Genomic DNA, 108,916 nt, shown 5'->3' on the forward strand with positions numbered 1-108,916 from the left:
TCAGCTCAGGTCATGATCTCAGGGTCCTGGGATTGAGCCCTGCATCGGGCTCTCTGCCCAGCAGGGAGCCTGTTTCCTTCTCTCTCTCTGCCTGCCTCTCTGCCTACTTGTGATCTTTCTCGCTCTGTCAAATAAATAAAATCTTAAAAAAAAAAAAAAGAATGCGTTAATTGTAGGGGATCCTACACACCACTCTCAGCAACAGATAGATCATCTAAGCAGAAAACAACAAAGAAACAATAGCTTTCAAGGACACATTGGACCAGATAGACCTCATACCTATATACAGAACATTCCACCCTAAAACACCAGAATACTCATTCTCTTTGAGGGCACATGGAACTTTCTCTAGAATAGACCACATACTGAGTCACAAATCAAGTCTCAACTGATATCAAAAGACTGAAATTATTTCTTGCATATTCTTGGACCACAGTGCTTTGAAATTGGAACTCAATCACAAAAAAAAGTTTGGAAGAAATTCATACACTTGGAAGCTAAAGACCATCCTGCTCAGGAATGTTTGGGTCAACCAAGAAATCAAAGTAGAACTTAATCAATTCATGGAAATCAATGAGAAAAGAGATGTATTGGTCCAAAACCTATGGGATATGGCAAAGGCAATCCTAAAGGGAAAATACATAGGCATCCAAGCCTCACTCAAAAAAAATGAAAAATCCTGAATACACAAACTTCACACCTTAAAGAACTGGAGAATCAACAACAAATTAAGCCTAACCCATGCAGGAGAACGGGATTAACTAGACTAGAGCAGAGATCAAAGAATTAGAAACCAGATATACAGTAGAACACCCAACTAGAAGCTGCTTCTTTGAAAGAATTAATAAGATCGATAGAAAAGTTGGGTATTCATCTTTTCTGATGGAGGCATAATATTCCATCGTATATATGGACCATACCTCCCTTATCCATACATCTGTTAAAGAGCATGTTGGCTCATCATTAGCCATCAGGGAGATTCAAAATATTACACAGACATCAGAAAGGATGAATACCCAACTTCTGTATCAAACGTGGATGGGACTGGGAGAGATTATGCTGAGTGAAATAAGTCAAGCAGAGAAAGTCAATTATTATGGTTTCGCTTACCTGTGAAGCATAAGGAATAACATGGAGGACATTAGGAGAAGTAAAGGAAAAGTGAATTGGGGGAAATTGGAGAGGGAGACAACCATGACAAACTATGAACTCTGAGAAACAAACTGAGGGTTTTGGAGGGGAGGGGCATGAGTGGTTGGGTGAACCTGGTGGTTGGTATTAGGGAGGGAATGTATTGCATGGAGCACTGGGTGTGGTGCATAAACAATATTGGAACACTGAAAAAAAAATAAAATAAAGTAAAGATGTTAAAAAATATATTTAAAATAATAATAAAATAACACTTTGAGATACCACCTTACACCAGTTAGAATGGCCAAAATTAACAAGACAGTAAACAACAAGTGTTGGAGAAGATGTGGAGAAAGGGGAACCCTCTTACACTGTTGTGGGAATGCAAGTTGGTGCAGGCACTTTGGAAAACAGTGTGGAGATTCCTTAAGAAATTAAAAATAGAGCTACCTTATGATCCTGCAATTGCACTACTGAATATTTGCTCTAAAGATACAGATGTAGTAAAAAGAAGGGCCATATGTACCCCAGTGTTCATAGCAGCGATGGCCACAATTGCCAAACTGCAAAAAGAACCTTCTAGTTCTTTTCAGAGTAGTCAGGCAGAGGGCAATCTCCCTACCACCTTGGCTCACAGATTGTGGTGACTAGAGCAGAAAATCTCCTCTGGGTTCGCTGACCCTAACCAGTCTTATCATTCCACTGCTTGGACACTTTATTGGTTCAGACTCCCCTGTTCTTTCTGAGTCTTCTGGATTTCTGAGACCACAATGATCCACCTAGAATTCTGTCCTATCTGCTCTCTGTGCCCTTTTCAGAAGGGGGTGCCTTTCAATGTAGAGCAGATTTCCAAGGAGCCCAATTATTTTTTTTACTCTGGTGTAATATGACTTTCTGGCAGCCAGCATATGTAAGCTCCCTCCACCCCCAGCTTATCTTTGGATATTTCTGATATTTCCCTCAAAGACTCAAGGTTCTGCATCTCCTACCTTGCAAAAAGTAATCATTTTTCCGCTTGTTGAGATCCATATAAGTCTTCTTACATCTCGGGTTGAAATTATGTGTGTTCAGAATGGTTTGAAAGATATCCAGCTCAGGGTGCCTGGGTGGCTCAGTGGGTTAAGCCTCTGCCTTCAGCTCAGGTCATGATCTCAGGGTCCTGGGATCGAGCCCAGCATCAGGCTCTCTGCTCATCAGGAGCCTACTTCCCCCTCTCCCTCTGCCTGCTTCTCTGCCTACTTGTGATCTCTCTCTCTCTCTGTCAAATAAATAAATAAAATCTTTAAAATAAAAAAAATTTAAAAAAGAAAGATATCAAACTAAATTCAAGGGACTGGAGGAAACAAGGTCCCCTCCTGAGGTACAGAGGTGTTCCTGCAATCTCTGGGGGACATGGTCCTCTGAAGTGGGATATAAACCTAAGGAATCACATATGCTCACTGTGCTGTGTGATGTTTCTCTAGTGTCTCAGCTAAAGAAATAAATTTGCCCTTAGAACATGTCTGTTGGTTTTTTATTTATTTATTTATTTATTTGACAGAGAGAGATCACAAATAAGCAGAGAGGCAGGCAGAGAGAGAAAGGAGGAAGCAGGCTCTCTGCAGAGCAGAGAGTCTGATGTGGGGCTCAATCCCAGGACCCTGGGATCATGACCTGAGCCGAAGGCAGAGGCTTTAACCCACTGAGCCACGCAGGCGCCCCACTGTTGGGGGTTTTTAAGTGCACACACAGTGTAGCACCTTTCTAAGTCCAACTTTGATCCAGGAGTCTCTGCTGGGCAGCCGAGGAAGAAGGGGTCAGAGGACTGAACCATGCATAAATTATAACCAAATTGTTTATGATCCTCTGCCTGTTGCCAATAGTTCTCTCTTCTGTTAACCATTTTCCAGGATTTTGCTTGGAAATCACAGAAGGAAACATGTCAGCCAGGTCAGGAACATCATCTTCTGTCCCCAAAAGGCAGATCAGTGAAGGCTGCTTCTGCCCCCACAATAAGGTACCACCTATTGATGGCCCAGAGGAAGGTTACATGGAAATTTCCTCATTAAATTAATCCAGAGCCCTCTCTTTCATTAAGTACCATATGCTTATGAAAAATGCAAGAGCACTTTTCTTCTGTTATTTCATGTGTACAAATTTAAATTTAGTAAGTCAACTGGTGGTAGTATAAGTGTCAAGATACATTTCTAACTCAAAATTGGGTTCAATCTAATAGGAAACAACATCTCTAGCTAATTCATAGAACTTATCTGATGTTGGATTATGGCAAGATACAGATCTCTCCCTGACTCACTGTTTCCAAACTTTTCAAACTTAACAGACAGTATTCAGGATCTGTTTAGATGAACATAAAGGTTGAACAGATAGTATAGTAAGTTTCCATAAGCTACCCCTCCAGTTTCCCCTAGGAATAACTTCTTACATGAGTGTGGTACATTTCTTACAATGAATGCAACCAGATATTTTTATTTATTCAAAGTGCACAAATTGCACTACAACTAATTCTTTGTGCTTTGATAGTCCATGAGTTTTGAAAATACATAATGTCAAGGATCTCCTATATGACAACATACAAAATCTTTACAGCTATGTTCATAGCAGCATGAGTCACAATTGGAATCTGCAGGCAGAGAAAGACAAACATGGTATGTTTCCTCTGACACAGCTTATATAGTGCAGGCAAATTCCCAGAGAAAGAAAGGAGAGATAAGAAGGGCTAAAGGCAGGGGAGACAATGGAGTCATTTCTTCATGGGTATCGAGGTATTTTTGAACTGTTGAGAGTTTTGTTTGTGAATCATAGTAATGGATGCAAGGACTTCTGAATGAAATTAAAACCCCTGAGTATAGGGGCGCCTGGGTGGCTCAGTGGGTTAAGCCTCTGCCTTCATGATCCCAGGGTCCTGGGATGGAGCCCTGCATCGGACTCTCTGCTCAGCAGGGAGCCTGCTTCCTCTCTCTCTTCCTGCCTCTCTGCCTACTTGTGATCTCTGTCTGTCAAATAAATAAATAAAATCTTATAAAAGAAAAACCCAAGTATATGTTTACTGATGATTAGATGCATAAATGTTATGTATATAACATCCTAATAAAACAAGGGAAAATCCAATAGGTTAGATGATGAATAGAGAAGCTCTGTATGTGTACACAAGGAAGCTGAAATAGACCTGTATTATGTGGCGAAGTGGAAATTTACACTGGGTACGATGTGTCACGGGACCCTGTCATGGAAACAAGGCATGCAGTTTGTGTTTGCGCTTCTTCACGTGGAGTATTTCGCACTGACTAGATCTAAACTTAACTAAAAATTCAAAGGCTCTGTTTCCCACTCACTTCTTTCCTGCTCCTCTGATTTCCCTTCTTTCATCCCCCAAGTGGTGGGCCCAGCAGCAGCTCAGTCCTTATTGTTTACCAATCACATCCACGCACTGTTGCTTTGTGTTCACATCAAGCAATGCCCCCTGAATAATTCCTGAGCAAGACAAGCAATGTTCAGACAGTTCTTTTGTGTTCTCTGGATCCTCTGGAGGGTCCATTGAGGACCTTCCTAGTGACACGGTGGAGGAAGTCTCCCCATCTCTCCCCGAGGTAAGGTCATCTTTCCTGTTCTGAGTTAGAAATCTCTCTCTCAATCTCTCTCTCCTTTTTCAATTCCAGGCAGGCAGGAGAATCTGACAATGTACAGTAGTGATGTTGTATGCAATTTCCTTGTTTAGGGCCATGTGCAGTGAAAGTCTGTAATTCACTGAGAACTGAAACATACGGTAATAAAAACGATAGCATCAGGTACAATACGTATAGTAGCAAGCCTTTTCATTCACAGAAACTTTTCTTCCTTGAAGAAGAATGTTGTATTTGCTGATCAGAATGGACTTCTGCCATGTAAAGGTCATTTTTTTAAAGATTTTATTTATTTATTTGACAGACAGAGGTCACAAGTAGGCAGAGAGGCAGGCAGAGAGAGAGGAGGAAGCAGGCTCCCTGCTGAGCAGAGAGCCCGTGCGGGCCTTGATCCCAGGACCCTGGGATGATGACCCGAGATGAAGGCAAAGGCTTAACCCACTGAGCCACCCAGGCGCCCCTGTAAAGGTCATTTTTGAGAAAGAAGAGGATAAAGGAAGGAAACATTCATTGTATGCCTGCCACATGCTGTAGCTCTATGTAAGCTGGTCCTTTCATAAAGATATCTTTGTCCTTGAACAATCTCAGGTACACATTCCATTCTTGCATGTGTGAGAATGTAGATAGGAAATGCATTTCTTTCTTTGTGTGAGATGATAGCCAATAAGTTCCCAGGGGGGGCGGTTTACAGATGATTTTAACTAAATTGCCTCAAACTGCTTCTGATTATACATACTAGAAGGCTCCTGGCCTCTCTATTCCAGCTTTAGCTGTCCCACTCCCGGTAGACTGAGGTTGACAAAAGATAACGGCTACAAAAAGTGGGAAACTCATATGGTGATCTTATTCTTATAGGGGTCAACTCTCTTCCATAGCCTACTTTCTTCTGGGTTTTGCTTTGTTTTGTTTTGTTTTATTTTATTTTGTTATATCTTCCAGCAACAGTTTTTTATATTTCCTCCTGAGTTTTTAATGTTTATTCATGGGAGATTGTCTGACAAGAGTTGCTTGGCCAATACAAGAGAGAGTCTGATCTGTTAGCAAAGTTCTAAGAAATATGAGTGAAGTTTCATGACTGACCCTTAGCCTAGAGACTGGACTTGCACAGGAAAGAACACCTTATAGTTGTTCAAAACATGTTTAGGACCCATCACTGGGAATAACTTTTGGTGCCAGCTTAGAAGTCATAGAACCTGCTCATTCCTATTGAGTCAATTTCCATTTTCCATCCCAAGGGGTAATATGCAGTTTGATTGCCTTTTTATTCACTGATTCCAAACTTCTTTCAGTCTGTATCAGAAATTTGATTCACTCTCCTAAGGATTTCCCAACTTGGGAAATATTTCAAAGTCCCTTGGGCCAAGGACTTGGGGAGGAGGAGCGCCCAAGAGGAGTTCCAGACTGGTAATAAGCTGTGACCTCCCAAGTGTGGTGGCCAAGCTTCTGCCCAAGGGGGTTCTTTAGAAGGCAACTAGATTTATCTAGTTGTTTCACAAAAGCAGACTTCAATCTGGGATGTGTACAATATGCACCAGGTTCTTTGTACCAAATTAAATCAGATATTCTTTACTTGCTGAATTTTTTCAGTCTTTTTTTTTTAAGATTGTATTTATTTACTTGACAGAGATCACAAGTAGGCAGAGAGGCAGGCAGAGAGAGAGGGGTGAAGTAGGCTCCCCCCACTGAATAGAGAGCCAGATGTGGGGCTGGATCCCAGCACCATGAGATCGTGATCTGAGCTGAAGGCAGAGGCTTAACCCACTGAGCCAGCCACCCAGGTGCCCCCAATTTTTTCAGTCTTGAATTTAAGGTTCTGGTTTCCTGACCAATGGTAGATGGCATTTTCTACAGTAGCAGGTGTTTGGGGTCTGTGCTATGATAAGTAAGGTATAGCTTGTGTTCTAAAAGGTTCGAATAAAATGAAATCATCTAAGAGAGAAGACAAGAAAAAGCAACAAGTAGCTTGTTCACACTAACTGAGAGTAGAATCATTCTGGGCTACTCAGACAATTGGAACTGCGCTGGTGATAACAATACATCCCCCACCAGCCTCAGGAAACCCCCATGGGAAAAACGCCCATTTTCCCTGGTGCCTTCTCATCATGAGTGCCCATCTGAGTTGGAGGAAGTCCTTTGCAATACTGAGCCCCTGCTGCAATACAGTGCAGTAATGGCACTGCCCATTACTGGCAAGATGCTGGGGGTACAAAGCAATTCCTTGTGAATCTGTCACAAATGGGGACCTTCGAGCCGTCTCCTGGCAGAACCCTTTTGAGGCTGAAAACCCTACTGATAGAAGAAAAGCCACGTTTTAAGCACTGGGTCCTGAGCACCAGTGCTCAGATGGTGGAAAAGGCTCAGATCTTCGCTTGGGTTTGGAAAAGTATTAGCCAGGAAGCATTTCTTAGCAGAGTGCTGCTGCCCTCCTGTGATTAACAGAACAAATGACCATGATCTTTTAGGTGCTCTGATTCCCTTCGTGGATTTCGATGAATGAAAACCATGCATTCCTCTATTTCCCCATTTTAATTTAGATGGTAATCTCTGCTATAGGCATGGGTAAGGCGAAAGATATAAATTCTTCGAAATATAAAATAGAAGTTTTTTTTTCCCAAGTACTGTATCTTTAATTCATAAACCTACTATTTTCCAGGAAAAAAAAAGTGGTATAAATATCTGTTTTTTGGCACCCTCACATAATAAATGTATTTTTATTTGTCTTCTTTCCACGTTACAGGGTAAATTCCTGGAGAGTAGGAAATGTTTTTGGTTCTTTGTCAGAGCCCATGTTCATAGCTCAATGAAGAGTACATGGTTTCCAGCAAATATTGTTGAATAACAAAATTGTAAGGCATAAAAGTTTACATTATTTTTCTCTCTATTTTTGCAGCAAACGTGGCAGGCAGTGGCTTTTTTATTTGATTATCTTATGCATAGATTATTGCCTTACGCCGCCTAGACCCATTTCCCGGTGCGTGAAGAATGCTTTCAGCACGGCAAACCTTGCAGCCTTTTCTTCAATATTCAAACCAAAGCAGGTCAGCAACTGCTCTTTACCTAGTTGAAATGCAAAGAAACGTTACCAAGATTTTTCATTAATCAGATTAACAAAGATCAGTAATTACTGTGGGTGATGATAAATTGAACTCTGCATTCTCTTTTGATGCTACTAAAAATGCAATTTAAGAAAATGTAATTATTTTATCTTAAATCCTTAAAATGTCCCTGTCATTTGATCCAGCTAACCACAAGGATGTTCATGACAACGATGTTGATAAAGTAGAAATTTTGTAAAATATTAAAAATAAGAAAATAAAATATAAACTATTTGATTGTCATTTAACAGTTTACATTATATAGCTAAATATACCATAGGTACAAATGGAGAAATGCTTATTGTAAATTCTATAGGGAAAATCAATTGGCTCTTGTCCACTCCATTGCATTGCCTGAGGTCATTGCTATTATACAAAGGACTGGTGACAGTGGGCATCCATGTCTTCTTTCTGTAGTGAAATGCTTTTAGAATCTTTCCATCGCATCAGCTGCCTGTTGTTGAATAGCAAACTTTCCTGAAGTGAAGCCGCTTGAAACAACAATCATTTCTTTGCTCACAGATAGTTTCTACAGAGCTGGGCAGGAATGACTTTCATCTGCTCCACATGGCATCCACAGAGATGGCTCAAACCAAGACTGGACAATCCACTTTCAGTATGCATCACTCCCATGGCTGGGAAGTAAATGCTGGCTGTCTGTTGGCAGTTCGGCTGTTCTAGAGTCTGGGAGCAAGGGGCATTGCTTCTTCTCCAGTGGGCTTCTCCTCAGTTTCTTGGGCTTCTTCACTGTGTGATAGTGGAGTTCCCAGAACAAATACCCCAAGAGATCCAGACAAAAGACAGTGGCATTTTTACTCTATCCTTGGAAATCACACACTGTCATTCCCACTGTTCCTGGGTTGGGGGAATCCCAAAGTCTCATTCACATGAAGAGAAGGACAAAGATTCCACCCATGAGGCAGTGGCAAGGTCATATTATATAATGAGCTTGCCTGACCAGAAATACTCTTATGTTCTAATTTTAGTATATGTGCTGTTGAAGGGAGCACAACATTCTTATATTCTAAAGTTGATACTTAACCTCCCTCGTTAACAGACATTGAAACACTTTATCCTCAACATGACCCCCCTCTGCTCTTTGTATATATTTTATTGATTTTTTTTTCTTTTTCTCTTTCTTTAAAGATTTTATTTATTTATTTATTTGAGGGTTGGGGGAGGGAGGAGAGACCATTCGAAGTTGAGTCCCACTGAGCGTTGAGCCCGATGCTTGGCTCAATCCCTCCACCTGAGATCATGACCTGAGCCAAAACCAAGTAGGACTCTCAACCAACTCTCAACCAGACCCCCCCTTTCCTTTTCTCTTTTTGGTTTTTACGCCATAAATTGGATGCTTTATTGAAATCTCTAGTGTATGCCACCAAGCAATATATCTCTACAGAGTATTATTTCCATTTGTCTGTATTTGAGCTTCTTACAAATGAATTCACATATGAAGAATAATTTCTTTCTTTTTTTTTAAAGAGAGGGAAGCAGGCTCCCTGCTGAGCAGAGAGCCTGATGCGGGACTCGATCCCAGGACCCTGAGATCATGACCCGAGCCAAAGGCAGCGGCTCAACCCACTGAGCCACCCAGGCGCCCCTGAAGAATAATTTCTATTATGGACTCCTGGGACCCAGGACCCAGGACCCTGCATTGGGCTCCCTGCTCAGTGGGAAGTCTGCTTCTCCCTCTCCCACCCACCCTGCTTCTGCTCTCTCTCTCTGGCTGTGTCTTTTTCTGTCAAATAAATAAATAAAATCTTTTAAAAAGATAAAATAAATAAAAAAGAATAATTTCTGTTACCACTTTTTGCCCAAAGTTACATTTGCAGAGTTGATGCATGTCATTATGTGTAGCTGTGCTTTGTTCATTTTCATTGTTGCCTGGCACTCCGTGATGTAAATATATGACAGGTGATCAGCTGTGCTGTAGGTGGACCATTGACTGTTTCCGGGGTTGTTGATTAACATTCTTGTCCACATATCCTAGTGCAAATAAGGGGGAAAGTAGTGATGCTGATGGAAGCTGTGAATATACGCGTTTCTTTGGCGTATATCCCTAAGAGGGATATTATAGATGCTTATGTTACTAAATAATACCAAACTGTACCAATGTATACTCCCACCAGTCAGTAGGGGAGTTCTTGTTCCAAAGTCCTGTTAGCCATAATCTGGTTTTGCCAGATTTTTTTCTCATTTATGGTAGCTTTGTAATGGAAAACAACTCCTTAATCCTACCTTAATCTCACCTTCCTGCAGGCCCCCTTTCCAAGGAGTTAAGAATGTTTTCCTGTGGGGCGCCTGGGTGGCTCAGATGGGTAAGCACCTGCCTTTGGCTCCCTCAGGTTATGATTTCCAGGTCCTCCAGTGGAGCCCCATGTCTAGCTCTCTGCTCAGCGAGGAATCTGTTTCTCCCTTTCCCCCTGCCTCTCCCCTTGCTTGTGCGCTCTGTCTCTGTTATCTCTCCCAAATGCATTTTTCTTTTAATCTTAAAAAAAAAAAAAAAAGAATATTTTCCCCTTCAAAGTTTGCCTCTTCTGCTGCATAGCTCATAACTGTTTGACTTGGTTGTACAGAAATATTTGGCTGAGTATATGGATACCAGATATAGAATGTGCCTCTATTAGCAAAACTCTGGATCTTTCCATTGCTGCTTTATTGGCTGGCCAGATTTAGCTGGAGTTCTTGTCTCTCTCATGAATTTGCTCAAAGCAGTCAAAAAATGGTCAACATAAGCCATCATTCTGAATCTTTCCTACCATTTCCCTAATGCTACAGATTTCATCAAATTGTAGTCTACCATCCAGAGCAATGTAGGTCTCAAAACCTGATCAAACTTTCTACCACCATGTAATTTGAGGTAGCAGCTTCTCAGCCTATGCCCAGCTACAAAAGTCAGAGGAGCTATTACTATGGAAGAAGGGAGGATGGACATGGGCGGATCACTAGCACTTGGTCACAGCTTCCATCAGCATCACTACTTTCCCCCTTATTAACTTTATTTTTGTTTTCTGGAAAAGTATTTATTTTGTCCTAGTTCTTGGATAAGAGAGCTGGGCTGACCATTTTTCTCATTTGACTATCTTTGGTCACTCTTGATGGGGAATACTCAGGTGCTCTTTTCCTCCTTGGCTGCTTTCAGGAACACTTTCTTTTTGGTGTTTCCATGATTCCTTACAACATAAAAGATGGGTTTTTAAAAATTGATCCCACTTAGGATGCCTGGGTGGCTCAGTGTGTTAAAGCCTCTGCCTTTGGCTCAGGTCATGTTTCCAGGGTCCTGGGATCGAGCCCCACATGGAGCTCTCTGCTCAGCATGGAGCTTGCTTCCTCCTCTCTCTCTGCCTGTCAAACAAATAAATAAAATCTTTTTAAAAATTTTAATTAAATTAAATTAAAAATAAAATAAAATTGATCCTACTTGGGGTACCTGGGTGGCTCAGTCAGCTAAGCATCTGCCTTCAGCTCAGGTCATGAGCTCGGCGTCCTGGATCAAGCCCCTCATCAGGCTCCCTTCTCAGTAGGAAGCCTGCTTCTCCCTCTCCCATTCCCCATGCTTGTGCTTGCTCTCTCTCTTTCTCTCTTTCTGTTAAATAAATAAATAAATTGATAGATGATAGACAGATAGATAGATAGAAAATTTTTAAAAAATAATTAATCCTACTTGGTACATAGTGGGATTCCTGAATTTGTGGATTCATGAGAGTTTCAGGAAGTTCTTAGCCTTTTCTCTTTGACACTGACTGTTCTCATTCTCCTGCTGCAATTTCCAACTAGATGTGTGACTTTCTCACTGTAACTTCTATGTATCTTAACTTCTCTGATTTTTTGTCCTTCTGTCCCTGTTTTCCTTGTAAATTTTTTATGTTTTTCTAGTTCACCAAACTTCTCTCCAACAGAGTTCTTATTGATAAACAGAGGTCTTATTGATAAACCTGTCCATTGTATTTTAAATTGTGATGATCGTACTTCTTCATTTCTAAATTGCAAATATAGTATTAATAGACTTTGTTTTGAAAAACCAATTTACTTAACAGAATTATATCTATATGAAATGATATACACTAATACAAAAAATAATAATCCTCTATAAGGGATTTTGAAACAAATGTCAAAACAGCCTATTATCTCCTTCAGGTTTGAAAGCCTCTGAGGCCCTGGGGCACCTGGGTGACTCAGTGGGTTAAACCTCTGCCTTCAGCTCAGGTTATGATCGCAGAGTCCTGGTATCGAGCCCCGCATAGGGATCTCTGTTCAGCAGGGAGCCTGCTTTGCCCCTCTCTCTGCCTGGCTCTCTACCTACTTGTGCTCTCGCTCTCTCTGTCAAATAAATAAATAAAATCTTTAGAATAAGAAAGAAAAAAAGAAAGCCTCTGAGGCCCTGAGCAGAGTCCTATGCATGGATGGCCATGGTAGTCTGGAGGACTACTTTCTCATGCTTAACACTGTAACTTTCTCTTGCAAATCATAAATGGAAGACACCTGTAGTTTGGGATTGGGTACTGAATAGAAGGAAATGCAGAGGTCAGTGGCCAAGGAGGTAGTGGAGGGCCTTTTGGTGGGGACATGGTGGACACTTCTGGCAATATGGGGTGATTTTTGTACCAGGGTGAACTGAGCCAACCACCCACAGAGAGGGGAGAGTGCGCCTTGGGACATTGCCTTTCAGTGAGGGTATATCAGGGAGCAGAACTGGGGTAGATGTCTATGCAGTTAGAGACTTTTTCCTGGTCCCCAACTCATTTCCAGAAATATCTAAAGGAAAAGGGAAGGAAAAAAAATGTAGGTGACTTTTCTGTGGGGCAGACAGTGGAGAGCTACAGCTTTCACACAGTATGGACTCCAAAAGACTCTAGGGCCTATGGTAAAGGCCCCCAGCTCCCCAAGGATAGACCTCTCTCATCTCCACTTGGTGAGACTGGGCTGAGATTCCTCCTTGCAGAGGGATTTCTTTACTCTCTTTTGATTCTCCCCAATGATTCTTTCCATTGGCTTCTTTTTATAGTTAATGCCTATGACACTTGTTTTAGACATATCTTCTCCATGTTCCCATCATCCTCACTTCTGTTCCCATAGAAAATGGTTTACTTGTTAACCAAGTACTTGCCTTCCCAAAATATAGGTCACAAGATCAGAAGCTTTGTTTTCATTCACTACTCTTTTCCCAGTGCTTAGAATAACGTTTGGCCTAGAGTATGTCCTCAATAAATATTTGTTGAATGTTGAATACTTATTTCACTTGAGATTCTTTGCAGAGATAAAATTGGATAATTCTCGGGTTAATCCTAAGTGAAGCCTGTTGCACTTAGCACCTGAAATATGACAGGTTCTGGTCTACTGAATAAGTACAATGTGTGGCATGTAGGCTTGGAACAGGTTTTTCACAGATGGAATTTAGTAACATCATTCTTGCCATGCACAAAGGGTCTGGATTGCTCAGGCAGTCAGAAACCCCATGGCAACAGTGACATTTACCATTGGATATTTACATTATTTAGAATATGGATTAAGCTGCTACAACAGGATTCCTAATAGTGGCTTTAAAATATCTTGAGTGTCTAGCAATAAATTTACCAAAAGATGTACAAAACCTCTTTGGGAAAAATTATGAAATTTTATTGAGGGAAGGACATAAAATGAAAACCTGGCAAGATATGTAGGTTGTTCGTACATTGAAAAACTCAGTGTCAGTCAATACTGCTCTAAAGTATAGAATCAATACAATCCCAGCTGGATTTATAGTGGAATTGTACTAATTAATTTTTAAAATGTGCATAACAATACAAAATTATCAGTAATAGCCAGGACTCTCTTGAAGAGAAGAGGAAGGAAGGAAGATTGCCATACCTATTGCCATGCTAGATTATAAAATTCTAGTAAAGATGAAGAACAGTGTGGCCTTGCCCCAGGGACTGAGGCCTAAGGCAGGGGTAGAATAGAGAGACCAGGATCAGACCTTGCATGGATGGTCTCTGGACTTTGAGAGGCAACAGTTCTGAGCAGTGATGAAAGGGGGGTGTTTTCATAACAAGATACTGAGGGTTGTGGTTGCATTTTCATAGGACTTTATACTATTGTGAAACCGTCTGGCATTATCTGGTGCAGTTAGAGTTGAAGGCCACAGTGGGGAAATTTTGGTGCACCAAGACTATCAAGCATGCTCAAAGTAGTTCTGTTGATAATGGTCAGAACATGGAAACAACCCAAATGGCCATTGCAGGATATTGATGTCATTGATGATTCCGTAGGAACATGGCAATAGGATGAAAAGCAGAAAAATAACACTGAAGGCAAGAAGTAAATCACATAAGGGGCACCTGGGTGGCTCAGTCAGTTAAGCATTGGACTCTTGATTTTGGCTCAGGTCATGATTTCAGGGTTGTGAGATCATGCCCCGAGTCAGGCTCCACAGTGAGTATGGAACCTGCTTAAGATTCTCTCTCTCCCTCTGCCTCCCTCAAAATTAAAATTAAAATTAAAAAGAAGCAAACAACACATGAAAATATGCTATGATTCCATTTATAGGAAACTCAAAAACAGGGAAACTGGACAATTTTTTTTAATTTTATTATTTATTTGACACAGAAAGAGAGATAGAGAGAGAGGGAACACAAGCAGGGGGAGTAGGAGAGGGAGAAGCAGGCTTCCCACTGAGCAAGAAGCCTGACGTGGGGCTCAATCGCAGGACCCTGAGATCAGGACCTGAGCCAAAGGCAGACCCTTAATGACTGAGCCACCCAGGCACCCTGAAACTGGACGATTCTTAATTAAAAGGGCACACTTAGGTAAAACAATCAAGTCAACCAAGGGATTATGCTAGAGGAGGTCTGTGACTTCAGGGGGCAAGCAAGTAACAGGAGGCTCACATGGTAACCTCCTCAGGTCCTACCACCTTTCTATTTCAAAACCCATGCAATGAGTACAGAGGCTTTCATTTGATTCTTATTTTTCTAGAATATACAAATATATCTTTTGTGGTCATCTGCATGCATGATGCATTTTACAATTAAAAATTCTTTTTAGGTGGGGCGCCTGGGTGGCTCAGTGGGTTAAGCCGCTGCCTTCGGCTCGGGTCGTGGTCTCAGGGTCCTGGGATCGAGTCCCGCATCGGGCTCTCTGCTCGGCAGGGAGCCTGCTTCCCCCCCCCCCCCCCCCCCCCTCCCCCTCCATCTACCTGTGATTTCTCTCTGTCAAATAAATAAATAAAATCTTTAAAAAAAAAAAAAATCTTTTTAGGGGCACCTTGATAGCTCAGTGGGTTAAGCCTCTGCCTTTGGCTCAGGTCATGGTCTCAGGGTCCTGGGATTGAGCCCTGCCTGCTCCCCCACCCCCGCCCTGCCTGTCTCTCTGCCTACATGTGATCTCTCTCTCTCTGTCAAATAAATAAATATTTTTTAAAAATAAAAATTCTTTTTAAATTATGCATGAACAAAAGACCATATGATACACAGTATGAGTGTTTGCTACATGCCAGGATCCAGGCTAATTGCTGTGGCAACAATCTCTGAATCACAACCCCATGATTATCCCCATGCTGGGGCCACTTGGGCCACTGGGAGACATCTATTGCTCAGGGCCACACATGAGGAAGGAGCTAGGCGGGGCTTTCTTTCATTATCTCAGGCATAGCTGATTCCAAAGCCAGCTCTGCAATCTGCCTCACTCATAGCACATGATGTCGAGGGTAATGCAACAGCCAGAGTCCTTTCACAGGTCACCTGTGACCTGTGGGTGGTGGCCCAGACCAGACCCAGTCTCACCCACCCCTTCACCAGAAGACCTCAACCCAAGCCAGCCTTGGGGAGTGCAGCATGTCCCTGAAACACCATGTAAGACTGCTGCTTTGACCTAGGGGAGCAGACGGTAATACCCTAGGGAAGGTTGAGGGCAGGTGATGATGAAGTGGCCTTGAGCTCTGTGCTGCCAAATAACATGCAAGAGTGGGCACCTCAAGCCTTGGGGGGAGCCTGAGGCTTGTCACATGGAATTCAACCCTCCAGCTCTTTCTTAAACACTCTGTAAATCTCTAAGACTTCTTAAAATATTTTTAAAGATTTTATCAGAGAGAGAAGGAGGGAAAAGAGAGAGAGAAAGCATGCAAGTGGGTAGAAAGGCAGAGGGAGGAGAGAGAGTCCCAAGCAGGCCCCATTCCCAGCATGTAGCCCAAGGCAGGGCTTGATCTCAGGATCCTGAGATCATGACCTGAGCCAAGGTCAAAAGTTGGATGCTTAACCAAGCCACCCAGACACGTCTAAGATTTATTCTTAATCAGTTTCTCTGTTCATTCAGAGTACTCACCCCCTACAATCTGTGAAGTGTCAAGGTCTGTGTTAGGCTGAATTCAGTAGGGATGCTGATTTGCTTTTGCACTGGGATGTAGTAAGAAACGTTTTCTATGGAAGGAGAAACTCCCAAGGTAATTAAGAAAGTAGAGGGAGAAAAGGGGGAACTCTACCAAACTTCTGGGTGGAATTCAGTTTCTCTAAGTTTAGAAGACAAACCCCAAAAAGTCCATCAAGAGCTGGAAGCTGTGGTAAGAACAAAAAAATCTTACGCTGGAGGTTTCTTCTTATGGGAAGTATTGTTTCCACAATAGAGAGAAAAAAAAGCATAAGCCATGTATTGTTCACAAAGTTTCCAAGGTCAGGTGGGACAAAAGAACTGAGTGTGTTACTACGTCCTGAAAGACTGTGCTAGTGTGAATAGCGATGGAGAGGTGCTGAGGGAAAAAGAGGAGGCAGCCCATTTGGTCAAATAAAATGCAGGGCAGGGGCGCCTGGGTGGCTCAGTGGGTTAAGCCGCTGCCTTCGGCTCAGGTCATGATCTCAGGGTCCTGGGATCGAGTCCCGAATTGGGCTCTCTGCTCAGCGGGGAGCCTGCTTCCTTCTCTCTCTCTCTGCCTGCCTCTCCGTCTACTTGTGATTTCTGTCAAATAAATAAATAAAATCTTTAAAAAAAAAAAAATGCAGGGCAGGGGAGGAAGGGTGGGAAGGTCCTCCTCGCCCAGCGGTCCCCAGGAAGACTCAGGGCTGCCAGTGGGGGAAAGCTGCCAGCAGCACATTTCAGGGTGAACACCTGGAGGGGGGCATTAATTTGTCACTTAGCTTCAGCAGGGCTTAGGGACTAACCATCTGGTAGGCACCACTGAGCCACAAAGTCAGTTTGGATTTATTTAAAATGCCCCTTCCAGTTCATGCTGGCTTTAAAGGTATTGGCTTGGGGCACCTGGGTGGCTCAGTGGGTTGAGCCTCTGCCTTTGGCCCAGGTCATGATCTCAGGGTCCTGGGATCAAGTCCCTCATCAGGCTCTCTACTCAGCGGGGAGCCTGCTCCCTCCTCTCTGCCTACTTGTGATCTCTCTTTCTCTGTGTCAAATAAATAAAATCTTTAAAATAAAATAAAATAAAGGTCCTGGCTCTGCAGCCATGGGGCAGCTATGTTGTCCTGGAGGGGGAGTGACTTAGGTTTGAACCACCTTGTGGTCCTGGGTTGGAGCAATCTCAGCAGCTATTGACAGAAGGAACACAACTAATTCTCCTGGAGGCAAGAAGAGGGTATGAGGGCAAGCTAAGTCCAGGTGGTAAGTATAACTACCACCCTTAGAACAGTGTATTACTTAAAATATAACATACAAGAAATTGTGCTAGCCATCAAGCACGTTTAGATATACCCTTAAGAAAAACAGGTACTGGCAACAGGACTGTTGGGCACCTTGAAGCCGAGCTGCGGGGAACACCGAGCCCACTAAGGGGGTGGGGATGGACAACACAATGCCTGTTTCTTTTTTGTTTTCTCCCCTAATCCAGGGACCATCTGTGACTAATTAGATGATCCCTTTGAATGCTTGCTCAACTATAAATATTATACTACTAGACCAGATATACCCTGCTTATCTGTAAGACTTATAATCAATGTATAACTCCTATTCCTTGTTTATCTACAAGGATGATTAATGTATGGCCTTCTTCCACTCCTGTGATTACTAGTAATATGGGACTGAGTTGTTTGGAAGTCTTTTCTACTGTTATCCCCAGCTCCCTTTCTCTTGCAGCTAACTTGCACCATCAAGAAGCAGCACGTGAGATCTGTAAGAAATTCCACTTGGATCTCTTGGCTGCATCATGCTGGGCATAAATGAACTATGCCAGAAGCCAGCTTGTAGTCCCATACCTCTAAACTTAGGTTTAGGAATTAAAAAGATTCTAGGGGGGAAAAGCCTGTTTGTGGAACATACTACAGGAATGAGAGGAGACAAATGCCCAAGCAAGGGGAAAAAGTTAACACAAGGGCTCTAGGTTGGAGGTTCTGGCCATTAATACACACAGCTTGGGAGCAGGGATGGAGGTTGGGCCAGCAGTTGCCAGACAGGAGTCAGATTTTAATGCCAGCATTATTCTCCAGAATATAGATTAAGTTGGCAGGAAATGCCTTTTCCTGTTCCTTGTTCCCTGAACTGGCCCCCTCCACCCAAAACATACTAATAGGCTGTTAGTCCAATCTACACATCTCCTCCACTCCCAATTTTCTTCCTGCTCCTCCTTCTGCCCTGTCCCTCCCTCTAGCCATCCTGATTCCAGGAGTTAACTGGTGTTACTGACCATTTGCAACACTAAAAGTGCTGTGGATTCAAGGTCTAAAGCACGTTGGAGCTTTGCAGGTTTATGGTAGAGGCATCCAAACTTGCTCTGCACACAGCCAGTGCAGAATCCCCACAAAGCTGATGATGCTTGAGTCATCAAGTCCCTTCACTGCCCCTGCACTACTGTCAAGAGGCCCAGGAGCAGGTCACATACATTTTTATAGGTCTTCCAAAAGGGGAGTAAATCAATTTAACTCATTCTTCCTCAAAATCTGGGTCCACCCTATTTCTCTATAATTTTTAATGGGTCAAATGTTATTGTGAAATCAGTGCAGGAGAGTACTCCAAGTATTTTAAATATAATACCAGAGGTCACTGAAAAGCAATTTACTCAAACTCTGGTTCTCCAGAATTTTAGAGGACAGATGGCAAAAAAAAAAAAAAAAAAAAAAAAAAAAAAGCTTCAGGTCCCATCCTGAAAAAATATTCCCAGGGTTACCATCCATTTACATTTAAATCTATTTTTTTTTAGAGAGTACACACCAATGGGGTGGTGGGGAGACAATCTTAACCAGATTCCACGCCCATGGGGCTCTATGCCACAACCTCTGAGATTATGACCTCAGCTGAAATCATGGGATGCTCAACAGACTGAGCCACCCAGGCACGCCTAACTCTATTTTCAGAACAGCTATTCCTTTTGCAAAAAGGAAGAACTCTCAAGTAAGAAGCACTATCTTTTATCTAAAGTGGGCTTTAGAAGTAAAACAGAAGTCAAGACCTGAAGTATGAAGTAATCCCAGGCATTTCTTGATCTGGAATGCGAAATAAACAGAAACGGACACGACTTTTACAAACTGTTTATTTTCCGTCAACCTTATTTCCATTTTGTTTGCCTTTGTGGAAGAGCAGCTTAAGACCACTCAGTGGTTGTTCCTACCCATTCAGTGGCCTGAGCAGTGGGAGCTGCAGACCAGTCTTCAGTGGCCGGCTGGGCGCTCCAGTCTTCTGTTAAGGAAACCAAGAAAACATAATCAGCCCCACTCCCACCAACACTGGGCCTTGATTTCTACCAAATACACATCTCAAGGGACAAACACCCAAGGCAAGACCACTTCAAAACCACCCGGTATTAGTGCAGCTACAGTGCACTGGGATTGGAATCTTTCAATGCAAATACACAGCTGTGGAGATCCTTCAAAAGTTAGATTAAGAATACCAAAAATGCAAACCACGGATTACAACACATACCAGTAGGGAACTGCTGAATAGGCACAGAGGGCACCTGCACGCCTTCAGACCAGTCTGCAACTTCAGGCTGAGTAGCCGTGAACTCAGGAGCTGGAGCCGTCCATTCACCCTGGAATTCTTCCTTGGTCACAGCCTTTTCAGCAGCAGCCTGCTCTTCCTTTTCAATCTGGTTAAAGGGAGGAAAATGTTTATAGAAACAATTTTATGTCAAAGAAACAGACCAAGATGTCTGATTTGCTTATGTAACCACATGCCTTTGTGGAGGAAGCTTACCTCTTCAGGATCCCTGTAGAAGTAGAGATCAGGCATGACCTCCCACGGGTGTTCACGAGAAATGGTGCCACGCATGCGCAGAACTTCCCTGGCCAGCATCCACCACATCAGACCCACCGAGTGAGCTCCCTGCAAGAGCACCAGGTTAAGAAATGACACTTGGGTCATCCCCAACAGCATGCACCTCCCACTGTGTTCCATCATCCAGACCTTTGGTACCAACAAAATAGACATGTTTTACACTGGTACTAAAACATCTCTTTGGATGATTCTTATGTGGAATCAAGACTTTGAGACTAGTAAACTGGACCAATTTGAGCTGTATGCAACCCACCTTTTTTAGGACCTTATAGCAGGATTCACCAAGTTGCTCTGAAAATTGAAAAGGTCCAGTAATGTGAGAAGCCGAAACAGTTAAGAAATACGGAGAAAAGCAGAAGAAAACACAGACCGTTTAAAAAATGATTTCTTCTTAAAGCTGACACACCTGAATTATACTTGTAGCAAGAATTACTATCAAACTCCACTCATTGGGCCAGAGACCCTTGTGGTGTTAGCGAAAAGACTTGCCCCTCGTGTAGCACACTACCTACACTTGTGAGTTCATCGGCCAGCCAGCAGCCTCAACTCCAAGCTCTAACAATGTGCAGAAGAATGCCCAACTGTTTCAAGAGTATTCACTCTTGAGGCTCTAGTGTACGTCCTAACACTGTTACCTTGTTGTTGCAAGGGATGGCAATGTCCACATAGCGCAGAGGAGAGTCTGTGTTACACAGAGCAATGGTAGGCAGGTTAACATAAGATGCCTCTGTAAGAGGCTGGTGGTCAGCCCTGGGATCAGTAACCACCAGAAGTCTTGGCTCTCGGAAGGCTGCCTGGATCTGGTTAGTGAATGTTCCAGGAGTGAAGCGGCCAGCAATGGGAGTGGCTCCAGTTGCAGCAGCAAATTTCAGCACAGCTCGCTTAAAAAGTTAACATCGAGAGTTAGCAGTGCTCCAGAGATGGCATCACAGAACCCCCCCAAGTGTCCCCAAGCAGACACCCAGGTCTGTAAGCACCTGAAGGAGCCCCTCCTATCTTCCCTCCTCAACAATGAAAACACCAAAGCACTTCACACACCCAGCAATTCTGTGTGCTCTGTGCTACCTGAGACCTAGTTACAGAACTAGGGCCCAGAAATGCTAAGCATACCCCACACCCAAACTCTCTGCCTGGAATGCACTCCCCACTCTCAATCCCTGAGGGTACCTGTGGCTCCCTGGCTTCCTCACATCTGCATGCTCCATGACCTCACCACCTGGTTTCAAGAACCAAGAAAGCTACTCTTGTGAGTGACTTGGGCAGGTTATGCTCGTACTTCCAACACGGTCATGAAAATGAAATTCATCAATACAGACAACAAAACTGTGTCTGACATCAATAAGCACTTCCGTAATCTGGTCCAATTTCATCAAAGCTACCCTACACAAAGCAAGAATATACCCACTTTGTTTCTCTTCCCTTACTTTTTACCTCCATGAAAACGTTATTTCCTCCCTGGGACTAATAATACATTCTAATTAAAACAAAACAAAACAAAACATACTTCCTGCAACCCTGCAGACTTGCTATCTTCCTGCTATATCCCAAACCCCTAGCAACACCGCCTGGACCAATATAGATGCTCAGTAAATTTTTGCTGAGGGAAGAAGCCAGGAGAGGTGTCACCAAGTTCATTCTATAGTAGAATTAAAAACTGTTTACCACCACGCACCAAACTTTAAATCCTGTCACAAGTCAGCCTCTGGGGAATAGCCCCCTCCACTGCAAAACACACCCTAAATTCACGGAAACCAGTTCTACCATCAACTAAGTACAAAAGAACCCATCTCACTACACAATTTACACACCTGTCAAAATCTAAGTCAAGCATCTTTTTCAAATTAGAAATGGGCTGATACCCTTGCTAGAGTTCTTAATCTAGTGGACTCTTGAACACCAGTTTAAACCAGGCACGTCCACCTACATGTTGACTTTTTTCCCCTTTACAGTACTGCGTAGTATTTTCCTTTCTAGCTTGTATTTTTTTCCCTAAAAACATAGTATATACTACATATACAAAATAAACTAATCAACTGCTTATCTTTCTTATGGGTGAGGCTTCTGAAGGTGAAGAGTAGGCTATCAGTAAAGTTTCTGAGGAGTCAAGTTAAACAGATTTTTGGTCATGCATGAGGTCGGTGCCCCTGATTCACGGTGTTTTTCAAGGGTCAACTGTAAATCAATTTTCGGGACATTCATTAGTTTCTTCAACAGAAAAACAATTGCCAAAACAGAAATGGGGGCAAAATACAAGTTTTGTCCCACTGGCATTTAAAAAGTTACTTAGTGCTGGCAAAGATTCTTAATCTTAGAGACCTGATGAGTCTTGGAGGACTAGTATCCTACTAGAAAACCAGTTTTCAAGAACAAAACTGAAGCTCAACAAACCACCAGATGCCAAGTATTATGAATCCCGAAAACCTCGAATACTGGCAATCCAAGATTTGTATAAGTGGTTAAATTAGACTATTTTCTATTTTCCTCTACTTTCCCCTGCATCCCACAGTATCTGTAAGCTTATTTTTTATAATAAAAACCAAGTATACTGCTTACAAACCTGGCCCGTATTCCTGGACGATATGACACTAACATCAGCTGGGTTTTCAATGGCAACAATGGCACGAGCTGCCAGCAGAAGCTTCTCCCAGGTCCTCTTCAGATTTATGATGTAGATACCTACATGACAGCAGAAAAGTTTTTTAACACCCGACCTAATTTGCGATTTATTTTCTTCTAAAAAAATTCAGTGTAGCAGAGAGTACTATCAAACTCCAGTCATAGAGGCAAGCTCTACTGGTGTTAGCGAAAATCCTGCAGTTTTTATAGCACACTTCCGACACTCAGAAGTTCATGGGCCACGGCTGGCCTCAACCTTGAGCTTTAATAGTGTGCAGCCTTGACTCAGTAAACAAAGGACATCATTTTCTCTTCCTGCGTTAAGCCCCCCTCAGGTCCGCATATGGATTCCTCCTTCAAGTTCTCACCCACTTTCTAGTCTCTAGCCACTTTCCTTACAACCTGTCTCCAAGCCAAATTAAGCCAAAACTGCTTTACAACATGCCACTCCCAAGCTTATGTCCTTCAGTGGCCTCTGAGCTGAAGCATTCCCTTGCCCAAGATGCCTTATAAAGGCATCACAACCTACCTTTTCTTTTTCTAGTACCTTCCAAGCCTAATTGCTCCTTCCCATCTCTTGCTCTACTTTACTGTCAAAACTCAAACAAAACTGTGTCAGTACCTGTGAAATACAAGGCACTATAAAGCTAATGAGCTTCCTCATCTTTGTATCTCGTAGCTCTTACATAGAGCAACCCAAGTCCCCTAACCTATCAGTAGACATACTCTTACCCTGCAGTCCAGAAAGCTTTTCTTCCCAAAACCACCAGAACACTGTTTTTAATTTTTTAATTTCTTTCAAGTTATCTCTTATGTCCAACATGGAGTCAAACTCAAAAGACATCGAGTAACATCTCTACTGTGCCAGCCAGGCACCCCACTTTTACTTAATTTTAAAGCTTAATTCCAAAATAGTGATCTGATTTCATTGATTACTTAGCTGGAATGCCCCTCCCCCCAAATCAAAGCAAGGACTGACCATCACTTTTCCTTTTGTAGATGTACTGTTCCATCTGGAAGTCAAGGTTGGTGCCACCTAAATGGGTTCCCGCTGCAAGGAATTTGAGGACATCCTCCTCCTTCATTTGCAGGACATCAAGGGCTCCGGACATTGTGTAAGTTTCCCTTTAAGTTACGATGGGAACCTAAAAAACAAGTTAACAATCCAGTCCTTTGCATTCCAGTGATTTAAGTGGGTAAGGGATCAGGTGCACTGTAACTACTGCAGAGCCATACAGCTTCACAGCTAAATGCAACCCAAGGACCACACCTTTCAGTTTACAGTCTACTGGGATGAGACACAATACACCAGACATAGACCACACATTATTAAGCAACAGCACATCTTAATGAATGTGGAGATGGGAAAAACACCCAGATAATTAAGACGAAAATGGTGAATTGCCACTTAACACTCCAGAGTAACCCGGAATAAAGGTTATGGATAAGCAAAGGCAGCACAGAGGCAGACAAGTTTATTTTCAAGCAGACTGCAGGTGGACGCTTCAGAATTATTTCCCTCTGGGGTTACAACTAACTTTCTGCAAAACCCTGCCAAGAATCTTAACACACGGTGAACTACCAGCCCAAACTGCTGCTGTAAATGTGTGCCGGGGCCTGAGGTCACGGCCGAGTGCCGCGGTCCGAAGCGATGGCAGCACGGTGCGTTGGCACGGCTTTCTGCACCCCCGCCACCCAGCCCGCAGGCCCGTGCGCACCCTCGCCCAGCGCCCCGGCTCCAGCACGACCTCCACGAGCTCCCGGGGAATTGTGGGAATTCGCGGGCCCGGGCCGGCCACGTGCGGGCTGCCGGAGGGAGGTAGAACGCGCCGGCAGGAGACAGACCCGCTCTGCCTGCTGGCTTCTGTCCCCGTCCTCACACCCCCTCACTCAAGCAGGAAACTGTTCTGGTGACTTGGGGACGCTGGAGAACCCCACCGGGAACTCACGCTAAACAACGCCGTATGGACCCTTCCCTGGGTAGCGCGGAAAAGACAGGCGAGCGGAAATGACGCCATTATATACTCCGCCACCAGCCAATGACAACAAAAAAAGCCCAGCGGAAGGGCGGACTGGAGCTCTAGCCCAGAGGGACCGTTTGCGACGGCAGTGCTTTCCGGCGCCGCGAAGACGTTCCGCGCTGTGCGGCCGTCCCTGCAGTACTTCGTCAGGAACGCGCGCCTGAGGCCTGCTGGCGATGACGGTTTGAATTTTCGCGCAACGTGAAGAGGGTTCGTGTCCGAAGCTACAGTTTGCGCCCGTGAGAAGCTGTTGGACACAACGTGCGCAAGTATTCGATCAACAGAAGCTGGAAAAATTATTTTCATTCTTTGGAGAACAATTTGGCAGAACGTAATTCAGTTTTTTAAAAGTTGACTTTTCGGGAATTTTCCTGAAAAAATTAAAAAAATTAAAAGGAAAAGACTGTACAAATGGTTAAGACTTTTTGTTTTTTTGTTTTTTTTTTTAAAGACCAGGAATATAGGTTATTAAAAGTATATTCTGTTCATATAGTACTATGCAGCCACTGAGGAATATTCAAATACGCCACGTACAAACAAGAATTGCAGGATGAGGGAGATTATTTAAAAAAAAAAAAAAAATTGAAGCCCGTTCAACTGTACTTCAATTAAAAAGAAAAGGAGGGGTTAAGTCCATTAAGCTGATGTTGGCTCTGGTTATGAGCTCATAGTCCTGAGAGAGCCCCGCTTAGGGCATGGAGCTTGCTTAAGATTCTCTCCCCTATGGGACGTCTGGGTGGCTCAGTTGGTTAAGCAGCTGCCTTCCGCTCAGGTCATGATCCCAGCGTCCTGGGATCGAGTCCCACATTGGGCTCCTTGCTCGGCAGGGAGCCTGCTTCTCCCTCTCCCTCTGCCTCTGTCTGCCATTCTGTCTGCCTGTGCTCACTCTCCCCCCCCCTCTGATAAATAAATAAAATCTTAAATAAATAAATAAAAAATTTAAAAAAAAAAAAGATTCTCTCCCCTCTCTCCACTGCTCCCCAGGGAAGGGGTCTCTCTCTTCCTGAAAAAAGAAATAATAATAATCGAAGTCCTATACGTTAAAATATGATTTAAAAAATACATAAGATACTAAATTATATAGTAGTTTTCAACCTTGGCTGCACTGGAGAATCATTTGGAGAGCTTTTAAACATGTGCTAAGGCTCAATTTTTAAAATCCGATTTTTAAAATTGAGGTATAATTGAGATAAAACATTTCAGTTGTACTACATAGCCTGTATATATTGTGAAATGATCACCACAATATCCGTAGTTAACATCTGTCACCATCCAGGTATAATGTTTGTTTTTCTTATGAGCACTTTTACCCTCTTAGCTACTGTCAAATATTTAATACAGTATTAACTATAGTTGCCACGTTGTAGGTTACATTTCCAGGACTTAAAAAATCTGATTCTTAAAAGTAGCTCCTAGATAATTTTAATGTGCAGCCAGGGTGAGAACGGTTAATATACAAGTAGAGAAACTGGGTGAGTTTTTTCCTCCTCTCATTTTTGAATTTTTCCTCCTATTTTTGATTTTCTATATTTTTGAAATTTTCTGAAGAACACGGGTTGTTTTAAACAGAAAACCCTATCACAGTTTAAAAAGCTGATATAGAGGGAAGGAGGTAGGGTGCCTCAGTGGCTAAATTGGTTAAGCGACTGCATTCAGCTCAGGTCTTAATCCTGGAGTCCTGGGATGATCTCACATTGCCTTCCTGCTCAGCAGGGGGTCTCCTCCTTCTGATCCTCCCCCACCTCATGCTCTCTCTCTCTAATAAATAAGTAAAATCTTAAATTTAAAAAAAAAAATAGCTATATGAAAACAGAATGGGTGGCTTTTAGGGGCAGTTTTCTGTCCCTGCATGACTTTTCTGCAGGGCCTTCTGTCTCCCAAGCCACCTTAGCAGCTCCCTCCCATGTGCATCCTCCAGTCCCAAGACTTCTTCCTTTGTTACAAGGAGGACATTGTACTCTAATTATGTTTAGGTGTTTCTCAAAATAATATATTTGTCACAAATTAACTTTGCTCTTTTTTTTTTTTTTTTTAAGATTTTATTTATTTGACAGAACACAAGCAGGGGGAGCAGCAGGCAGAGGGAGAAGCAGCAGGCTCCCCACTGAGCAGAGAGCAGGTGGGCTCTATCCCCAGGACCCTGGGATCCTGACTTGAGCCAGAGGCAGAGGCTCAACCAACTGGGCTACCAAGGCACCCCAATAACTTTGCTCTTGAGAACTCCTCTGATGAAAATCCTTGGCAAGGAAATGAGTTGACAAAGGTCCAATGATAAATGACTGACTGTTGGCAGTAAACCACAGTGAGGAGCCCTTGCCCCAAGTGGCACTTGCAAAGAATATCTAGTATTCTTGCAGCCTCCCAGTCCTCTGCGCAAGTTTTTGCAACATTTTTTATTCATGCCCATTTTTTTAAAAGATTTTATTTATTTGTTTGAGAGAGCAGCAGGGAGGAGCAAAGGAAGAGAGTGTCCCAAGTAGATTCTGAATTGAGCACAGAACCCAACAAGGGGCTCTATATCATGACCCTGAGATCATGACCTGAGCCAAAAACCAAGTCAGTCGTTTAACTGAGTGAGCCACTCAGGCATGCCTGCCTATTCATGCCCATTTTTAATAAATCTCAGAGCCTATCTTTTGCACACTTCTGATTTCTGGGGTTCATATTTAAGGAAAACTTGGGGTGTCTGGGTGGCTCAGTTCCTTGAGCTTCCAACTCTTGATTTCAACTTGTGATGAGTCTCTCATGGGATTGAGCCCCACATCAGGCTCCAAGCTCAGTGTACAGTCCTGCTTGAGGGTTCCTCTGCCCCTCCCCCCTGCTTGCACACTCTCTAAAATAAATAATCTTTAAAAAATAATAAAAGGGATAAAAATAAAAAGAGGGATGCTTGGATGGTTCAGTTGGTTAAGCATCTGCCTTCAGCTCAGGTCATGATCTCAGGATCCTGGGATTGAGTCCCGCATCAGGCTCCATGCTCAGCAGGGAGACTGCTTCTCCTTCTGCCTGCTGCTCCCCCTGCTTGTGCACTCTCTCTCCCTCTCTCTGGCAAGTAGATAAATATATAATTTTTAAAATAAAAAAGAGTAAGATAAAAATTTGGCTTAAGTTTTTTTTCCAAATATAAAACTACACTAAGGACTGTAGTCTTTTGGAGCTACACTTCACAAGACATTGAATGGCTAGGGGAACTCTTGTTCTGATTTACAACTAAGAGAATATGGGCCTAAGCTTCAAGTTCACCTTGGACACCTTCACACCTCCTTCTCTAGGTGGACTTCCTCCTTCATTTGTAGGTCTGGTACCCAGCTGTGCTACAGTCCTCTCCAGGAAGCTTACCTGCAGTAGCCCGAACAATGTTCCAAAATAACCGTTCCCTCCTTTGTCCCAAAGCTCTCATTCCCTTAGTAAAATGGTAGGTTCTTTCTGTCTACCAAAAGGTTTCTGTCTACCAAAAGGATTCTGTCTTGCAACTTCCCCCTCTCACTTGGCACTTTTTGTCTTGCAGTTGTTCATGTAATAGAATCTCAGCTTTGCCACACGGTGTGCTCTGAAGAAGTCACTTAACCTCTCTCAGGAAATAAGAGCTATTGCCTAGTTCAGCTGCTGCTGTCCCCCAGAAATAAGCCCCTATGCTACTGCTGTCCCCCAGGAATGAGCCCCTTTGCCAGGAATACTAGGATCACACAGCATGCAAGTGAACAGAGAAGGCTCACCAGATATTTTATGAACCAAGGTGACAGTTTAATGCTCTATAAAAAAGCAAAGTTACATATCAAATATCAAAACTCAAAAGTTTAAAAAAATCACTCATACACATATATACTTCAGAAATCACATTAACTGAAAAGGACACAATTGTCCCTGAAATGGAGACAGGCCTGGAGATCTGGGTTGCTTCACTCATTGTGACCCTCAATCTTCAGAGCATTTTCACCAAACACCTGTATCCTCAATCAGGCACCAGAGTCATGCAATTGCCAGTAAGAACCTCTAGTTTCAGGAATAGCCACACCTGCAGGATACTCACGAACAGTTTATTAAGAAGCCAAAGTTCACTGAAGTCCAGTGGAATGAGTTCTCAGCCAAGCCAGATCTCCTGTTGTGATGTGGAAACGGGTTTAATATAGTCCAAAGTTACACCAGAAGTTAGAACACAATTACACTGAGAACTTAAACTCAGTCCAGAGTTCATTACTCTCAAATCACTGGTCTACATACAGGTTTTCCTTCTAATGGGATGGGACCCAATTTGCATCTTAAGGAATGCATGGTAAGCACAGAATGAGAACAAAGGGCATTTCAGTAGGAAAGGAGAGAACGAATTATGATAACATAGCCAAGAGCATTCATTTAACATTGAGTAATCCACAAGTCTGATTCTGTGAGGGGATTATTGAAGGGAGAGCAAATCACCTGGTGTGGTCAAGACCCAGGCAGTGTACAAATAGTATAGGTTAAGGCCTGACAGAGAAGGACTTGGGATATTCTCCTAGGGGAATTTGAGTATATTCTGCAGGCAGTGGGGAGTCAATTATTAACAATGAGATGGGTTTTATGAAGAGATTTAAGGGAAATGTAAGGCTGACTTCCAACTTGTTCAGTTAAAGTGGCCACAGGACATCCAAGCAGGTGGGGATGACTAGAAGGTGGCTAGATGTACACAGGTAATGAGGTGAGGTCTGAGGAATGGACAAAATAATTGAAAGACAGAGACCAGTCATTCTGTAAACATTCATCACAGTGCTTCTGCGTATCTTAAGGCATGGACAGAAGCTGGGCCACAGGAATGAATGAGACACATGGCCTCTGCCTCTTGCAGCTTATGACTGAACTGGAGAGAGCTTTAATGGCTACTACATAGCATTTAAGTACAGTTGGTGCTAAGTGCTGCAGAAGAAAAGCAAGGTGTCCGAGAGCACACAGAAAAGGCTGACCTAGCATGAGGCATTGCAAAAAGCTTCCCTGTGCAAAGTATGCTTGAGCCAAACTCTGAAGGACCAAATGGACTGGGGTAGAACAGAGCGTTCCAGGCAGGGAAAAATGGTAGTTCAAAGGTACTGCATAGCAGGGAGGAAGCTGGGGAGTGGAGGAAAGGGAGAAATATGAGGCATCAAGGGCACAGAGGGCAAATGAGAACATCCAGGTAAGATTAGAGAATGGCTTATGGAGTCAAAAAGAGACGAGTCTGGCTACAGACAATAATACGGAGGAAATCAGAAGAAACACAGGTCAAGACTATATCGAGCCAGTTCTTGAAGACAGACAAGAAAATGAGGACAAACACCAGCACCAAGTGGGGGAGGATGGGGTGTAACCAGTAAGGGAAGCACATGATAAAAATGATCCACAATGTAGCTGGACTCCTGAGGTTTGATAATAGTTCAGAAAAAACATTTTCAAAAAACAGGCATCTTTTAAAAGAAATCGAATTATTTCTAAGTGTCAAATAAGCATGGTTCAATCTTAGAAAAATACCGTATATATGCAAGACGAATTGGAGAAATACAACCGGTGACAGTGATAATGCAAAACGATAACTATTAGTACAATGCTACAAATGCTCTCAGCTCTTCACAAAGTCCGTTACAAAGCAGTCCTTAGTTTTTCATCTTCCGGATGTCAGAAGTACACAAATCTAGTTAAAGTTGATTCCATGACGAGTGATACTTTAATTGGTTCCTCATGTAGATGAAATTCAGTGTGCACCACTCTATTATTCACCTGAAAGATTAAAGCACAAACTGTCACCTGAGAGATTAAAGCACTGAGCAAAAGGCTGTTAGTGAACACTACAGAAAGAAACGGCCGAATGCTATGCATTCCAGAAAGCGATGCAAATGGCACTAGAAAGAGCATGTCCCACCAAGCGCTTGGAATGCAGCACTCTAGATGAGAAAACCAGTAGACTTAGGTCCACAGAGCAGGGTTTGGTCTCGACTTGCCCTGGAATAATGGCAGGCAAGATATGAATCCTTTCTGAGCCTTGGGAACACGTGGTAAAATGAAAGGGTTGGATTATGCTATGTCCAAAGCATCCCACAGCTCTACAATCTCAGGGTTGGTTGTAAGTACATTTATCATCTGCTACCTAACGAGGCTGCATGTGCCTTTAATACAAAGGCCACACCACACTCATTTCTGGATTTTTTTTTTCTTGCTACTGTCCACTCAGCAAGTGCTTTAAAAATGAAGGGTGGCATGTGGGTGGTTCAATTGGTTAAGCGGCCAACTGCTGGTTTCAGCTCAGGTCATGATCTTGGGGTCCTGGGAATCGAGCCGCACCTCTGTAAGGAGTCTGCTTGAGGGGCGCCTGGGTGGCTCAGTGGGTTAAGCCGCTGCCTTCGGCCCAGGTCATGATCTCAGGGTCCTGGGATCGAGTCCCGCATCGGGCTCTCTGCTCAGCGGGGAGCCTGCTTCCCTCTCTCTCTCTGCCTGCCTCTCCGACTACTTGTGATTTCTCTCTGTCAAATAAATAAATAAAAATTAAAAAAAAAAAAAAGGAGTCTGCTTGAGGATTCTCTGTCTCCTCTTCCTCTGCCCCTCCCATGAACTCTCTCTCTCGCAAATAAATAAATCAATCTTGGGGTGCCTGGGTGGTTCAGTGGGTTAAGCCTCTGCCTTCGGCTCCGGTCATGATCTCAGGGTCCTGGGATCGAGCCCTGCATCAGGCTCTCTGCACAGCAGGGAGCCTGCTTCCTCCTCTCTCTCTGCCTCCCTCTCTGCCTACTTGTGATCTCTCTGTCGAATGAATAAATAAAATCTTTAAAAATAAATAAATCTTTAAAAATAAATAAAAATAAACGGTGTTCAGTAAAGGCTTGAAGAACACTGGTCAGCACAATTTTTCAGTTAGCTTTAGCTAAAATGAATTTCTATTTATAGTTGGTTAAATCTGTCTTTATTATAACATATTCCTGAGAAGCTGACAGGAAACTATATTCTTTAAAAAAAAAAAAAAAAGAAAGAAAGAAAGAAAAGAAACTATATCCTTAGAGAAACTAAGCAACATAAGATATTTGGGAATACAGGTGAAATGAGTGTCAGAATTGTTGTGGTCCCTCCCTATAACGTTTCCCCCCAAGGTCTTACCTCAAATGAGGCGAAAAGGAGTTTTAAAAGCTATTAAGCATCATAGGTAAAGTATTAGCAATAAATCTTTTGACTTTAAAGAAATAAAAATAGTGACCATACCTTGGAGGAGAGTAGAGTAGTTAATACATAATTGTGATTAGAGCATGAACTCTAGAAGCACCCTGCCCAGGCTGCAGTGCCAGCTCGGCCACTGACCAGGCCCCATCTGTCACAGTGGATACAAATCCCACACTGCCTGAGGGGTGTTGGAAGGCTTAAACGGGATTAGTATCTGTGTAGCACAGAGAACAGTAACTGATCCGGAGTGAGCCATGCAATAGATAATAGATGTTAATAGCATCTTTGTTACTATACTCTCTTTTTAAAAAATATTTTATTTATTTGAGAGAGAGAGAGTGACAGAGAGAGCATGAGAAGGGAAGAGGGTCAGAGGGAGAAGCAGGGTCCCCACTGACCGGGGAGCCCAATGTGGAACTTGATCCGGAGGCTCCAGGATCATGACCTGAGCTACAGGCAGACGCTTAACCAACTGAGACACCCAGGTACCCCACGTTACTGTAGTCATCTACAGTCTTTTCTAATTAGCTTTCTTTGGGTGTAAAACTCTCTGATTGAGAAGAAAATTGCCCATTAATCCTGATATGATAAACAACAATAATTGGGCCATTCTCCAAACTATGGTTTGTGTATAAATCTACCATTATTGGGCACACAGGCATTCATTCAACAAATGTGTACTATGGGCTATAAACTGGGGAGACAAATGTGAGCTAGAATCGGTCTTTGAAGAAGTCCTAAGATTCCCCCTTCGAGGGGAGTGGAGTCAGGCCAAAGCTGACTGCAAGGGTGACTACAGAGCAGGCAGGAACTTGAAAGCTCACCTCAGACCCGATGTACGCGTATTGCCAAAGAACAGAAAGTGTCAATACCCATTTCCCTCAGCAGTTGACTCAGCCAACTTTTCTGAATGCTGCCATCATCAAAACTCATGATCAGCCCATCATTTCCAAGCAACTTTTCAGTATCTCTTAAGTCTTCATGGCTAAAGTCAACCTTCTCCTGAAAACGCTCTCAACAAGTGCCATTACCATTAGGACAAACAGAGCACGTGCTCCCTTGGAATTTACTTACTTTGGTGAAGAAGTCAGCGATGTGCCACTTATTTCCATACTGTTTAAAGACTGCAGACATCGCTTCAATCATCACGGACCCAGTGCGAGGGTGCCGTAAAGCAACATGATCTACAAAGCAAACACAAGATGTTTCATCCATTTTCCTCCTCTCTTTGCACCAAACTTTGTCTTTCACCCGCATTTAAACCTGGAAAATGGCTCTGAACTGAGAATACAGAAGCACAGACATGAAAAGGGGAAACACCTGAGCCTCCCAGGGGACTCCTGTGACCAGGAGTGCATAAACCTTCAAGAGAGCAATTCTTTTATATGAATTTTTAAAATAAAGCTTTTCAAATATACACAAAGGAAGAAAGCAAAGTTTAACAAATTCCCCATATAATCATCCCCTACACTCAACAGTTATCACCATTTTGCCATATTTACTTCATTTTCTCTTCTCTATTTTTTTTTTCTAATGTCTGACTTTTGCTTTAGGATTTTAAGCTGAATATCCCTAAAACACACCCATATAAAATTCATTTTGGGGTCCTCAAAAGTTTAGTGAAATTTTTTTTATTATTAGTTAGATTAAAAAACATGAAACATGTCAGTTTAGTGTGGAAATTTGATGGGAATCCCAAATTTTACCCTCTAATTAATAAATCTAGGTTGGAACAGAAGAAAACATGGGGACATCTCTGCAACTGCAACACAGGCAAAGGTTTCTTAAAACACAAAAAGCATGAACTAGAACAAGAAAAAACTGATTAATTGAATGTTGTCAGAATTAAAAAGTTTTGTTTTTTGTTTTTGTTTTTGTTTTTTTAAAGATTTTATTTATTTATTTGACAGAGAGAGATCACAAGTAGACAGAGAGGCAGGCAGGGAGAGAGAGAGAGGGAAGCAGGCTCCCCGCTGAGCAGAGAGCCCGATGCGGGACTCGATCCCAGGACCCTGAGATCATGACCTGAGCCGAAGGCAGCGGCTTAACCCACTGAGCCACCCAGGCGCCCTGTTTTTTGTTTTTAAAAAACAAATAAAAAATAAATAAAACGAATTTTATTTATTCATTTGAGAGAGAGAGAGAGAGAGAGAGCGCCCAAGCATGGGGAGAAGGAGAGCGAGAAGCAGACTCCCCGCTCAGCTAGGAGCGTGATGCAGGACTCAATCCCAGGATCCTGGGATCATGACCTGAGCCAAGGGTAGTTGCTTAGCCATCTGAGCGCCCCAGACACCGCAAAACTTTTGTTTTTTGAAAGATGTTATTAAGGAAATGAAAAGCCAGCCACGGACTGGGAAAAAATATCTGTAGTACATACATATCAAAGGACTGGTATCCAGAATACATACATAATTCTTACAAAATAACAAGAAAACCGACAACCCAATAAATAATTGGGCAAAAGATATGAGCAGACATTCAGCAACAGAAGATAAATGAATGGCCAATATGTACAGGAAAAGATAATCGGCAGTCCTCCAAGAAATGCAAATTAAACCCCCAAGGCGATACTACTCCACACCCATCAGATTGTCTGAAATTTTTAAAACAGCTCAAGACAACTGATTACGAGGATGTGGAGCAACTGGAACTCTCTGACACTGCTGGCGGGAATGTAAATGATGCAACCACTCTGAAAAACCATCTTCAATTTGGCAGTTTCTTTGAAAGTCAAACACAGGGCACCTGGGTGGCTCAGTCAGTTAAGCATCTGCATTCAGCTAAGGTCATGATCCCAGGGTCCTAAGATCAAGTCCTGTATCTGGCTCCCTGACCAGTGGGGAGCCTGCTTCTCCCTCTGCTTGTGTTCTCTCTCTCTCTCTCTCTCTCTCTACCTGACAAATAAATAAATAAAATCTTGAAGAAAAAAAAAAAACAAAAAAACAAAAAACCTCAACATAGACCTACAGTATGAACCAACCATTTCACTTTTTGGTATGTACCCAAGAAAAACAGAAATCACATGCCCAAAGACTTCCATACATGTGTTCACAGCACCTTTACTTTTAATAACCAAAAACTAGAAACAACTCAAATGTTCACCCAGTGAATGGCTGAACACATTGTGTTATATTCACACAGCTGAATACTGGTCAGAAATAAAAGGAAATGAACTGATAGATAAAGCAACAAGGATGAATCACAAAACCATTAGGTTGAGTGGAAGAAGACAGGCAGTCAGGAAACACAGATAACTATATATAATTCACGGGGCGCCTGGGTGGCTCAGTGGGTTAAAGCCTCTGCCTTCGGCTCAGGTCATGATCCCAGGATCCTGGGATCAAGCCCCACATCGGCCTCTCTGCTCAGCAGGGAGCCTGCTTCCTCCTCTCTCTCTGCCTGCCTCTCTGCCTACTTGTAATCTCTGTCTGTCAAATAAATAAATAAAATCTTAAAAAAAAAAAAACTATATCTAATTCTACTTATATAAAATTCCAGAAGATGTAATCTAACCTGTGGTAACAGGAAGTACAACTGTGGTGACCCAAGGATGGGGACAGAGGCAGGGATAGATTTCAACATGAGGAAACTTGCGGGTGACAGAGGTCTTTGCTGATCTTGATCATGGTGATGGTGTCATGAATGTATATTCCCATGTGTTCGAATGGTACACGTGGGGTATATACGGCTCATACTTCAATTACACCTCCATGACGTTGTAAACAAGTCCACAGAATGTATCTGTTCAGCGTGGGAACTATACAGGAATTTCAGTATTGTCCCTCTGAGAGTAAATCTGAGTCAGAAACACCTCATCACAAAGCTTGACAATCCATCCTGTCCAGTGAGCTTTAAGCTGCACACTGTCGCTCAATAATCAGTCAAGAAATCAATTTAGCAGATTGAAACTGCCTTTTAAAAAAAATAATGGGATAAAATGGGGTATGATAAAAAATATTAAAGTGGTTCAAATGTAGTAAGGGCAGCTATGACTTACAAAACTAGTGTTACATGTATATTTGTACTTCTATATAAAATATATAGTAGACTACAATGAATTATGTGTTTTATCAATTCTAAAACCAAAGTTTTTTTTTCCCACCAATCTGAAATCTGGATGTGCTGTATAATCTCCTCTGTGGCATAGATTAATTGGTAGTTTCTTAAGGATACAAAATAATGATATGTCTTAACAATCAAGGCATTAGATTGGGTGAAACACCACAGCTATTTCTTCCTGTGGGTTATGGCAAATAACATTTGAAAACCTCTGACCCAACACAGTCTCAACCCCTTTGAAGAATCAGGAGCAAGTCAGGAAAACAACAATCAGAGTAGCTGCCAAGTCTCTTATCAAATGATAGATTATAAAATTCTCATTGCTTTGAAAATAATCAGTGATCGTAAGTCCATGGCCATGAGGTCAGGCCTCAGGACAGATTCTCAGCCACAAAAAAATGAGTCTAATGAGTGATATTGGAGAACTTTAGACTCTGGTCGAAAGCTAGGAAATGTCCACAGATTTACGAAACAAGGTCAAATAAAATATCATTAGGACCGGGATTCTTGATATGTGCATTATGAAGTTGTTTAGAGGGGCTCCTGGGTGACTCAGTCAGTTAAGCATCTTCTTTGGCTCAGGTCGTGATCCCAGGGTCCTGAGTCTGCTTCTCCCCCTACCAATCCACCCCCACCCCACCCCCGCTCACGATCTCTCTCCCTCTCTCAAGTCAATAAAATCTTTAAAAAAATAAAGTTGTTTAGAGAACTCTGGCCATAGAACATGAGTGGCAACCACATGACTAACTACAAATAGCCAATAAACAGGTGAAATCTTGTTGCAGTTTCTCTCCCACAGATGACATGCTTCTGTCACAAAGCAGGAGAGACAAGCTCTAGGACTCCCTGGGGTCAGGTAGCTGGTATAAATGTTTCTGTTAAGCTAAGATGACAGAAACCTGAATTTTACTGAAATCTTCCAATTATAAAAGAAAATAACTCGAAAATGTTTTAAATCTATTTTTTTCCACATGATCTTAGCCAAAAGGCCAAGAGGTGATTAAATCCATTTGTTGAATGGACAATACATCCAAATGACTCACAATTCACCCATCGACAGACCGTGTATGTATATAGATATACATATGTATACACACACATATATGTATCTTTACATATTTATCTTTCATGTGCACACACAGTAGAATATTACCCATTTATAAAAAAAGAGTGAAATCTTGCCACCTGTGACAACATGAATGGACTAGAGAATATTATGCCAAGTAAAATAAGCTAGACAGAGAAAGATTGCCATATAATTTCACTTAGACAGGGAAACTAAAAACAAAGAAAAAGGGGTGCCTGGGTAGCTCAGATGTTTAAGCGTCTGACTTTGGCTCAGGTCATGATCTCAGGGTCCCGGGATCGAACCGCACATCAGGTTCTAGCCCTGCACTGGGCTCCCTGCTCAGCAGGGACTCTGCTTTACCCTCTCCCTCTCCCTCTGCTCATGCTCTCTCTCCTTCTCTATTTCTGTCACAAATGAATAAAATCTTTAAAATTAAAAATTTAAATTTTAAAAAAATTAAAGTAAAAACAAAAAAGACTCAAATACAAATGGTTTCAAATTTAAATTACAAAAGGAATCCAGCAGAAGTCCCTCTCTCTCTCCTCATCCCATGCCCAAGAAAACCAATATATCCATTTCTTGTGTATCCTTCCAGATATACACCATGTACAAAGAAGCTCATACATATTTGAGGGTACACTCATCCTCCTCCTGATCTCAGCAGCATATTATACATGCTGTTCTGGGACCTGATTTTTGTTGTTTTTGCCAGTTCATCTCGGAGATTGCTCATCATCAATAAAGAGCTTCTTCCTTTGATTAAATAGTATTTACTCTATGATTTGTCATAATTTATTTAACTAGTCCCCTATAGATAGATGTTTAGGTTGTTCTATTATAAACAATGTCACTGCATATCGTTGCACACATGTCACTCACACATGTACTAAATAATTGGAAGATAATTATATTGGCATTTATATTTGCATTATTTGCTAGACAATGCCAAGTGGTCCTCCAAAGAAATGCTATCAATTTACAGTCCTGCCAGGAATTAATAAGTATATTCTTTACCTCTTCAACAATGGCATACATTCAAACTTTCTGATCTCTGCCAATCTGATAAAAAGAGGTACTTCAATATTGTTTGCTTTCTTCTTATAAATCGAGCATCTTCTCCAGGTTAATGGTGTTCCCTAGGAATTATCACTTAATAGCCCAAACTCAATGTTGTATTGGGTCTTTTGCTCACTGACTCACATATTAGGAAGATTCGCACCCACCTGTGTGCTCCTCCCACACAGACACCGCTGTCAGTTTTATCATATACATACATACTTTTACATACTATTTTGAACACCACATTGTGTTTTCCCTTGAACTTTAAAAAAAAAAAAATAAAAGCAACACAAAGCCAAGTCTACTGTGACTTTTTTTACTCAAGGCTTGATTTCTGGGGTTTGATCCTTTTTATCCGATGTAGTTGTAGTTCTGCTCTTTTGGGTCCACAATTTTGTCCACACCCCAAGTTATTCTTGTCAAAATGCCCAATGAATTCTGTGTCCACCTCCTTTTTTGACCTGTCAGCAGGGCCTGATTTGTTACTCTCTTCTTCTTAAAACACTTCCTGCAACAGGATTCCAGCACACCACACCCACCTGGTTTTCTCCCATGTCAGTGGGTGCTCCTTAGTCTCCATAGCTGACTCTTCTCCATCCTGACATTCTATAAATGTTGGTGCAAAACCCATGACCCCATCCAGGACTATGGCTTTAAATAACATTACAAGCTGATGACTCCCACACTTCTCTCTCCAATGCAGCTCACTCACTTGATTCCAGATTTAAACAATCAACTGCCTTCTTTGCCTGTCTGCTGGGACAGCTAATTACCATTCCAAATTCTGGATTTCCCCTCCTCCTCACATCTGCTCTTCCTGAAGTACTCCCCACAGAGGAAAAGGGCAACTTCTTTCTTCCATTTGAAAAATCAGCCTAACTTAACCCCTGTAGATGTATGATGCCTAAGTTCAAAATTTCGGCTCTATCAGCTGCAGCTCCTGCAGTCTCTCCTAAAAATCTCCCTCCTCGGGATGCCTGGGTGGCTTAGTCAGTTAAGCATCTGCCTTGGGCTCAAGTCATGACCCTGGAGTCCTGGGATCGGGTCTCACATTGGGCTCCCTGCTCAGAGGGGAGCCTGCTTCTCCCTCTCCAACCCCACTTGTGTTCTATTTCTCTCTCTCAAATAAATAAATAAAATCTTTAAAAAAAAAGTCCCCTCTCTACTGGATCATTCATTCAGCAGCTGTGCACCAGTACCGCCCATCTTTACAACAAAAACTTTGCTCCCTCATCACCATCCAGATTGTCTATTTCTCAACTCCCTTTATAGCATCAGAGTTGCTGTATCTACAGTTTCCAATTTCTTTCTTTAGCCCCCATCTCTTCAAAAATAACAAATAAGAACACAGAATAGTGCACCGAAGGCCTATGCATCCACCACCCAGATTTAACAAACAGAAAACATTTTGCTTTATCTGTTCCAGCTCTTCTCTTCTGGTGAAATACAGCTGAATCTTCCTTTGAAATTTCTCCCCAATTACCTTCTGTCCCACTTCGCTACCTTCTGTACTCTACCAGAAGCAGTCCCTGTTACAAAGATGTTGGCTGTTCTTTGTGCCATATTTTTATACTTTTACCACTATATGTTCAGTCATAACAGATTGTATTACTGTGTTTTCAAATCTTTATGTTAAAGGCATACAATCTGTATTGTTATAGCTGGCTTATCTTTATTCATTGTTCCATTTAAAACTTCTCCACTCTGATTCTTTTCAACTGGGGTACAGTACTTTCTACAGTATGAATAAAAACCACTTTTAGTGGTTTTTAGCTTTCCAGCCACTTCACTCTCCCTCCTATAAACAATTTCAAAGAAGTGCCCAGATTCGAGTGCTTAATGCACCCTCATTCATCCACTTTACAGTTTTAACACTGGGTCCAGTATCCAAGAAACCCCTCCATCTCTGGACAAATTGGGGCAGTTGGTCATCTCATCTCATGTATATACATGTGCAGAAGATTCCCCCATGCAGAGGTTCCCAAACTTTCTCAGTTCATGGTGCCCTTAGTGTCTTAGGAACTTTTTTTGCATTGCTCCTAAACCAAAAGATGTATCTCAGAGTTCCATTTATGCAAGCAGTTAGGTCTAAGCTCAGTATTATTATCTAAATAACTTACTGGCCACTCAGGGTGAAAGAACTCACACAAATTGAAAAACAAGTAATATTTTTATTTCATTCTTAAAGAACCATAATTACTTACTAATGTGATGTATGCACTTGTTGGACTCTGCATGGCTTTTCAACCTAGAATACCTAAGTACTTGCTTTTAAATCTCAGCAACCCTCCAAAGCCTAGTACCCCCAAGATAGGGTATCACTTAAAGAATGCAGCATAATCTAATTGTAGAAATCATAAACAACCTTCAGCTATTGACTCCCAGAATTAAGTACAGCTGTGTGACTTCACTGTGGCCCCCCAGTTTGGGGACCACAGCATTAAGTATATATGCAGATGTGAAACTGTCGGGTCATGGGATGAACATGTCTTTAACTTTACTAGGAAGCATACATTGCTCTCCAAACAGGTAGGATTAATCTGCTCTCATCAGTGGTGTACGGAAGTACCTGTTGCTCCAATCCCCACGTATACTCGGGGTATATATACGAGTATACTCGTATACTGCCAGGCCATTTATGTGTTGTCTGATGAAATAAAAGTGGATAACCCTGAAAGATTTTAACACATATTCCAAATTTTCCACTTTGCTCCTCCAGATGTAAAACTTGATTAAAATAAAACATTTAATGCTATCCTGGGCTGATGGGAATTCATGGAAATCTCCAAGGCTCCTATTCTTCCAAACAAGGAAACTGAAACCTGAGCTCGAAGCAGAAAGTAAACATGAAACGCAGAGTTGCACCCTGTCCAAGGGACTAGGACCACCTCTAGCGAGGGCACGAAAGCCTTAAAGGTGTGCCCGGGAGATGCTGGAGTTCAGCCAGAGATTCCTGCATTCGCCTGTGATCCCAAAGAGAGTTGCAGTGGTCCACATGAATAAAAATCCTCCCTAAAGAAAAGTATTTCCTATTCGTGCTCTCAGGAGTCCCACAGACGAAGAGTCAACAAATGAACTAAGACTTCAAACACACAAACAAGCCACCATGAGGGACAATCAACAGAAGCAACCCAAGGACTTAGGTGGGGGAAAAGGTAATGGGAATGAGTGGAGTGGAAGAAGGTAATCGGAATTAGTATTTCAAGGTTACTTGAATCATCAGGGAGTAAAAATAAGCTTTTTTAAAATTAACTTTAGGCTACTGCATAGGTATAAAATTTCAGAAGGAACCATGAGAAAAAGAATTATGGGATGTCTACCCTCCAGATCAGTAGGGGGGACAAAAATGTTAGACTAACATACTAAACTAAAAATCAAGCAAACAGGGGCGCCTGGGTGGCTCAGTGGGTTAAGCCGCTGCCTTCGGCTCAGGTCATGATCTCAGGGTCCTGGGATCGAGTCCCACATCGGGCTCTCTGCTCTGCGGGGAGCCTGCTTCCTCCTCTCTCTCTCTCTGCCTGCCTCTCTGCCTGCTTGTGATTTCTCTCTGATAAATAAATAAAATCTTTAAAAAAAAAATAAAAAATAAATTAAAAAAAAAAATCAAGCAAACACAAGGGCCATAAAGGAAGGAAATAAAGCAAAAGAAAAATAAATAGCACAAAACAAAATTGCAAAAGGGCAAATACATCAATAGTCGTAACAAAGACAAATTGCCCTAATTTACCAGTAAAATTTACCATTTAAAATTTACCATACTAAATTTAAAAAAAACAGGGGTGCCTGAGTGGCTCAGTGGGTTAAGCCTCTGCCTTCAGCTGAGGTCATGGTCCCAGGGGTTTTGGGATCAAGCCCCGCATCCATGGGGGGGGGGTCTCTGCTCAGTGGGGAGCCTGCTTCCTCCTCTCTCTCTGCCTGCCTCTCTGCCTACTTGTGATCTCTCTCTGTCAAATAAATAAATAAAATCTTAAAAAAAAAAAAACAGCTATATCCTATCTAAAAGAGACCCACTTAAAACATAAAGGCGCAAAAAGGTTAATAGAAAACAGTTTGAACAGTACACCAGGCCAATATCACAAGAAAGGCACTACTTAGGGGCACCTGGGTGGCTCAGTGGGTTAAACCTTCTGCTCTCCGCTCAGGTCAGATCCCAGGGTCCTGGGATCGAGCCCCGCATCGGGCTCTCTGCTTAGTGGGGAGCCTGCTTCCCTCTCTCTCTGCCTGCCTCTCTGCATACTTATGATTTCTTTCTGTCAAATAAATAAATAAAATCTTAAAAACAAAAAAGCACTACTTGGGACAGTAGATTCACTAAAGAGTGCTTAAAGCATTTTGTCTTATTTCTTCTATATATTTCACCACAATTCTAAAATCGTATGGCTCTACTCAAGTTGTGTCAAAATAAAGCAAAACCACTGGGACTACAGAAGAAACAGGCCTATCAGTAATATAACGTATGGACACGCTTATCTCTGATACTGGCAGGTCAAAGAGACAAATTTAGTGGAGACACAAAACAACTGAACACAATTATGCTTAACTGATAGAAATATTTAGAGCCCTGCATTCAACAAGTGCAGAACATTTATTCTTCATTAAGCACACACAGAGTATCTAGGAGATACCAGATGCCATCAAAAAAGTTTACCAGAGGGGTGCCTGGGTGGCTCAGTCAGTTAAGTGTCCGACTCTTGGTTTATCTCAGTGTCTGTGAGATGAGCCCTGCGTTGAGCTCCCTGCTCAGCATGGAATCTGTCTGAAAATTCTCTCCCTCTGCCCACACCGCCCCCAACCAGGCACACACACTCTCACTTTCTCTCCCTAAAAAATAACTAAATCTTCAAAATTAAGGGAAAAAAAAAGTTTACTAAAGACCAAGGCATAACCCAAGTCTCAACAGATTTTAAATCCGTATTGTAGGGGCACCTGGGTGGCTCGGTTGGCTGGGCGTCTGCCTTCGGCTAAGGTCATGATCCTAGGGTCCTGGGATCAAGTCCACATTCGGCTCCCTGCTCAGCAGGAAGTCTGGTTCTCCCTCTGCCTCCTGCTCATGCTCTCTCTCTCTCAAATAAATAAAATCTTTAAAAAAAAATCAGTATCGAAGTCTATATTCTTTCTCAGTTCCTCGCACAAATGAACCAGATGTCAATAACAAAAGGACAAATTTTAAAATCCCAACACAGAAATTTAGAGACATAGTTCTAACACATACAAGAACAATGGAAACCTAAGAACTCTTAGAACTGAAGGATAAAAATGTTCCATGTTAAAATGCGAAGGACAGAGTGAAAGCAGTGCTCAGAAGGAATAAGAGCTCTAAAAATGCTTCTATTTTTTTAAAAGATCAAAAACAATGAGCTAAGCTGAAACAGCTGGGGAAAGAAGAGTAGCATAAACACCCCCAAAAAGAAGACCAATGGGAACGAGAGTCAAAATTAACGAAACCAAAAACAGATATGAGAGGGGATTAACAAAAGTAAAGACAGGTTCTTAACTGAAGACACCACTGGCAAGACTGATAAAGAGTAAAAGAAGAAAGCCACAAATACCAGAGATAAAAGGGGCATTACTATCGATTGACTGGACATTTCACATGATTAAAGATGTAATGAATCCTGGGCCAAGAAATGTGAAAATAAATTTTTATTTTTCTCCCACGGAGAAGCCAGTTCTCCCGGCATTATTTACCAAACAGCCCATTCCACCCGGATCAGCAATGGCTTTTTTGTCACCTACTTTCCCTGCATATCTGGTTCTGCCTCTAGGTTCTCTTCTATCCCAGTGGTCTCTCTGTCTATACACAGAGTTTTTGATACTGCTGTATGATGAAGTATTCATAGCTTACAACACAAAACCTCTCAAACATCTGCAGAGCTCACTCTTGCTCGTGTCCCCCAAGTGTCTACACAACGATCAGCTTCCCAGATATACATCTGTTTTAAAACTGCAATCTCTAGGGCGCCTGGGTGGCTCAGTGGGTTAAGCCTTTGCCTTCAGCTCAGGTCATGATCCGAGGGTCCTGGGATCAAGCCCCGCATCAGACTTTCTGCTCAGCAGGGAGACTGCTTCCCCCTCATTCTCTGCCTACTTGTGATCTGTCAAATAAATAAATAAGATCTTTAAAAAACAAAAACAAAAAAACTGCAATCTCCACTCCTGCCCTGGGACACTCCCTATATCCCTTGCCCCTGCATTATTTTTCTCCATAGCAATAGTCACGCAACATACTTTATTTCTAGTAAACATTCCACTGAAAAGTAACCATCGCACAGAAAACTGAAAAGTTTTATATTTAGGGATATAAAACAGCTCAATACATTTCCATAAAATGAACACTCCCTATAACTGGTGCCCTCATCAAGAAACAAGATGGGGCCAGAACTCCAGGAGTCTCCTTCTTGCTCCCTCTGGTCCTGAGCACCACAAACACGGCACGCGGGAGGGCAAGCACTATCCTGACCTCTGACACCACAGGTCAGTTTCGACTGTTTTTGAACTTTATACAAATGGGATCATAAAGTAGCACAATATGTAGTTTCTCGATGTTTATTGTCTGTCTCCAACTAGCACATAAGTTCTGAGGAGGGGGAGGTATTTAGTTCTTCTATTCAATACTGTGTCTCTAGTCCTTAAACACACAGAGCCCAGCACACAGTCATAAAATGCACACATTCAATAAAACTGGAACATGAAGTTCCTCACCTTGGCCTTTAACTGCTCCATATAAATTCTGTGGTTGGTTGGCATCAGCAGCTCATTTCTTTTAGTACATGTATGGCATACCACAATATGTTCGATGGTCATCCGGGCTGTTTCTAGTCTTTGATGACTTCAAATAAGGCTGCTATAGACATCTGTGTGCCAGTCTCTGGGAGGCAACGTGCTTTCATCTCTCTTGGGTAAATAACCAAGGAGTGAAATCTTACATCTCACTTTAATGGGGCTGTTTTTCACATCTTACCACTAAGTATGTTTCATTTTAAGTTGTACTCCTATGTTGCTTTGTTTACATTTCTTCACTACAATTTATCTTGAAGTCCATATGCATTTTTTAAAAAAGATATTTATTTATTTGAGAGACAGAGAAACAGAGAGAGAGGGAACACAAGAGGGGGAGAGGGAGAAGCAGGCTTCCCGCTGAGCAGGGAGCCGGAGTGGGGCTTGATCCTGAGACCCTGGGATCGTGACCTGAGCTGAAGGCAGCTGCCTAACAACTGAGCCACTCAGGCACCCTCCATATACATTTTCTTTTTTTTAAGATTTTATTTATTTTATTTGAGAGAGAGAGAGAGATCACAAGTAGGCAGAGAGTCAGGCAAAGAGAGAAGGGGAAGCAGGCTCGCCACTGAGCAGAGAGCCCGATGCGGGACTCAATCCCAGGACCCTGGGATCATAACCTGAGCCTAAGGCAGTGGCTTAATCCACTGAGCCACCCAGGCGTCCCACTCCATATACATTTTTATAAATTGCCTTAATCCTCTTGAAAGAAGTTAAGATAAAAACATTTAAAGGGGGCTCCTGGGTGGCTCAGTGGGTTAAAGCCTCTGCCTTCGGCTCAAGTCATGATCCCAGGGTCCTGGGATCGATCCCCACATCGGGCTCTCTGCTCCACGGGGAGCCTGCTTTTTCCTCTTTCTCTCTGCCTGCCTCTCTGCCTACTTGTGATCTCTGCCTGTCAAATAAATAAATAAAATCTTTAAAAAAAAAAAAAAAAAAAACATTTAAAGGGGGTCATCTGGCTGGCTTAGTTGGTAGAGTATGTGACACCTGATCTCCAGGTTGTGAGTTCAAGCCCCATGTTGGGTGTAGAGATGACTTAAAAAAAAAAAAATAAAGGCCAGCGAAAGAAATGTCCTTGACCTCTTAATTCTAACTCTCCTCCAAGTGCACCAAGTGAAGGGATGGCTCTTCACACACAAGATTCTTTTGGACCTTACCTTATTATTAATAATAATAGTATTAGTAATGAAGTAATGATGATTATAATATTATTAGCATAATGTATTAGTAATAACAGTAGCTAATTTCCATTTTTGGATTTATTATGCTAGTTATTATGATAAGCATGTCTGCGGCTATATAACTCAATTTCCATAACATCTCAATGACATAAGTAAATTCCATCATTCCCACTTTACATGAAGAAACTGATATATCTAGAGATAAAAAAATACTGAAGTTCTCCAACATAGCAAATGGCAGAACTAGCTTTGGGGCCAAGACCTTTTTCACAGGAAAGCCAATGATCTTATTTACCATGTGATCCTTTGCTCAGAGGGTCATACCTTCCCAGAAGAAATGGACAGTAAGATGTCAACCTGTCATCTCTGAAAAGTGAGAACATGTGTAAAGAGAGATGGGTACGTGAAGAATTCTCCTTATACATGTCAATTTGTAAAGCACTGATAATTTATAAATTAAAAAAAAAAGATATGCATGACCCAGACTTTCTGAAAGAAAAGTGCGTGTCACTGTCATCTACCCTCATGTCTCACCTGCCTGGGTGGGATAGATGATGAAATAATCACTGAAGGTGGGCAGCCTCCTCTTCTCAGCTACGTCATCAGACTCCATGGGTTCATCGTCTGTCTCGACACCGCTGTCTCTTTTCTCTGTTTGTTGAAGAACAAAAGGACAAACTACAGTAATACACCACAGATACCAGGAGCCCTCACTCCAAGTCCCAATGAGCTTGTATCTCCACAAGAGACAGAAATATCCACAGAAGCTACAGAGATTGGATGTCAGCCCCACAGGCCACCTGGCAACCCATGGATGGTGGGATGGCCCTTGGAAACTGCACACATCTCTCTCTGACATGAGGTCCCCTGCCCCCACTAATGATGTGAGGGACTTAAACCCTTCCTCAGCCCAAGCTCCCCTTCTATCCCTTCCTCCCAGCCGAAAGGCCCTACTACACTACACGACTAAAGTCACATCAGCTGAGGGGCCTCTGATTTTAAAGAAACAAATAGGGGCGCCTGGGTGGCTCGGTCATTAAGCGTCTGCCTTCAGCTCAGGTCATGATCACAGGGTCTTGGAATCGAGCCCCGCATCGGGCTCCCTGCTTCGTGGAAAGCCTGCTTCTCCCTCTCCCACTTCCTCTGCTTGAGTTCCCTCTCTCACTGTGTCTCTCTCTATCAAATAAATAAATAAAATCTTTAAAAACAAAAACAAATATTTTGAACTTCTTTTTCTTTTCGTAATCATCCGGATGAGAATTTCTTAGAAACATGACTGTCACAAAGAAGTCTTCACTTACCTCCTCTGCAGGCCTGGATGATAAAGATCTTTGGCTTCTCCTGTAGTGCTGGACAATTTTTATTATTAAACATTTCAAAAATGTCCTCTAGGCTGACTTTTTCACCATCTTCCATTTTAATAAAGCCTTTCTCTCCGTGGGACATAAGGGTAACAAGGCAACAGCCAACATCATCTTTACTTTCATTGAGTCCATCACGAAATGATCTTATTTTCTCAATTAACTCCTGTAAAATAGGTTAACATATTCAAAAGAACTAGAGGTAAGAAAAACCAGAAATGCCAGAGACAGCCCCTTTCCTAGGCAATCTGAAGACATAGCAAATATGAAAAGAAATCACAACTGAAACAGGATTAGTATGAGATAAACACCACTTCCTTAACTTGTTTCCCTTTCAGTTGATTTCTTCTTGTGCCGCTGGTTCTTTTTTGACAGAATTGGGGCATTTCCAATTCTCTACCACAAAATACAACAAAATGACAGCTCTCCAACAGGCTAGTGTATATAGATTTTATATCATTAGCTTGTTTTAACATATAAAAGTTGTTATTCTCTAAAACTAATGCCCTCAAAAAGCTAGAAATGGAAGGGAATGGAAGTGTCTACCAATAATATACACCTGCCAGAACTTATGGGGAGACTTCATCAGAACCAAGCCCCCCAGAGAGAGAAGCAAGGCAGGAATGACTGCTACCACTGCTCCCATGCCCCTCATAGCCAAGATCCCAGCTCCTCGCTTCAATAAAGTGAGTAAAAGTTAAATGAAGTCCATCTCACACTTGTCAGAATGGCTAAAATTAACCATTCAGGAAACAAAAGATGTTGGTGAGGATACAGAGAAAAGGGAACCCTCTTACACTGTTGGTGGGAATGCAAACTGGGCAGCCACTCTGGAGAACAGTGTGGAGGGTCCTCTAAAAGTTAAAAATAGAACTACTTTATGACCCAGCAATTGCACTACTACATATTTATCCAAAGGATACAAACTCAGTGATCCAAAGGGGCACATACGCTCCAATGTTTATAGCAGCAATGTCCACAATGGCCAAACTATGGAAAGAGCCCGATGGCCATCAACAGATGAAAGGATAAAGATGATGTGATATATGTGTGTGATGGAGTATTACTTAGCCATCAAAAAGAATGAAATCTTGCCATTTGCGAGGACATAGATGGAACTAGAGTATTATACACTAAATAAGTCAGTCAGAAAAAGAAGTATCACATGATTTCACTCAGAAGTGGAATTTAACAAATGAAACAGATGAAAATAGGGGAAGGGAAGGAAAAATGAGATAAAAACAGAGGGCGGCAAACCAAAAAAGACTCTTAATCATAGGAAATAAACTGGGGGTTGCTGGAGGGAGGTTGGTGGAGGGATGAGGTAGCTGGGTGATGGGCATTAAGGAGGGCACCGGATGTAATGAGCACTGGGTGTTACGTGCAACTGATGAATCACTGACCTCTACCTCTGAAACTAGTGATACACTGTATGTTAATTAAATTGAATTTACATCAAGAATATTTAAAACGAAGTCTAAATATGGGAAATAAAGAGCTAAAATTCATTACTTACAAATACCATGACTATCTGACTATCTAGAAATATAAAATAATCAACCAATACTGGAACTAGCGACCAGACATCTGACCAGACACAAGATTAACTCATAAAGATCTAACGCTTCCCCCGACCAGTTACCTGGTAACAACGATTAATTTTTTAATGTTTTTTAAAGATCTTATTTATTTGAGAGAGAGACTACAGAGAGCAAGCATGAGCAGGGGGAGGGGCAGAGGAAGAAGCAGACTGCTCGGTGAGCAGGGAGCCGCATGTGGGACTTGATCCCAGGACCCTGAGATCATGACCTGAGCTGAAGGCAGACACTTAACTGAGGTACCCAGATGCCCTGGCAACAATCACTTAAACCACATAACGAAAAGGGGGTCCCGTTCATGGTCACACCCAAACAAGGACAATACCTAGGAATAAGCCTAAGAAACACACATTACCTAAATGAAGAAAAGGAAAGCTTTAGGGAAGAGGCAACATACACCATGACAAGCCCATGCTTCTGTTAATACTATTAATTTGCCAATTCTCTCCAAATGAATCTCTATTCCATGTCATGGCAATCAAACTCCCAAAGGATTTCAGGGGAATTTAACCAGATTATTCTCAAGCTCACAGAGAACAGATGATGTTCAGGAAGTGTCAAGAATATTCAGAAGTCAAAAAGGAGGGGGATAAAAAAGGAGGTCTAGGTCATATCAGACATCAAAATGTCTTAAAAAAAAAAAAAAAGAAAAAAATCACAGTGAGTGAAACTGTGATTTAATGGCAGAAGTATAAACAAATATATGAATGGAATATTTTAGATTCTAGAAACCAATCAAATTGTATACAGGACTTTATTTCACAATAAAGGTGGAGTTTCAAATATGTGGGGGAAGGACACATCATTCAGTAGATGCTGAGACAGCTGACTATCCATCTGGACATATGGCAAAGCCTCTTACCACGCAGTTAGCAAAAAAATAAAATTCCAGAGACTTAGAAAGGAAACCTTAAATTATACAAATAGTACATAAAAATAATTTAAACATTTTTTAAGTTGGGAAGGCATGGGATTTGATCAAGACACCAAAACCAAAAAGCCGCCAAGAAAGATTGACATGTTTACTCACAAAAAAATTTTAAAAGACTTCTATACAACTTAAGACAACAACAAAAATCCAAAGACAAGTAACAGAGACAAGAGAAAAATATTTGTACTACATTTTGTAAATGAATAAAGTCCAGAAAAATAACTCTAAAAGCAGGAAAAAGATGACCCAGTAGGAAAAAGGGCAAAGGAAACAGAACCATTTATAGAAGGAAAATAAGGGCCAAAAGATGTCTAACCAAATTAATAATCTGGAAAATGAAACTAAGAACAATGAAATACTTTGCCAGTAAAACTGCTAATATTTACAAATAAACTAAACGTTGCCAGGATGCAGGAAAAGCAGCCACTGGAGCCCCCTAAGAGAATAAACGAAAGGAACATTGGCAGTATCTGTCATCTGATTCAAAACCATGCAATATGTAAGAGATTCTGGTACAATCCTTGGGGAAAGTGAAAGAGTCTATTTTTACCTCTGAAACTATGATAAAATCAAAGCTTACTGGGCAGTTGCTCTTCTGCGCATTTTGACACAGCTCATTCATTATCACCATAGCCCTCCAAGACAAGTCACTCTCATCAACCCCGATTCCGGGAGAGAAAAGTAGTCAATTTCTGACAGGGCTCCTGAAAACTACGGCATTATGGACTTCTGGAGCCAGAAAATTCTTTGCTGAGGGGGCTCTTCCCCCACTAGAGGCCAGCAGTACCCTCCAGGTGAGACAACCAGAAATGTCTTTACACATGGCCAAATAAGGGGGAAAAATCAGGCCCGCCCCATGAGAACCAGATTTAAGAGAACTAGGAAGAGACAGGATTCCCGCTCAGGCAATCTACGTGGAATCCGAAGCCCCTGCTGTGCTGTTCCTTGACATTCATTAGCAGAGACTCCTGGGATCTAGGAAGGGCTTTCCTATGTTACTACCCCTAAAAAAGGCTAGGTCTAGGTCAAGACTAAGCTAGGGTTCAAAAGTTCCCACCACGGCTCTTCCACATTATTTTTTCAGTATCATCTAGTTAGGTCACAATGCAATTCCTCCCAGGATTATCAACTCCCTCTCTACACCTCTTCCAGGTTCCACGTGAATCCTGCAAGGACCCACACTGCTAGAATGCAAGAAACCAGCCTCCTGGTGACTTCTCAAAGGGATTTCTAGGTCTTTCCTGCTCCCAAAGGCTCTGGAAATTGCCTACTCCAGACTCACGCCCTGTCCTTGGGCCTCCTTGCCCATCTTGCTTAGAATGCCTTCTTAGCACAGACCTGTACCCCTGGGGATAAAAATATAGGTTTATAAAAAATAAAAAATTAAAAAAAAAAAAGAATGCCTTCTTGGGTCCCCTTCCCTCTTCAACTGCGTAGCCCTAGCCAGCCCTAGCCAAGACTGGAGCCCAAGAGGTCCCTGCTTGACTGGAAGTGGAGACAGGGTATCACACACTTAAGATTACAAAAGCATCAGGAAGTTTATGAAGACATTCATGGGATTGCTCAGCAAGCCCTGGTTCTTGCCAGGAGTTAAAACCCAGTATTTTTATTTTTTTTTAGATTTATTTATTTATTTGAGAGAGACAGAACATGAGCAGAGGGAGGGGCAGTGAGAAGGGAGAGAAATCCTAAAGCAGACTCCCCCACCGAGCATGGAGTCAGACGTAGGACCCTGAGTGGAAACCAAGAGTGAGATGCTTAACTGACTAAGCCACCCAGGTGCCCCTCCAAAACCCAATTTTAAAAAATAAAATAAAATAAAATAAAGGAAAATTATAAGTTACATTTTTTCATTTTTGTTTTTAATTTTACCATTTTATTAGGATCGATGCACTGTGTGTGCTCAAACCGGCACTGGCCAAGCCACTCCTCCATTAGACAGATGTCCCGGTGAGCCCCAGGTCTGTTCTTCTCCACGCACATGACGAAAGCCTTCCGCTTGCCTCTCAAGTCATAACAGTCCTATTTTCCAAGAAAGCCAAAAACATTTAAATCAAATGAAACTCAGAAATCCAAACACATCACGATATGAAATAATGAATTTCTTTTAGGATCAATGGTGAGGTTTCCCAGTTCAGATCAGAGCTGCAACAGGGACTGTCTCTTATTAGTCATGGAAGGAGGGTGCGGGGAGGCGTGACTAGACTTATCCTTTTTTCAAATATCTTCCCTGCACTAGGACTAATAGGCCAATCTCAATTTTAAATGCCTATGTATAGTTATCACTATCCCTTTAAGGAAACATAGCAGACAGAGGAGTAGAGTAAATGACCACACAGGGCTGTAGTCATCCAAATCTAGAATAGGGGACATTCTACAGACAACCTGCTTTCTTCAATAAGTAAACAATAAGAAAAGTATCCTAAGCTAAGAGGAGAAGTATCCTAAGCTAAGAGCCTTAAGACACCAAAGCAATAGGCTATAATAATTGTGTTGACTTTGTATGAGTCCACATCCTGATTCAAACAACACATCTGAATTCTGGAACAATGGAAAGAAATTTTTAAAATAAATAAAAATTAAAAAACAAAACAAAACAACAACAAAAAACACCTGCAAAAGACAGGACCCAATCCATGAAATCTGAATTCCAACTGCATCTTTGCACACACTAAGGAAGTTGTTTTTAGGTAGAATAACGGTACTGCAGTTGTTTTGAACCAACCTCTTTCTCATACTAAAGATTTAGAGGTTCATACTAAGGTATCTGTAGATGAATGTGATAGGTTATTTGGATTTGCTTTAAAATAATGGGGCCAGGAACCAGGCAAAACAAGATTGGCTCTAAGTTACTAATTTGTTGAAGCAAGGTCATTAGTATATCGGGCTGGAGTTTGAGAGATTTGTCTTTCTATTCTATTTTAGTATTTGCTGAAAATTTACATCATAAAACTTAAAATAAGCAAACAAACCCTACAATCAGCAATTTAAATAGCCATCCATCCAAGGCCACACAGCCTGTTATCCTCGAACCCCCAGTGCCTCATTTATCCTGATTTATAAAACAGAAATAACAGCAGTGTATACCTTGTTTGGCTAATGAAGGCAGATGGTTTTAAATGGCTCATGTTTATCTTTCACAATCATAACAGAAAGCACTGAGATCTGACCACCTGAGACAACCATACAGATAATTTCATTTAACCAACAAGAGCAGCATAAAAAATATTCCAATGTCAGCTAAAATGGCTAAGTACCCTCATTCCAAACCAGTGTGTAGTGCTGGAGAAAGAGCAAAAATATTTACCAGTTCGCCATCCACACAATCATAGCTTCTCTTTGGAATCTTTCTTGGAATCTCTGAATGAATTTTCATGGAAAGAGAATAAAACAGAAAAAGGGCATGACTGCATTATTTTTTCCACATTTTTTTTTCCCCCTTTTCAATCAATCCACTGTCATTCCTGTTTACAGGAAGCTCTTCCCAGGGAATTCTGTTGTCTCTTAGGCTTTCAGGTCCAGCAGGCTTCAACCTCACTTTAGAACAGGTTCCTTGGATTATGAAACTTTCAAACTCATACAAGGCTAGAAACCTAAAAAAGACCTCCCTTAGACCCAGTTAGGTGCAAGGGCAGAAAGACAGGCAATCAATAAAAAGGACAAGGTGTAATTGCTTGACATTACTGCACTTGTACTTCCTGAAGAGGAGAGCAAGACGTAATAAAGGGAACTAGTTGTTGTTTTTTTAAAATTTAACATAATCTCTTAGCATTTAATTCAAATATTTATTGGGTGCATCCAACAGTGCACAGCCATAATCTTGCGTAGTCTGGATGATTCTGGAAAAAAAAACAACCCACTTTGCCAATAGTAAGAGAGACTCAAAGCCTAAAGAACTGAGAACACCTGAAGTGCTCGAGTGATGGGGCTGGTACAGGTGACGAAAAGCAGGGAGAGCCAAGCCTCCTCCGGGCGGGCAGGCTGCCCACTTGCCACGGCGGGTGTTCGGTGAGCCGTCACCGTTGTGATCCGCTCATTACAAATATAAACACCACCAGTAACGGTAACACACCTCAAAGCTCAGTCAGATCGTAAGCACGCTAATGGCAGTCACCCACGGTGTATTTTAGTGTCTACATCGATGGCTCCCATGTAAGTGCTGCTTTCTCTGTCTCACACGCACTTAAGTGTGCATATGTTTATTAAATCTGGAGGGAGAAACCCCCTCCCTTAACCTGTTAGATACTGCATTTCTTGACCATAAGCCACATCTTCCTGGGATTAATGGCAAATAGTCCCATGGTGCGCGAGAACAGGAGCCCTTCGCCCCACTCATGCCCTGGAGATGCTACAGCGGGAATTCCAATACCGCGCTGCTCGCTACATCATTTGGAAACCTCCCACATCATCATCTCTTGAAGGTACATGTTAACAAAGCATCTCAGGCCTGCTGAGTCGATCTGATCTCTGAGCCCACCCCAAAATGTGCTGGTAGACCCTGATGGCTGCTCTTCGATGGGTCATTCGCATTCCGCGCTCGGGAACCGCGACTCTCGGGGCTGCTTGCCCCCTCGCCCCCCCGCCCCCCAGCTCCCACTTCCCGCCGCGCGTCACCGGGTCCCAGGGCGCCCGCCGGCTCTTCGCTCTCCACCCTAGTCAAACCGGGCGTCCCGTTCCCGAGCCAAGCCCGGAACCCCGGGGGCAGCCGGGCCAAACCCCGCGCTTACGCGGGCCGGGCCCCCCATCCCCAGTACCCCCGGCTCACCAGGCCCCGCCCGCAGCCCGGGTACCTGGCCGCCCCCAGCTCACCCCGGTCGTCGGCGTCCCCGGCGCCCTGCCAGCGGCGGAGCAGGTCGGCGCGGCGGAGCTGCTGCAGCACCTTGACGAGGACGCGCGACGCGGAGGCGGGCTCGCAGTAGTGCTGCACCAGGAGACCCGCCAGCCTTTCCTTGCTGTTGCCCGCCAGCTCCAGCCGCAAGGGGGTCACGCGCGGCTCCTCATCCACAGACTTGAGGAAGATGCGGAAGTAGCTCAGCTCCTGCGGGGACAGCAGGTCCAGGGTCTCCTGCACGCGGCTCTGCAGGTCCACGGCCGCGGTGATGGGAGGCGCCCGGAGGCCGTTGGACTCCGAGCGCCCGCAGCTCTCCAGGCCTCTCTCCATCACCACCCAAAGGTGCCGAAACGCCCGGACCGGAGGGCCCCCCGCCGAGGTCAGCGCCCCGCAGACCGCGCACGCCTCCCGCTTCTCCGCTTTGTTTTGTAAAACGGAGGCGTTTCCGCCCGCTTCTGCAACAGCCAAGCGCGCTGGCCGCGGTGACCGGGACTCTCCCGCGGGGTTTCCTCTCCCGCCCCGCCCAGCTCTCGAGGCCCCGCCCCCGCCCCGCCGGCTCCGGGTTAACCCTTGGAGCTGGTTTAGGAAGTCAGGTGGGCTCCTCGGTGGCTCTCTTCCACGGCTGCGCGTCAGGGTCACCTGGGTGACTTTTAAAAAACTACTCGTGCCCAGGCCGCAACCTAGCCTGATTACATTCGAATTTCCGGGTGGCAGACCCAGACATTAGCAGCTTTTAAAGCTCTTCAGTTGATTCCAATGTGCAGCCTCCTTTGAGAACCACTGATCTTAGATCCAGAGTGTTTATCAGCTATCTAATCCACTGGCTCCTACTTGGAAGAACCACTGGGAAGACCTTGGACGCTAAAATAACACCTAGAGACTACTGCATTCAGCCAGCTTATTTTGGAGATGGGAGTGGTGGAAAAATTGAGACTTGAGAATTTGAAGGTAACAAGTAGTTGGAAATGCACAGTGCTCAGCCTGGGGGGCATGGAAGGGACACTGCTTTGGGGAGCAAATCTCGGCTTGGCAACTGCCCACTGCTGTCACTGCCATTAGGTTCTCTGATTTGATAAGGCCCTCAAGAACTCAAAATTACTTAACCCTGTGGGAGATCTGGTGAAGGAATCTCAGGACCTTGTCTGCATCCTAATTCCAGTTCACCAACTGTTAAAAAAAAAAAAAAGTTTTCCTTTCTTTTCAAGATTTAATTTTTTTAAAAAATATATGAGAGTGAGTCTGCCCACCCAGGTTGGGGGAGGGGCAGGACTCTTCAAACAGACTCCCGGCTGTGCAGGAGCCCGTGGCGTTTTCATCCCACAGCCCTGAGGTCATGACCTGAGCCCAAACCAAGGGTCAGAGGCTTAAGCAAGTGAGCCACCTGTAAGATTTTATTTTTAAATAATCTCTATAATGTAGTTTTGGAATACTGGTGAGGTCCAGAGTCAAGGGCCAGGAAAGAATTCTTGAGACGTCTTTGATGCAAAAAGGTGATTTTATTAAAGCATGAGGATGGACTCAAGGGCAGAAAGTACATAAAGTACTAGGGCTGCTGCTGCCCCAGGATTGTGAACAGCAATTGATGACGTACTTTGAGGCTGGGGGAGATTGAGCTCCGGGGAGTTCCAAAAGGATTTTCATATGCTAAAGAAGAATCACTGGAAGCCTGAGACCTTGCTATTGTCAAACTAAGGTTGCTTTTCATCTAGCAAGGCATTGACATGAAGAGGTGGGAGCTTCCTGGAGGAACTTTATACTCTGCCAGCCTCAAGTATCTGTCAATGGGCTGCAGCTTATAAGGACACTTTTTAAAAAAATTTTATTTATTTATTTTACAGAGATCACAAGTAGACAGTGAGGGGTGGGGAAGCAGGTTCCCTGCTGAGCAGAGAGCCCTGTTCCGGGCTTGATCCCAGGACTTTGGGATCATGATCTGAGTTTGGCTGAGGCTTAACCCATTGAGCCACCCAGGTGCCCCAAGGACACTTAATCTTATCTACAGTTCCTTCTGCCTTTGTATCCCCTTCATCTACACTGAATGTGGGGCTCCAACTCACAACCCTAAGATTTAGCAGGTTTGCTCCACAGATGGAGCCAGCCAGGCTCCCCTAAAAAAATCCAGTATGGGCTGAGTATTGGATGATATGCAACAGATTTGTTAACTTTTTCCAGGTGGCATAATAATGTAGTTACGTAAGAAAAATGTTCGTTATGTTTTAGAGATGAACTATGGAAGGGTGAAATGGTGTGATGTCTGTGTCTGGAATCTGCCTTTTTTTTTTTTTTTTTTACGATTTTATTTATTTATTTGACAGAGATCACAAGTAGGCAGAGAGGCAGGCAGAGAGAGAGAAAAGCAGGCTCCCTGCTCAGCAGAAGCCAGATGCAGGGCTTGATCCCAGAGCCCTGAGATCATAAGCTGAGCTGAAGGCTGAGGCTTTTTTTTTTTTTTTTTTTAAAGATTTTATTTATTTATTTGACACAGAGAGAGATCAGAAGTAGGCAGAGAGAGGAGGAAGCAGGCTCCCTGCTGAGCAGGGAGTCTGATTCAGGGCTTGATCCCAGGACCCTGGGATCATGACCTGAGCCAAAGGCAGAGGCTTTAACCCACTGAGCCACCCAGGCACCCCGGAATCTGCTTTTTTAAAGACTTTGTAAAGGGGAGAGTAGGAAGACAAAGGGGAGCAAGATCCTGATAATCCTCTCGGCGATGGGAATAAAGGGACAAGGTACCATTTGCTCTACTCTTTGTGACTGAAATATTTTGTAATATATTTCTGGAAACTGAATGTAACAAGAGCTTGAAAGCTTTGCTTCTGTCCTTTTCTGGCCCATGCCTTACCAGCCTTATCTGTAGTGGCCAGATGAGCGTTTCCTTCCACAAAGCTCTGCTCTAAATAATTTGCCTTAAGTCTGAGGCAGCCAAGAACAAATCAGTTTTTAAAAGGCACTGGGCACTGTTTCCAGCCAGCTGAAACTCTCAAACAGTGACAGACTACAGAAAAAGAAAAACAAATTCTTGGGGCCTGGGATATGGAGATATCCAGGGCCACTGGCCTTTGGAATCAGGGTTAAAAAGGGCAAATTCCAGTTTTACCCCACATGTAGGAGGAAATGAGACTGCTTCTCCAAATCTTTTTTTTTTTTTGCCCCAAAAGAACATTCTAATTGATGAGGGAAGAGAAGGCAAGCTGAGGAAGCAGCAGAAGCTGACACCCCACAACTTCCCTCTCCCCCAGATGGGATTTACGTGATATTTCTCAGGTACTCCTGGCTACCCTAAAGCTGAGTAAAGAAAAACAAATAGTTAACTCATACCCTGCAAGACATGAGTCTTCCTCAGTTTACAAATGTCTTAGCATTTCTATCAATAACCTATCTTCCAGAAGGAAATTATTATTAAATTAATATTATTGATTTAATAATAAATTAATAATAAATAATATTAAATATTAAATAATAAAATTAAATAATAAATAATAATAAATAAATAATAATAATAATAATAATAAATAAATGTCCTTATAACCTGCAGCCCATTGACAGGTATTTCAAATAGGAAAAGTGTAACGTTCCTCTAGAGAGCTCCCAACTATCTGTGTTAATGCCAGTTTAGAAGGAAAAACAACCTTGACAATGGCAAGGCCTCTGGTATGCTGTTGAGTCTACTTTAATATATGAAAATCCTTTTGAGACCTCCCTTTTCCTTACCTCCCCAACTCCATAGTATATAATCTACCACCCCTTATATCCCAGGGTAGCAGCTCTTTCTGCCCATAGGTCCTGTCCCTGTGCTTTAATAACCCCATTTTGCTCCAAAGACATCTCAAGAATTCTTTCTTGGTCATCAGCTCAGGACCCTACCTGTATTCTAAAACCACATCGTAATGAACATAATAGGTGACCCTTGTGACTGAAATTCACCAGTCAAGTATAAGGTGAGCAAACTGGAGTGAATTCTATACCTCTGGGTCTCCTCTCTGCCCCAACCTGCCAAGGACCCAGCTACTACATCCATGGTGACTGGCCTTCCTTCCATTCCTGTCCCAGCACACATTTCCAGTTTTACCTGATCTCCTACTTTCCTTGGCACAGATCATCAAGGCCCAGGGGGATTCTGTGCTTAGGATCCTATCTGTCCTCTCCTATACTGCTCTATTTTGAATAGGACACTTTAACCTAAACCCTAAAGTGTAAACTTAAGCTTACAACTAAACTTAGTGTGTGTGCTCCCAAAGAGTATACTGGAAGTCCTAACCCCCCAACTTTAGTGCCTAAGAATGTGACCTTATTTGGAAATAGGGTCTTTGTAGATGTAATCAGGTTGAAGACATTCTAGAGGAGGGTGGGCTGTAATCCAATTACTGATGTCCTTGAAATTTGGACACAGAGACGGACACACAGGTGGCTTTGTGGAGACAGAGCCAGGTTGGAATGATGAGTGCCAAGAATTGCCAGCAACCACCAGAATCCTGGGGAGACCAGAGCTATCGTCCCCTATAGCCTTCAGAGAGCATAAGTCCCTGCTAACACTTTGATTTCAGACTCCTAGGCTCCAGAACAGAGAATACATTTCTGCTAGAAGCTACCCAATTCGTGGGAATTTGTTGTGGCAGCCCTTGGAAACTAAGCCAGGGTGCCAGAAACATCTGCTCCTTTTACCCTCACCATTAGTATGCCCACTTTCCAGGAACAATTGCAACTATGTCTAAATAAGTAGAGAACCAGACTTTCCATCTAGAACCACCTAGATCCCAGCCCATATTCTTAACCTGGAGACCAAAATTCCCCTTCCTGCTGTTTGGATAATGTAATGGCTCTTTTCTAAGTTTGAAAGTTGACAGAAACACCTGGGAACCCCCGAGTGTGGGTATAATAAACAAAACAATAACAAGTGTTGAGGAAGATGTGGGGAAACCTGAACCCTTCTGCACTGTGGGTGTGGGAACGTAGAATGGTACGGAGTCTGGTCGTTTCTCAAATGGTTTGACAGTTACCACGTGATCTGGTAGTTCCACTCCTGGGCATCTATTTACGCAAGAGAAATGAAAACACAGGTCCACACAAATACCAGCACATGAACATTCAAAGTGGCATTATTCATAAAAGCCCCCGAGTGGACACCATTCAAATAATCATCAACTGACAAATGGATAAATAAAATCTCGTATGGGCACACAGTATTATTTGACCATAAACAAAAAAAAAAAATTGGTGTTGAACATGCCATGTGGAGAAACCTCAGAAACATTATGCTAAGTGAAAGAAGCCAGATACAAGAGGCTACAAATGGTATGACTACATGAAGTGTACAGTAAAGGCAGATTATAGACAGAAAGCAGATTGATGGTCGCCGAGAGTTGGGACTCAGAATGAGGATTAATTGTAAATCTGAGATCTTCTTGGGGGATTAATATGCCCTAAAACTGGCTCATAGTGATGGTTGCCTCACCCAGTAAGTTACTAAAAATCATTGAATGGCTTATTTGAAATGAGTGAATTGTACAATGTGTGAAATAAAGCTGCCTGAAAAAATGTTTAGGGGCGCCTGGGTGGCTCAGTCATTAAGCGTTTGCCTTCAGCTCAGGTCACGATCCCAAGGTCCTGGGATGAGCCTCACATCAGGCTCCCTGCTCAGCAGGAAGCCTGCTTCTCCCTCTCCCACTCCCCCTGCTTGTGCTCTCTCTCTCGCTGTGTCTCTGCCTGTCAAAGAAATAAATAAAATCTTTTAAAAAAATAAATAAATACATAACAAAATAAAATAAATGTTTAGAGTTTAGGACTTATATGGGTCAAGAGCCAGCCACCTTAGACAACTGGGTTATTTTAGAACACAGGAAGGACACTATTTAGGTTTTCCAAACAGTTTCCAATGATAAAGTGCTTCACTTTATTTATGCGAATGTTAGCTGCAGAAAAATGCCAGAACAATTTAGAACTGAAACAGTGCAGAGGCCAAGACCAAAATTCGTTATTTGGACACTTCAGGCTAAGAAGCCACTCTCCCCACTTCTTCAGAGCCTCTGAGGTGATTAGTGACCAATTAAGTAATGACATCTTTTCTTCCTTATCCCACCAGCATTCCAGACACAGACAAAAGCCTGATGACAAGAACCCCTCTCTCCACAGACCCGGCTTCCCCCCTGCTGGAGCTCTTCACAGCCACAGCTCCTCTGGCAGTGCGATGCCTTGCCCAAGAACAGATGCAAACAGGCAGCCTGGTGTAGGTTGGGTGGCTGAAGCAGAACCACCTGACAGAGCTCTTTCCAGAAAGGCCTTTTCGAGTAACCTGGCAGGAGGGGCAAGCCCTTCTCTGAACTCCCCAGTGTGCTGTAGGCATCCGTAACTCCTCTTCTGGGATATTCTGAAGGCTTGAGTCAGGCCCACCTATTTTCTACTGAAACTGGGTAACAGAAGGGGACACATCTGCCTGGCTTTCCAGATTAGACTTCATCTTACTCCAGGACAGTGAGGCGAAGCAGCCCCCGGAAAGAGCCAGGGAGCGCAACATAGCCCGTCTTTACCCAATCCCTCTCAGTCAGGACTTCAGGCCCATCTTGGCCATCATCTCCTCATACACGGTCCACGCCATCGCTGCCATCAGAGCTCTGCGGAGGGCCCTCGGGATGCCGCCTTGGAAGAAGCCACGGAGCCCATAATCCTAAGAGGAAAACGAACGTCAGCATTCCGGAAGCAGAATAGCAACATGAGGAACACACCTAGTGTGAGACTGAGGGTCTCTGTTACCCCATTGGTGAGCCTCAGTTTTAGGATTTTCATTGATAATGCCAAAACTATGAATAATGGATCCAAGGAGATGATGAACTAAAAAAAATAAATATTTTTTGCATAATTTTTTGCTAAACTTTCTCTTTTTAGGCTTGCTTTATGTAGGAGAATTTATTTCTCAGCTTCAAATCTTTCTACAGGGCAGCTGTATACAGCTGGATAGCTTATGCAGCTCCCATACACACCAAGCCCCAACTAGCAAGCGAGATCCAGGCCATGGTCTGCATGCCAAGCCCTGGGGGCCTGGCTTCAGGCTGGAGGAAAACATGTCTTTTTGGCAATTTGTCTGTCTAGAGGGAGCATTTCTGCATAACCCACTGTATGTTCTTGACATTCTTACATAAGCATTAAAGACGAAACACCTCCTTCTCATAATCTGGACCGATTCATTCCTATCATTATCATTCTTGCCATTTCATACATACTGAAGAATATTATTCTCAAAGTTTAGGCTTTTAGGTATAGAGAATAAGAGAGTAGGCAACCCAAGCAGGGTGAGGAATATGATCTGATTCACAAATATTTGTCTACATCTAGGGCGAGACAGATACAGGATGCCTATGCTCGCATCGTTTCCTCTGCTACACAGAAAAACCGAGACGTATAGAAAAATATAAAAACTTAGCTTGAACAAGAATATCTGGTGTGTGATAACCGTACATGCTCCCAAAGGACCAACTCTGTGGCTTTTAAATGGTGCTTCAGTAAGTGTACCTTATGTCTACTGTACTTTTTATCTTCAACAATACCTTTTGTCCATTTGTGTTAGAGCAAATTTCTAGAGACCAAATGATGTATTTGTCATTTCTTTCTTTTTTTTTTTTTAAGATTATATTTATTTATTTGACAGAGAGAGACACAGTGAGAGAGGGAACACAAACAGGGGGAATGGAAGAGGGAGAAGCAGGCTTCCCGCTGAGCAAGGAGCCCCATGCAGGGCTCGATCCCAGGACCCTGGAATCATAACCTGAACTCAAGGCAGACGCCCAACGACTGAGCCACCCAGGTGTCCCTGTCATCTTTTTCTGACTTGAGTTCCCTCCTAGCTCCTTGATCATCAGGGGATGAGGCCCTCCCAGATTCCCTGACCTGGTGGGCAGGGGTGGAGTCCAGCAATCTGTCAACTTTAACTATTATCACAGGTCCTCCTAAGGTAGTCAGTTTCCCCACCCACCACCAACCGCCCTACCAAAACAACAAAAAAAACCCAACCCACAGCCAACCTAGGTTTTTAGCAGTGATTCTCAACCTTTGCAACACTCCAGAATCGCTGGGGAACTTAGCTACTGGGCTTCACCACCTCCAGAGATTCAGATTGAAGCAGCCCAGGTTGTGACCTGGGGGTGGGGACTTTTTAAAGCACTCCAGCTGATTTTTATATGTAAAGGACACCAGCTTCCATTCTAAAGAGAGAGAGAGAGAGAGCAAGTCTTAACCACAGTTAAGAAGCAACATTTACTCTGTAGCCTTACTTTAAAAATGAGTGTCACCGCCTGGCCAATCCACCGAAATTTCACTGGAGAGAGCTGCATGTGGGTTTTGATAACATCTGCAGGCTGAGTCACCAGGGAGGCCAGAATGCCAGCAAAGATCCCACAGCTGAAGTTTACAGCGGGAATAAGGACTCCATCCAACTGGTCTGAAACATGACAAAAGCAACATTCAGTTACAAATGACTCTCACATAAATATCAATACCAAGTTGCCCTCGAATTCTTTCTCAAACTCAGAAGGGTCTAGATTCAAAATGGGGTTAAGAAGTAAACATTTAAAGGTATAACTAAATGTAGATGGCAGTCATGGAATTCAAATTTGCCTTTTTTTTACAACCATCGCCATCATAATTGATTTGGGCAAGAATCACAGACTGAGGCTCAAACATTGGGGTGAAAGGAACAGAATGTTTTATGGAGATTTATGCAGATTCAAAGTATCTCCACCACCACCCCCCACCCCCTCCAGTGCCCACAGATGCTTCCAAATTACAAAAAAATAAGTTTTCAGTGGAGACGCCATCTTGTCCGAGAGATAAAAGAGACAGGTTATATGAGAATATCTTTGTTCTTAGGAAACACACATGGAGGTATTTAAGGGCAAAGGGGCATCACTCCTGCAACTTAATCTTTACTTTTGCTTAATCTCAACCTTTGCAATCATAAATGGATTGCAAAAAACAATTATACATAAAGAGAAGTAAAAAATGTACACCAAGCTCCCTTACTGCCCTAAACTGAGCTACATAAGGCTGTGACCTGCAGTGTCAGGCCTCCTGGTGCCTACAGGAGAGAAGTGTCGGGAGCCAGTACAGGAGGCCTACTCTAAGAGCTGTAAGGGACTGAATATGATTGGCTGTTCATTTAGGTCCACTCTCGCGGGAGGTGCATGAGCACTGCATTTTGATTGGTTAACACTGCCTGTATAAAAACGCATGCGCCGAGGGTAAAAGGGAGAAGAAAAAAGCTATTAAAGAAGAAGGTTCGCCGCTATGTGAGTCTCCGAGTCCTTCTTGCGGGCCGAGAGCGACAGAGAAGCAAACTCCTAAAGCCCTCCAACTCCACTGATTACCATTGTCATGATGGCGGCATGCAGATTTTCCCACTTTACACGACCTGGGTTGCATTTCCTTGCTCAAGTTCTCTGGAGACACCGTATGGAATGCAGGTTCATTCCACAGGACGTGCTTCTGTCAGAACCTGGCCGTGCTTGGGTGGCTGCTCACAGCATACAGAGTGTGCCCATTGTGACCAACGAGAGCTTCCTAGCAGCGTGGGTCTGCTGGAATGCCTGAGGTCGAGCACCTTGCTCTCTACCCGAACAGAGGGCTCAAAACCACTTTACCTGGGAACACGACAAGGGGAAGCGCTAACCCCAATAACCTCACCAAACTTTTCTGATAAGAATCAGATCACGTGCTTCTTGAGAAATATAGACTCCCAGGTCTTACCCCAAAGTTCCTGATGTAGGAGGCCCTCATGCAGGGCCCAGCAATCTAAAGATCAGGCAAATCTGCCAGGTATCACTGCAGGATTCCTGTAAAACATGCTTTATTCCCTCCCAAACCCACTCAACAATGACAGTACTACCAGTACTCTGCCATAATAGACCATAAATTCAAATGGGCAAGGGGCCAAGTCTTCCATGACCACCACTGGGTCCTAGCACCGGCCCCATGCTTGACGTGAGGCAGAAATAGCTCCGTTCCTAAAACTCTGCTAAGAACAATAAACAGTATCTATCGCAGAGAAAGCTGCAAGAATAAGAGGTCTCGGAGATATCTCTCCCCTCCCCCACCACACCTTCCTTCGTCCATACCATGGGTCATGATGTTTTTGGTCTGGTTGTAGAACATCAGGTAGATTCCAGAAAAGGGTGCGTCACGAAGGAGTGTTGCCGTCAAGCCGCTGAAGAGTCCCCGGTGCCCCTCAGTGCGATAGATGCTCCTCAGGGCTGCATAGATGCTCTCATAGCCATACTTCCCGCTCTGCAAGGAAGCACAGTACCAGTGGCTAGCGCAGAAGCCCTGGGTTTGAGCAACGAACCCACCTGACTTCGGGGTATGTGACAATGCCAGGCACCACAGGCCTTGGTCCCACGTGGCTTTTATTCTCTGACCACAGCGGCCTCGATTTTAGATTCCAAGTTTGGAGCTGACATAGGTGACCAATTGAGGAAAGCCCAATGCCTCTGTTTATCCACCCCGAAGGCTGAAAGCAGTCGGACTCACCTCGTAACGTGTCTTTACCACAGTGATGGGTGACATGCAGAGTCCTGCAACCGAGCGAGAGCCCACTCCCAGGATGACCGACTCCAGGGCCGTGGGGGGATGGCCTCGCAGTAAGTACTGCTTCAAGGAGTAGAGAGTGCCAAAATAGATGCCAATGCCAGGGACACACCTCACAATGGACTGTGCAACAGGGAAGAGGGAGGAAAGCAAGCCCAGATGGACACTGTGAGATACTGTTTTAGCTGGGTTTTCCCAAAAGACAGAGATTTGCATGCAAGTAGTTGATTGAAGGTATGCAGGGAACAGCAACAAGAGAATGGGGAAGTGAGGAGAGAAGGCAGCCAATGAAGGGCAGGCCGCCTGATGCATTACTGCCCTGGTAAAGGTAATCTCTTTGGGGGGAGCTCTGGGAATTGATGTAGGCACCTCAGAGTTCACCCTCCAGTTGAGGAGGGTGAGTGAGGTTTTTAAACATCATCTTCCACTGGGCTGGGGTGGGCATTTGTGCCCTGGCACTCCCAGCAAATTTACCTGCAGGTAAAGAAACGCAGGTGTGGCCTGCTTGTACCGAAGGGCAAGGACAAGGGTATGCTGGCAGCTGAGGGCACTCACTGCATCTACTCTAGACCTGCTACTGCTCCAACAAGCTGTATCTAGGGCATAAAGATATTTCCCTGAGCCCTCTCATAGGAGTGAGTGGCATCATGTGATAGGGAGAAGACCACACAAGTCCTCCCACTGCTTCTGGCACTGACCTATCCTTCCAAGAGGGGATATGGAAGGTGCCTGACAAAGAGATAGCTATGACAGCAGAGGGTGCAAGAGAAGACCCAGAAGGCAGCTTACAGGGGACATCCCTTTCCAAAGGCCCAGAATACTCTCCGTGCGAACCACCTTCAAGAGCAGAGCCAGCATCCCAATACGACCAGATCTAAAGGCAGACAAAATGAAGGCAAGGAAGAAAAAAAAAATCACTTAGACCTCATCCTCATAAAAGAACTTCCCATCCAAAGATTTGTTGGTATGACTTCTTCCCTAAGAGCACTCAAGAATCTCTACAACACATCTTGGAATAACTCTGAGTTCCCATATGTTCGTGATTTGGCACATACGTGTTTATCTGTTGATTCACACCGTGAGCAATGGGATGACCTCCCATGTTACACGCATTTGGTATACTTCCCATGGTGCTGAGCCCAATGTCAGGCACAGAAGAGACACTTAATGCATACATTATTTCCAGAAAACCACCCACACTAGTCGTACCAGACAGCACAGTTACAACATTACAGGCCAGCACAATAAAATGCAAATGTCACCAAGGCATCCCAGATCCCAGCATGGTGCCCCCAGGGAAGGATTCCATTTCATTAACAGGAAATGTCAAATCAAAGCTGGGTATGGCCCATGTTTCTCCTGAAGTATCCAACACAATGGCAGTTGACTTAACAGTTGAGATGTTCCTGTGTCTGAGAGGAGTTGTTGGAACCATTCCTCAGAGAAACGGTGAGGGGGGCACGCAGCAGGCCTTACCCATGGTCTGAGGGCTGGAGAGTCTGCAGGCGCGTTTTGAGGAGATCCAGGGGTTGGAAAAGGAGGGTGGAGCAGGTCCCACTGATGGAGCCACACAGGAAAGCCTTGATCACCGGATGTAACTTCAGGGCAAGAGAACACTGAGTCAGCAACTTTGCAGCTGCCAAGTTTTCTCAGCTTTCTCCACACTGGGACCATTTCTTTCCGTTATGTGGGTGGCTTAGAAAACCACCTGCTGGTGCCCTGTATTATCTTCCCACTTCAGAGAAGGTTAAAGTGAACCTGGGAATTAACAGCGCTGGAATGCCATGGAGAACATAATACCCAGATAGAGGGGATCTCTCTGGCCTCAGTATTAAGAATGAGCAATCCACCTCCCTCTACCTGTGAATTAGGCCACCAACCACACCTCCCTCTCTGTGCTGAGGGTAAAAGTTTTTGGCCATCTCTTATCTTCACAGAAGCAAAATCAACTGAACCTAGTGTGTGAACTGTTGGCTGTCAATCTCTCTTGGTTATAGGACCTGTAGATATTTACAGGAGGGAGATATAGGAAGCGAAACCATAAGCTCAGTTTCAATGTAAAACATGGACCACTTCCTGTGAAACATATGAACTTCCTTAATTTAAAAGCTTTCCCACCCACACATCTCACTAGGACCTAAGCAGACTGCAGATGTGGGTAGATCAGCAGCCACCCCTTCCCCCTGGGTCTGCTGGCTCTCCCTTAAACCAGGACAGTCGCCTGACAGAAAGGAAATCCTGGCTAATCTAGCGGCACCACCCAGAAGGGCAAAGCCTAAATGTACCTCCTTGAACCCACTAGGCTAGAGGCCTCACCTAGCCTCAGAAACACTCGATCATGAATGGTTGTGAAAAGCCACATTTAAAAATCCAACCAGGAAATGAAAGCACTCTTCTCCAAACAAGAGACTTGGCAAACGCCATCCAAAAAGATCTTCTCTCCTCATTAAATGGCACTAGCACTATTATTCTTGAATGCACGGACAACTGTTGTCCTAAGACACTGAAAATGAAGTTGCCAGTTATACCCATACAGCCACCAACCCAGAGCTAAATGTTTGTAACTTGTGGGTTTTTTTGTTTCACAGGAAAGAGAGATCACTCCACATTTCTACCAAATGAGCAAGTTTCAAATTAGAACTGCAACCACTTGAAAGACTAAAAAAATTCACGTAATAAAAACTGGAGGTCCTAACTCTGTTCAAATGGCTTATAAAGTACCTAGGGGTGACAAAAGTGATAACACAACACATACAACCGAGCAAAATGTATCTACCTTGCCAGTCTGTCAGCATGCCATTCCCAGTCCCCCAGAGGGGTTGGGAGAGTGGGGATATGCTAAGCCATACTCCTGGAGTCTGTGCTTCTTGGTCTCATCCTTCCACTGGCATCTTCTGGGAGCAAGCTTCAAAACCCCTGTCTTTCCAGTCTGAAGCCACATCACCTCCACTCCCTCTGGGCTAGTCACCCCCTCAGCCCCCACCACTTGCCATCCAGCTAAAGCTGCCAGTTCTGCTCACCAAGGACCTGCCCATCCCAGGAGTCCTTTCCTGCCCTAGGCCTTCTCTTACTTGGCTGGTCCAGTGCATTTCAAACAGCTGGCCACCTCTTGGTTTTGGGCTCCTTTTGAGTCTGCTCTTTTCTCTTAGCCTCAGATGTTTTTCTTCTTATCTCCCCCAACCACAGCTCCTCAGGGCCACCTCACCCACACTGCACCACACCCACAGCCAGTTCAGCCCAGCACCCCCTTCCCTGAGAGGGCCCCAGAAAGCTCCCACTCACACTCCAAAATGGAAACCCAGTCAATAATTCACACTCCTGCTGCTACCCCAATCAACAAGATATTCCAGTAGCAAGTTTGGGAGACACGTAAAACTCCTCACTGTACCTACTGCTTCATGACCCAGTCGTACCAATGACCCTTAAGTGTTTCCAGAGTCGGCCCACACCCATCTGTTCCAGTAGCCTCCTTGGCAGCCTCCAGCCTCGACCCTACTAATCCCGGAACAGCACCGGGTAAGGCATCTATGTACACCACCTCAAGATCTCACCGCACTCTTAAAAATTGTGTCCTGCGTCCCAGGGTTTGAGGCTATTGGCCAGACTTACAACAGGGTAATCTCCCCTGGCTCCCTTCAGCCCTTTGCTCCTGCTCTGGTAAGGTTGTGGGCATGACCTATAGTTACAGCTTCTATGCAGTCCTCTTGTGCTGCTACCCCAACACTCTCACAGATATTCCAGGGATTCGTTTTAAGGCCGTGGTCCTTCAAACACATGCTCTAACACATTCACACTTAATCATTGCAGGAACTATTTTATGTCTTATTTTCACAGTGCAATGCTTGGACATATTATTAGTTTAATAAATATTTGTTGAATAAATGCCTAGAGCCTGTAACTTTTGTAATTTTGTAATTTTCTTGGTCGATGAGCCCAGAGTAGATGTATATACCAGCTGGACAGACTAACCTCTACTACTTAAAAAATAAAGAAAGAAAGAAAAAAGAAAAGAAAACCCGACACACAACAGGTAATATCGTTAAAAAAAAACAACAGAATTTACACTTTTCATTTTGAAGTTTTAAGATGTTGTCACATGGAACATCCTTTGTAGGCATGTTTGATTTTTTTCTAAATAGCCCGAAGTTAGAGGAGTAACAATTTGTTTTGAGGGAAGAGGGCAAAAACAACCGAATAATACACAGTATACAAAGGCAGTAAATAGTACTGAAATAAGTTAGCAATTTCCACAAGCAATTTTCTTTTTTTTTTTTTTTAAGATTTGTTTAAGAGACACAGCAAGAGGGAACATAAGCAGGGGGATCGGTAGCAGGAGGAGCAGGCTTCCTTCCCTCTGAGCAGAGCCCCCGATGCAGGCCTGGATCCCAGGACGCTGGGATCATGACCTGAGCCGAAGGCAGACGCTTAACGACTGAGCCACCCAGGGGCCCCTCCATAAGCAATTCTTAATTTCCTTGAGAAAACAAAATCCAATCAAGTCTCCAGGCCAGAGCTGGAGGACCCAGAAAGAGAAATAGGTAAGTACGCTTTCAAAGATGGAAAGTAGAGCCGCTGCCCATGCTGGCGGAGGGGACCTCGGAGAGAAGGTGAGCCGCGGCGCCAGGCAGCGCTCGGGGATCTACGTCTTGCGTTTGCGGCCTCCACCCGCAGGCAGCAGCTCAGCCAGACCGCCCTCCGGGACCCGCCTGCCCAGCCCCGCCTCCGCCTCCACCAATGGAGACCCGGCGGCACGACCGGGGCAGCCAATCCGGACTCAGGGGCGTGGCCTCGGGCCCTACTACCCCTCCCCCCATTCCTCGCGGGCTAGAAGGTGGAGACCTAGAAGCAGTCCTCTCTCCCCGCCCCGGGGGCCCAGTGCGGTCCTGACTCACCTCTCTCGGGCACCCACCTCTTCTCCGGTCTGGGGCTACTACCGGGCCTTGCGGTGGTCCAGATACCTGCCCGAGCGTCCTTCCACCTCTGTCGCTCTAGGCATCCAACTTAAAGCAACGTCCGGAGGCGCTCGCACGCGGCTCGTGGTCGCACCGGCACACTCCCCGACACTCCCAAGGTCCGGGCAATTCCGCCACCCTACCCGGACGCCAATGCAGCAGACAGACCGTCGCCTGTCTGTCCAAGGGGGCTGCAACTCCTCTCCTCCCTTGCCCTTCTCTTTTCAATCCCCTTGACCAATCCATCCCTCTCCCGCCACGTCCCCAACCTGTTCGGCGCACACCCAGGGAGCGGAAAAGGCTCCCAGAGAGCCGCCGAGCCTCGGCTACCTCCCGAATTTCCCTCCACGACCCGGCGGTTTCGGAACCCCTGTGTCCCTTCCCCGCAGTTTACCATAAGCGTCTCCACCTTGTCTCCAACATCCTGAGACTGCAGCAGCGCCGGCCGTGACTTCTGAAACATTGGAGAGGAGGCCGGGCTCTGGGTACGTTAGTGGGAGCTCGGGCCCAGCGCTGGCGATCTCGCGGGAGAAGGCGACGCGGCAGCAGTGGCCCGGCGACGCGCTCGCAGGCGGGGGCTCTGCAGTCCGCGCGGTCGGACGCCGAGTCTGCGCGCGCACCGCCCCTGCGTGGCTCCGCGTGGCCCACCGGGACCTGCTCACCGCTCTTCACTCGCCCTGCACACCCCACCCGTCTGCTCTCCCGCCCATCCTGCCTGACTGCACGCTTTTGGACCCCAGATCGTGTAGGGTGTATCCGGAGGTGGAGAAAGCCGGAGGAACCGCGCGCAACCTTGGGATTTCGCTTCCGGGGTTGGGCGCTCCTCGCGAGCTGGTGAGGGTGTTCTCTTTAGTGCCACCTGGTGAACACGTCCAGAATTGCAGGGCCCGCTGTTGCCCCGCTCCTGGAGCTTGGAGGCCTGCCTCAGGCTGCAAGGTCTAGTGCAAGGTGTGTCTGCGATCTAGACGTGCTCTGCGGGGGTACGTAGCCGGTAGCCATCCTTGCCTCTTGAACTTCAAATGTGGCTCATATGCCTGACGTCCAGAAATTTAAATTGTATTTAATTTTAGTTAATTTGTATGAAAAATGGAAGCAGTATGGAATATTTTTCTGTTCAACAACTTTATTAACAGACCCACATTTCCCTTTGAGCGCTTAAAATTTAGTGAAGGAATTGGCATGTGCTCTTAAGTTATCCATACACTGGGGCGCCTGGGTGGCTCAGTGGGTTAAGCCGCTGCCTTCAGCTCAGGTCATGATCTCAGGGTCCTGGGATCAAGTCCTGCACCGGGCTCTCTGCTCAGCAGGGAGCCAGCTTCCCTCTCTCTCTGCCTGCCTCTCCATCTACTTGTGATTTCTCTCTGTCAAATAAATAAATAAAATTTTAAAAGAAAAAAAAGTTATCCATACACCGCATTTCTTTTCTGTTCCTTCTCTCTCTCTCTCTTTTTTTTTTTTTTTTTTTTTGAGAGAGAGCATGTACAAATGCGGGGAGGAGTGATAGCAGTGGTGCAGAGGAAGAGGGGGAGAGGGAATCTTCAGCGGGTGTTCGGGGCTCTATCTCACCACAGGAGATTATGACCTCAGTGGACATTGAAAATCCCAGGCTTACCCAACTGATCCACCCAGGCACCCCCATACACCGCATTTCTAAGACTTACAGCAATCTAGTAAAATAACTTATTAATAATTGTTATAACATGTTGAAATGTTTTAGATATTTTGGGTGAAATATATTATTAAAATTAATTTCAACTATTTTTTTTAAGATTTTATTTATTTGAGAAAGAGAGAGAACTGAGGGAGAGTGAGAGGGAGAATCAATTCCCTGTGAGCAGAGAGCCAGTGGTAGGACTGGATCCCGAGACCCAGAGATCATGACCTGAGCTGAAATCAGAAACTTAACCAACTTAGCCATCCAGGCACCCCTTTTTCCTTCATCTTCAATATGGCTCCTGGATTATTAAAAATTACACGTGGCTCACTATGTATCTATTAGACCACATTGGTCTAGATGTTTAAGATTATGGTTTAATCTCTCATCAAGGCTCTGGGATTAACATTTATGGTCTCCCAGCTTCCCATTACTCCTGTCTGGCGGAGCTGTGGAAAAGTATCGCTGCTGGAATCCTGACAAACCTGTTGAAAAACGCAGGGACACACCTTCAATGTCCCTGATTATCTGCAGAAGAAAGCGCAAACTTCTCACGGTGACAGGCTTCTCTACTTTCCTGTATCCAGTCTCCATCAGGGAAATCTAGGTCAGGGATAATTTAGGAAGTAAGATGCTGTTTTTTAAGACTTTGTTCCCATGCTATTGAAGCACAAGGAACAGGCAAGAAAGCGTTTTTTTTTTTTTTTGTCCCCAGAAGGGATCAAGCAAAGCACAAACATTAAGAAATACATATACAAATCCTTCTGGTGGTTGTTTAATACTTCGCTGCCCCTTGCTCTAAGCTTGAGGCTCATTTTCTTTGTGCAATTGTAGATGACTAAGCTAAAATTTATTTTTATTTTTATTTTTTTAAAGATTTTATTTATTTATTTGACGGCGGTCACAAGCAGGCAGGGGACGGGGGAGCAGGCTCCCTGCTGAGCAGAGAGCCCAACACAGGGCTTGATCCTGGGGTTAAATGGGGGGTGGTTGATCCCAGGGCCTCCAAGATCACTGACCAAGCTGAAGGCAGAAGCTTAACCCACTGAGCCATCCAGGTGCCCCTAAAACTTCTTTTTAAAGGGACAGCTACATTTTCCCCCATAGGGCAAGGATTCCTACTTTTGGGAAACAATGGAGCAGAGGCTGCTCTTAGACCTCTGCTTAGGGCAGAGGTGGGACCCACAATGAAAGCCTACTGCCTGGCCGCCCTACCCCCAGCAGGTATATTGGCTTGGCTCTGGGCTCAGAAGAATTGGGCTATCTTCCAAGGATGGTAGGTGCCTGCCAGGTTTTCCCCCACTATATTTGTTCCTGCCATACTCCCAGCCCTGAAACCCAGGGTTCCTCATCCTCACCCATCCTTCCCCTGTATTCTTGGAGATGTGGAAACATGAGATCATGTGAAAGAAGCATTACCCATTAGCAGATAAGGGAGGGTCTGGGAGCAATACTTACCTAATGGCAAAACTTGGAGCAGTGAGTTAAGAAATAAAAGAAAAATATATGGTGAAAACACTGCATGTGACTTTAGTTTGAAACAAGGTCATTAACATCAGGTACGGCTTCCCTGACTTGTTTGTAGTCAGTGGAAGGTGATTTTTGCTTCTATGACCTAACTACCCCCACTTACACATTCGATCCTCTAAACCCAATCTGGCCCTTTTTTTATGAGTTGGGTGTTAAGGTTTCATGATGCTTTCCCATCCTGGTGACTGTAGTCACTTTCAATCCAGGAAGAAATACATGTCAATTTGGATGCATGACCCCCTTTTACAGCTTTATTCACAACAAGCTTTGACATCTGGAGTCTCCACCATCCAAGAAGGAAAAAGCTGGAGTAAGCACAGAAACTGGAGATGGATGGGAGACAGAATCTGCTCCCAACGCAGCTTTGGTTCCCTGCCCTCCAGGGCAGGAGATGAGCCTAACAGGGCTTCGAACCTGTGTCACTTTGTTTAGAAGATGGCGGGAATCCTGAAGAGAACATCAATGAGTTGTCCCCCATACTTCCAGGAAACCAGCTCAGGGAGACTTTTCCTTTTTGTGTACCTGGAGCCAGAGCTGCTTCTGGAATTATCCAGATTCCCTCTACTATTGTCAAACCAATGAGTCCATTTTTCCCTTTGGAAGCCAGGAGGGGTCAAGAGGGGAGACACAAGGCACACGGTATGGCCACAGTCCTCTCCTTCCATCTTCAGAAACCTCTTTACAGCTAGTGCCTTCCAGAGTGGTGAATGTTATGATGGGCTCCATCATGTAACTAATATGAATTCCTCTCCATTTGAACATCCCCTTGACCCCAAACACAGTCTGAAAGATCAGTCTTCAGAGTCTCCAAGAGCACACATTGCCCTCAGCAGTTGAGGAAGTCAACCTCTGTGCCTGGTCTCAATGATAGGCACAGGGGTGCCTGGATGGCTCAGTGGGTTAAAGCTTCTGCCTTCAGCTCAGGTCATGATCCCAGGGTCCTGGGATAGAGCCCCATATCGGGTTCTCTGCTCAGCAGGGAGCCTGCATCCTCCTCTCTCTGCCTGCTTCTCTGCCTACTTGTGATCTCCGTCTGTCAAATAAAATCTTAAAAAAAAAAAAAAAAAAAAAAAAAAAAAAAAAAAAAAAAAAAAAAAGATAGGCACAACCAGCAGGAAAAAAATTCTAAAGGCTTTGCCAGAAGCTTCGGCAAAGATGATGGTCCTGTCGCTGTTTCAAAGGCTTTGCAAGAGAGGGATACTTTTCTTCCTTTTGTGCCAGTGACTTTGCCTCCAGCCTTACCACTGAGCCGGGGATGACTGGACCGTGAGGGAGAGAAATGAGGTAGAACTATTCATGGGCTGGTCTCTGAGAAAGGGGTGGAAGACTCTGTGGTGTGTGTGTGTGTGTGGGGGCTGTTGGGGGGATGCCCCTGCAGAGTGGGGGTCTTGGGATTCTACTACTCCAAGGGCCAAGATGTCAGGGTCAATGAAAGGAAGCAGCTGCGAAGCAAACCCAGGTCATGTGCCATTTTGTGTTCAATCATCACATAGAAGCCACATTATGACAAACCATTTTCCTATCTTCTACAACGACCAAGCTCTTCGAGTTTTCCTGCCATCTTCCGAGTGAGGAAAAATATACTACCTTTTGGCTAACAGTTTACAAACGTAAGCACATATTTTCTCCTAGCTCCTGACCAGCTTGAAATGCCCACAGTGCTGAGCAGGACCCACCTGCAGAAGTTCTCTACTACCAAGTAGCTCTACCCGCACATGGCAAGCTGTCTTCATCTGCAGCACAATGGCCCTATCAGTAAACTAGCATTCCTTGTGAGATGCTGAGTTTTATTTATCACCTTGACTAGGTGATAATCCCCAGCTATTTATTTTTTTTAAAGATTTTATTTATTTGTTAGAGAGAGAGAGAGAAAGCAGGGGGAGGGAAAGAGAGAGAGAAAGAAGCAGGCTTCCTGTTGAGAGGGGGATCATGACCTAATCCAAAGGCAGATGCTTAACCAGCCAAGCCACCCAGGTGCCCCAATCCCCAGTTATTTAATCAGCACTAATCTAGGAGTTGCTGGGAAGGTATTTTGTAGATGTGATTAACATCTACAATCAGTACACTGTAGGTGAAGGAGATTATCTTCAATAATCTCAGTGAGCCTAACCTAATCTAGCTGGAAGGCCTTAAGAACAAAATTGAGGCTCTTCCCTGACAAAGAAGAAATTCTGCCTCAGGACTGCAGCTTTAGTTCTCAAAACTTTCTTTCTTTCTTTTTTAAGATTTTTTAAAAAAATGTATTTATTTGACAGAGATCACAAGCAGGCAGGCAGAGAGAGAGGAGGAAACAGGCTCCCCGCTGCAGGCTCCCCGCTGCAGGACTCGATCCCAGGACCCTGAGATCATGACCTGAGCCGAAGGTAGAGGCTTTAACCCACTGAGCCACCCAGGCGCCCCATACTTCTCCTCAAAAGTTTCTGACATGATGGCCTGCCCTGTGGATTTCGGGTTTGCCAGTCGTCACAAGTGCATAAACCAATTACCTGAAATAAATCTATCTAAGATCTATTATATATTAATAATTATATAATAATATTTCATAATATATTAATACTATATAATTAACATAATATAATATATAAATATATGGTTTATTATATATTATACATAATATATAATTAATTTATGTTATCTATTATGTACTGTTATTACATATAATATACAATACATAATATATAATATATGCTATGGTATTAATAGATTATATATTACTATTAGTCTATGTATTAAAGTATTAATAAATATTAATATACTTATATTAATATTTATACTATATTGTATAGCTATATTGATTGATATATTACTCTGATATTTATAAATATGTATATATACACATATATATACATATTTCTCTGGAGAGCTCTGACCAATGCACCTGTTTCCCCTCCTTGGGGGACAGAGGCTGTGTCGTCCCCATCCCTGTTTGCCCTTGAGAGCCCACTGAGGCAGAGCACTAGCATGCAGGGAAAGTGGCCATTGGGAGCAGGCAGTGATGCCTGCATCCAGTCTTGACTTTGTCACCTGCTATCTGGGCATTCACCTCAGTTTCCCAATTTCTCAAATTGGAAATAAAAGTACCTACCTCCCGGGATTACAGTAAAGATCAAATGAAGTAATATGCATGTCAGTTTTAAGTAAGAGATGAATTCAGTGTAAGGAATTATCATTTCAGTAGGGGCCCAGTAATTTTTTGTAGACTGACTTAGATATTTACAAGCACACTGGTTGGCCTTTCCCTAAATCAGAGGTGGCCAAAAATAACCCATCAGCATCCTCTGTAGATTACATTTACATTGAACAAATAACCATCTTCAAGCTTTTTACCTTGTCCCTGGCTTAAAAAGGAACATCTAAGATTGGTCCATGAGAAAAGCAAAAATAGAATGTCCTCTTTGCCATCAGGATTGCTGCATGAGCCCTTATTTTCTTTCATATACATGGAATAACCCCACAACAGCTCACACCTAACTTGGGCACAGGCAAGGAAATAGATCTCTCTCTCTCTCTCTCTCTCTTTTTAATTGAGAGAGTGCAAGGGAAAGACTGGCCCCTCAGGAGGAACAGGTCTCCAAGGCAGAAAGGCTCTCCAAGCCCTACCCCTGAGGGAGGTCCTCAGGAAACCCCACTGCCCTAGCTTCCACCTCCATGGCTCCACACTCCCCTGAGGGAGAAGAGTGGCTTCTGGGGAGAAGACGTTAGCACTGTGAGTAGTGGACTACCCGTGGATTCTGGATGCCACAGTTTCTATCAACTGAATATCAAATACTAATCTGAAATGCACTGATTTTTGGCAGGCGAAAATCCTGCCTGTAAAGTAAGCAAATATGTCCTCTCCCCTCATTACCAAGGTCCGAAATTTAGGTAAGATTTCTCTGTACAGTATCATCTCCGGGACACGGGGAGGATTTAGATGACTTAGAGTTCAAGTGTGAAGCCTCCGATACATACAGTCCAAACACTCTTGAACACCTGCACTGTTGCTGCGAATCTCAAAACAGAAATTCTGACAGGTTAGTCACATAAAATCAGAAGCCTTCCAACTGCCTCTTCCTGTCCCTTCAGCTTTTGCATGGGGGCTCCTTCACCCTACAGGATCGCAGTTCAAACTGACCACTAGAGGGAGCAAGAGCCCTGTTCCCAGCAGGTTGTGGCTCCTGGCCTCCTGGATAGCAGGATACCTGACTAATGGTGTTATTCTCATTTTACAGACTTGAAAACTGATGCTCAGTGCAGTCAAGGAACAAATAGCAGGAAGTACAGTGTACTAATGGGAAGAAATTATGGAGACCGAATTCAAATGCTGCTCTACCAGCTACTTGCTGGCAAAAGAGAACCTAACAGGAAACAGTGAAGATTGGGATCATTACTTTTTGTAATTTCCTATAAATGAGAATCTATATTTCTTTCCATCTGTGTAGGTAAGAAAGGGCATATACAGGAAACTGAGTAAGCCAATAAACAAGCCAGAAAAAAAGTAGGAACTGTCCAAGAACAGGAAGGACTAATTGGCACTGGCAAATACGAATAATAACCAGTTAGAAGGAACAAGAAGGGGTTGCTTTGTGATGGATTGTCCAGAATTACTGGGAGGAGAGCTGGCCACCTATGTCTGGTCCTCTCCTGGGTGAGCCTCCTGTTGTAAAAGCATGGATGTAAGGAGGCATGATAAGCCCGATGGCCAACCAAGGTGAACCACCTCAGGGAAGTGGCAGGGAAAAGACTGTGTCTTGGAATTGTGACCACTGGGTCACTGAGGCTTACCAGACTACAAGTCCTCATGTGCAAGTGGGAATCCTTCCAACATGCAAATCTGACCATTTTGTTCTTCTATGTATACTTCTTCTGGATAAGGCCAGAAATCTTTAACATGGCAGCTCAGGCTCCAGGCTTTCTCTCTGACCTGCTCTTTGTCCTCCATTCCCTACCTCTCAACACTTCTGCTTTTGGAGTTCTGGGAACCTAACATGCTCGCTCTCACCTCTGGACATTGATACTTGCTCTGCCTGGGGAAAACAGACCTATGTATTAAATACATACATGAATTAATGAGTCAAATCAGAACGGTATCAGGCATAGCCTGTGTTGGGGTCTGTTATCAAAGGAATGAGACTGAGACAAATTAAAAGTTACATAAAGCCTTATTCTATGCCAAGCATTAGAAGTTAGACTGACCGGCCAGGGGAACGAGACTGAGACCAAGTGAAAGTTATGTAGAGCTTTTTTTTTTTTTTTTTAAGATTTTATTTATTTGACAGAGAAAGATCACAAGTAGGCAGAGAGGCAGGCAGAGAGAGAGGAGGAAGCAGGCTCCCTGCTGAGCAGAGAGCCCGATGCGGGACTCGATCCCAGGACCCTGAGATCATGACCTGAGCCGAAGGCTGTGGCTTAATCCACTGAGCCACCCAGGCACCCTGTAGAGCTTTATTCTATGCCAAGCATTAGAAGTCAGACTGACAGGCCAGGGCTGCCTCCGAAGAAAGGAACCCCCTCCCGAACTCACAGGCTGGTTTTATAAGGCATAACTGCAGACCCAAGGTACGTGGCTTCTATTGTTAAGGCGTTTACTCCCAGAATCGATACCCGGAACCATACCAGGAACTACGGGGGCCTTTATTCCCGGAATGAAGTCCGTGGATGTAAACAACAATATGGCTATCTAGGCAATATGGAGTTGCTCTGGCTAAGCAGGCCCTAATAGTTAAACAGGTTTTAACATTAAATCGGCCCTAACAGTCTGCCACCTCTTTGGGCTTTTCAGGTTCCCAGCAGCCTCTTCCAGTCTAGTGTAAGGATTATTCCCCATCCCAGGGCTGCCTGGAGCCCCACAATGGTGGAGTTTATAAAGAACTCATGGAGAAGACTGTGGATGGGTCATAGATACGACTTTCAGGTTGTTGGTGCTCTGTGCAGTTTCTTAAAGAGGCAGACCTTGCTAGAATTGCTAAAGCTGACCCTGGTAAGTTTGAACCCCTGTATCAGGAATGCATAACCTGAGCTGGAGGGGGGCTCTGAGTAATGCAGAACTGTTGGCAAAACTTTGCTTATGTGTGGGCATTTTCCTCAAAGACGCTCTGTGCCCCCAGAGCATCTCTCTGGTGTGGCTTGCCTTAGCCTGAGAGCCAGGTAGAAGTCCTGCATACCTACCTCACCTAGTTCTTAGCCCTATCTTGTTCCAGGTGCCCATTCCTTTATTCATTCAACAACTATTAGTTAAGCACGTATCACACTTACTGGCATCAGTGTAAGAAATCACTCCAAGAAAAGACGATCTACAAAGAAAGGAGATGACAGTATAAAGTTCTGTGAAGACACAGATTATCAGGAAATTGCTACATGGTTACATTTCAATGAGAATTTCAGTGTCTGGACATTCAGAATGAGGAGTTTGTCTTTCATTATTAGTGATCCAACATAATAATGGAGCCCATGGGATATTCAGAATAGAGTAAATTTGTGTCTAAAGCAGGAGAAAGAAGCAAACTTCTCGTGGTTTTCAAGATTTACACTTTGTGGAGGAGTAGTGTGTGAATGTCCTAAGCACATATTTAAATATTTTAAAATAGGGCGCCTGGGTGGCTCAGGCCGCTGCCTTCGGCTCAGGTCATGATCTCAGGGTCCTGGGATCGAGTCCCGCATCGGGCTCTCTGCTCAGCAGGGAGCCTGCTTCTCTTCTCTCTCTCTCTCTGCCTGCCTCTCAGTGTACTTGTAATTTCTCTCTGTCAAATAAATAAATAAAATCTTTAAAAAAAAAATAAATAAATATTTAAAAATAAAGTTGTTGGGATGCTTTCCTAAAATGAGTAGGCTATATGGTCAATATAATGTGTGTCAGTTTTGCAGAATGTATCATCTGTTGTTGAAATTATGTTGTTAATTTGGAAAAGAAAAGAAAAAAATTGTCCTGAAGTCAGAAATCATCCTTTTGCATACTATATAATGGGATCTGACAGAATATTCTATCTAAACGTGATTTTTAGATTTTATACACATTATGTTTCTTCTATCTCTCTAATAAATATATCTTTTTTTTAAAAGATAAAGATAAAAGCAGAAATCAGTGTAAAGGCAGAAACAAAAAATTAACAAATCCGAAAGCATGTTTTTTTTTTTTAAAGATTAATAAAATTAATAAACCTCATAAGACTGATCAGGAACAAAAGAGAAAATACAAAGCACCAATGACTTGGTGTGAATTATGAATGAAATTATCCTGAGTGAAATAAGTCAAGCAGAGAGAGTCAATTTCATATGGTTTCATTTATTTGTGGAGCATAACAAATAACATGGAGGACATGGGGAGATGGAGAGGAGAAGGGAGTTGAGGGAAATTGGAAGGGGAGATGAACCATGAGAGACTATGGACTATGAAAAACAATCTGAGGGTTTTGAAGCGGGGGGGGGGGGGGGGGGGGGGGCCGGGGGGGGGGGATTAGAGAGGGGGGGGGGTGCGGGGGGGGGGGGGGGGGGTGGAGGGAGCCAGGTGGTGGGTATTATAGAGGGCACGGATTGCATGGAGCACTGGGTGTGGTGCAAAAACAATTAATTCTGTTACGCTGAAAAGAAATTTTTAAAAAAATGAATGACAGAAATTTTAAAAAGAATGAAAAAGGACATTACTTCATATTTTCATAAAAATAATATAAGAAGATATTAGAAGGAAACTTTTGCTAACTTGACAACTTAAACTGGGAAAATTCCTTTAAAATCACAACTTTCTGGAGCACCTGGGTGGCTCAGTGGGTTAAAGCCTCTGCCTTCGGCTCAGGTCATGATCCCAGAGTCCAGGGATCGAGCCCCACATCAGGCTCTCTGCTCAGCAGAAGTTTGCTTCTCCTCTCTCTCTGCCTAAAAAAAAATATTTTTTAAAAAATAAATAAATAAAAAATCACAACTTTCCAAAACTGAGACAAGCAAAGACCGAAAGTCTGAATAATCTTTATCTGCCAAAGGAACTGAATGCATAATTGGAAATCTTGCTATGGAGAAATCCCAGATGACTTCACTAATGGATTTTACTACTATCGCTTCTCGGCCTTTTGGCTAAGATCAAGTGTACTAATGGATTTTACTAAACCTTTAGGGGGGAAGTAACACGCAATATTTTGCACAAAGTCTTTCAGAGTAGTGGCAAAAGGAATACTTTCAAACACATTCTTGGAGATCACATCTGACCAGGACATTTTTAAAAATTAAAGTATAATTAACATATAATAGTTTCAGGTATATAATATAGTGGTTCAACAATTTTGTACATTTCTCAGTGTTCATCTCAGTGCCCATACACAGTAAGTCACCAGACAATACTGACTATATTTCCTATGCTGTGCTTTTCATCTCCAGGACTGGTTTATTTTATTATTTTAACACTGAAAATTTGTACCTCTTAATTCTCTATTTCATACATCCCCCCCTCCACTTCCCCTCTGTCAACCACTAGTTCATTTTCTGTATTTAAGAGTCTGGATTTCTCTCTCTCCTCTCTCTCTCTTTTTGGTTCATTTGTTCTCTTTCTTAAATTCCATATACAAGGGGCAACTGGGTGGCTCAGTTAACTGCCTTTGGCTCAGGTGATGATCCCAGAGTCCCAGGATCGAGTCCCGCATCAGGCTTCCAGCTCCATGGAAGTCTGCTTCTCCCTCTGACCTTCCCTCTCGTGCTCTCTCTCAAATAAATGAATAAAATCTTTATTTATTCATTTATTCATTATTTTTAAAAAATCCATATACAAGTGAAATCACATGGTATCTGTTTTTCTATCTATGACTTATTTCACTTAGCATAGTACATCTAGGTCCTCCACGTTGTTGCAGATCTGACCAGATCATTTTATTTTTTAAAAAAAATTTTTCTTTTTACTTAAACTCAATTAATTAACATTTTAAAAAAAGATTTTACTTATTTATTTATCAGAGAGAGAGAACACAAGTAAGGGCAGCTGCAAGCAGAGGGAGAAGCGGGCTCCCTCCTGAGCAAGAAGGCTGATGTGGGACTCAATCCTAGGACTCTGGGATCATGATGTGAGCTGAAGGCAGACCCTTAACTGACTGAACCATCCAGGCATCCCCAATTAATTAACATTTAATGTATTATTAGTTTCAGAGGTAGAAGTCAGTGATTCATCAGTCTTATATAACACCCAGCACTCATTACATAATGTGTCCTCCTTAATGTCCATCACCCAGTGACCCCAGCCCCTCACCTTCCTCCCCTCCAGCAACCCTCTGTTTCCTATGATTAAGAGTCTCTTACGGTTTTTCTCCCTCTGAATTCATCTTATTTTATTTTTTCCTCTCTTCCTTATGATCTTTTGTTGTTGTTGTTGTTTTGTTTTGTTTTAAGATTTCATTTATTTATTTGACAGAGAGAGATGACAAGCAGGCAGAGAGGCAGGCACAGAGAGAGGAGGAAGCAGGCTCCCCGCTGAGCAGAGAGCCCGATGTGGGGCTCGATCTCAGGACCCTGAGATCATGACCTGAGCCAAAGGCAGCGGCCCAACCCACTGAGCCACCCAGGCACCCCGATCTTTTGTTTTGTTTCTAAAATTTCATGTATGAGTGAGATCATATGATAATTGTCTTTCTCTGATTGACTTATCTAACTTAGCATAATATTTTCTAGTTCCATCCAGGTCATTGCAAATGGCCAGATTTCATTTTTGTATTTTTGGTTTTCTTAACTGCTGAGTATATATATATATATATATATATATATATATATATATCACATCTTCTTTATCCGTTCATCTATCGATGGACATCTGGGCTCTTTCCATAGTTTGACTATTGTGGACACTGCTGCTATAAACATTCAGCTGCATGTGTCCCTTTGGATCACTACATTTGTATCTTTAGGGTAAATACCTAGTAGTGCGATTGATGGGTTGTAAAGTAGCTCTGTTTTCAACTTTTTGAGGAACCTCCACACTGTTTTCCAGAATGGCTGCACCAGCTTGCATTCCCACCAACAGTGTAAGAGTGTTCCCCTTTCTCTGCAACCTTACCAACATATGTCGTTTCCTGACTTGTTCATTTTAGTCACTCTGACTGATGTGAGGTGGTATCTCATTGTGGTTTGGATTTGTATTTCCCAGATGCCAAGTGATATTGAACATTTTTGCATGTGTCTATTGGCTATTTGTATGTCTTCTTTGGAGAATTGTCTGTTCATGTCTTCTGCCCATTTCTTGACTAGGTTAGCTCTTCTTTGGGTATTGAGTTTGATAAGTTTCTTACAGATTTTGGATACTAGCCCTTTATCTGATAAGACAATTGTGATATCTTCTCCCATTCTGTTGGTTGTCTTTTTTTCGCCCCCGACTGTTTCCTTTGCTGTGCAAAAGCTTTTTATCTTGATGAAGTCCCAATAATTCATTTTTGCCTTTGTTTCCCTTGCCTTTGGAGATAGATGGGTCTAGCAAGAAGTTGCTGCTGCCGAGTCACAGAGGTTGCTGCCTGTGTTCTCTTCTAGGATAGATTCCTGCCTTACATTGAGGTATTTCATCCATTTTGACTCTATTTTTGTGTGTGGTGTAAGGAAATGGTCCAGTTTCATTCTTCTGCATGTGGCTGTCCAATTTTCCCAACACCATTTGTTGAAGAGATAGTCTTTTTTCCATTAGATATTCTTTCCTGTTTTGCCACACATTAGTTGACCATAGAGTTGGAAGTCCATTTCTGGGCTCTCTATTCTGTTCCATTGATCTATGTGTTTGTTTTTGTGCCAGTACCATGCTGTCTTGATGAATACAGCTTTGTAATGGAGCTTAAAGTCCAGAACTGTGATGCCACCAGTTTCATCTTTCTTTTTTCTACATTCCTTTGGTTATTCAGAGTATTTTCTGGTTCCATATGGATTTTAGGATTATTTATTTAGTTGATGGTATTTTGATAGGGATTGCATTGGATGTATAGATTGCTCTAGGTAGCATAGACATTTTAACAATATTTGTTCTTCCAATCCATGAGCATGGAATGTTTCTCCATCTCTTTGTGTCTTCCTCAATTTCTTTTGTAAGTGTTCTATAGTTTTTACAGTACAAATCCTTTATGTCTTTGGTTAGGTTTATTCCTAGGTCTCTTATGGTTTTTGGTGCAGCTGTAAATGAGATCTACTCCTTAATTTCTCTTTCTTCTGTCTCATTGTTAGTATATAGAAATGCAACTAATTTCTGGGCATTGATTTTATATCCTGCCAAATTGCTGAATCCCTGTATGAGTTCTAGTAATTTTGGGGTGGAGTCTGTTGGATTTTCCATATAGAGTATCCATGTCAACTGCAGAGAATGAGAGCTTGACTTCTTTGCCAATTTTGGATGTCTTTCTTTTTTTTAAGATTTTACTTATTTGAAACAGAGGCAGTGAGAGAGAGCATGAGCGAGGAGAAGGTCAGAGGGAGAAGCAGACTCCCCGTGGAGCTGGGAGCCTGATGCGGGACTCGATCCCAGGACTCCAGGATCATGACCTGAGCCGAAGGCAGTCGTCCAACCAACTGAGCCACCCAGGCATCCCTCGGATGCCTTTTATTTCTCTTTTTTATCTGATTGCTGAGGCTAGGACTTCTAGTACTACGTTGAACATAGGTGGTGATAGTGGATACCCTGCCATGTTTGACCATCTTTTAAAAGGAAAATTACAGGGTAATATTTCTCATGAACACAGATATGAATTTTCCAAGAATCCAATTATTTATTAAAATGATCATGAACAAGGGGTCATTTTTTCCAGGGAAAATACAAGTTGATTTAAAATAAGAAAATCAGACGATGTAGTTCACCAAATTAACAGAATGATAGAGGAAAGAAAGCTATATGATCACCTTAATAGATGTGAAAAAGCATTTGATAAAATTTAAGTTGAGATATGATAAAGGTACTACAAAACTAAGAAACAAATCCCAAATCTAACGTTATACTAAATAGTGAGATAGATAGACTATTTCCAGAAAATAGTAACAAAATCTTTGAGAGCTGAGAAAGTTAATTTGCAATAACAGGAATTCATTAACCATCATGAAATATGCCTTGTGTCTGTAACAACATTTCTAAGAGTATTCCTTCAAGTAGCCTCAGACTCCAGTGTAAATCATTTTTGTCTCCTAAAAGAACCCCCCCCCCGCCCCCGTCACAAAATGTAGTCTGTGCTGGAGGAGCGGGAGGGGTGCTGACAGGAGGAGGGAGGTCTTTCCCAGCCCTCCCTAGGTATTTGTCTTCCTACAAAGAGGAGGCCATAATTGGAAATCTTTTGGAATATTTCTGAGAGGTGTTTCTTGAATTTCTCACCCATGAAAGCATAGATCACAGGGTTCACACAGCAGTGAGTGAAGGAAATGGTTTCTGTGACATGAGTGGCATAAATCAGTCGCTGGCTCAGGACACATCCATCCAAGATGTTCATGTTGAGCAGAGAAGTGAGGAAGAGGACCACATTGAATGGGACCCAGAAGAGTAAAGATGCGATCACCACAATGAGCACCAATTTGATGGCCTTGGTCTTGTTGTGATTTTGGCAGCTCTTCAGCTGGTGCAGAATGCTAATGTAGCAGAACATAAGGATGGTGAATGGGATCAACAGACCTAAGATATTCATTTCAAAGTGGATGAAGATCTTCCACTTCAGAGTCTGTTGATTGTAAGATGAATAACACTGTAGAATGCCATCTTCAGAGGCCACTTGATACACCACTAGTAATGGGCTGGTGGCCATGATAGCAATCAGCCACACAGCCAGACTCAGGGCTGTGCCCATCCTGGCTGTCCTCACTTTCATGGCATAGACCGCATGGACAATTGCCAGGTACCTGTCCACACTCATGAGGGTTATAAAAAACATGCTGCTGAAGAAGCCAATGTAATAAAAACCAGAGACCACCTTGCACATTACAGTTCCAAACACCCACTGGTCCAGCTGATAGTGGGTCTGGAAGGGGAAGGAGAAGACAAAAAGCAAGTCAGAAAGGACCAGGTTCAAGAGGTATACGTCGGTGATGCTCCTCAGCTTCTTGCAGGCTACAAGGACAAGGATGACCAGGATGTTTCCCAGAAGACCAAATACAAACAAGACACAGTAAAAGACAGCAAGAAGCAACTTGCTGTCTCTTTGGATAAGTTCCCCATCACAGGGGCTTGACATGGTATCAGGATAGTAGTAGTCGGTTACCGTCGTCACATTGGGCTCCAGCGTATAATCCATCAAAGCAGGAGGACCAGGTCAGAGAGACACCTAAGAGAGATTCATTCCTTAAAAATATTTTTATTTAAAAATATAGATTGAATTCTAACTGCCTCCCCCATTCATATGCTGAAGCTCTAAATCCCTGTAATAGGCTGAACACTTGTGTTCTCCCAAAATTCATTTTAAATGAATTTACCCCACCTTGTGATGGTATTAAGCAGTGGGTTCTTTGGGAAGTAATTGGGTTAAATGAGGTCACAGGAGGGTAGAGCCCTCATAAATACAATGAGTGTCCGTATAAGAATCACAAGAGAGCTTGCTTCTTCTCTCTGCTCACAGCCATGTGAGGTTATAAGGAGAAGTCGGCTCTCTGCAACCTGGAACAGGGTTCTCACCAGAGCCTGCTGGTACCCTGATTTTGGACCTCCCAGACTCTAGAATAGTGAGAATTAAATTCCAGTTGTTTATAAACCATCCAGTCTCTGTTATTCTGTTATAGCAGCCCAAACTGACCAAGACACCACCTATGTCACCATATTTGGAGATGAGCCAGTAAAGAGGTAAGTATAGTTAAATATATCATAAGGGTGGGGTTCCAATCCTTAGGCCTGGCGTCCTTTTAAGAAGAAGAGTCACCCAAGCTTGCAAGCTCGCTCTCTCTCTCTCTCTCTTTCTCTCTCTGCATGTACAGGGAAAAGACCAAGGAGGACCCAGCAAGAAGATGGATGGCTGCAAGCCAGGAAGAGAGGTCTCACCACCGGCCCTGTTGGCACCCTGATCTTGGACCTCTAGCTTTCAGGACCGTGACAAAATTAATTTCCTTTTTCTGGCTTTTCCTTATGGCAGCCTGATACTGATGAGTGGATGCCGTTACAGCAAATACCTAAGTGGCTTTGGAAATGGGAATGGGTGGAGAATCCTTTCCACCCGCTAGAAAAACCCGAGGTTGCCTTGAAGACACTGTTGGTGGCGATCTGGACGGTGAAAGTGATTATGCTGAGGGTTTGGGACGAAGAGAGGGCTGGAAAGAGAGCTTCCGTGGTCTGGGAAAATACAGGTATCACCGTGGACCGAACGGGAGCGGAAATACGGATGTTAAAGGCGAGGTCTCCGGCAGAAATGAGGAACATGTTATGAGAAGTGGAGGAATTAGATTCCTGCTCTAAGCGGCAGAGAACTTGGCTGAATTGTTGCTAGCTTTTTGCGGAAGATTGGACATTTGGCTGGGGTATTCCTAAGCCAAGTGTTAAGAGGCTTCTCTGCGCCAATAACTGTAAAGTGCTAGAGGAGAGAGGTAAGTTGAAGGAGTTACACAAAGAGGAATCAGAACACGAAGATTGGGAAGCCTGTCCGAATCACAGAAATGAGGAAGCGTTTCTGGAGAGTACGCCCAAGATGTGGCCAGACCCGAGCGGGCGGAAGGCAGAGGCTTTAACCCACTGAGCCACCCAGGCGCCCCACCCACGGAGCCGTTTCAACAGAAGCTAGGGACAGAGACGCTGCCGGTTTGGCCTGAAGCTGCAGAGACAGGACAAAATAAACCAACGCGTTTGAACTTCTAGGATTCTACAAGATGGGACAATAGAGCTATTTGCCTGCGAGTACGTCTTATCCTTCAAGAAAACGAAGGAATGACAGAATACATTACAGAAGGCACTCTCCGCACAGGTGCAATGGGCAAGCCTGTTCCCTCTCCTTCCCGCAGGAGGCTCAGCCGCTCCGGGCCCTGCGGGCGGGGCTCCCGCCTGGGGCTCTAAGGTGATGCTGCCACCTAGTGGGCCCAGAGGGCAGAGCACCTGGGCAAAAAAGATTATCCTTGACAACCTAATTGAATTTGCCCTGTTAGCTTTGAGGCTTGCCTGGGACCCACGACCCTTCTGTTCTTTCTCGTTTGTTCCCTGCGGAATGGGAATGTCTGTCCTATGCCTGTCCCACCGCTGTATTTTCGAATGCATAATTTGTCTGGTTTCACAGGCTTACAGCTGGAGAGGAGTTCAGCCTCAGGATGAATCATATCTCAGATCTCACTAATACCCAGGTAAGATTTTGGATCTAGAATTGGTGCTGGAATGGGTTAAGACTTTGGGAGCTGTTGAAATGGAGTGCATGCATATACGTTATACTTTGAAGACATGAATTTTGGGAAGCCAGATGTCAGGATGTTAGGTCGGGATGTTAAAGACTGAATTGATTGAAGCCCATAGATTGAAGCTCTAATTCTTACTGTGATGATATTTGGAGATAGGGCTTTAGGAGATAATTGAGGATAAATGATGTTGTAAGGGTGAGGTTTTGATCTGATTGGACTGGTGTTCTTTTGAGAAGAGGAAGACATACCAAAGACCCACCTCTCTCTTAATACATGCCCAGAGAGAGAGAGTCATAGGGGTACAAATTGAGAAAGTGACTGTCTGCAAGCCAGGAAGGAGCACTTATCAGGAACCCAATACGTCAGCACCTTGACCTTAGACTTCTAGCCTCCAGAACTGCCATTTGAGCCACCAGGCATATGGTATATTGTTACAGCAGTGGAAACAGATCAAGGAGTCCAGGGTAGGGGGAGGAACATATATGGGAACTGTCTGTAATTTCCATCCAAATTTCCGGTAAACCTAAAGCTTCTCTAAACAGTGAGGTCTATTAACATGTTTTAAAAATTGAAAACTGAGGTGTCTCCCTAGCGTAGTAGGCAGCGCGTCAGTCTCATAAAAATTGAAACTGCCCCAGCTCACCAATTCGGGGGGACTGGGTGGAACAAGAAAAGCCAAAATTTTTGAAGACAATTAAAATAACTATAGTTCTGCCACCCAGAATTAGCAATTGCTAACATATTGTCAGATTTGCTTTTGGTTCTTTTTTCTTTCTTCCACTGTCTTCCTGCCTTTCTAATGCAATACAGATGAAGCCAAGGTTCTCTTTAACTACCCAACTGATCCCCAGGCCCCAGAAGCAACTACTGAAACCAGTTGGATATGGTTCATTCCAGCTTCCCCCTGTACTTTTACATACTTAACTGTACTCTTAAATAATTTATAATATTGTTTTGTGCTCACTTTTGACCCACACAAATGGTTGTCACATCTCTCTTTTTGTAGCTTGCTTTTCTTCTCCCCACACTATTGTTTTAAAAATACAGCCACGCTCTTCTAAAGAGTTCAGATTATTCTTTTCACTGCTTTTATAAGCACCATAAATAATTACTTTAAAAATGCAATAGAAATAAAGGATCCCAATCATCCTAGCAACAAAAACTGCTAAGATTTCTAAGGACAAACGTGATAGAAACTGCGGTTCGGTTATGTGAAATATTATAAAACTTTGTTGAAGGTCATCAATGAGGACACGATTAAAAAGGAAACATATGCTCTATGTGAAGGAAGACACAACAATTACAACATGATAATTCTCAGATTGATACTTACATTCAAGACACTTCCAATTTGGGCACTATTTTTCCAATGTGTTTGGTTGCTGAACGTTCAGACGCCCTAGTCCACTAGGCCATCTTTCTTTGTATAATTGGAAATGCCTAGCAAGTTAGCCATTTTTAAAGTTATTAATTTTATTTAAGTTTGTACCCAAAATGAGTTTAAAAACATAGTTTCTGAAGTATGGACGTGGGTCTTTTTTTTTTTTTTTTTTTTTTTTTTTTTTTTTGTGGCTAGAATCTCTCAAAATAATAGTCTCTCCTCCTACATCTTCCTTCCTACTTGTCTGACAGTTGTTTAAAAAAATAATTTTCAGTTTGCCTTCCTTCTGTTCTGCTCTCCTAATATCCTAGAATAAGGGGTGGTCCTCAACTCATTCGTTCCCCAGATCCTTTCTGCTGACTCCTAACCCATTCTTCCTTCATGCTCTCTCATCAGTAAAGTCTAGGTGAAGTATTAAGGATGTCCATCATTTATTACAGCAGACAAGGTGTTTTAGATGCATTCTTTCATTCATTTCTCTTGAATCCCTGGGAAGCAGGTCCTCCTACTTCCTTTCTGTTTCTGGAATTAGGGTTGAATCTGAATCCCAGAGACTGTAAGTCCATTGACTAAAGTTACAGAGAGGGAGGCTGTAGAGCCAGGACTTGAAACTACTTCTGCTCTGAACCCTTTTTCCTCTTCCATATTTAGCTGCTTTTGTGGGGAGAGCAAAAGCAAACCAATCTTTTAGAAGTTGAGCCACCTGACTTTCAAGTTCTCAACTACCTTGTAGCTGTGTAACGGTTTGTCTGATAGAAGCCTTGTAACCAGCCTAAGGACAGACTCCTCTCAGATGCCTGATGATAAGAGGTATTTTCTTAACAAACTTTGCACTCTTGTAGGAGCTTTCACTCCCTCCTAGCGTCCTGCAGAGAAAATGGCATGGCTTGCTTTCCTCAGTCAGATCCAGGACTGGCCACTAAGATATCTGCAGGTTTGTGCACTCAGGACAAGCAAAGATTTAAAAATATCTATATGTATTCACCTCTTCTACCAGGCTTCTGAAATATTTGCCTTCCCTTTGCTTTTTTCCCAAGGACGTAAAAGTGTTCCTGCTTACTTCTATCCTTCTTCCCCAAGGATGCTAATGAATACATACCTTAATTAGAGCCTCTGTTCTGGAGATTTCAGTGTTGTTAATTCTTCTCAGAATCTGCCCTCTGTGTCTGCAGCCCAGTGAGCAAGAGCTCCTCTCTCGAGGGTGGTATCTTATCTGTTTGTGGTGAGTGGCAGAATAGGGGTGGATCTACCATCCCACTGTTATTTAAAAAGTTTTAAAAAATTGTTCTCACCCAAGAACACACACAGATGGCAAGTGAGCATATGAAAATATGCTCGCCACCTTATCATTGTCATTAGGGAATCTTAAATTAAAACAACAGAGAAATACCACTGCCTGATTATTAGAATGGCTAAAGTCCAAAACACGGACAACACCAAATGCTAAAGAGGATGCAGAACAGGAGGAACTCTCATTTATTGCTGGTGGGAATGCAAAATTGTACCGCTACTTTGGAAGACAGTTTGGCAACTTTCTTTTGGACAGATTGGTAATTTTTTTTAAAGGCTTCTTTTTTCCTAAAGATTTTAGTTATTTGACAGACAGAGATCACAAGTAGGCAGAGAAGCAGGCAGAGAGAGAGGAGGAAGCAAACTTCCTGATGAGCAGAGAGCCTGATGTGGGGCTCGATTCCAGGACCCTGGGATCATGACCCGAGCCTAAGGCAGAGGCTTAACCCACTGAGCCACTTAGGTGCCAAAAGATTGGTAATTTTTTTTATAAAGTTGTAATAGATTTACCATATAATCCAGTAATCATGCTCCTGGGTATTTACTCAAATGAGTTGAAAACATATACACACAAAACCCTAGCATGAATATTTATAACAGCTTTATTCATAATTGCCGCAAATTGGAAGCAGGCAATATAACCTTCAGTCGAGGAATGGATAAATGAGCTGTGGTAATGTACACAATGGAATATTATTCAGTGATTTGAAAAAAGAGCTATCAAGGGTGCCTGGGTGGCTCAGTGCGTTAAAGCCTCTGCCTTCTGCTCAGGTCATGATCCCAGGGTCCTGGGCATGGAGCTCTCTGCTCAGCAGGGAGCCTGCTTCCCTTCCTCTCTCCCTGCCTGATTCTCTGCCTACTTGTGATCTCTGTCTGTCAAATAAATAAATAAATAAATCTTTAAAAAAAAAAAAAAAAAGAAAGAGCTATCAAGCCGGCCCCCCCAGGACACTTTATGTCTGTATTGCTAAGTGAAAGCAGCCCATCTGAAGAGGCTACATCTTATCTGATTCCAGCTATATAATATTCTGGAACAGGCAAAACTATAGAGACAGTAAAAAGAGGTAAGTGGTTTCCAGGGGTTCAGGGGGAGGGGAATGAGAAGGTGGAATACAGGACATTTTTAGGGTGGTGAAACTATTTTTTTTTTTTTTTGGTGAAACTATTTTGTATGAAATGTAGTGGGGGACACACATCATTATTGCATTTGTCAAAAACCAGAGAACGTACAATACAGAATGAACCCTAATATAAACTATGGGCTTCAATTAATGAAGGTGGCCATCTATAAGCCAGGAAAAGACTCTTACCAGGAAACCAATTTGTCAACACCTTGAGCTTGAACGTCTACCTTCTAGAACTGTGAGCAAATACATTTCTATCATCTAAGCCACCCAGCTTGTGTTGTTGTTTTTTTTAATGGTGGCTTAAACAGACAAATACAGGGTGTATAAGGGACGTTCTGTATTTTCTACCTAAACTGTCTGCATATCTAGAACTTCCCTAAGAAATAAAGTCTATTAAATTTTTTAACAGAAAACTATATTGAAATAAGATGACCATTTTATCATTATATTGTAGTTGTATAATTTCTACCTGCACTGGCTCTCCTTCATGACATATGGCATGCCCAAGTGTGGTGGGTATGTGTGTGTATATACATATATATTTGAATTATAGTGGTAGCAGTGATCATTTCTGTAAGTGATTTCTTTACTTACATGCTGTACATTGAAAATACCATCATTATGAAATGTTCCCCTTTTCATCCTATGGTGAGCAGAGTAATAATATAATGGCCATGTTGCTTATGTCTGTCAACATCTTTTCTTTAGATGAATCTTTAGATAAAGGGACATCCATCTAGCTCCCATTCCATGCATTACCCATTGGGCTGCCAATCACTCACACACACACACACACACACACACACACACACTCACATACATATGCACACACGCACGCACACCATTAAAAGAAAGGAAACCTCCTTGACTCTTGTCTGGTCAAGGAGATGTTTCATTTTCTCAGCCATGGTCATGACTGATTTAGAGAATCTCACATCTTGTGCCCCCAGGTGGCAGAAAACTATTTGAAGGATGAAACCAAGCAGGGAAAATTATGGCCAAGAAATGAGAAAATATATAATTCTGATGAAATTGTTTGTGTTCTTGGAATGACAGTTGTGTGATTCATTAGTGTCCACCGCCGCCCCCTCCAGCTTCACCCTTTTAGGCATCAGCTAATTTCAGTTGGGTTGCTGGCACAACTATAAGGGTAGAGACTTATTTGATAGCTCCCAGTTATCAGGTGTCTTTTTATGCCAGTTCCTTTGTATACTTCATCCTCAATTAGTCTCATGAAGATTATGCACGAGAGTTATTATCACTTTTGTTTGAGAAACTGAAGCTCAGAGAAGGGAGGTGATGTGACAGTGGTCGCCCAAGTAGTTAACCGGAGGCTAGACTTCAAATGCAGGCCCAAGAGATTACACAGTCCAAACTTTTAACTTCATTATCTTAAAATTGGCAAATATTAGAGCCCTTGCGTTCTAGTGTGTGTTGGGTCAAAACCAAGCCTTAATAGTTCTGAAGGTTAACTCTTCCAAAAAGAAAGATTTTGGAGGCTCACCTTAAATGAATTACCCAGGGCCCAAGGGAGTGAACAGGTCCCCAGATGTTGGGAGGGAGTTATAAAAGTTCCAGAAACTCTCTACCTGCAAACAAGTCGTTATAAAAGTTCCAGAAACTCCCTGCAAACAAAGATGCAATAGATTCCTTGCATTCATGGTCCCAGTGTTTCATGGAGCAAGTAGAGACCTGAGGCACATGCTCATTCTTGTAACTCTCTAATACCATGAAAATATGCCCCAGATAGTCAACTGGAGGAGAAGAAAGTTACTTCACTCATCCTAGCCAAGACCAACCTAGATCTGCCAGCCAACTCCATGAGCTCAATGTGCAGGTGAGCCCATCCAAGATCAACAGGGCTGCCTAGCTGCCCACCACGGATGTATGAGCAATAAACACTTGTCATTAAATACAGCTGAGGCTTGTTTCATTGTTTGTTAAGCAGCATTGTTGTGGATAAAAACTAACTGATGCAAGTGGTCTTGCCAGATTAGGGGGCAGGAAGCCTGTTATGAATGGATGCATTCTTTGGCATGTCAGAAGAGAGCCCCCTAGAAGGAGGGGAATCTGGGAGGAAGAAAGTATGGGAGTGATGGAAATTGTCAGTATCACTGCTGTTTAATTCTAGAATGCAATCAGCCTCACAGCCCAATGGTCTCCCACTCTTAGCTTCTTTATATGTAAAATGAGGATTGTGGTTTCCTTCTGGAAGCTTCTGAGGAAGAAAGTGAGGTATCAGCATGAAGGTGGAGCACATCCCAGGTGGTCCTCTAATCTTCATTCTTGAGTTTACTCCTCTCCCCATATTTTCACTGCAAATGTGGAGTGGGAGCATACAGGGGTTACCACCATTCCATGAGTGTGGTAACCTGGGAGAAAATTTGCACAAGTATGTGTTAAGAAAGTCAGAGAATATGCTGAGAACAGAAGGCGGCAGGAAAACCACCAAGGCAACCAGGGAAGTCTTTGTTTGCTGTCTCCACTCTGCAGTACAGTATCTATTCAAAGGAGCACAGAAGCTCAGCTAAAAGTAACCTGGGAGTGTCTATATATAATATAAATATAAATATAAAGTGTGGGGGAGAACCTTGGGCCCACCTGTTGGAAATCTAACTTAAGGTAATAATCCAAAATGCAGGAGGGAAAGGAAGCTATCTACAAAGCTATAATATGATGTAATTTATAGTAGAAACAACTTAAAACGCACTTAGAAGCTTTAAAAAAAGAAAGTAGACTGCTTAAATCATTTTTTAAATTATGGTCAGTTAGCCAGCATATAGTCCATCAGTAGTTTTTGATGTAGTGTTCCACAATTAATTAGTTGTGTATAACACTCAGTGCTCACCCCAACACGTGCCTCTTTAATACCAATCACCCAGCTATCCCATCTCCCCACTCCCTCCCCTTTGTTTCCCAGAGTCCCGAGTCTCTCCCGGTTTGTCTCCCTCTCTGACTTCTCCTCATTCAGTTTTCCCTCCCTTCCCCTGTGGTCCTTTCACGATTCCTTATGTTCCATGTAAGAGTGAAACCATATGATAATTGTCTTTCTCAGCTTGACTTATTTCACTCAGCATTCTACTGTGGTACCTGCACAAACATTTAGTTATTGGAAGAGTGCAATGTTAGGTTAAAAAAAAAAAAAGAATACCCCCTTTTATCTGTATATTGTCTAGAATGGTTGCCCCACATCACTTGATCCTTTGTGCTTTCTTCCACACAGTGATAGCAAGAGGCATTTCATTTCAGGGACAGAATTGTGAAGGGGCCACCATGGTTTATTTCTGCTGGTTGAGACCATGCCAGGAGGGCCACCTGCAGTGAGGATCATATTCTGTTTCAATAGAAGAGGCAAGGACCCAATGGGCCTGGCAAAATCAGACCCAGTTGATCAACTTACTGCAGAGGTCCACCACCACAAACACCTTTACTGTGGAGTGCAGACAATCCCAAGAAGACAACAGAGAGATGGGGCACAACTCCAGGGTGGAGCAGTGAGGGAGAGGCGAAGAGGACCAGATCTGTTCTTCCCCCTACTGCTTCCCCTCCTGGAGGTATGTGGAAGTTCCTCTCAGAAACTTGAAGGAAAGTAAGAGCTCCCAGTGTGGAGGATACCCATACTCATGTCACTGCTACATTTCAGTTTGGATACAATTTAAAATGGCTACATATTCCTCTAAATTTTGCCTCATGGCCCATGAATCCAACCTTTTTGCCTCACAAATTTTATCTCTTAGAAATACCTGCCAATGCCTGAATTCATACCTGGGTAACTCCCCTCACCAACATCATTCATGCTCTGACGCAATTTGGGGAAAACCCCGGATACTTTAGCTGAGTTTTGTACATGATAAGCAAAGATCAATGGTTCACAGATGGTGAGACACAGGACCCACAGGTACTGCTGACTCATATCACAATGGCAAAAACTACGATACCTGTTCCACCCGCAGCAGTAGGAAGGAGCCATGTACCCTTTTGCAACCCAGCCAAGCCGTCCTGAGGGACTAAAGTAGCATTTCCCCAAGCCCAGGTTCCAGGTTGGGCCAAATGATAGCACAACACCTGGCACAGAAGGAGTGCTTTGTGCAAGGTAACACAGTGGAGGCCGAGGGGAGTCAGGAAGAATGGTCTGTGGTTTCTGTCCGCCACCTTTCCTGAATTGGTAGAGCGGTCCGAGTTCTCTATCAAGCAACTTGACTTGGGCAGAGGCAACCTCAGTCAGCAGAGGTGCTTCTGGGGCTGATCTCTACCCTAAGGAGTCTTTATTGTGAGTTCCTTGAGATCCTTTTGCTTCTCCATACTTAGCACAGGACCCCGTGCACAGCAACTTCTCCATAAATCATTGAATGGCGTGCAAGGCAAGATGAAGATGTGGGGTTAACTGAAGAATTGGAGAAATTGTTGAAGCGTCCTTGAACAGCTAGACCTGAAGGACAAGGCCCTTGCTGTGGTTCCTAGGCCATTGTATGGGGCTGGCATGGGCCTTGTAGGACTGGGCACCTGTCTGCTCTCACCCCTTGTAGCAGTTTTTCTAAGCCTGCTGTAGAACAAATTACCACCAACTTGGAAATGTATTCTCTTATAGTTGGAGTCCAGATGACTGAAATTCAGCAGAACTGAGTTCTCCAGGGCTCTAAAGGAGAGTCATTGTTTGCCCCAGTGCAGCTCCTGGTGGCCACCCAGCAATCCTGAATTTGTGGTTACATCACTCCAGTCTCTTCTCTACCTTCCCACCATCTTCTCCTCTGTGTGCTACTCGAGATCTCTCTCTGCTTCTACGTTATAGGGATTCAGAGATTGCACTGAGGGTCACCTGGGTAATCTGCAACAATCTTTCTATCTCAGGATCCTTGACTTAATCACATCTGTGAAGTTCCTTTTTCCAAATAAGGTTGCATTTGCAAATTCCAAGAATTAGGATATTTTGGCTTTTATTCAATCTCCTCTACCCTAGCTCTAAAGACAGGAGGAAGTGATGTGGCTTAAGAGAAGCCTTTGTTTCTCACCTTTGGCCATACAGGGAGGCCCCCGCATTCTGGAGGGCATTGGAAATCATCTACACAGCCGAAGTCAAATATGGCCTCCAGAATCGACAGCCTCTCAAGTCCACCTCCTGCTGTACAAACACACTCAATGAGTTCTGGAGGGAAAACTCTCTGGGAAAACATATTTCAAAATGCATTTTTTAAAAAAGATTTTATTTATTTGACCAAGAAAGAAACAGCAATAGAGGGAATACAAGGAGGGTCAGTGGCAGAGGGAGAAGCAGGCTTCCCGCAGAGCAGGGAGCCGGACTGGGATTCGATCTGAGGACCCCAGGATCATGACCTGAGCTGAAGGCAGATGCTTAATGACTGAGCCACCCAGGTGCCCATTTCAAAATGTATTTTTAATAGCATTTGCCACTTCTATCATTGACACGCTTCCCAAAGCTTTGGGAGAGGATCTTAATTAAAATCAATTGCCTTCTTCTTCATCTAGTCTCCAAAACTTAGAAAAATCCTATTAACAGTTTAATAATCAGCATATGCAATAGTTAATTTATGTGTCAACTTGGCTAGGTGACAGCATCCATATATTTGGTCAAACATTTTAAATGCTTCTGTGAAGGTGTTTTTTAGATGACATTAACATTTAAATCCATGGGCTTTGAGTAGATTACTATCCATAATGTGTGTGGGCTTCATTCAATTAGTTGAAGGTTTTAATAGAAAAAGACTGACCTCCTCAGAAGGAGAGGGACTTCTGCTGGCAAACCATCTGAACCTGAATTGCAGCATCCCTGGGTCTCCAGCCTGCTGTTGGACCCTGCAGGTTCTGGATCTGCCAAGCCTCCACAATCACGATAACAAATTTCTTTCTTTCTTTCTTTCTTTCTTTCTTTCTTTCTTTCTTTCTTTCTTTCTTTCTTTCTTTTTTAATTTGGCAGAGAGAGAGAGAGAGAGAGATATCACAAGTAGGCAGAGAGGCAGGCAGAGAGAGAGGCAGAAGCAGGCTCCCCGTGAGCAGAGAGCCCGATGTGGAGCTCCATTCGAGGATCCTGAGATCATGACCTGAGCCGAAGGCAGTGGCTTAACCCACCGAGCCACCCAGGCGCCCTACAATAACCAATTTCTTAAAATAAATCTCTCTTTCTATGTATACATACATCTAGTTAATTCTGTTTTTTCCTGGAGGACCTTAATATACCACGCAAACTACAAAACAACACCATAGTTTAAAGGTGTAAATAAACAAGCAAGATCAGGAAAGAGTAGTGCTGAGTCTTCAGGTACTGGGTTACATAGCTTATGAGAAAAAGATGACTCCTGAAATGCACCGTTATATCAAATCACCACCAATCCCTCCAAAGAAAAAAGCTCCAAAGCTCTGTCCCATAGCTGGTTCAACACAACTTCTATGACCACTAATGAACATTGCAGAGTTCAGAGGGATCTCTTTAAGAAACATACCCATGTTTCTGCTTTGGCTATTTAGGCATTTTATAGTTTTAAGGAACACGGCTTTCCATTTCCACATGCCTCAGTATTTTGTGGTTTGACATGGAACTGGCACCAACAACTTCTGTGATATGAGTATACATGCTTTACATAGTGAGTTTTTGACTGACTTTTTACAAGTTAGGGGACCTATCCTGTCTAATCACATCATATGGTTTTGTAGGATATGCTATAATAGAGCATTACTGGGACTTTGAGGATGGGCTCTGTTAGGAATGAAAATTTTTTCTTTACCTTTCAAAATTCTTCTAGCTGGTCTAAAAATGAAATTAACATAAGACAGATTAACAGGAGAAAGAAAACAATGCTTAATTATATGCATATACAGACCTAATAATGAAATTGGGACCCTCCCCCCACCCACCCAATGCAGTTTTTATACATTTTAGACAAAGATGTAAGTCTGTGAGAAATTGACAAGACAAAGAAAATATATGTTTGGGAGATTCAGTTAGCAAAAATTTTATTTTTTTTTAAGATTTTATTTATTTATTTGACAGAGATCACAAGTAGGCAGAGAGGCAGGCAGAGAGAGGGAGAAGCAGGCTCCCTGCCAAGCAGAGAGCCTGATGTGGGGCTTGATCCCAGGACCCTGAGAAGGCAGAGGCCCAACCCTCTGAGTCATCCAGGTGCCCCTAGCAAAGAATTTTAAACAGGATTGGGGTAGTAAATTAGTGAAAGTAACAAGTTTTGTTAATATAGTCTTTTTAACTTTAGATGCCCTATCCCTGGTGAAAAGGATGTCTCCACCTCCTGGTACAGAGAGAGTACCTTTCACATGGGAGATTTATTTCTGCTTTCTGAAGACAAAGGGAGATCATGCTTTTCTTCTTGCAATGACTGTTTCATCAGTAGCATTCATTCAAAATAATCAGTATGCCTTTTGGGGTGGCCTGCCCTCGGCCTCCACTGTAGATATCCCCAAGTACTTCCTATTAATGAATGTTTTAAATATTTACATTATATGGAATAATGGGGATACCTTAAGACTGTATCCTTAGAGATTTGAAATGATGAGAAAACTATAAAGAACTGGCATTTAAAATTTTCAAGTTGTTTTAGTTCTAGAAGTAGTGACTCTGTTCATACATTCATTCTTTTCATTAATCCTCTAAATATTTATTAAGTGCTAACCACATGAGGGTTTCTAGGCTGGGTTGTGAGGATACAGTGGGGGATGACGTTGGCAAGGCTTCTGTCCTGTAGGGTCAGATACAGTGGGTGACAGGCATAAAGCAAATTATACAAATTTTTGATGCTAATGGTTATAGTGTCATACTGAGGATGTTTAGAACAGATGGGTCCAGTCTGCTCTGTCTTTGTGTCTCTAGAATGATGTCTTCAAGTGGATGAGAAGATAGTTGAAATGGAGGGAATTTGTAGAAAGCTATTTAATAAGGAGGCCTCATCCCTAGGCCCCCTTCTTTATTCCATGTACCAGGTGGCTGCCCCTCCTTCAGCCCTACAGTAGATTGGCCTTCTAAGGAGAGAGGATTAAGTGACCTTATGCACACCCAGGTAAGGCCCTCTGGCCTCCATCTGTCAACAGGTGGAGAGAGGAAGTCTTCTCACTAGGCTCTGATGGGTCCATGAGGAAACACGCAAGGCCATCGGCATCGTGGCTCCCCGACCCAACAGTCCAAACAGGCAATACTTGGTGAAGTTCTCAGCTGACAAACTGTTCACGTACTCAGACCTGCCAACAGACAGACTGCTAAGAACCACTACACATGAGAGGAAAGGCTCCAATATGAAAGACAGCGACCAAACACACTGACAGGAAACAAAGGTTTTGAGGAAACAGAGGCTACGCAGATATAAGAGAACTTAAAAACTATAAATGCCGCGGAGAAAATAACAAGACACAACACCCAGAAAATGAGAATTAAATGCTACCAAAAGGAACATTTATAGTGCAAAAGTGGTTCTGGACATTAGAAGCATGCTATCAGATTTTAAAGATCAACTAAAGGTTTAGAAAGTAAAGTTAAGGGCGCTTGGGTGGCTCAGTGGGTTAAGCCACTGCCTTCGGCTCAGGTCATGATCTCAGGGTCCTGGGATCGAGTCCCACATCGGGCTCTCTGCTCAGCAGGGAGCCTGCTTCCTCCTCTCTCTCTCTGCCTACTTGTAATCTCTCTCTGTCAAATAAATAAATAAAATCTTTAAAAAAAAAAAAAAAGAAAGTAAAGTTAAGGATGTCTCCTGTGAAGGACAGCAGAAAGACAACATATGGGAAAACAGAGAAAAGACAATCGAAGAACCAATGTTAGGGTCCAGCATCCAGGTTCTAGAAGTTCCACAAAGAACACAGAGATAACAAAGGGGAAGGAATTAGCAAAGACATAATTAAAGAAAATCTCCCAGACGTAAATGTCACCAGCTTCCAGATAGAAAGGGCCTGTTATGTGCCCAGTACGGTGGATGGAAATAGACTAAGATGGTGGTGGATCTCACAGTTTCAGGCTAGTACAATTAACTGGCTTCAGCTGAGCTTATGTCTCTTATAATTGAAAGAATTCTGATCAATCTTCTGACCTAGAAGTGATCTGATCAAGACTGTCTGGCTGACTCTAACCACAGTGGGCATCTGTTTTGTTTGCTAACATTGTTGACTCTGTGTCTACCCACTCACTGTCCATTTTACTTCTCTTAATGTGAAAAACCTCCTTTTCCTTTGGGGGAACCAAAAGACTGTTCATTGTGGTGCCTCAGGTCTAATCTTTGTCCGAGGCTGAGCCTAGGAAAACCAATCAGACTTGGCCACCTGAGATTTTGCATCTTAAGGAGAATGACCATGGCTAGAAAGGGGTTCTGCAATTCTCATGGTGGTGTCCAAAAAAGAGATTGTTGTTTGGTTCCTGAGAGATGCCCACGAGTGCCTTAATTCATCTCCTGATTTCAGAGTCCTGATTTCACAGGATGTTTAACATTTTTTTGCCTTGGGGCCCTAAATACCAATCACAACCTGTGGAGCCTTCTTTCAGGCAAACTGGCTGAATGTAGAAAAGACCCATCAGGCAACCCACCTCAAAATACCCATAGACCCTAACTGACCAATGGGCTACTTGCAACTAGGCACAGTGACCAAAAATGGGAGAATTCTATATGTTGTCACAGCTCCTCATCTTTCCCCCTTTAAAAAGAGCCCCACCCACTGTCTTGTTGCAGACAATCTCTCCTCTGTCGTCCTGTCCTCCACTCCCTTGTGGTGTATTCCATAAACTTCTATCTCCTTTGTTCTGCCTCAGATGAATTCTTTTACCATCCCTGCCACTGGCCGCCATCCAATCAGGGTGCCCCACACTTGGGGAGACCCCATCCAATCAAGACACCCCAGAGACACCACACAACCCTCAGCTGTTCTTACAACAGGACTACCATCAACATTTCCAAATGCCCCTTCAAGGAGTAGCACCACCTGGTTGCAAACCATTGGTAGAGGTATAGAGGACCTCACTCAGAAACAGATTCTGTGGGTTTCTGAATCATAATAACAATTGTGTGCATCATTTCTCTGGGTCTCTTTGTGAAATACAGGGCACTGTGCTTTTATTTTTATCCTTTTCTTTCAAATTTTTATTTAAATTCTAGCTAGTTAACATATAGTGTAATACTGGTTTCAAGAGTAGAATTTTGTGATTCATATACCCAGTGCTCATCACAAGTGCCCTCCTTAATCCCCACCAACCATTTAGTTCATCTCCCACCCACATCAAACATCAATCTTCAGTTTGTTCTCTATTATTAAGAGTCTCTTATGGTTTGCCTCCATCTCACTCTTTCTTTTTACCCCTCCTTCCATATGTTCATCTGTTTTATTGCCTAAATCCTACATGAGTGAAATCATATGGTATTTCTCTTTCTCTAACTGACTTATTTTACTTAACATAATACACTCTAGCTCCATCCCCATCATTGACAATGGCAATATTTCATTCTTTTTGATGGCTGACTAATATTCCTCTCTCTCTCTCTCTCTCTCTCTCTCTGTGTGTGTGTGTGTGTGTGTGTGTGTATAACACATCTTTATTTGTTCATCACTTGAAGGACATTTGGGCTCTCTCCATAGTTTAGCTATTATTTATAATGCTGCTATAAACAACTGAGTGCATGAATCCCTTAGATCAGTACTTTTGTATCCTTTAAGTAAACACCTAGTAACACTGTGATTTTTAAAAATCAGGGTCCTGACAATAGGAATGATATTACCTGCAGATTCTGAGGACTTGAAGGACATGGATGAATACCCAGGCCCCATGCAACCTAGTGAAAACCTCCCTTCAGGCCATATTTTTCCAGAGTCTAAAGTAATTTTAACCATGGGGGTAAAATAACTCAGAATATAGAGAATAGTGTGGCACTCTGAAGGACCTACAGAAATTTTTTTAAATTATAAAAAAAATTCTTGAGATTGTGTGGAAATGGCTGCTGAGCCAAGGAGGAAGAATGAAATTTGGGATTTTGATGGAGTCGTTGATATGTCTACTTTCATCGGAGATCAGCTTTGTGGCCAAACAATGGCTAACACTTTGCTGAATTGGCTAATCCAAACCTGGATTCATTTTTGGACTCCCCTAAGTAACACTGAATGGCCAAAAGAGAAAAAAAAAAACTCTTGGCAGAGATAGAAGAAAGAATTTAAGTTCATCAGAGCACAGAAATGCTGGATCAGATCTATCAGTGACATCCCACATAAATCCAACTCCACCATGTGGAGTTCACCTCAGAATGAAAAATAAATTGATGAAGGAAGCTTCAAAATCTTTAAAAAGTGCTGTGCTAGGGATTGAGTGCAGTTGAAATGGGCTCACTGCACCGCGCTCTTTGGGGACAGAAAGAGGGGCTGGGGTGTCTGGCAGGGCAGCTAACTACAGTAGTCACTATGACAGATGTGGGGCAGGCATGTCAGTCACAGATGGGGAAATGACACCCTGGGCCAATATCTCTGACCAAGTGATTTTGTCATGGATACACCAGAACAAACTGATAGGTGGCCACACCACAGCTATCTTCTTTGATGTCTGCACCTAGGGAAGTCTATCTGCTGAAGAGACCTGACTTGAGCCTCTGTATTAGAAAGACTCACATGATCATGCAGTTCCTGGGTGTGCATGATTGCAAAGTCAAAGTTCCTTTAAAAACATGAGAGATGGGAGTAAATACCCTACGGGAATACCACATTGTGAGTTATGTGCCCAAACTTCTGAGAACCATGGATAATGGCTAGTTCTCCCTGTGTCTCCTTTGCTGACAGAAGCAGCTGTACCTCCCCTGTCTGGCTAGCCTTCTCTTGCTTAAGATCTGATAAAGACCTCCTCTGAGGCAGCTATGTTGCAAGGGGAGGTCATTCTCCATCTGGCAAGCAATAAATGTCACATTCTACCTCATTTTTCCCAAAATAAAGGGAAAGAGAAGACTGTTTAAATGAACTGTTTAAATGAACTTTAAGTGTAAGTGTGTAAATTATTGCTATCACATTCACTTTTCATAAAGCATTAGGCAGAAAATGACCTCAGGCCAATGAACTGAACTCTATTTTTATAAATGGGAATATTTAAGTCCAGAGAGGTGAAGTAATTGACCCCAAAACACACAGCAAGTCAGTGGAAGAGCCAGAGCTTGCACTCAGGTCTTCCAAAGCATAGCCTCAGTTTTTTTCTGCATTGTACCGTATTTTTAAAATTCTCATATGTTCACATTACAAAGAGTTGTGGGTAAAACTAGGGGGAATCTTTTAGGGTTTTCTACATTTTACAACTCTAAGTCCACCAATAATTTTCAGGGTACAAAGCATTGGCTTAACAAAAAGTGGTAGACAGAAGCATGAGTTTAATAAAATCATGTGTTATTAATAATAAAGCCAGTTTATCAGAAAAATACTTTCCCATTTATATATTAATGCATAATTTAATCATATATTTAATATATGGCATATATAATTTAATATGCTTGTAGGTTATATATAATTATGTATCAATTATAGTAATTAATATATATATATATACATAAAATTTAATTCTTCACATAGATTGCAATAAAAAGCCTCAATAAAGAGATTTTTCTTACTACAAAATATTTATTTCCTGTATAAGAGTAGTCAGGAACACTGCCTGCATACAATCAAAGGTACAACCACAATATTTCTTCAAAGGGTTGAACATGGAGAAATGTGCAGTTAATAGTACGAGCTAATAGGACAATATTTGTTTTTTTAGTTGCATGTTTGGGAAATGTATATACCATGTAGTATGCAAGAAGAACTGATTAGATCTCTCAGCCTTTTGCTGGTCCTTTATTCCTGGAATTTAGCTTTTACCAACATCCTTTATTTTTCTCTCAAAGCTACACTTGCTGAGGACCTAGCCTATGCCCAGCATCACTCTGGTCATTTGATGAGTAAAAAAGCAAAATTATAGGAGTTTCCCTTTCAGGAATTTAGCAATGACTCTCTGAAGAATGATGAATAATGAAAGGGAAAAATCATTATGAAAACTATGTGGAAACCCAGAATACTCTTTATGAAGAAGAGCAAATGAAAGTGGCATGTATAACGATGACTGTGTGTGCCAAGACCTGGATATGTGTGATCACATTCCTGAATGAAACAGGCAGAAGTAAAAATGGTCATGTATTAGATTACTTCTCTTTATTTTTAAAGTTTTCTTTGACAGTGGTATATTGTTTTCTCATACTTTTTAAAAAATCCTTTTTAAAATTTATTTTTGTATTAGCTTCAGAGGTAGAATTCAGCGATTTCATCAGTTGCATATAACACCCAGTGCTCATTACATCAAGTGACCTCCTTAATTCCCATCACCCAATTATCTCTCCCCCTCCAGCAACCCTCAGTTTTGTTTCATAGAGTTCAGTATCTCTTATGGTTTGCCTCCCTCTCAATTTCCATCTTATTTTATATTTGCTTCCCTTCCTTTATGTTCATCTGTTTTGTTTCTTAAATTCCACATATGAATGAAATCACATGGTATTTGTCTTTCTCTGAATGACTTATTTCACCTAGCATAATAACCTCTAGTTCTGGGAGCCTTCATGGCTTGGACAGTTAAGTGTCTGCCTTTGGCTCAGGTCATGATCCCAGGGTTCTGGGATGGAGTCCCACATCAGGCTCCTTGCCCAACAGGGAATCAGCTTCTCCCTCTTCCTTTGCCCCTCCCCCTGCTCATTCTCTCTCTCTCTCTCAAATAAATAAGTAAAATCTTTAAAAAGAAAAATCCTCTAGTCCCATCCACATTGTTGCAAATGGCAAGAGTTCATTCTTTTTGATGGCTGACTAATATTCCATTGTACATATATACCACATCTTCTATATTCATTCATCTGTTGATGGACATCTGGACTCTTTCCATATTCTGGTTATTGTGGACATTGCTGTTACAAACATTGGGATGCATGTGTCCCTTCAAATCACTATGTTTGTATCCTTTGGATAAATACCTAATAGTGCAATTGCTGGGTCACAAGTTAGCTCTATTTTTAACTTTTTAAGGAACTTCCAGTTGATTTCCAGATTGGCTGCACCAGTTTGCTTTCCCACCAATAGTGTAAGAAGGTTCCCCTTTCTCTGCATCCTCGACAACATCTGTTGTTTCCTGAGTTGTTAATTTTAGCCATTCTGGTTTAGCTACTATAATTTCTCTTCAGATTGTTTAAATCTTTCACCTTTTCTCAGTAAGTTTTTAAAGAAATAGACAATGATTATCAATAGCAAACTTAAAACAGAGAAGTTTACATTTTGTAAATGATTTGATGATTACATTGCAGATGAGTTTACTAACCCACACTTAGAATTCTCTCCCAAAGACTTACAGAACAAAAACCACCTATCTTACAAAAAGTGATATACAAGGGAAGTCCAGGTTGGTAAAACAGATCTGGTTTATGAAGCAGATATTGGGGAGAAAAATCTTTCCTCTACCCTCTTGAGTTCTGAACCCAGGGAGGTCTGTGAATTAAACTAACAAAAGACAGATTAACAAAAGAAAAGGTACATAATTTTTATTAATATTTACATGTATGTGAACTCAGAGAAAAGGAGTGAAACTCAAAAAAAGTGGTTATACTTCAGAGTTTATATGACATTTTAACAAAGGAAAGGAGGTTTGGGCTTCAAGGAGGTGCCACCCCAAAATATGTCACTTTGGCATAAGGATCATTTTGAACTAAAGGCAACTGAGAATTAATCAAAGCAGGAAGAATTCTCTGCCCTTCCCCATTTGTCTAAAGGCAGGGGGAGAAATTTCCCTTTGATGAAGGTGCCCACCTTGTACTAGAGAATGACTCTTATCAAAGATAGGAAGTTGAACATCAAGATGAGTTTGCATAAACAAACCATGCTAAAATAGTCCTTGGTTTCCATTAATTCTCTCATACATTTCCTTGTCACTTCCTCACAATTTATCATCCCTTAAGTCTTTCTCATCTGGGCTACCAGAATCCTTGTTCTCACTATAGATCTTGTTCATGTTCACTGTCATGTTCTTTGGGCTGTCTTTCTTACCAGATTCATATCTTGCTCTTTTCAGGTCTCCACCCAATACATCCAAGGCAGTACCTACCATGAGGTAGGTCTTAGAGAGCCCAGGATGCATCAAGACCCAACAGCTCACAATGAAGAGGACAGAAATGCCACCTTCTCTTCTGGTCAGTCTTTATCATGGTCAAAATTCAGGGAATTTTTGGCACCTGAAGGTTTTGGAGTCATCCAGACCTGAGTGAAATCCCAGCCCTGCTGTTTACTTGCTGGGTGACACTGGGTGTTTTATTTCAAAACCCCCACACCTCATCATTCTCATCTGTACAAGATGGGTGGTGATCCCTGTCTTAAGGGGGCTGTTAAAAAAAAGAAGCACTTTATTCTGCAGAGATCTAGCACCAAATATATGTTAATAACTACATGTTCTATTCCTAATCACCAAGAAACTCTTATCATTTTACTTCTGTGGTTTCCTCTTTACTAGACATGGAAGTCTTTTTAAAGTTTTTATTTTGAAATCACATGCAGAAAAGAAAGATTGTGAGAATTTACAAAGAGCTCTGGTGTATTCTCCCAGATTAACCAAGTGTTAACATTTTTACATATGTCCTTTATCATTTTCTCTCTTTGCATGTGAAATAAAAGATTTTCTGAATCATTGGAGAAAATCTGTAGGCATCATGTTCTTTCATCCCTAAACTTTTCAGTGCGAATTTCCTGAAAAGGACATTCTCTTATGTCACCATGATGCTATTAAGATCAAGAAATTTAGCATTTCATAGTAATGCTTTCTAAGAAGTTTATTTTACAATTTCACCAATTATCACAGTAATGTCCTCTATAGTACCTTTTTCCTGGTTCAGGATCTAATCCACAGCCATGCCTTGCATTTAACTGTCTAGTACTTCAACTTGTCTTTGATCTGAAACTCTGCCTCTGCTTCTCATTGTTTTTTAAGACATTGACATTTTAAAAAATATTTTATTTGTTTATTCAAGAAAGAGAGGCAAAGAGAGAGAGAACAGGGGGAGAGTTAAAGGAAGAGGCAGATGCCCAGCTGAGCAGAGAGCCTGATGTGGGACTTGATCCCCAGACCTTGACATCATGACCTGAGCTGAAGAAAGAATCTTAACCAACTGAGCCACCGAGGTGTTCCAAGACACTAATATATTTTTTAAAGATTTTAGTTATTTATTTGACACACACACACAGAGATCACAAGTAGGGAGAGAGGCAGGAAGAGAGAGAGGGGGAAGCAGTCTCCCTGATGAACAGAGAGCCTGATGCAGGGCTTGATCCCAGGACCCTGAGACCATGACCTGAGCTGGTGCCCCGACACTAACATTTTTTTTTTAAAGATTTTATTCATTTATTTGACAGACAGAGATCACAAGTAGGCAGAGAGGCAGGCAGAGAGAGAGAGAGAGAGAGAGAGGGAAGCAGGCTTCCTGCGGAGCAGGGAGCCTGA

At 43.0% G+C, this 108,916-nt stretch overlaps 4 protein-coding genes and 2 non-coding genes across 9 annotated transcripts; all 6 read right to left on the reverse strand.

Moving 5' to 3' along the window:
* Positions 1 to 19,271: 19,271 nt before the first annotated feature.
* Positions 19,272 to 24,705, reverse strand: RPSA (ribosomal protein SA). Its single transcript, XM_059390507.1, has 7 exons — positions 24,598 to 24,705; positions 23,628 to 23,793; positions 22,590 to 22,708; positions 20,668 to 20,913; positions 19,952 to 20,080; positions 19,679 to 19,844; positions 19,272 to 19,435 (listed from the first exon to the last, which is right to left on the reverse strand). The coding sequence occupies exons 2-7, from the start codon at positions 23,758 to 23,760 to the stop codon at positions 19,341 to 19,343; spliced, it is 888 nt and encodes a 295-aa protein (XP_059246490.1). The 5' UTR covers positions 23,761 to 23,793; positions 24,598 to 24,705; the 3' UTR covers positions 19,272 to 19,340.
* LOC132012728 (small nucleolar RNA SNORA62/SNORA6 family) lies at positions 20,448 to 20,602 on the reverse strand. The gene has a single exon (XR_009402712.1). It is a non-coding gene; the product is annotated as a small nucleolar RNA SNORA62/SNORA6 family (small nucleolar RNA).
* LOC132012729 (small nucleolar RNA SNORA62/SNORA6 family) lies at positions 22,777 to 22,927 on the reverse strand. The gene has a single exon (XR_009402713.1). It is a non-coding gene; the product is annotated as a small nucleolar RNA SNORA62/SNORA6 family (small nucleolar RNA).
* Positions 24,706 to 28,389: 3,684 nt separating the features above from the next.
* On the reverse strand, positions 28,390 to 55,632 carry LOC132011643 (caspase-14-like). Its single transcript, XM_059390508.1, has 7 exons — positions 54,669 to 55,632; positions 53,167 to 53,219; positions 51,732 to 51,881; positions 47,271 to 47,496; positions 46,504 to 46,620; positions 32,896 to 33,005; positions 28,390 to 30,393 (listed from the first exon to the last, which is right to left on the reverse strand). The coding sequence occupies exons 1-7, from the start codon at positions 55,018 to 55,020 to the stop codon at positions 30,292 to 30,294; spliced, it is 1,110 nt and encodes a 369-aa protein (XP_059246491.1). The 5' UTR covers positions 55,021 to 55,632; the 3' UTR covers positions 28,390 to 30,291.
* Positions 55,633 to 60,556: 4,924 nt separating this feature from the next.
* Positions 60,557 to 71,017, reverse strand: SLC25A38 (solute carrier family 25 member 38). Of its 4 annotated transcripts, none has more exons than XM_059390510.1 (7): positions 70,621 to 71,010; positions 66,736 to 66,857; positions 66,049 to 66,133; positions 65,203 to 65,382; positions 64,791 to 64,959; positions 62,952 to 63,118; positions 60,557 to 61,351 (listed from the first exon to the last, which is right to left on the reverse strand). In XM_059390510.1, exons 1-7 carry the CDS (start codon positions 70,672 to 70,674, stop codon positions 61,229 to 61,231), a joined length of 900 nt encoding a protein of 299 aa, XP_059246493.1. In that variant the 5' UTR covers positions 70,675 to 71,010; the 3' UTR covers positions 60,557 to 61,228. The 4 variants fall into 4 exon arrangements, with proteins under 4 accessions (XP_059246493.1, XP_059246492.1, XP_059246494.1 ...); XM_059390509.1 differs by having other exon boundaries at positions 70,606 to 71,009; XM_059390511.1 differs by lacking the exon at positions 70,621 to 71,010 and adding an exon at positions 68,331 to 68,396.
* A 14,087-nt stretch (positions 71,018 to 85,104) lies between these two features.
* CCR8 (C-C motif chemokine receptor 8) lies at positions 85,105 to 91,222 on the reverse strand. The gene is made up of 2 exons (XM_059387939.1): positions 91,137 to 91,222; positions 85,105 to 86,615 (listed from the first exon to the last, which is right to left on the reverse strand). The coding sequence occupies exon 2, from the start codon at positions 86,583 to 86,585 to the stop codon at positions 85,518 to 85,520; it is 1,068 nt and encodes a 355-aa protein (XP_059243922.1). The 5' UTR covers positions 86,586 to 86,615; positions 91,137 to 91,222; the 3' UTR covers positions 85,105 to 85,517.
* Positions 91,223 to 108,916: the final 17,694 nt, after the last annotated feature.

Source organism: Mustela nigripes, chromosome 2 (assembly GCF_022355385.1).
Source record: "Mustela nigripes isolate SB6536 chromosome 2, MUSNIG.SB6536, whole genome shotgun sequence".
Lineage (NCBI taxonomy): Eukaryota > Metazoa > Chordata > Mammalia > Carnivora > Mustelidae > Mustela > Mustela nigripes.

Bases quoted from the DNA above. Each gene is read 5' to 3' on its own strand.
- RPSA (XM_059390507.1), bottom strand. From the start codon at position 23,760: ATGTCCGGAGCCCTTGATGTCCTGCAAATGAAGGAGGAGGATGTCCTC. The intron at 22,709-23,627 runs GTCAGTCCTTGC...GCTGTCATGTAG, and splicing joins CTACAAAAGGAAAAGTGATG to GTATCTACATCATAAATCTG. The intron at 19,436-19,678 runs GTATGTGTTGTA...TTTCCTTAACAG, and splicing joins TATTCAGCAGTTCCCTACTG to AAGACTGGAGCGCCCAGCCG.
- LOC132011643 (XM_059390508.1), bottom strand. From the start codon at position 55,020: ATGGAGAGAGGCCTGGAGAGCTGCGGGCGCTCGGAGTCCAACGGCCTC. The intron at 46,621-47,270 runs GTAAGTGAAGAC...TTCAACAAACAG, and splicing joins CATCCAGGCCTGCAGAGGAG to AGAAAAGAGACAGCGGTGTC. The intron at 30,394-32,895 runs GTAAGTAAATTC...TTAATCTTTCAG, and splicing joins TCGCTGACTTCTTCACCAAA to GTGAATAATAGAGTGGTGCA.
- CCR8 (XM_059387939.1), bottom strand. From the start codon at position 86,585: ATGGATTATACGCTGGAGCCCAATGTGACGACGGTAACCGACTACTAC.
- SLC25A38 (XM_059390509.1), bottom strand. From the start codon at position 70,674: ATGTTTCAGAAGTCACGGCCGGCGCTGCTGCAGTCTCAGGATGTTGGA. The intron at 66,858-70,605 runs GTAAACTGCGGG...CTTGCCCTGAAG, and splicing joins ACAAGGTGGAGACGCTTATG to TTACATCCGGTGATCAAGGC. The intron at 63,119-64,790 runs GTATGGACGAAG...GTCATGTTTCAG, and splicing joins CAAAAACATCATGACCCATG to ACCAGTTGGATGGAGTCCTT.